The sequence below is a fragment of the Salvia hispanica genome, chromosome 2 (assembly GCF_029641045.1).
Source record: "Salvia hispanica isolate PSC_SH4W2 chromosome 2, Shi_PSC_v1, whole genome shotgun sequence".
Taxonomy (NCBI): Eukaryota; Viridiplantae; Streptophyta; class Magnoliopsida; order Lamiales; family Lamiaceae; genus Salvia; species Salvia hispanica.
In genome coordinates this window covers 37361807-37501151 of record NC_142693.1, presented here as the reverse complement: position 1 = coordinate 37501151, position 139345 = coordinate 37361807, and the positions used below count along the sequence as shown (strand labels likewise).

At 40.7% G+C, this 139345-nt stretch overlaps 7 protein-coding genes and 1 pseudogene across 7 annotated transcripts; 7 read left to right on the top strand and 1 right to left on the bottom strand.

The window, feature by feature from the left end:
• The first annotated feature begins 16914 nt into the window (after window positions 1-16914).
• Window positions 16915-18503, top strand: LOC125202527 (UDP-glycosyltransferase 73C6 pseudogene; annotated as a pseudogene).
• A 50372-nt stretch (window positions 18504-68875) lies between these two features.
• Window positions 68876-73499, top strand: LOC148932335 (uncharacterized). The gene is made up of 2 exons (XM_089065067.1): window positions 68876-69832; window positions 73494-73499. The coding sequence occupies exons 1-2, from the start codon at window positions 68876-68878 to the stop codon at window positions 73497-73499; spliced, it is 963 nt and encodes a 320-aa protein (XP_088921193.1).
• A 12655-nt stretch (window positions 73500-86154) lies between these two features.
• Window positions 86155-87404, bottom strand: LOC125202291 (protein RGF1 INDUCIBLE TRANSCRIPTION FACTOR 1-like). Its single transcript, XM_048100668.2, has 3 exons — window positions 87174-87404; window positions 86884-87099; window positions 86155-86575 (listed from the first exon to the last, which is right to left on the bottom strand). The coding sequence occupies exons 1-3, from the start codon at window positions 87354-87356 to the stop codon at window positions 86357-86359; spliced, it is 618 nt and encodes a 205-aa protein (XP_047956625.1). The 5' UTR covers window positions 87357-87404; the 3' UTR covers window positions 86155-86356.
• Window positions 87405-90604: 3200 nt separating this feature from the next.
• LOC125201911 (polyadenylate-binding protein 7-like) lies at window positions 90605-95045 on the top strand. The gene is made up of 10 exons (XM_048100207.2): window positions 90605-91133; window positions 91953-92071; window positions 92186-92379; window positions 92511-92770; window positions 92868-92974; window positions 93069-93258; window positions 93735-94021; window positions 94123-94263; window positions 94372-94503; window positions 94591-95045. Exons 1-10 carry the CDS (start codon window positions 90932-90934, stop codon window positions 94789-94791), a joined length of 1833 nt encoding a protein of 610 aa, XP_047956164.1. The 5' UTR covers window positions 90605-90931; the 3' UTR covers window positions 94792-95045.
• Window positions 95046-95847: 802 nt separating this feature from the next.
• LOC125201389 (threonine dehydratase 1 biosynthetic, chloroplastic) lies at window positions 95848-101347 on the top strand. The gene is made up of 8 exons (XM_048099473.2): window positions 95848-96328; window positions 96585-96764; window positions 96857-97333; window positions 98336-98584; window positions 98672-98745; window positions 98874-98991; window positions 100558-100692; window positions 100777-101347. Exons 1-8 carry the CDS (start codon window positions 95897-95899, stop codon window positions 100915-100917), a joined length of 1806 nt encoding a protein of 601 aa, XP_047955430.1. The 5' UTR covers window positions 95848-95896; the 3' UTR covers window positions 100918-101347.
• A 3725-nt stretch (window positions 101348-105072) lies between these two features.
• Window positions 105073-110329, top strand: LOC125194308 (geranylgeranyl transferase type-2 subunit alpha 1). Its single transcript, XM_089066055.1, is given in 9 exon segments — window positions 105073-105335; window positions 105429-105600; window positions 105857-106017; window positions 106103-106207; window positions 106863-107184; window positions 107364-107854; window positions 107951-108140; window positions 109051-109237; window positions 109444-110329. Coding segments are annotated over 9 exon segments (2133 nt in total). The 5' UTR covers window positions 105073-105219; the 3' UTR covers window positions 109833-110329.
• Window positions 110330-112031: 1702 nt separating this feature from the next.
• On the top strand, window positions 112032-114676 carry LOC125194299 (putative glycosyltransferase At5g03795). Its single transcript, XM_048092444.2, has 4 exons — window positions 112032-112233; window positions 112986-113173; window positions 113256-113601; window positions 113864-114676. Exons 1-4 carry the CDS (start codon window positions 112054-112056, stop codon window positions 114536-114538), a joined length of 1389 nt encoding a protein of 462 aa, XP_047948401.2. The 5' UTR covers window positions 112032-112053; the 3' UTR covers window positions 114539-114676.
• A 4727-nt stretch (window positions 114677-119403) lies between these two features.
• LOC125201373 (late embryogenesis abundant protein, putative / LEA protein) lies at window positions 119404-121312 on the top strand. Its single transcript, XM_048099455.2, has 2 exons — window positions 119404-120689; window positions 120773-121312. The coding sequence occupies exons 1-2, from the start codon at window positions 119496-119498 to the stop codon at window positions 121154-121156; spliced, it is 1578 nt and encodes a 525-aa protein (XP_047955412.1). The 5' UTR covers window positions 119404-119495; the 3' UTR covers window positions 121157-121312.
• The last annotated feature ends 18033 nt before the right edge of the window (window positions 121313-139345 follow it).

Below are 139345 nucleotides of genomic sequence, written 5' to 3'. Positions count from 1 at the left end.
CTAATCTGATCCCTATAGTGGTATCAGAGCCACGGGGGGATTAGTCTAGCACGCCGAGTCGCTTAAGGAGGTGGGCAAGTGGAATCCTCCTTCGAGAGGGGATTCACTCTGGTAAATTGGCTTATCCTCTTGGTTTATGTTTCTGTTTAGTGCCAACTATAGGCTTGGGCTTTTGTTTCTGGTAGACAGTCTCTGGCAAGGACTTAGGACTTCTGTGTTTTCTTTTCTCTGTGTTGCTTCCGCTGGTTCTTGTGCTCTGTGATCTGTGATCTCAAGTCACTTGACCACCAAGCATCTTGTACTGCCCAAGTGACCCCCTGCGCCCTCCAGTAGTGAGTGATTGCGAGCTGGGATAGCCTTGGCCAGTCTTGCTCGTGACAGTCAAGGATTTGAGTCCTTTTCTGTTGTGTGAAAGCTCTTTGTCTGTTCTTGTGTTGCTGGTGTATGTCTCTTTGTTTCCAGGTGTGTAAGGCTGTGTGTTTCTGTCTTGCTTCCTGTTTTCTTGCAAAATTCCTTGCTAAAATGGCTCAACCTGTTGGTCTGGTTCCTTATAATGGTAAAAATGATTTTGCTATTTGGAAACAGAAAATGAAATGTGTTTTGATTCAACAAAAAGTGTTTAAAGTTGTTGATGGTACTTTACCTGAGGATACCACTCAGGATAAAATTGATGAGATGAATGATCTGGCAAGGGCTACCATTGTGTTAAATCTATCTGATTCTGTGATTAGGAAAGTTGATCATGAGGAATCTGCTGCTGAAATGTGGAAATTACTTGATACTCTGTATACTGAAACCTCCATGTCTTCCAGAATGTATTTGCTTGAAAAATTATTCAAATTTAAGCTTGATCTTGCTAAAGATATTGATGACAATGTGGATAGGTTTCAGAAGTTGATTCAGGATATTAAGAGGTCAGGTGATAAAACTATAGATGAATACACAAGTATAGCCCTGATGAATGCCATACCTGATTCCTATAGTGATGTTAAAGCTGCCATTAAGTATGGTAGAGATTCTGCTCCTCTAGACCTCATTATTAGCTCCTTGAAATCCAAAGAACTTGAACTTAAGGAAAGGGCTGCTGATAAGAATGCTTACAATAAGGTGTTGAATGTTAGGGGTAGATCTAAAACTAGAGGGGGCAATGAGCCCAGTAGTGGTTCTGGTAATTCCTCAAACTCTAAGAAAAAGTTTAGGTCTAGGTCTAGAAGCAAGGATCCTAAAACCTATAGGAAGTGTTTCAACTGTGGTGATATTGGGCACTATAAGAAAGAATGTACAAAACCTAAGAAGAATAAGTTCCCTAATAATAATTCCCAGGTTGAAACCCTAGTCAATGTTGCTGCTTATGATAATGTCAATGATTCTGTTTTTATGGTGCATGATCTGCAATTTGTTAATGCCTCTCCTGCATGTCCCTTCACTTCAAATGATTGGCTGTGTGACTCTGGATGTACTTATCATGTGAGTCCTTTTAAGGAAGTGTTTTCTGAGTTAAAACCTGTTACTAAGACTTTTGTGTCAATGGCTGATGACAAGAAGTGTGAAATTCTTGGTATTGGGACTGTGTGTTTGAAGTTTGAAAATGGTTATGTGCTCAGCCTAAAGGATGTCAGATATGTTCCTGATCTATGCTATAATTTGATGTCTTGTACTGCTCTTGAAAATGAGGGTATGGGGGGGAAGTGGGGGGAAGGCTGTATGAAAATTTGCAGAGGTTCTATGTGTCTTTTCAAAGCTCAGAAGAAATGTGGCTTGTATGTGTGTAATGCTATGCCTCTTGCATGTGACAAAGCTTATGCTAATATAGTTAAAATGGACAGAACCATGTTGTGGCATAATAGGCTAGGTCATATGAGTGCAAAAGGTTTAAGTATCTTGAAAAAGCATGCCATTCTTTCTGATAATGATGTTCATAGTGAGTTGGCTTTCTGTGATTCTTGTGTGATGGGTAAACAGCACAGAGTTTCTTTTCCTAACACCCCTGCTCCTGCTAATGTGAGTAAATGTATCTTGGAATATCTGCATATGGATGTTTAGGGTCCAGCTTCTGTATCCTCTCACTCTGGATGTGTTTACTTCTTATCTGTGATTGATGATTTCTCAAGAAAAGTGTGGTGTTTTTTGATGAGACACAAATCTGATGTTTTTGAAAAACTTAAAACTTGGAAAATCTTGATTGAAACTCAAACTGGTAAGAAGATTAAGGCTATTAGGACAGATAATGGCCTGGAGTTCTGTAATAATCAGATAGATGATTTATGTGATAGCTTTGGAATTAAAAGACATAGAACTGTGCCTTATACCCCACAACAAAATGGGGTTGCTGAGAGAATGAACAGGACTTTACTTGAAAAAGTGAGATGCATGCTTTCTAAGTCTGGATTGTCAAAAAAGTTTTGGGGTGAGGCTTTGTTAACTGCTACTTATTTGGTAAATAGGTCTCCTTCTATGCCTCTGGTTGGTCAGTGTCCTGAGTATGTGTTCTATGGCAAGCCTCTTGTTTTTTCACACCTAAGGGTTTTTGGTTGTACTGCTTTTGTGCATAATAAGTCTGATAAACTTGAGCCTAGATCTAGGAAAGGTGTTTTTCTAGGTTATCCTGAAGGTGTCAAAGGGTATAGAGTCTGGCTAAGGGATGAACCTGGGTTCAAGGTCATAATAAGTAGGGATGTAGTCTTCAATGAAGATGAATTCCCCTGCTTAAGGCTGACATTGAGCCCAGATCCTATAGATGTTGACAATGAACCTCTTACTGAGGTGGAGTCCACAGATACACTCACTGGAGTGGAGCATCCTAGTGGTGCTCCAAGTGAGGTGGAGCAGCCATTTTGGAACACTTATCCAGTCTATACTCCTAATGAGACACTTGATGAAGGAACACCAAATGTGCTGCATAATAACCCTGCCCAAAATGTTGTTGACAATATGCACAACTTGCATGATAGTCCTGTTAGAAGATCTCCTCCTGTTCCTGTTCAGAATGTGATTAATAGCCCTAGTGGCATTCAAAATGCTATTGATAATACTAACTTGCAGGATTATGTGTTATCTAGAGACAGAACTAGAAGGGTAAATGTTGGTAAACCTTCTAGATATGATGGCTTTGTTGGTTTAGTTGCTCTGATTAATTTGGCTTTCAATGTTTATGAATCTGATGGTGATGAGCCTCAAACCTATAAGCAGGCTACTAAGTCTAAATTCTGGAGTCAGTGGCATAATGCCATGATGGAGGAGATGCATTCTCTGAAAATTAATTTTACTTGGATCCTTGTACCTTTGCCTCCTGGTGCATCTGTGGTTGATTGCAGATGGCTTTATAAACTGAAAAATGAGGTGGAGGGCCTTAGGTACAAGGCCAGATTGGTGGCAAAAGGCTTTACTCAACAAGAGGGGGTGGATTACACAGAAATCTTTGCTCCTGTTGTTAAATTCACAACTGTTAGAATGATGTTGGCTTTGTGTGCTCATTTTAATTGGGAATTGAAACAGATGGATGTTAAAACTGCTTTCTTACATGGTGATCTTGATAAGCCCATTTACATGAAACAGCCTGAGGGCTTTGTTGATCCCAAGTTTCCCAATCATGTGTGCTTGTTGAAAAAGGCTCTTTATGGTTTAAAACAGTCACCTAGGCAGTGGAACATCAAGTTTAATACATGTATGCAAGAGTTAGGTTTTGTTAGAAGTACCTTTGATGCTTGCTTGTATGTGAAGAACCTTGACTCTGTGCCTGTGTTTCTGCTCTTATATGTTGATGATATGCTTATAATGGGTCCTTGTTTGAAAACCATTAAGGGTGTGCAAGCTGCTTTGAGTGAGAATTTTGATATGAAGGATCTAGGTGATGCTCAGAAAATCTTAGGGATTAATATCAATAGGGATAGAGATACATCCACCCTTGTGTTGCATCAAGAACCTTATGTGTACAAAATTCTGAAAAAGTTCAACATGTTTGATGCTAAGCCTGTTTCTGTGCCTTTAGCTGCTCATTTTATGTTGAGTAAAGATCTATGCCCTAAGTCTCAGTCTGAAATTGATGCTATGAAGAGAATTCCCTATGCTAATGCTATTGGATCTGTTATGTTCTTGATGGTTAGCACTAGGCCTGATATTGCCTATGCTGTGTCATGCCTTAGTAGATACATGTCTAATCCAGGTCCTGTTCATTGGGAAGCTCTGAAATGGCTTCTTAGATACTTGAAGCAAACTGCTAAGTATGGTTTATGCTATTCTAAATGTGATGATGGTGTCTTACTAACTGGTTTTGTGGATTCCAATTATGCTAATGACAGAGATAAGAGGAAGTCAACAACCTCCTATGTATTTTCAGTGTGTAGGTCTTGCATCAGTTGGAAATCACAGTTGCAGCACATTGTGGCCTTGTCCACCACTGAGTCAGAGTATATTGCTATCACTGAGGCAATGAAAGAGGCTGTATGGTTAAAGGGAGTACTTTCTGAACTTAAGTTTGTGAAATCCTCTCCTGTGTTGTTCTCTGATTCTCAATCTGCCATTCAGTTATGTAAAAACCCTGTTTTTCATGATAGAACAAAGCAGATGTAAGGTTTCATTACATTAGGGATATTGTAGAAAAAGGTGAAGTGTTTCTTCATAAAGTGCATACTGATAAAAACCCAGCTGACATGGGGACTAAGCCCTTACCTTTAGAAAAACTGCTTTTCTGCATTAAATATTTGCACTTTGATCTAGGATAGGTTGCATGTCCCGGGGGAAAGACCTCAGCCACTTTATCTGCTGTGGTAAGGGTGATAGGTGGCTGGAGGCATGAAGTCCTTTTAGACTAATGGGTGTCAGCCCCTCTGGTATCTAAAGGCAACCTGGTAGCTCCCAAGATGCTTGTGGACTTAGTCCTTTGGTGCTGAGGGATCTGCCTTGTAGGCTATGATGAAAAAAACCTTAGCCCACAACACTTGATTGGTTTCCCAGAATAAAAGTCCAAGGTGGAGTATGTTGGATATTTGATGGACTCTTATTGGGCTGTGATTATTTGTTTAGCCCGGATGTTATTAACTGGGCTGAGCCCAATGACTTAGCCCCTCTCACCAGATGCTGCCACGTGTCCTCTCCTTGGGTGATTGCTTCCTGACCGTTGGATGTAGGGTTGAGAGTGTTATGTGTGTTTTGGCTTGTTGAGCCGTTTCATTATCAACATCTCTCTCTCTCTCTCTCTTCTGTGTGACTGAGAACTTCTCTCTCTTTTCTCCATTCTTCTCCGGTGTTCTTCCGGCCATCTCTTGGTGATCTTCCATGGTTCTTTGAGTGTAAGATCCTTTGTGAGTGCTGGTGTGAAGCAATCTCTTCGATTGCTTAGTTCTGGAGAAGTGCTAGGGTTTGTGAGAATTTATAGTTCGTGAAGTGGAGGATTTGTTCGGTGGATCTTGATCTGGTGTGAGGGGCTTTCGCGGTGGAGGTATTGGTGGTCTGAGGGTTAACTCTATCCAATCCATTTGGTGCTCCCTTGGATCTAAGTTCTGGAAGAATAGATCTGTGTTGGTTGTGGCGGGTTCTGAGCCAAGTTTCTGAGATCCCTTGTTCTTACTCTTTGGTGTTCAGTTGATATCTTGTGTTTAGATCCGAGAGGATCTTTCGTAGTAGTACTAACTCGTTCCTTGAGTGTGCAGGTACAATTGAGTACGATTGAAGCTGGAGTGATAGCTTCAAGATCTTGTATTAGTTAGAACTAGATTCTTGTAATCTTAGTTTGTATTACTTGTTAATATCAGCCGCGTGGGTGAGAGTTTGGCTGAGCTCTCTTGTACAAGAACAAAGAGGTCTCGGTAATTAGTGAATCTAGACTAATCTGATCCCTACAATAAGTTATAGCCTATACTTTGATCTCATAATTTTTAATTTTAAATGTTTTAAATTATAAATATAAATTGTATTTATTTCAATTGCTCATTAATAGTCCCCATCAACTTTTCTATCCGATTAAAGCTGACGAGCACCGCAAAGACATCGACAAAGCAACATTAATTACATAATCATGTATCTCTATTCTTTTAACAGCATGCTTAATGTTTTTTAACACGTACATATTTGATCATAAATTTACCAATCAAATCCAATAATACGAAGAAAATTAATAGATTAATTAAATTAAATCAACAACTTCCAAGAAGAAAACAAATCAGACATCAAACCACATGAGAGATATATGTAATCCAATTACAAACTCTAATCTGGAGAAACAATCCTTATTTGAGTAAAGCAAAGGTGAAACAGTACATTTATTATACTTCAAACCAAAAACAAACACCTACCAACAATGGGTTAGAGCATCTCCAATGGTCGGTTAGCGACCGGCTAGTCGATTCGCGGCGCTAGCCGAACCATTGGACGGCTAGCCGGAAATCGGCGAGACGATCGGCGTGGGCTGGCCGATCCTTCGGCGCTGGCCGCCAATGTGGCGGCCCGATCGGCTAGCGACCGGCCAGCGCCAGAATTTTGTTGTTGTTTTTATTTTATTTTTAAAAACCTATATAAACGCGATTTTCGTTTCATTTTCATTTGCACCACTTGTTTTAACGAGTTTTCTCTCTCTCTAACTTTCTGTACAAGAGCATCATCGAGCGATAGATCACAACAACGAGTCCAGTCCAGTGACGAGTGGATCTCAGACTCCCACGGTACCTGTGGGATCTGGATGGGGCCAGATGGGCGGGCAGATAGGCCCAGGGTTTAACGTCCCTTGGGGACAGTTGATGGGGATGATGGACGGTGTGCCGGGGGGATTGCAGGGGGGGAACCAGGGGGGGTATGCCGTGGGGGATGCCGGGCGGGGGGCAGGGGAGCCAGGGGAGCGGCGGGTGGGGAGGTATGCCCCAGATGCAGCAGCAGATGATGGGGATGATGTGGCAGGGGGGGATGCAGCACGGGGGGATGCAGGGGTCACCGGGGGGGGGACACGGTCTATCGTCCCTCTATGGATTTTTTGACGGCTTCGTCCCACACGTCGACCCAAGTGGAGACGCAGTTCACTGGCGATGACCTTTTGTCATTGCACGACATGGGGATCGATCTCGGCGTTCCGGACAGTCCCGTTCCAGCGGGGCGGGCCGCGGCGAAGAAGAAGAAGACGAGGGGGAAGGCCAAGGCGGTCGGTGAGTCATCGCAGCCCGTTGTTGACGACACCCCCGGCCGGAGGAAGTGGACGGAGGAGGAGTACGCTGGGGTGGCCAGGGGGTGGTTGGAGGTGTGCGACGATCCGCTGGTTGCGAACAACCAGCGGGTCGTCAACACGTGGGCGAAGATCAGAGCTGCCTATAGGAGGCACTGCCCGCACGGGAAGGACTTCAGCGGGGAGGAGGTCCGGAAGGGGTGGGAGCGCATCAGGGCCGCGGTCGGCCGTTTTTTGTCGTTGTACGCCAACGCCCTCCGTCAGCTCACTAGTGGGCAGAATGAGGAGGACGCCCGGAGGATAGCCGAGAGTCAGTTCCCCTTGGCGGGGACGTACAAGGAGTTCCACTTCTGGGAATGCTTTTGGTTGCTGAAGGACTCCGAGAAGTTCCGTACGGGGTGCGACGCTGGGTGGCCGAAGAAGCATAGACTGAACTATACCGGCGACTACAGCGGCGGATCCCACGACCTCCCCCCGGATGCTGAGGAGTTTCCATCCCCTCCTTCATTTGCTGGTCGCCCCCGCCCGGTTGGACAGAAGCGGGCGCAACGGGCTGCGAGGGGCGTATCCCCCCTATCGCCCCGCAAGGTCCAGTCTTCCGCCCTCCCACCCGCCGCCCCACTCGAGTACACTCTCCATTCGCGTAACCAAACGCGGGCTCAGATGTACAAGGTCTTCCAAGATTGGAGGACCGCCACTGACCCCATGGAGAAGATGTTTCTTCACTCGATGCTCGAGAGCATGCGGGTTGATTTGGATGTCGCGAGGGCACGGCTAGGGGGTTCTGACGTGGGCTCAGATACCACGGGTGGCGGCAGCGGTGGCGGCGATGGCGACGGTGAGGACGGCGACGACGGCGATGAGGAGTAGAGAGTGGCGGGGCTCGTGTGTGTAAAAAAATATCATGTACTTTTTTTTAAATCTTTGTACTTTTTTTGAATGGAATGGATTAATTTTCCCGTATATATGTCGTAAATTTAATTCCGTAATTTAATCGTAATTTAATTCCGTAAATGTAGTATATTTTGAATTATTTTTATTGCGGCTGGCCTATGGCTGGCCTAAATCTGATGTGATAGGTAGATTTTTTAGTGTTGCTGACGTGGCAGAGGAGAGAATGGCTAGCCTATTGCTGGCCTATGTAGCATTAGAGATGCTCTAGAGCATCTCCAATGCAAATAGGCTAGCCATAGGCCAGCCACTCTCTCTCCCTGCCACGTCAGCAGCACTAAAAATCCACCTGCCACATTAGATTTAGGCCAGCCATAGGCCAGCCGCAATAAAAATAATTCAAAATATACTACATTTACGGAATTAAAATTACGATTAAATTACCGAATTAAATTTACGAGACATATACGGAAAAATTCATTAATTTTATTTAAATAAAAAAAGTACATTAACTAAAAATCAAAAAAATTACATAATAAAAAAAAGTCCGGGCTTCCACACACGAGCCACCGCCCCACTCTACTCCTCACTAATTTATTAAAAAAATACATTTAAAATGTTAGTATGCCTTGAATCTGTAGTTTGTCGCTAGCCGAACGGGGGTCCCGACGGTATGACATGTTTCTGTTTTAGGTCTTAATTTTGTATTGGGCTAGTTGTTGTCCATCGCTAGATGTTGCTGTTGTACAGAAATTTAGAGATAGAGAAAATCGCATTTATATAGTTTTTCAAAAATAAAAAAAAAAAAAAATTTTAAATTTTTTAAAAATAGTGCTAGCCGATCGCTGGCCGATCGGCATGCCACAATGCCGGCCAGCGCATCGGCCAGCCCACGCTGAAATTTTGGCCGATTTCCCGCTGGCCGCCTCCAATGGTTCGGCTAGCCGATCGGCCAGCGCCGCGAATCGGCTAGCCGGTCGCTCGCCGACCATTGGAGATGCTCTAAGGCAAGAAAACAGGTAGAATGCCAAAGGATAGAAGTTGCCCTATCAAGCAAGAATCAAACCATATTTTTTATCAAGCCCAATGACCACCATCCATTCATGCAGGTGGTGGTGCAACCGCTTCTGCAGTCTGTGCCTTTATCTCGGTCGGCCCTGCCATGTAGCATCTTCAAGGGATATGCCTATAGAGTATCTCTAATCACATATGCTAGATCTCAAAATTACCCATTTCTCCACACAGTGATGGAGTAGACATTTCACCTTGGGAGGCTCAACGAAAAATTTTACTTCTTTTTTGCTCACTTTTTGTTTGCCTTTATTTATGTAGTAGTACTTTATTTAAAGCTTAATTTGATAGTAATAAATTGGTTAAAGATGCATTAGCTTTTTAAGTATGTATGAGAATAGACGATTAATTGCGCATGCATTGTTTAATAAAGTTATTTGTATCAATTTCATTTCCCGTATTTTCTTATTTTCTGTTTCAGTGCCAAATACATTTTCTACATGGGCCTAAAATGGATCCATTAGGTACTTCATAAAAATGTCATGCGCCCGTTTGGATGCATTGAGTCCATATGCTATTTTCTTTTTCTGCATAATATAAAATGATTCAGAATAGCCGACAGGTAGATTTTATTTACACCCTCCATCCTAACAAACGACATTTGAAATAATATAGATAGTAATGCATAATTGGTAAAGTTTTTTAAAAAAAGGATAGAAAGTACGAATGATTGGAGTATTGTTAGTGAAAAACGAGACTCACCGTCTCATTAGAGAAAAAAAGTTTTATTAGAAAAAATTGGTCTGTTTTTAATGGACATCCCAAACCTAAACGGACAAATATAATCTATATTTTTAAGGGACGGAGAAATTAACATTTAATTTTAAAAGTTAATTGATATTAAATTATTAATATAAGTTATACTATCATCAATATCATTTGATCAAGTTAAATCATACTCCCTCCGTCCCAAGATAAGTGACCTACTTCTTTTGGGCACGAGATTTAAGGAATGGTATTTAAATAAGTTAAAGTGGAGAGAGTAAAGTATGAGAGAGAGAAAAGTAGAGGAGGGAAGAGAGAATAAAGTAGGTGGAGAATAAAGTAAGAGAGATGACTTTTTGCTAAAAATGGAAATAGGTCACTTATAGTGGGACACCCCAAAAAGGAATACAAGTCACTTATCTTGGGACGGAGGGAGTACTATAATAGTATAAACTACATCTATGACCATAAAACTAATATATCTAGTACGGAGTACGTGATTATTAATCACGATATAAAGTAATTTCGCGTCGAAATATAGTCGAGTTTCAATACATTTTTTTGTAAAAAATTAGTTCATAATTTACCTTCAAAAAATTAAAATATCTAGTGATTATACTGAGATTAGTACAATTTGCTTACTTCGACAGTTCGACTAATATTTACTTTTAGTTTTTACAATAGAAAGTACAAAGACCCGGCACTTATAGCTAAACCTATACGACTTATCTGACCGACAAAGTATGAGTAAAGACCAAAACTGGTCCTGAACATATGCTCATTTTATGATTTTGCTCATAGACATTTTTTTTGAATTTTTAGATCCCAACATTTCAACTCGGATCACAATCGGTCCAAGGTTAACTATTCCGTCAAATTTTAACGGTAACATTTCTAGTCCCGATTTTGACCAAATTAAGATTAAGTAACACAACAAAATTTAGCGACAGCACAAATCCGTCACTAATTGGGAGATTCCCGTTGCGGCGCATTTCATCAAACACCTTGCCTTCATCCACATGAAGACTGGCGCCAAGTTCATCGTTCTCCACCACGGAGTGCCGCGGGACCTTCCCACCGCGCGTGGCTCTTCGTCTTCGTCCTCTTTTTCATCTTCACCTTCACCTTCGCCTTCACCCTCTTCACCACCAGGGACGCCACGTCCAGGACCTCCGCCGCAGTCGAGAATTCCAAATCCAGCCTCCCCACGCGCCTTTGATGGTTTTAACATTTCCATTCGGATTAAAACCATTTAAAAATTGACGGAATTGTTAGTGCATGACCAATTGTGATCCGAGTTGAAATGTTCAGGATGCAAAAATTCAAAAGATAAAGTATATGACCAAAGTCATAAAATATGCATATGTTCAGTACCAGTTTTGGCCTTTACTCTTTAAATTATTATATCTTTGAGTTAAAAGATTTCAAGTACTGCTAATTTTCTAATATGCATCTAAATAAAAAATAAAAAATAAAAAAGCAGAAAATTTATAAAAATCGTGTACGTGCGCCATCTCTATGGGTGTCCAAAATAGGTAATGAGTATACAATAATTTGCTCTCTTATACCTATCGAATATTGATTGCCCGTTACTAAAAAATGGGAATATATTCGGGATTTGTAATAATATCAACACTACTGACCTTACTTGAAGGTGTCGATCTGGTGCCCGTTCAATTTATATGTGTTGGAAAATAGTTTAATTTTATATAATTAGTAATTACTCCCTCCGTCCCAGATTTGTAGTAATATTTTGCCATAAAAGTCCGTCCCACATTTGGAGTAACATTTAGAATTTACCATATTTGCACATAAAACTTTACCCCATTATTCACTAAAATTACACCCAAATGCCATTATTTATATTAAAATAAATCAAAATAAAAATAAAAAACCAAAAAGTCAAAGAGGGACCCACCTTCAACCAACTCACTTCATTTATTACACACTCCATCATCTCACTCCACCATCTCATTTCATTTATTACACACTCCACCTCTCACTTCATTCATTACACTCTACCAATTCATTAAAACCCGTGTCATAACTAAATGTTACTACAAATGTGGGACGGAGGGAGTAGTTTCCATTGGGCAAATTGAGATAGATAATTATTTTTTGAGTGAACCACAAAAATGGTCCCTGGACTATGGGTTTATCTCGCTCATAGTCCCTGGACTTTAGAAATATCGCCAGTAGTCCCTAGACTAAGGGTTTATCTCGAAATTGGTCATTTTGGCTTTTTTTGGTACGAAAATACCCTTTGATATTATTTTGGGGGTTTGGGCAATTTGGTCTTTTTACACTTTTAACATTTTAAATCTGATATTATTTCAAGTATGTGCTAACTTTGATATTATTTCAAATTTATCATCCTTTTTCCCTTTTGTCATCCTTCACTTTGTTTCTTTATTTCAATATTAGATTTAATTTTATAAAATTAAATTTAATATTTAGATTTTTAAATATCAATAAATTTTTTTAATGAAAACTATTAATTCATGGACACTATAAATATTGATTAAAACTATTAATTTTTGTTATTTAATATAATATTCAATTGAATTGAAGAAGTACAGGAAAATAATATTAATCATGATGGTAAAATAAGAGTTATTCTATTTAGCCTCCGTTCGGTTGTTATAATTGCTTGTTATTAAATATTATGAAGTTGACTAAATATTTTATCCTACTAAAAATTTTGTATATGAGTATTTTTGTTGAAATTTTCTAGTAAATTTTGATTGTTTTCAAATTAATAAACGAAAATTATATTAGTCTTATATTAGATGCATATTTATTTCAGAAAAAATTGTGTTATATAATCTCTTTATGATTAAAGCTATTGTATTAAATATTGATTAAAACTAAGGCGTCATACCTTATTGATTACATAGTACTATACACTATCAAATATTGATTATAACTATTAATTTTTGTTATTTAATAATTTTTATAATTAAAAAAAAATTATTGAAATTTAAAAATTAAAATTTAAAATTTTGTAAAATTAAATCTAATATTGAAATAAAGAAACAAAGTGAAGGATGACAAAAGGGAAAAAGGATGATAAATTTGAAATAATATCAAAGTTAGTACATAACTAAAATAATATCAGATTTAAAATGTTAAAAGTGTAAAAAGACCAAATTGCCCAAACCCCCAAAATAATATCAAAGGGTATTTTCGTACCAAAAAAAGCCAAAAGGACCAATTTCGTGATAAACCCTTAGTCCAGGGACTACTGGCGATATTTTTAAAGTCCAGGGACTATGAGCGAGATAAACCCATAGTCCAGTGACCATTTTTGTAGTTCACTCTTATTTTTTACATTTACTCATTTGTAGTTAAAACGAGCATTTAGATATATGAACTCATAATTGGGATATCGATGCACTTATTTTATCAAAGTGAAAAGCATCTCCAAGAAAAGAAAGATAATTTGAGTAGGTATATTTCTTATTTATTTTTTTAAAAAGATAATTAGTTATATCTTCTTAAAAGTAATGGACTCTAAGAAAAAAAGGTAAACTAAAAGGACCAACAAAAATACTAACTTTTCACTTTTGTATCAAGAAAAGGAAAGATATATTCTCAAAATGAAAAAAAAGATATAAAACCCCCTCAAATACTCTTTCAATCAGAATATGAAATTTTATGAAAAAACAAATAAATATGGTACTCCATCTCTCTTTATTTCTCATTTACCCATTCCCTTGGAAATACTATACTGTAACGGTACACGAAACTGTACAATACATCACTCTACTCATAATCCTCTCTTCTAGAAGATTTTGGTATCTAGGTGTCCAATCAATATCCGCTAATTGAGTTAAATGCACCATTATGCATTTCTGTGCAAGTCACGTCCACCTCCTTTTCCTTTCTATTCCCTCCGTGCACAATAGTTACTCTCTTGTCCATCATTAGAAATTTCATTTTTTGTTGGCACAGATTTTAAAAATTATTAAAAAAAAATAGCTGAAAAAAAATTAGTTTAATATGGATCTCACTTGAATGTATTTGTTTTAAGTGAAAGTGAGTGGAATGAATTAGTGAAATGTGAGACCCTATTATCATTTATGGTAAAAATGAACACGGACCCCAATTGGCAGACGAACTAAAATAGAAAAACGAGACTCCTATTTGCGTACGAAGAGAGTACAATTTTTTGGATGTCAGATTTAAAAATTGATATTTAATAAAGTCAAAAATGATAAATATGAGAGAGAATAAAATATAAAAGAGAAAAATACGGAGTAGTACTCTTTGTATCTTACAAGAGTATGCACTCTTTCATTTTTCCAATTCGTCCCACAAAAATATATACTTTCTAATTTGTAAACCTTTTTCTTCCTTTATTTTATTTTTTATCTCTCATACTTTACCAATTGTACATTATAACTCGTGCACAACTAAAAGTGCATATCCTTACGGCAATAGCAATAGGCACAACCCAGCCTAAAATGCCTACTGCTGATGCACTGTTTATTAGCACTAAAAATACCTGCAAGTATACAGGGTAGATCTAGTATAGCTAAGGGTTAGTACCGGGTTGTCGAACACGGGGAATAAGATCACAGAATGGCTATCTTCTACTAAGCTTCTTTTTCTATTTGGAAAATCAAAGAACTTTGAAAACTTTTAGAAAACAAGATCACTGAAAGTTGTAAACAACTAATTGCAACAAATAATAGAGATAAAGATATGGGAGATAAGAGAATTTCAGGGATGTGCGTTCACAGTTATGGTTATACAAGTTCCAACTACAATATCCTAGCACAGTTTATACTTCGATAGAACGAGTCACACTAGTTATGCCCATGTGGTACAAACGTAGATTACTAACACTAGGGTTGTCAATCCTAAATTCGTAACTCCTAAAAGCTCCTAAGACTCTTGAAAAGTCATCACTCTCAATTAACAATGTCATTTTAAGGGAAGCTAATTGTAGTGTCTATTAAGTAGATCCAACTCGCCAACCTCCTCTCACGATTATGTAGCAACTTATATTAAATCTTTATCGAATGTGTCACTCAAACATGAAGTATTACGGAACAACTTAAGGAAGAAAAAAAGTAAAAACAAAACGGATATTAAATAGAAAAATGAATTGTATAACCAAAGTCGTTACTAACACATCCCTAGAATCCTATGAGTTTAGTTATACATGATAGAATAAGCTGAAAACATAGAATGAAGGGAAAACAAAGTGAACATAAGAACTAAAAGCAATAAAACCCAAAGGTAGAATCCTTGTAGGCTTGATCTTCTCTTGATTCCGTCTCCAACCTCTTGCATAGTGAAGAACTCTCTCAATTTTATGCTCTAGAATTATGAGGCAAAAAGGTGGTGATAATGAAGAGGTTTGAGGGGGTATTTATAGGGGAAAAATTGAATCCTATTGGTATAAGGTAAAAGGTGGCTAATTTTGGTAAAATCTGGAGAGAAAATAGGTCAAATCGTGCGCCGCGTTTTCGAAGCGGGCCGTTGCACCTTGGCCATCGGTCGCTGTGCGTTGTCCGTAGCTTCTGCCATTTTGGGTAGCGGTCGCTGCATGTGTTGTAGCGGTAGCTGCAAATTAGTCTAGTAGCTTCGGGAACTTTTCAAGCGGTCGCTATGCATTTCCCAGCGGTCGATGGGCATCTTCAGATTTTCAGCACAACTTTCTCCGAAGCGGACCGCTATAAGTGTAATGGTCACTAGGCTCCAACGGTCGCTGCGCATGTTGCAACTAGTCTACCAGACTTTCAATTTCGACTTTTTCCTATCTTTTTGGCTATGCACAATTCTCACTAAAACATGTCAAAATACCAAAATAGATACAAATATGCAAAATATGGACATGAATTGCGATTTAGACATTAACAGACCAAATAAAGGCCTCAAAACAGTGCAAAATCCGAGCACGCGTATCAACTGCCACACCATCACAGCCCAGCCACAACCTAGCCAATGTCATAGCCTTCCCACATCTGAGCCTAAAATGCCTCCTGCCACATTATCACAACCCAGCCACAACCTAGCCAATGTCATAGCCTTCCCATAGCCCAATCTAGCCCTCTCATTTATCAAATTAACAAATACTACCTTCGTTCCATGTTAATAGAGTCATTTTACAATTTTGAGAAGTTCTAACTTAACTGTGTCATTTATATTTTTGGGAAAAAGCAACCATTACTCTTACTTTATTCTATCTTCATCTTTCTTACTTTATTCACTATCCATTGAACACAGTATTCTTAAACTCCATGCCAAAAAGAAACGCCTCTATTAACAAGGAACGGAGGGAGTATGATATTAAAAACTGGGAAAAACACGGAGAAAGTTCGAACATTCTTCAATAAAATAAAATAAAATTCTACTACAAAAAAAATTCTACTACAAAACACGAGGAAATCGCTATTGTAATTCATTTTATCTAGAGAGAATGATTGGAAAATAAAATTTTACTCAGTAGTAGAACGTGTAGTGATGTGAATAAAATGAAGTGCAACGAGCTGTATATATAGAGGAAATAATAAATTAATAAAATATAAAATATTGGCTCGGCGGTGCTCGGCGCGTAATAGGCACCCAACCACCGCTTAGCCATCGCCCAGCACCGGTCGCCCAAGCCCGAGCTATTGGGCTTTTTCTCTTTCCTCTTCTCGGCTAGGCGCACCCAATAGGCGCCCAACCAACCGCCAAACCGCATGGCAGTGGTTGGGCCGCCTATTGCTATTGCTCTTATAGAATGGAGGAAGTATAATGTAAGACTAAGAATAAAGTTCTTTTGCGAAAAAAAAAAGATATGCTCCATTTGTTCCATAATAAGAGTCCTATTTTGCCATTTTCGTCTTTCCATAATAAAAGTCTTATTTCACTTTGACCATAAATGGTAAGTAGGCCACATATTTCACCAATTTATTCTACTCACATTTTATTATAAAATTAATACAATGTATAAATGGGTCTCACACATTTCACTATCTTATCCAACTTATTTTTCTTTGCATTTCTCAAAATTCATACCTAAACCGAATAGAACTTATATTATGGGACTGAAGGAACAACTCAATTCTTTTTTGAGTCAATATATAACTACTGCGCACGACCATCATTGCAACACAATCCACACCTTTCTATATCTCTCTCTCTCTCATCATCCATGGCGCAGCTCCATTTCCTTATGATCCCACTCATGTCACAGAGCCACATAATCCCCCTCACCGACTTCGCCAAATCCCTAGCCCGCCGCGGCGCCCTCGTCTCTATCGTCACCACCCCCCTCAACGCCAAGCGCTACAACTCCACCCTCAACTCCTCCCCCCGAATCCAGCTCATCCCTCTCCACTTCCCCTGCCGGGAAGCCGGCCTCCCTGACGGCTGCGAGAATCTCGACGCCCTCAACTCCCTCGACCTCGCCCGCCAATTCTTCCACGCCTGCAGATTGCTTAAAGCCCCCCTCCACGACCTCATCCGCCGCCTCCACCCTGCCCCTAACTGCATCATCTCCACCAGCGCCATTTCCTGGACGCAGGACCTCGCCGACTCCTTCCGCATCCCCCGCTACGTCTTCGAGACCGTCTCCTGCTTCACTCTTCACTGCTCCAAAAAAATCTCTCAGCTCGTAGACTCTGTTTCCTCCGATTCCGAGCTTTTCCCAGTGCCAAAAATTCCACACAGGGTTCATTTTTCCAGAAATCAGCTGCCACGTATCCCGACCAAGGATTCGGACTCATTTACCGACCCGGATCCGGCTCCACCCCGGGGCACGCTGGTGAACACGTTCCAGGAGCTCGAGCCGTGGTATCTTAAAGCATGCATGGAGGAGAGAGGAAGCGTGTGGAGCGTCGGCCCGGTTTCTCTCTCAAACCGGGAGGCTTCCGAGCGATTCTCGCGAGGAAACGAGGCCTCAATCGACGAGCATTACTGCCTGACATGGCTGGATTCCATGGAAATGAATTCAGTGGTGTATGCCTGTTTCGGGAGCTTGTGCACTTTATCAATTGAGCAGATAATCGAGATAGGTTTAGGGCTGGAAGAGTCTGGCTCTCCTTTCATTTGGATTATCAGGAAGCAGGAGAAGAGTAGTGGAAAAGTGGAGGAGTGGCTGGCGGCGGAGGGGTTCGAGGAGAGGGTGAGGGGGAGGGGGGTGGTGGTGCGGGGATGGGCGCCGCAGGTGATGATCCTGTCGCACCCGTCCGTGGGAGGGTTTCTGACGCATTGTGGATGGAATTCGACTCTGGAGGGAGTTGCGGCGGGCGTGCCTATGATCGCGTGGCCAATGTTTGCGGAGCAGTTTTACAATGAGAAAATGGTGGTGGATGTGTTGGGGATCGGGGTGAGGATTGGAGTTGAGAGCTTCGCGGACAAGCAGGGTTTAGTGAGGCGGGAGCGGGTGAGATCTGCTGTGGTGGAATTGATGGGGGATAGAGGGATGAGAGAGAGAGCTGAGGCGCTTGCGAGAGCGGCGACGGATGCGTATGAAGATGAGGGTTCGTCTTTCTTGTATGTCACGTTGTTTATTGAGGATGTGGTTAGTGCTAATGCAGAAATGGCAGTCAATGTATTAGAGAGTGACTAATCAAATGTACTACTACCTCCGTCCCCAAAAATTTGTCTCACTTTGACCCGGTATGGATTTTAAGAAATGTAATGGAAAGTGAGTTGAAATAGTAAGTGGATTGTGAGTCCTACTTTTATATATTAGTTGTATAATAAAATGTGTAAGAATGAGTTATTAGAATATAAGATCCACTACCATAAATAGAAAAAAGTGAAATGGGATAAATTTTGGAGAACGGACGAAAATGGAAAAATGAGACAAATTTTTCGAGACGTTGGTAGCATGAATTAGCATTGAAACTTGAACGGAAGCATGGTGTATATAGTCTTAACTCGAATACATGTTGGTTGGTTATATGATGAAATAATGTCAAGAAATTAGTGGAACTTGAGTTATACATTCATAAATATTACTAGTGTTGAATCAAATTCATTATTTTTGTTATGACTATTTCTATCTTTTAACATAAAAAAAATCTTTTTAATCTCTCTAACTATTTTATTTGCCTTTATTTCATTCTTTCTTCACTTATCTTTTTTAAATTTTTTTCTATACTTGTCTTATTAAATATTTTCTATACTTGTCTCATTAAATATATTTTTCTCAATTCTCACCTAAAAGAAAAACATCAACTAAAAGTGGGACAGTTAAAGTACTTTTTTTATGATAATAAGTGATAATATATTAGTGAGAGTTAAAGTACTTTTTTTTATTATAATATATTAGTAAAATGAAATTCAAAAATGATTGTTCATTTATCAAAAAAATATATGTAATGGATATTTAATACTACTAGTTAACATTCCTAAATGAGAATATAAATAACTTAAGGCAAATTTAATGCCACATCAAGACAGAGGTATTAAGTTTTGCGGCTGTAAGCTTAAACAACATGATTTTTTTATGGAAGTAAGTGCGTAGGTATATAATTATATGAAACTGATTAATTAAGTTTTGTGGCTGTAGCATGTAGGATCTTATAAAATGTTTTTTTTGTGGAAGTAAGTGCATCGTTGGATGGATCAAGTGATAGTTAAGTGCATCGTTGTATAGTAGATCAAGTGATTGTCTTACAGAAATTAAAGATAAATGATAGTAATGAGATAAAGAAATTTGAAGAATTAGTATTTGCAAGTGCTTAAAAACAGATTCCACAATATTATGTAAGTCGATTGTGTCCACAAAATGACGCTATGGAAGCAATGTGCCTGTCACTTTAATAACCATGGTATGTTACCAACTATTCTCTATTTACGTTATCAATTATTTCCCACAACAAACATATTTTAATTCAGACATTTTTACAAGTTACCCTATAGTAAGATCGTAATTGATGTGAGAGGTTCTAGATTCATAATGAATTCTGAAGTCTGTTCAACTAGAATTGGGCTACCAATAAAAAAAATATAGCCATTAAAAACCAAGACAAGTAGCTCCACACGATATCATTTTCATAGAACATTAAAAGGGCCAATCGTGTGGTGTGTTCTAGAAGGTATGTGCATAGTAGTACCAAACAATCCATATGGCTTTTTCTCTGCACTTTCAGCTGGAGGTTTTAAATAGGAAATTTATAATTTATCATCAGAGTTATTTACTAGGCCAACTACACAGGTTACTATGACTTATTATTAATAAATGTTCATCTAGAATTAATTAAGTTACGAAATTATTTTAATTGGAGAAGAATGAATGATTATGATTTATTATTAATGGACGATTATTCATTTAAGATTAAGTTGTGTGATTTTATCTCATAAATCAAATATATATAATACACGTGAGACATTTCTTTTGGTCACATGTTTTAAAGAGTGAAAACAAATAAAGAAAAAAATAAGAGAGATAAAGAGATAAAATATTTTTTTTTCATAAAAGAAAATAACTCTTTATAATGGAACGACTTAAAAAAAAATATGTCTCACTCGTAATGAGACAAAGAAGTATTTAATCATGGGATATAGTCTTCCAAAGAATGGCTCCGGAATATGTTGTATATGCATGTATAATAAATGTGGTAGTATAATATATTCTAGAATGAGATATTCTGGAGAAGAAATGCTCAAATTCATATATAGTCTTAGTTTTATACCACATATTAGTATATTTAAATATTATATCAGAAGTCTCAATTAATTTTAGGTGGTACACTTTATGATTCGGCGGCCTGCCGTATTTTAAAAATGATATGGCCTTAAAAGTATTTAAAAAAACTCTACAACATTTGAGCAAATTTAAAAATGTGGCATGCGACAAAAGCTCCTTAAAAAATTTTCAAGTGTCTAGAACATCGTCAACATTGTTTGGTCATATTTATGAATTATCAAATTCACTGGATGGATTCATCCTCCTCATCCAATGCATTGTATTTTCTAATATCGATTTTTTATCACACATAGTTGTGATATTTTAGGATGCAAATATCTAACACATATTTAAATACCTTAAGCACGTTATAAACTCCAAAAAACTATATCAAAAATACTAAATAGGATGGAATGGAATGAGGAGGGAATGGAATGGAGATGAGAATGGAATGAAGGTGGGAATCGAATGACAATTTCATTCCATTCTTGTGCTTGGTAAGCACAAGGAATGCAAAAGGAATAGAATTGTTAGTTCTTGATTGATTCCATGCCTATGTTTGATATCCACAAATTAATATAGAAATGGAATGGAACGAAATATGAATAATTAATATGTTGATTCTACCAAAAAAACCACTACACACATTTCACACACTTCACACACTTCACACACTTTACACATTACACACACTTCACACACTTCACACACTACACACACTACACACATTTCACACAAGACACACATTTCAAACACTGCACACACTTCACATATTTCACACACTACACACATTTCACACATTTAACACACTGCACACATTTCACACAATACACACATTTAACACACTGCACACATTTCACACAATACACACATTTAACACACTGCACACAATACACACATTTCACACACTTCACACACTACACACATTTAACACACTACAAACACTACTCACATTTAACACATTTCAAGCATCCTACTTTTGAATTTTTGTACTGTGTAGTGTGTGAAATGTGTGTAGTGTCTGCAGTGTGTGAAATGTGTGAAGTGTGTAGTATGTGAACTGTGTGTAGTGTGTGTAGTGTGTGAAATGTGTGTAGTATATGTAGTGTGTAAAGTATGTGTAGTGTGTGAAATTTGTGTAGTGTGTGAGGTGTGTGTAGTGTGTGAAATGTGTGTAGTGTTAGGATTGGTATACTGAAAAGCATATTTCGAGCATGTTGCACGGATAGAATTGCTTGATATAATAAACTCTCAATCCACTTTTAACCCAAGGTGAGAAGAAGTAATTTTATCGCATTGATATTTGCTTGTACATCTATAAGATGTTTTTCAAACATTTAAATGTATAAGAAGCAAATAACTCTGATTCTTCATAGTAGACTGGTCGTGAACGATGTTCACAGAAGGTGACGCAGTCGGTCCTTTGTAGAAGAGAAATATAATTTCACAACCTAGATAGGCTTTGGCTACCTATCGTGAAAGGTTGCAGTGTCAGTCCACATGTTTCCTTACCTTAGGAAATAAACGACACTGGTGTGGTATAGCACTGAAGGATCTAACAGTGAAATAAGTTTTTCTTGCTATTTATTGAAATATGAGGTCTCGGTGATTGTTATTTCTTAATCATTGTTGATATAACATTGAGCATACGATATTGATTATGCACTACTTTGATTTATCAAAAGGTGCGGATTTTTCGCAATCCAAGAATCCTGATATCTTGGGTAGTGGTGATCAATGTCTAGAGGTGCTAGTATTGTTATTGCATGAATCGTGTGCTGGGTGAGTCCAGCTTGATAATATCCTCAAGAGGTGTTCGAAAAAGGTTTTATTATTCAGAAACCCGGCTGGTTGGAATTTATTCCAGAATAATAAATAAAGATATTGAACTAGACAACTCTTGGAAAATGATATTAATTAATTAAAGTCAAATAGCAGACTTAAATTGATTAATGGATATTTATATCTTTAACACGGGAAATAATAAATTAAAGAGGTAAAGCCTGGATTACTCGTAATTTGGGATTGGACAGACAGTCAATATTATTTTACTGTAGTGGCTGATAATAATATTCTGTCAGACTTGTATTAAATTGGGGCTCAATTTGATTAGTAAAAGTCCAACAGGTTTGGCACAAGTCCAACCTCCATGGATCCCTAATCTGACCCATCATAACTCTATATAAAAGGAGATTAGAAAGGAGATATAGTGAGAATTAACTCTAAAATTTCGTTCCCCTCTCTCTGGAGTGAACGTGATTTTCAGTTCTCTCGAGAACAGAAAATCTGTCTTCTTTCTAATCTAGCCCTTTTTTATTCTGACAAGCTTTGCCCACCCAAAGGTCATAATTTGAGTTAGGGATACTGATTAGAAGGTTTGTGGTTGAGTACTGAAGCTCCGTCTTTTGACTAACGTCGTTTAGACTGTGTGCACAGAAAGGAATGACAAGTCTCCTAGGTCCAGCGAATCCACTAGATTACAGGGTCTAGGAACTCACGGATCGTTGGAAGATCTCGGTCGTCGGACACACAGAATATCGCTTCAAAACCCTCAACCACGTATACTAAAATTAGCACAGGGAAGTAGGGATCTGTCACATCCCGAATTTCCGAACCCTAATTTTAGAGCCCTAGAATTAATTGTTGATGACGTGGAATCGAGAATGCATTTATTTCATGAGATGATATGGTCGATTTGAGTCTAGGGTTTGTGTTGAAAGTTTGAAAAGTCAAACTTATTGATTTAATGATGTGGCATGTGATTTATTAATTTGTGAGATTATGTGGTAAATTAATTATCTAAGGGTGAGTGAGAATATTAGAGAAAATTTCCATAAATACTTGTCACCCTAATTCTTGTAATTTTCGAACCCTAGACCCCCTTTGAAGAGAAATTCTATTTCTTCCGGAATTAATTTAATCCTTGGGATATTTATCCAAATTAAAATCCGAGAGCCAATTATTTCCATATTTTGAAGATGGAAAAATCGAGCCTCTTGTTTAATAGTGATTTTCGAAAATCACTATGTTGGGAAGGAAATATTATTTTGCTTATTTACTTGATCCCTTATTTGATTTCCTTCTATACCTAGAATTTAATTATTCTACCAAATCTTTCCATACTTCAAGAGATCTTGTCTTACTTTATTCTAGTCAATATTTAAAAATCCATGCCTTATTTAAAAGGCATAGGAGGCGCCACTTTTCACTCCAAATTGGGAGAATTCTTATTTTTATTTTGCTCCGTGATATTTTATTCTACTCCGTAAAATATACCAAGACAAAATCTTGGCCATCCTAGAAGCCTAATTTTCGAAAATTTGGAGATTTGCCCTAGGATCTATTTTTGTTAATTCTTCTTCCCTACTTCACAATATTTATTTATTTAATTGTGGAGAATGAGATCTTACCAAATATTCTATTCTAATTACCTAAAGATCTTGTTGAACTCTATAAATAAGAACCAAAACCCCAACCCTAGCCCCCATATTTTCGGCCCCCACCATCCCCTCACTCTCTCAAATTTTCTTCTTCTACTCTCCATTATTTTGCTATCTTTTGGAGAAGAATTGAAGTTTAATCCAAGAACTTTGAAGAATCAAGGCTAATACTTGTTTTCTACCGATCGTTTTTCTCTAAAAGGTATTTTTGTTTAAGAGTTATGCTTGTTCTTCTTCTACTTCTTCTTTTTCTTCTTCTAACCGATTAATCGGTCTTCTTGAACCCTCATGCATCTTGGTTAAGTGAAAGAGGGATAAAAAGGGATGTGGGAACATGTATGTGAGTGTGCGTGCCGTGTGTGTGTGTGTGGCGTGTGTATGTGTGTGCCGTGTGTGTGTGTGTTGTTGTGTTGTGTAGTGTGTGTTTGATGGCTAAATAATCTTGTGTGATAAACATGATCTTGATTAATTAGTAATGATAAGATAAATCGTTGGGAAGAGGGAAAAGTAATGAAACATGCATGAGTAAGAGTAGTATTGAACCTAATTTGTGATATGTGCCTATGTGATTAAAAGGTGAAACTTTGGTTGCGAAGCCGGATAACGGAAAAGCGAAACTACTTGAAAACTAAGCAGTCGAGGTGGGCTTTACTCTAAAAACTCTCTTTTATTTTATCAAAATGTTGTTTGGTGTTATAAGGGTGGTTTAACTGTTATGCCATGCCTATGTTTGTTCTTAATGTGATACTTGATATGCTTATACGAATTCGGGTCTGAGTATGGGCCGCAAGCCCTACCAGGCTGTGTACACGATGGGATCGGGAGCCGTCCTTGCTAGTTGGCCGGTCTCGTGGGCGAAAAGTGTGGCCACACTTTCGTCGCACCATGAAATGATTGTTATTTTGATGAGAAAATGGGGGATTATTTTGACTGACCAGTCTATGAAAATATATTTTGTGATACTCGTGATATTCTCTTATAACTGCTTAAAACTAGAGATCACTTGGTAAGGGTGGCATAACTTATAAAATGTTTTGGCCATGAGCTCACTGAGTATTTCAAAATACTCAGCCCTGCATGTGTTTTCCTTATGTGCAGGTTGAATGATGACGAGCGGTGGTGGGTGTTGAACAGATTAATTAATTAATATGGATATGTTGAACTTCAAGCGTAGTTGTGTCTTCATACATAGCTATTCTTTCTGTTGGTCGTTTTCCGCTGAATCTTGATACTCTTTAGAATTTCTTTTGGGATAATTGCACCTTACCCTTTTCTTGTGGTTTTTATCTTGGATATTTTTGTCGTACTCTTCAGATATTTTGATCATCATTTATGATATCTATCTTCCTTTAAACTTCTAGGTTAAGTTGTTGCATTAAATACTCTGATATTTCTTCCCATTCTTTTGGTTAGTACTCTTTAAATGAAACCCTAGCCTATGTTTACTTCTTTTGAGTCGGTTTTGGGTAGCAGCCGCCGCATTTATTGTACCCTAGGAGGGCGGGCTGTTACAGTTGGTATCAGAGCCTCAGTTCTTTCCGCTCTGGACCCAAGAATCTTTTCAAACTTTAAGTAGTCCGTGTAATCTTTTGTGTAAATGAACTAAATGTGGAAGGCTCAATACTGCAACTCGTCTCGTTCAACCGCAAAGAAAGAGGTACTAGATATTATTGTGACTTGTGCTTGAAACTTGATGCTTTTGGAAATATTGTGAATGGGAAGTGACGCTTTCTGAATGATGATTTGTTGAATATGAGAACTTGTGAAAAGCATGTTTTATGTGCTAGAAATATTATGAATGCGAAGCGATGCTTCTTGAATGATTTGTTGAATGTTACATGAGAACTTGTGAAAATTTGTGAAATGCGAATGTGATCACGTGAGACTATGTCGAAATGTTGCTATGCTTAGACTTGGACTTTTGGACCTAGCATGCTTTAGCTACGATCACAGCGCTTGTACCAACAATAGAAACGTAGAGTGACTAGTATAAGGCCGTTAGAGTATGTGAGAATTCGACGAAACACGAATGGGAAGCGCACGAGTAGTTGTCTTAAGAACGGGAACCTTGGACGCGACGTTACCCTTGTACCGCCATCTTTTGACTTTTACACACTTTCACAGCACCATTTGAGATCGCGCGCTATCTATTCCTTTCCACCTTTGTGACGGTGCTGACTTGTTCCTTTCCCCTTTCGTAGATGGTCCAACCCTATCACGCCCTTATGCGTCGCCGTTACGCTAAGAATAGGAACTTTCCGGTGGAGCGCTATAGAGAGATGGAATGGGACGGAGAGCAGTTCCTTCTGAATTTCGTCACCGACTTCTATGGTCATTGGCTGGATGCCTACGCGTATGGAACTACCCATCACGAGGGAATCATGCGACTTATCCATATACTGCCTTCCCCTTGGAGTGAGTGGACCGCTCAAGCCTCAGTATCCTACACTTGGTTTAGCCCTCCCAAATATACGCCTCGAGGAGACTTCGTCGGCCTAATAGGAGTCTTACTTCTGGCCATGTCTGCCGCCGTTGACGGACCTCCACTCCATCCGCCAATGCAAAGGTACTCGCCAGGTGCAGCACGTCAGATGAAGTATCGCGATGACGAGGAACCGCATGTTGCTCGCGTTCCCCGTAGAAGGACCCTTAGGATGCGCGTTTCGGCCCCTCGAAGGATCATAAGAGAAGCCGAAGAGATGCTTACTTCGATTCCTTCGCCCCTAAGCAACGAGAAGAAGGACGAGGAGACGGGAACGTTCGAGAGAGGAAAGAGTTCGAACGCGGAGAGTGTCGGAGAGTCGGGAGAACCCTAAGAGGACGAGGGCGGAGATGTCTAGTGCCCGAATAGAAATTTTGTTTTTCCCTTTCCTCATGTTTTTGAATTCTAGAACTTCTAATTATGCCGTTATTTTCTTCCGCGATCGTATCGCTCTTTTCCATTCATTGTACCAAGACCTTTTGGGATCACTTTTTGAAATTTAATGGGGAATTCGTACCTTTCAATCTATTACATGGCAATGGAGCCGTCTTCACTCTTTTCTACCCTTATCGCGTGAATATACTTGCTGGTTCTCTTATCTTCCAAGTGTTTTCCACCATATGGTGCAACCTTATTATGTCCTATGTTTTCTTAACAACTGCTATTGTGTGGTCTTCCTTTGGACCCTGCTTGTGAATGAATTAAAAAAAAAAAAAATTCTTTTCTTTCTTTCAAAGTACCCTATCACCATCTTGAGATTTTAAATTAAGTGCGCTAACAATTCGAGTGTGATAAATCAGAATGCCGCCTAGACGCAACGTGAGGAACGAGGAACCTACCTCCCAGGCTTCGGTAGAAGAAAGTGTGACGCAACCAAGACCGCCGTCACCACCACCACCACCTCCACGAGTAGATAGGGAAGTCGTGAAGCTTTTCCTTGACCAAAAGCCTCCTACCTTCGCTGGAATGGGTGAACCTGCGAAAGCTGAAACTTGGATACGTGCCTTAGAACGCATCTTCAAGACCTTAGTGTGCAACGATGCGGAGAAGATGATCTGTGTGACGCATCAGCTGATCGGATCCGCTGACTTTTGGTGGGATACCAAGCTAAAGACCATGCCCCAGGATCGCATAGACGAGATGACTTGGGAAGAATTCAAGACTGAGGTTTACGACAAGTACGTACCCAAGAGCTACCGCAAGGCAAAAGCCGCCGAGTTTCACAACCTCACCCAGGGACGTCTGTCCGTAGCCGAGTATGACCGTGCACTTTGTGACATGACCCGCTACGCGCCGGAACAGACCGATACTGATGAGAAGCTGACTGATAAGTTTCATGAGGGCCTTAGGCACGAGATTAGGATGGCGTTGGCAGTTCGCGGAACCCTTACGTACGCCGAGGCATTGGCCCTCGCACTAGATGTAGAGGCAGCGATGCCGAAAGAGAGGAGCGCGGGGAACACCGCAATGACATTACCCCCGCCACGTCCTAACCATGATAAGAGGAGATGGGAGGAGAGTAGGATTCCCTATGACAACAAGCGATTGAAGCGTGCAGTGTGTTTGTTTGCTTTGTCTCTTCCTAGTGCTTGTAAAATTATCAAGCCTCCTAGATCCAGCGAATCGACTAGATCGCAGGGTCTAGGAACTCGCGGAACTGGAGAATTTCGGTCGTTGGATACTAAAATTTAGCACAGGGAAGTAGGGATCGATCCCACAGAGATGGATGCGTAATGATTATGCATAGAGATCTGGAAACTATTTTTTTTGGTTTGGCTGCTGCCACGCATTTTTTTGGGTTGAGGAAATTAAACTAGGTTTGGAAATGAACTCTGCTATGCTAACAGCTAAATCTAGGCAGAAATGAATATTGCATGAAAACTACGACTAGACAATCACTAGATCTAAAGACTCGTAACTAATTTACCTAGACCAGGGAATTTAAAATGCAAGTGGGACCCAAAGCTGAAAAAGTAATACGGAAGAAAAGAAAAGCTGCAGAATAACTAACTAAAGCATCAACTGAAAAATGACTTCATCTTCTCCGATGGACTCGCAAGAACACTCGGTAAATTTAATTGGATGCGATTCAGAAACAAACAATCAGATTCAAAACAGGCAGGTGACATACGAAAAGATAACAGAAAAATCTACGCCACTAGACGAAGCCAAACAGAAACAGAGCATAACACTTGAAATTCATGCACAAATCTATCTCCCCTGCTCAGATCCAAAACTCGGATGCTAAATCCACTCCGGATCCAAGCATCCGACACAAAACTCCAACCAAAAACAGCTCCATAACAATAGATTTGGATTCTCCACAGATCAACAACAACAATTACAGATCAACAATCAAACTCCCAGATCAAACACTATGTCGACAGAGAAAATAGCTCAACATAAATCAACTCCAAAACAGAGGAAATGAAACCAACAGAAATGCATAGGAAATTAAGCAACATCAACAGCAGATTCGACTCCCGAAAGTGAAGTTCGAAACAAGAAACAACAAACTGAAATTAAAATGATTGTATCTTCGCCCTCACGCGGACGGTGTTACGTCGGAACTACTGAACTCAAAAACGACCCCCTTAACCACCCCGAATTCCCATTTCCAAGTGTGTGTGTGTGTGCTAAGAGTGAGCAAAAAAACAAAAACGTCCTCTATTTCGTGCTGCATACTCCTCCATTTATAGGCGTTGAGGTGGGGCCCAGCGAGGTAGAGATAGACCTTGTTGCCCTCAGCTATTAACTCCCTTCCTCTAGCCTTCTTTTCCTTCAGTTTTGATCAATTTCTGCTCTGTTCCTCGCTAGACTGTTTCCTCCAGTATCTCCTGGATCTAGCGCTTTATCACACACCTGGCTTAATCAAACATGTTAGACCCAGCAGAAATGTGATGCTTTTCACTATATAACCAATGCATGAAATTAGCCTTATCAAACTGCTCACACTTAAACCATACTTGTCCTCAAGTATAAAGACAAGAGAAAAGAATAAGGCGAATTTCAAAGCATGGTTATCCCTTGACCGACTCTACAGACACTAAACAGACTCCTAGACCTAGACACAACTGGCACAATTTTTAGACACTAAAATGAAAACACATAAACACATAAAACGAAAACACATAAACACATATGCATGAACTGGCTTCAACTTTTAGGCAACCGTCCCCACAAGATTAAGGTCAATCCAACAGGCTGCACTCCTCCAAATAGGCCCTTCCCCTTCCTCTACCTAGCCAATCTGTCAGTTCGTCAAGATGGCCTTTTACTTCCCCAATTGTTGGATTCACTCGATCACTCATTCCTCACCAGGGATGTTAGGACCAATTCTCTCTTAAGTCATCGCCATACCACTGAAGCGTCAGGTTATGAGAATTTTCTCCTTCTAACTTCCCCCCCTTTTTTTTTCTTTCCTGGACTTCGTCCAGCTTATACCTCCTTAATTTCCTGGACTTCGTCCAGCTTATACCTCCTTAATTATACTTCTTGATTTACCTCCTCTGGACTTCGTCCAGCTTATCCCTCCAGATTATCATTTATTTTATTATCTCCTCCCTAAATTCTTCTCCTTCAGCATTCAGTGGCAGCCCATTTACATGTGTTAGCTCGAAGTTATTAAAGGCTTATAACTCGCTTTTAAAGTAGGGCTTCACAACTGAGTAAGTAAAGGCGTTCTCTATCGTTCTCGCTTCACTCAGATTGGCTCGGCTTGTTAAAGAAAAAGGCTTCTAAGTTGGAATACCTGCTATTTTCAATTACTCTCACTAAGGGAATCCTGCCATATTATATTCACTGGTTCATGCGACTCAAACAACTAGACCTAACGACTCCTATATCAAAATTACATTGACTCCTCTCCCCCTCCCACTTCACTCAAGCTTGGCCTCAAGCCGTCGTCGTGAAGGGGAAATAGAGAGATCAATGCAAAACAAGCAGACAAAACTTCTCACACTTAGACCGAGCATCGGGCTAAGTGGGAGAAGATAAAACAACACAGAAAAAACAAAACAACTTCTCACACTTAGACCGAGCATCGGGCTAAGTGGGAGAAAAGAAAACAGAACAGAAAACAGACAAACAAAATGTAAAAGGAAAAAAAAAGTAAATGTTACTTGGTCATGGGGTGGTGTTCACTTCTGGGGCTGGCTCCCTCGGGAGCCAGAATGTGGTGGGATTCCGGGGCGGGTCATTTTCACCTTCTTCTTTGCTGGCTGATCCAGCTCTTCCTCTGCTTGTCCTGTCTGGGTGGGTACCGACTTCATCACTTGGGGCTTTGATTTGGGTGGGACTGGAACTTGCTTGGGAACGGTCGGAGTGGTCATCTGCTGGAGTGACTTGACTTGACCCAGGAGTTGCCTTCGTCTGGGTCAAGGGGAGTGTTTGCTGCATCCACTTCAACATCCTCATGGAGAGCTCCACTGCCTCCGCCACTCGTTCACTTTGTTTGGCCCATTTCACGGCCAAATCCTCCACATTGTCCCTCAGGACCTTCGCTTCCTCCCGATTCCCCTTCAATTCCTTCCTGATCCCGCCGAGTTCCTTTACCATCTCCTTCCTCAGCAACTGCATCTCCTTTTTCACTTCCTGGACTTCCTTCCGTAGCTCCTCAATCTCTTCACTGGGCATGGTCTCCTCGGCTTCCTCAGGCTCTGCAGTCCCCTTATCTCCTAATGAGTAGAAAAGGGTCTCGGCACCTCGAGTTTGTAACAACCCCTTGTTGAAAAAATAATCAACACTGAAAACCTCCGGGGGGTCGCACATAACTATCAGAGGAGCGGATTTGGCGATTTTCACATCAATATTCCGTTGGAGGTAGGCGCCGAGAAGGTGGCATGTGTACATATGGCGCGCAGGGTTGCTTGTCATTTGGTGGCAAGCCTGAGCCAACCAATATCCGAGGTGCACCTTTATGCCCTTTGCCATGCACCTTTATGCCCTTTGCTGTTCCCATCAAATTGTAGCTTATGAAGGTCTGAGCAAAACGGAGGATGCAGTTTTCGATGTGGGATGCCTTGGAATAACTGGATTTGAACGCTCCAGCCTTGGGGTGGGTGATCAGGTCCCATGCCGTTTGCACCTTAAAGCCCGGCGTGTTTTTGGGTGCGCCAATCATCCTCTCATTCCATTCTCCTTCATCGTCCTCTGCCTGTGTGAACAATCCCATTCGCAGTGACCACTCTCGGATGCTCATCTCATACTCTTCGTTGAAAAGCCGGAACGTTATGGAGTCAGCGTCCAGATCAGTAGTATTTTTCAAACGAAAAGTGGAGAAAAACTCCCTTGCCAGATCCACCGGCACCCTTTCTTGGCTGTGTCGCAGTAGCCACTCGAATCCTATCGAGGAGATGCAGGCGCGGAACTCCTTGTCACACGCGATCATCTTAAGCTCCCTCGAGCTATACTGCTTCCCGGATTTGGTCATCTTCCCGATACCACACCTTTCCTTGTACACCGCGGCCCTTTTTTGATCGTCAAACTGTCTCATCGCTTCCAGTAGTTTCTTCGTCAGCCAGACTTCCGGACGTCCAGGAATAGGTACTCCTTCAGCGTCTTCTGATTCATAGTCGGATTCAGGGGCAGGCTCGTCTTGTTCCTCGGTTGAGGGAACGTCAGCCTCTGAGGAAAGGGTATCCTCAACCTCCTTGACAGAGGGAGCTTTCCTAGACCGTGTAGACATAGTTGCCGTGCCCTTCCCTTTTCTTGCCTTTTCTTTCGCCAGGCGACGCTCTTCCGCTTCCGTCCCTTGCCCAGGGGACTCATTTTTCCCTGTATCGACTAAGTCGTCTACTTCATCAAGTAGACTTCTCCTGGCCCGTCTCCTTTCTGTCCTCCTGTCCTCTTGGGGTTCGTCTGCATCCTGGTCGTCTACCAGGTCCACAATCAACTTCATTCCTGCATCCACGTCCTCTGGTACTTCAGCCATCTGCAGATCTGCGTCTGCAAAAAGTTTTTCAGGGGTTTCCCCCTCACCATCCACCATCGGGGTTGTCCCCTCAATATAAACGGGGTCCTCCCCCCTGACATCACTCGGGGTTGCCCCCTCTTCCATGGCTTCAGAGGTTGAGACTCTGAATTCAGCCGGACTAGCCACAGCAAGGGTTCCCCCCTCCACACCGTCATCACCCTCAGATTTAGGGTTTCCGTCACCATGCAACTCTGTTTCATCCACCTTCCCGCCGTTCGTTGGTCCACCCTCTTCGTCGCCCGCCTCCTGCGAAGCGGTCTCTGCATTTTGTGGTTCAGAGTTCGGCTCTCTCGCTTCTTCTTGAGGCAATTCTTCTTGAAAACTTGAGGGTTCGGCCGCCGAATCCTCTGGAATCGACGTTGGTGGAGTGGCCGCCGCAGATGTCATCAAATTAGCAGAAAAGAGGGCATATACTTCTTTTGCCTTCTCGACGCTCCCCAATTTTTGCGTCAATTCGGCTAACAAAGTTGGGTCGTACTCCGCTTGCTGCGAACTTCCGGTGGGCTTGGCTGATTCCATCGCTGTAGATCTGAAATTAGACAAGAATTTGGTCGATTTTGGGTTAGGGTTTGTATTTTTTTTAGAGAGAGAGAGAATGACAGTAGAGAGAAGGGAGAACAAATTCAGGTTGAGTATGTGGAGAGAGAAACGACGCTTCGCCCCCTTTAACTGAAAAGGTGATGCGGTTGCAGACGTGACGTCAGTACCCGTACACCTTCCATAAATATCGGTGATTTGAATTTCAAATTATTATTTTCCCTCCTTGATCTTTTCCTTCATGCTTTCCTTCCCTCATTGATTTCCCTGACCGTGACCCTACACTAAGAAAAGAATGAAGACGCCAAACTCCTTGGTCAAGATTAGAGTACAAGATATAAATTCCCCTTGGAGTCTGGTGCTTCGAAAATGTTTTTGGGAGATTAAAATTTTTACTTTGTTTGGATTTTCTTAAGGTTTCCGAAAGCAATTAAACTATTTACAATTTATCTTTGAGTATTCTCGAAATCCCCTGGTTCAGTATGTAAAAACATAAACATTTTCCTTGACCCAGGAGTTTATCGAGAATACTTCCTTGCCTGACTAGGCGACAACCGAGAGTGCACGTAGTGGCATTTCCTCCACCACGCACAACTCAGAATTATCCCTATAGACTTTCAATCTATGACCATTAACAAGAAAAGGAACAGAGTTAGAGGCACTTCCCTGGATTTCCACTGCTCCGTTTGCGCGGAGGCTAACGATGGTATATGGGCCAATCCACTTAGACTTCAACTTTCCTGGCATCAGCTTGAGCCGGGATTGGAAAAGAAGCACCTTCTGTCCAACATGGAGTTCCTTGACCCGGAGATTCCTATCATGCCATAGCTTCGTCCTTTCTTTGTACCACATGGCAGACTCATACGACTCCAGCCTCATTTCCTCCAGTTCTTGTAACTGTAATTTCCTTTCTTCTTCGCAAGCCATAGGCTTCATGTTCAACTCTTTTACTGCCCAGTACGTCTTGTGCTCAATACCCACAGGCAAGTGGCACATCTTGCCAAACACAAGCCTATAAGGCGACATTCCAATAGGTGTCTTAAAGGCAGTCCTGTAAGCCCATAGTGCGTCACCGAGCCTCTTACTCCAGTCCTTCCTTGACGGGTTGACCGTTTTCTCCAATATCGCCTTGATCTCGCGATTAGATATCTCCGCTTGACCGTTAGACTGAGGGTGGTACGGGGTGGATATTCTATGGTGAACACCGTATTTCTTCATCAGAGCCTCGATGGTGCGATTACAGAAATGCGTCCCTTGATCCGAAACGATTGCTCTAGGAACTCCATATCTGTTGAAAATATTGGTCTGCAGAAATTTTGCCACTTCTTTTGATTCACATGTCGTTGTGGCCTTGGCTTCTAACCACTTAGACACATAATCTACTGCAACCAATATGTAAGTATTCCCACAAGATGACGGAAATGGTCCCATGAAGTCCATTCCCCATACATCAAAAACTTCACAAACAACCACCGGGACCTGAGGCATCTCATCCCTCCTAGAAATTCCCCCCGTCTGTTGGCATCTCTCGCAGCACTGGCAAAATTCAAAAGCATCTTTATTCAATGTTGGCCAGTAAAAACCACTATCCAGGACCTTCCTTGATGTCTTCCTTGGTCCGAAATGACCTCCACATGCCAAAGTATGGCAATCAATTAGCACGTCCTTTTGTTCCCATTCGGGAATGCAGCGCCTAATCACTTGGTCTGAACACATTTTCCACAGGTACGGATCATCCCAAAAATAGTATTTGGCTTCGCTTTTAAGCTTCATCCTCTGGGCTCGGGAAGCTTCTTCTGAGCTTGGCATTTCTCCCGTGACCAAATAATTTGCTAGATCGGCGAACCATGGTTCTGCGTTAAGTGTGCGCTTTCCTTTATAAGATTCTCCAAGACCGGTTAATGCCAACACAGCTTCCCAGCTTATCGGTCTAGGGAGTTCATCCAGACAGTTCAAATGCTCTTCGGGGAAAGCATCAGGGATGGCCTCTTCTGTTTCCCCTTGATGAATTCTACTCAAGTGATCGGCCACTTTGTTCTCCGTTCCTCTTTTGTCCCTTACTTCCCAATCAAACTCCTGCAGAAGCAATACCCATCGGATCAACCTTGGTTTCGACTCCTTCTTAGCCAGTAAGTACTTTATTGCTGCATGATCCGTGAAAACAATAACCCTTGACCCAATTAGATAGGGTCAGAATTTTTCAAATGAGTACACGACAGCCAACATTTCCTTCTCCGTGGTATCGTAATTTTTTTGAGCTTGATTCAGCGTTTTGGACGCGTAGAAGATCACATAACTTTTCCCGTCTATCTTCTGCCCTAGGACGGCTCCCACAGCGAAATCGCTCGCGTCACACATTATCTCAAAAGGGTAATTCCAGTCTGGCGCCCTGATAATTGGTGCGGTCACGAGTCTATCCTTGAGCAACTGAAATGCCTTTTTGCATTCTTCATCAAACACGAACTCCACATCGTTGTGCAACAAATGAGTGAGTGGTTGCGCAATTTTTGCGAAGTCCTTGATAAACCTCCTATAGAAACCTGCGTGACCCAGGAATCCTCTAATTTCTTTTTGACTTGTGGGGTAAGGTAGCTTTGAAATCACTTCCACCTTTGCCTTGTCTACTTCAATTCCTCTATCAGAAATTACATGACCTAGGACAATGCCCTCAGTCACCATGAAGTGACACTTTTCGAAATTCAAAACCAGGTGCTTCTCTTGGCATCTTTGCAGCACTAGGTCAAGGCTGGCCAAACAAGTATCAAACGAGTCTCCGCATACGGTGAAGTCATCCATAAATATCTCGATACATACCTCCAGCAGATCCAAAAAAATACTCATCATACAACGCTGGAACGTTTCCGGTGCATTGCATAGACCAAATGGCATCCTTCGGTAAGCATAAGTGCCAAAAGGGCATGTGAATGTGGTCTTTTCCTGATCCTCTGGGTTGACGTAAATCTGGAAATAACCGCTGTATCCGTCAAGGAAACAGAAAAACTGTTTGCCAGCCAACCTCTCTAGCATCTGGTCAATAAATGGTTAAGGAAAATGATCCTTTTTGGTGGCCTCATTCAGTTTCCTGTAGTCAATGCATATCCTCCATCCAGTCACCAGTCGAGTAGGCACCAACTCGTTTTTGTCATTTTCCACCACTTGTATTCCTGATTTCTTAGGTACCATGTGAACCGGACTGACCCACTCGCTATCAGGGATGGAGTATATGATTCCCAGGGACAATAGTTTCAAAACTTCCTTGAGTACCTCCTCCCTCATATTCGGATTCAGCTTCCTTTGTGGATCACGTCGAGCCTTTGCCCCTTCCTCTAATCTGATGTGGTGCATGCAAAGATCGGGGCTGATGCCAACTAGGTCCGAAAGTGTCCATCCTATGGCCTTCTTGTTCCTCCTAATTACGTCCAGCAACGTACTCTCTTGTTCCTCAGTCAAGCGGCTGTTGATTATCACTGGACAATTTTCCCCTTCCTCTAGGTACGCATACTTGAGATTCTCAGGTAAGGTTTTCAACTCTTTCTTTGGTGTGATGGCTTCCTGAGGCAGGGGGTTTTTCTCCATACTTCTTGTCGCTATTCCCTCTAGACTTGTTCCTTCGTCTGGGCTCTTCCCTTGAACTGACCCTGCTGATTGGAATGACAGTGGTTGTTGGCAGAATGCCATGATCGCTTCATTGATTTGGTCGTCCGTCATGTTCCGAGTAAAAAAGGTTTCACACCATCCTGTCACCTCCTTCTCCACAGCTTGGCTTAGCTCAGAATTGTTAATTTGTTCCTGCATTAACTCAGTCTCAAGATATTCCTGGACCAGGGGGTTAATCACATCCACAGCATGCAAATTCTCAACATCGAGTGGTTTTTTCATCTCTTCATCAATGCTGAAGGTGTACTTCTCCCCATGATAGTCTAGGCATATTGTTCCATCAAACACATCAATAATAGTCTTTGCGGTGCGAAGGAAAGGTCTTCTCAACAGCACCCCGCTAGACTCAGCAGATTCATTATCACTCATTTTTATCACATGAAAATCAGCCGGGTACAGGAAATCATGCACTCTAACTATGACATTTTCCAACACTCCCTCAGGAGAGATGCATGTTCTATCGGCTAACTGAATCACCACCTTCGTGTTTACCATGCTCACTCCCACCAATTTTTTATATATTGAAAGAGGTAAAACATTTATCGATGCACCTAGATCACACATGGCATGCTCAATTTTAATATCACCTAGAGAAATAGGGAGAGTGAACATACCTGGGTCTGTGCATTTTGATGGCATCCTTCTTTTCTGTATCACCGCAGACACACTTTCTCCTATGACAATCTTCCCATCAGGTTTGGTTTTCCCAGCTATGAACTCTTTGATGAACTTGCTAAAAGTGGGTATCTTCAGAGCTTGTAAAAAGGGCAGGTTAATCTCCAGCTTGCTAAATATTTCCACAAAATCCTCTGGATCATCCTTCTTTTTCTTGGCTTCCCCTCGGTATGGAAATGGCTTTGGTCGCTTCACTGCATTTGTGGAACTCCCTGCGGGGGTCTCACCAACCTCCCCGCTGCCTTCTTTACTCTTTAATTCAGGTTCTGGATCAAGGAAAAATGGGTCACTTGGTCGAGGTAGAGATCCCCCTAAATCTCCCTCCTGGAGATCATCCTGAACAAGGACTTCTCTGGGTCTAGGGTTATCCCCTTGAGACTCTCGGCTTTCTTTTCCTTTGATCACCTGTGAAGGTATCTTTTCATCACTCTCCAGCGTCGGTCCTTCATAGCCTCGTCCGGATCTCAAAGTGATTTGACTAATGTTTGCTCGGTCTGGTGGCTTGACCGTGGCAGGCAGTCTTCCTTCATTTCCCCGCATTTCATTCAACGATGTGGCTATCTGTGACATCTGCTTTGCCAGCATGTCCACGGCAGACTTCTGCTCCTTTTGAGCATCCTGAATTTTGTACACCACGTCATTGTTAGCCTGCATGTTATTCTGCATGTGTTGCTGAGAGCTGACCAGGTCATGCACCATGTCATCTAGATTCCTCTGAGGCCGGTAATTTGTTTGATTTGAACTGGAACCTTGATTCTGACTTGTTCCAACAATCTGGTTCTGGCGATAGTTTCCCTGACCTCCCTGATTGTTGTTGAACTGATTTGCTGGACCTTGGTGATTTTGTTGGAAATTTTGATTGTTCCCCGAAGTATTCCTTTGATATGGTGGCACATAGGAATTCCCTTGGTTATTCTGGTTCCTGCTCCAGTTATGCTGATCCCCTTGATTACGGTAGCTCCAGTTATTCGGCCCTTCTTGATTCTTCCCTGACCCGTTAGAATTATGCTGCGGTCCTTCATGATTCCGGTTGGGCCAATTCTGCTGGTTCTCCGCTGGACCTGGGTATTGCAATTGCAGTTGTTGGTTTCCTTCAGCCCACCTAAAACAAGGGTTATCCCTCCATGGTGCATCCTTAATCTTCCTCTGGTTCCAGCTTGTATTTTGATTGTTTTGGTTCCAATTCCCCATCGCATTTGCTTGAGCTTGAAACTCTCCATCAGGTGATGGGCTGCTATAGCATTGGATTTGATGTTCCTCCTGACCAGGGGTATTCTTCCTTTCAATGGCATTTAGCAGTGCCTTCTCCAATCGATCAATCCTATCTCTAACCCCTTCTTCTTCTTGTTCCTTAACTGCATTCGCTGAACATCTCCTCATGATGGCACGCGGATTGTCATACGCTTTCTTCGCGTCAATTAATCTTCCCAGAATTTCGCGCGCTTCACTTGCCCTGTTCTTGGTAAAATTCCCCCCGCTCGAGGAATTCATTAAGTCCTTGGATTCAGGATTTGCTCCTTCATAGAACAAACAAAATGTTTCAGCCTCCATCATTCTATGATTAGGACAAGCATCAAGCAGTCCCTTAAACCGAGACCAATATTGGCTTAAAGACTCATCGTAGTCCTGCTTGCATTCTTGAATCTCCTTTTTGAGAGCATTTGTTTTGTTGGACGGGAAAAAATAGTCCAGGAATTCCAGTTTGAAATCCCTCCACGTGGTGATTGAGTCAGGCGGAAGCCTCAGCAACCATGTGTTGGCCTCTCCCTTTAAGGCAAATGGAATCGCACGCAAGCGGTAGTCCTCCTCAGTAGTTTCGTTGGGCCTCTTCTGGATGCTGCATAGCTTGCTGAACTCGTTCAAAAATTCGTAAGGACACTCGTTTCTCCGCCCTGAGAATGTAGGTAAAACGCCAAGCACATTTGTTTTAATCTCAATAGACCGCTGGCGCTGATTCGACACTATGGCATGGGCTGGCTCTCCATCCAGATGTGCAGTGAGTGAACCAATTTCTGGGTCTGTGTCCACTACGTTTGCCATTACAGATTCCTCTTCCGAATGTTCAGTTTCTGATGACGACTGTGGATCCTCCTTCCCCGATGAATTCCACTCTTCTTCGCTTCCTGATTCAAACGGAAACGGATCTACTGTTGACAATCCTGATCTGGTAGTAACGGCTGATGTTGATTCCTTGACTTGCCACCTCAATTGGACGTTCCTTGACCAAGACGGGTTGCTCCAGATTCCTGACCGTGAGCTTTTGCTCATAAACTGTCAACAAAAAGAAACACACAAATTAAAACTACATACACCAAATCTCTAAACATAAAAAAAAACTACGCCATCCATTCCCCGGCAACGGCGCCAATTGAAGCGTGCAGTGTGTTTGTTTGCTTTGTCTCTTCCTAGTGCTTGTAAAATTATCAAGCCTCCTAGATCCAGCGAATCGACTAGATCGCAGGGTCTAGGAACTCGCGGAACTGGAGAATTTCGGTCGTTGGATACACAGAACACTCCTTCAAAACCCTCAACCACGAATACTAAAATTTAGCACAGGGAAGTAGGGATACATCCCACAGAGATGGATGCGTAATGATTATGCATAGAGATCTGGAAACTATTTTTTTTGGTTTGGCTGCTGCCACGCATTTTTTTGGGTTGAGGAAATTAAACTAGGTTTGGAAATGAACTCTGCTATGCTAACAGCTAAATCTAGGCAGAAATGAATATTGCATGAAAACTACGACTAGACAATCACTAGATCTAAAGACTCGTAACTAATTTACCTAGACAAGGGAATTTAAAATGCAAGTGGGACCCAAAGCTGAAAAAGTAATACGGACGAAAAGAAAGCTGCAGAATAACTAACTAAAGCATCAACTGAAAAATGACTTCATCTTCTCCGATGGACTCGCAAGAACACTCGGTAAATTTAATTGGATGCGATTCGGAAACAAACAATCAGATTCAAAACAGGCAGGTGACATACGAAAAGATAACAGAAAAATCTACGCCACTAGACGAAGCCAAACAGAAACAGAGCATAACACTTGAAATTCATGCACAAATCTATCTCCCCTGCTCAGATCCAAAACTCGGATGCTAAATCCACTCCGGATCCAAGCATCCGACACAAAACTCCAACCAAAAACAGCTCCATAACAACATATTTGGATTCTCCACAGATCAACAACAACAATTACAGATCAACAATCAAACTCCCAGATCAAACACTATGTCGACAGAGAAAATAGCTCAACATAAATCAACTCCAAAACAGAGGAAATGAAACCAACAGAAATGCATAGGAAATTAAGCAACATCAACAGCAGATTCGACTCCCGAAAGTGAAGTTCGAAACAAGAAACAACAAACTGAAATTAAAATGATTGTATCTTCGCCCTCACGCGGACGGTGTTACGTCGGAACTACTGAACTCAAAAACGACCCCCTTAACCACCCCGAATTCCCATTTCCAAGTGTGTGTGTGTGTGCTAAGAGTGAGCAAAAAAACAAAAACGTCCTCTATTTCGTGCTGCATACTCCTCCATTTATAGGCGTTGAGGTGGGGCCCAACGAGGTATAGATAGACCTTGTTGCCCTCAGCTATTAACTCCCTTCCTCTAGCCTTCTTTTCCTTCAGTTTTGATCAATTTCTGCTCTGTTCCTCGCTAGACTGTTTCCTCCAGTATCTCCTGGATCTAGCGCTTTATCACACACCTGGCTTAATCAAACATGTTAGACCCAGCAGAAATGTGATGCTTTTCACTATATAACCAATGCATGAAATTAGCCTTATCAGCGATACCGCCCCACTCAGAACAGGCCGCCGTACGGAGGAGGACAGACTTCATTCAATCCTAGGAGCGACCCCCGTGCCAGACCACCCCAGTGTAGCGTTTGCGCCAAGTACCATTTCGGGCAGTGTAGAGGACCGAACTCGAATAGGTGCTTCAACTGTGGAGGGAATGGGCATTTCTCGAGGGAGTGTCCGAGCAAGGGAAACGAGTCAAGACAGAACCATCAGGGTTTCCGTCAGCAGCCGAGGGCGCCACCTATGGGCTCGGGAGCAAACCAGAATCAGCAACTGCGGCTGCAGCAGCCTGTCCGCCCAAGACTTCCCGCCCCGGCTAGAGCGTATGCTGTAAGTCAGAAGCAGCCCAAGATCGAGCAAGGAAAGCCCGAGAGTGGAAATTTAGCAGGTATAGGCGAAATCCTTGATAGCCCTATCGTTGTTTTGTTTGACACGGGCGCATCTCATTCGTTCATCTCTGAGTTATGTGTGCATATCTTAAGTTTGCCTACTAGGAAGTCCGAATATAGGATGATGGTGTCCTCACCAGTAGGAGGCATGATAGAGATCTCTCGGTTTTGCTTGAACGTAGAAATCGTACTAGGAGAACTTATGTTAGTTGCTCACGACCTGCGAGTTATGGCGATGAGAGACGTTGACGTAATCTTAGGAATGGATTGGTTAACCGCGAACTTTGCGACGATTCGCTGTAAGGAGAGGCTAATAACCCTACAAACCCCGGGTATGGAACCCGCCGTGTACCACAGAATCTCGATGAACTGACGAATCGCTATAGTCTCCGCGTTATAAGCCACAACCATGTTAAAGAAAGGACGCCCGGCCTACCTTGTCTATCTCCACGGAGAAGAGAAGGAGGAAGCGAGGCTTGAAGACGTTGCTGTCGTACGAGACTTTCCCGATGTTTTTCCCGAGGAGTTACCTGGACCGCCGCCAGATAGGCAGTTAGAATTTACGATCGATCTTGAACCTGGAGCCGCACCCATATCGAAGGCGCCGTACCGCATGACACCTAAGGAGTTAGAGGAGTTAAAGATTCAGCTGCAAGAGCTCATTGACTTAGGTTTCATTAGGCCCAGTGTTTCACCATGGGGCGCACCGGTGCTCTTCGTTAAGAAGAAAGACGGGTCAATGAGAATGTGTATCGACTATAGAGAGTTGAACAAATTGACCCTCAAGAACAAGTACCCTTTGCCGAGGATAGACGACCTGTTCGATCAACTCCGAGGAGCCGGAGTATTCTCTAATATGGATCTGAAGTCCGGATACCACCAGCTGAAAGTGCGAAAGGAGGACATCCCCAAAACCGCATTTCGTACCAGATATGGTCACTATGAGTTCGTCGTGATGCCGTTCGGTCTGACGAACGCCCCAGCCGTGTTTATGGACCTGATGAACCGAGTTTTCCACCCGTACCTAGATACATTCGTCTTAGTATTCATAGATGATATCTTAGTCTACTCGAAGGACGAGAAGGAGCACGCGGAGCACCTACGGATCGTGCTGGAGACGTTGAGGAAGGAGAAACTGTACGCCAAATTCAGCAAGTGTGAATTCTGGCTGAAGGAAGTCAACTTTTTAGGACACAATCGTGTCAGCAGAAGGAATCGGAGTGGACCCCGCCAAGGTTGAGGCGGTGCAACAGTGGAAGTCGCCATCGACGCCGAACGAGATTCGGAGTTTCCTGGGTTTGGCAGGATACTACCGAAGGTTCATAGAAGGGTTCTCCAAGATAGAGAGACCAATGATCCAGCAGCTCAAGAAAGGAATCAAGGTGAACTGGACAGCGGAATGTGAAGCGAGCTTCCAACTTTTGAAGGAGAAATTGACCACCGCACCAGTGCTAGCTGTGCCAGAGCTTGGAGTGAACTACGTAGTTTACACTGACGCTTCGAAAGTCGGATTAGGATGCGTGTTGATGCAGAACAACAAGGTGATCGCTTACGCGTCGCGACAGTTGAAACCGCACGAGTTGAACTACCCTACCCACGATTTAGAGTTAGCCGCGGTAGTGCATGCCCTAAAGATTTGGAGGCACCATCTCTACGGAGTTAGGTGTGAAATCTTTACGGACCATAAGAGTTTGAAGTACTTTTTCGAGCAGAAGGACCTGAACATGCGACAACGGAGATGGCTCGAGCTGGTGAAGGACTACGATTGTGGTATCAACTACCACCCTGGCAAGGCAAACGTAGTAGCAGACGCTTTAAGCCGTAGAGACCATTCGCAACTCGCTGTTTTTCTAACAGAAGAGGAAAGTTTAGTGCGAGAGTTGAGTAAGTTGCAGATAGAAGTAGTTAGAACACCCGATACCGTGAAAGGTCGAATCGCCGCATTAGTAGTAGAACCTGATCTAAGGACGAGGATCGTTGCAGCACAACGTCTAGATGTGAGATTAGAGGAGATTCGAGTCGAAGTGAGAACCGGTGAATCCAGAAATTTTAGTGAGGCTTCCGATAACGCTCTTACCTTTGGAGGGAGACTGTGCGTGCCGAACGACGAGGGACTTAGGAACGAGATCATGAGCGAAGCTCATGAAACCCCATACACTGCTCACCCCGGGAGCACAAAGATGTACCAGGATCTAAAGAAGTCCTTTTGGTGGAACGGCATGAAGAGAGATGTCGCAGCTTTTGTGGAGCACTGCTTAGCCTGCCAACAGGTGAAAGCCTTACACCAACGACCGTACGGGAAGCTACAACCGCTTGAGATATCCGAGTGGAAGTGGGAGCACATCGCTATGGACTTTGTGACTGCGTTGCCGAAAACCCTTAAAGGGTACACCGCGATCTGGGTGATCATCGATCGACTTACCAAGAGTGCACATTTCATACCAATCCCCGTAACCCATGGATCAGATAGGTTAGCTCGAATCTACATTCAAGAGATCGTGCGACTACATGGAGTCCCAGTGACGATTACAACTGATCGTGACCCGAAGTTTACCTCGAAATTTTGGATTAGTTTACAGCGCGAGCTTGGAACACGTTTAAACTTTAGCACCGCTTTTCACCCCCAGTCCGATGGACAATCTGAAAGAACGATACAAACTCTCGAGGATATGCTAAGAGCCGCGGTGCTCGACCGAGGTGGAAGTTGGGAGACCGCACTCCCTTTGATCGAGTTCGCCTACAACAACAGCTTTCAAGCAACGATCGGCATGGCGCCATATGAAGCACTTTATGGGAGAAAGTGTAGATCTCCGCTTTATGGGGATGAAGTTGGCGAATGAAGAGCGCTTGGACTCGATGCAGTTGAAGAGATGGTCGGAATCGTTCGACAAATCCGCGCGCGAATGAAGGAAGCTCAGGACAGACAGAAGTCGTACGCCGACGTTCGACGGACGGACTTACAGTTCCACACTGGTCATAAAGTTTTCCTCAAAGTATCCCCGTCGAAAGGGATAACGCGTTTTGGAGTCAAAGGCAAACTAAAACCGCGATTTATCGGGCCGTGCGAAATTCTAGAAGGAGTAGGACCCGTAGCTTATAGATTAGCGTTGCCGCCCAGCCTTGGGAATGTGCACAACGTTTTTCATGTTTCGCAACTGCGAAAATACGTGTTCGATCCGAAGCATGTGATTCGATACGAGGATATTGCTGTAAGCCCAGATCTGAGCTACGAGGAGCAACCCCAGATAATCTTAGATCGAAAGGTCCAAACCTTGAGAAATAAAACCACTGCCTTCGTAAAGATTCAATGGAGAAACCACGGGCCCGAGGAAGCCACATGGGAGCGTGAGGATGAGATGATAGATCTATACCCAGAACTCTTTCCATAAAGGTACCAAATTTTGGGACGAAATTTCTTTTAAGTGTGGTAGGATGTAACATCCCGAATTTCCGAACCCTAATTTTAGAGCCCTAGAATTAATTGTTGATGACGTGGAATCGAGAATGCATTTATTTCATGAGATGATATGGTCGATTTGAGTCTAGGGTTTGTGTTGAATGTTTGAAAAGTAAAACTTATTGATTTAATGATGTGGCATGTGATTTATTAATTTGTGAGATTATGTGGTAAATTAATTATCTAAGGGTGAGTGAGAATATTAGAGAAAATTTCCATAAATACTTGTCACCCTAATTCTTGTAATTTTCGAACCCTAGACCCCCTTTGAAGAGAAATTCTATTTCTTCCGAAATTAATTTAATCCTTGCGATATTTATCCAAATTAAAATCCGAGAGCCAATTATTTCCTTATTTTGAAGATGGAAAAATCGAGCCTCTTGTTTAATAGTGATTTTCGAAAATCACTATGTTGGGAAGGAAATATTATTTTGCTTATTTACTTGATTTCTTATTTGATTTCCTTCCATACCTAGAATTTAATTATTCTACCAAATCTTTCCATACTTCAAGAGATCTTGCCTTACTTTATTCTAGTCAATATTTAAAAATTCATGCCTTATTTAAAAGGCATAGGAGGCGCCACTTTTCACTCCAAATTGGGAGAATTCTTATTTTTATTTTGCTCCGTGATATTTTATTCTACTCCGTAAAATATACCAAGACAAAATCTTGGCCATCCTAGAAGCCTAATTTTCGAAAATTTGGAGATTTGCCCTGGGATCTATTTTTGTTAATTCTTCTTCCCTACTTCACAATATTTATTTATTTAATTATGGAGAATGAGATCTTACCAAATATTCTATTCTAATTACCTAAAGATCTTGTTGAACTCTATAAATAAGAACCAAAACCCCAACCCTAGCCCCCATATTTTCGGCCCCCACCATCCCCTCACTCTCTCAAATTTTCTTCTTCTACTCTCCATTATTTTGCTATCTTTTGGAGAAGAATTGAAGTTTAATCCAAGAACTTTGAAGAATCAAGGCTAATACTTGTTTTCTACCGATCGTTTTTCTCTAAAAGGTATTTTTGTTTAAGAGTTATGCTTGTTCTTCTTCTACTTCTTCTTTTTCTTCTTCTAACCGATTAATCGGTCTTCTTGAACCCTCATGCATCTTGGTTGAGTGAAAGAGGGATAAAAAGGGATGTGGGAACATGTATGTGAGTGTGTGTGTCGTGTGTGTGTGTGTGGCGTGTGTATGTGTGTGCCGTGTGTGTGTGTGTTGTTGTGTTGTGTAGTGTGTGTTTGATGGCTAAATAATATTGTGTGATAAACATGATCTTGATTAATTAGTAATGATTAGATAAATCGTTGGGAAGAGGGAAAAGTAATGAAACATGCATGAGTAAGAGTAGTATTGAACCTAATTTGTGATATGTGCCTATGTGATTAAAAGGTGAAACTTTGGTTGCGAAGCCGGATAACGGAAAAGCGAAACTACTTGAAAACTAAGCAGTCGAGGTGGGCTTTACTCTAAAAACTCTCTTTTATTTTATCAAAATGTTGTTTGGTGTTATAAGGGTGGTTTAACTGTTATGCCATGCCTATGTTTGTTCTTAATGTGATACTTGATATGCTTATACGAATTCGGGTCTGAGTATGGGCCGCAAGCCCTACCAGACTATGTACACGATGGGATCGGGAGCCGTCCTTGCTAGTCGGCCGGTCTCGTGGGCGAAAAGTGTGGCCACACTTTCGTCGCACCATGAAATGATTGTTATTTTGATGAGAAAATGGGGGATTATTTTGACTGGCCAGTCTATGAAAATATATTTTGTGATACTCGTGATATTCTCTTATAACTGCTTAAAACTCGAGATCACTTGGTAAGGGTGGCATAACTTATAAAATGTTTTGGCAATGAGCTCACTGAGTATTTCAAAATACTCAGCCCTGCATGTGTTTTCCTTATGTGCAGGTTGAATGATGACGAGCGGTGGCGGGTATTGAGCAGATTAATTAATTAATATGGATATGTTGAACTTCAAGCGTAGTTGTGTCTTCATACATAGCTATTCTTTCTCTTGGTCGTTTTCCGCTGAATCTTGATACTCTTTAGAATTTCTTTTGGGATAATTGCACCTTACCCTTTTCTTGTGGTTTTTATCTTGGATATTTTTGTCGTACTCTTCAGATATTTTGATCATCATTTATGATATCTATCTTCCTTTAAACTTCTAGGTTAAGTTGTTGCATTAAATACTCTAATATTTCTTCCCATTCTTTTGGTCAGTACTCTTTAAATGAAACCCTAGCCTATGTTTACTTCTTTTGAGTCGGTTTTGGGTAGCAGCCGCCGCATTTATTGTACCCTAGGAGGGCGGGCTGTTACAGGATCGATCCCACAGAGATAAATGCGCAATTAAACATGCTCAAGGATTCGGGACTATTTTTGGGTTGGCTGCTGCCACACAATTTTGGGTTGAGGAAATTAAACTAGACTTGGTGTTGAAATCCGCTATGTTAACAGCTAGATCTAGGCCGAACAGAAATCATGCATGTAACTGGAAAACGAGACAATCACTAGATCTAAGAAACTATTTCCTAAATTACCTAGACTTGGGAAATGAACTGACGGTGGGGTCCATTTGCTGAAAAGGTAAAGTACGGATGAAAAGCTAAAAAACAACTAACTAAAGTACCAACTAACAACGACATCATCTTCTCCAATCAATTTGCATAAAATTTCAGTAGAAACAGAGATGGAACGTAAATCGAACGAAGCAGACTGAATTTAAAGCAACTAAACGAAGAACAATTTAAAATTAAGCAGATATGAAACCACTAGACGAAGTAAGATTTAAAAGAGAGCAGAAAGTTTGAAATCCATGCACAACTTGATTCCCCAGTTCAGATCCAACTTCGGATGCTAAATCCACTCCGGATCCAAGCATCCGACACAAACTCCGTCCAAAAGTATACCCCTAGCTACAGATTCGCCAAACAACCACCGATCAACAACAACAACTCATATCCACAACCTATTTCCCAGATCAAGCACATAATTATCCAAAATAGAGAATAACATTCAACTTCCGAAATTAAACCTCAAACGCAGAATCAACGTAAATCAACACAAGAAAAACACCATCATAACATAAACTAAATGCATAGATAATCGATAAGTAGCAAGCAACCAAATCAACTTCCAAAACGATGAAGTTCGACGGAATAAAAGCGCAAAAAAATGAATGTAAACTGATTGTTTCTTCGCCCTCCGTGAGGACGGTGTTACCACTAGCTTTTTCCGAAGATGAAACCCCTAGAAACCCTTAACTACCCCAGAATTCCCATTTTTCCCAAGTGTGTGTGTGTGAGCTGAGAGCAAATCATGTATATGGCGTGTGCTGCATGCTCCTCTATATATAGGCGTAGAAGTGGGTCCAGCGAGGTATGAATAGTCTTTGTTGCCCTCAGCTATTGACTCCCTTCGTCCAGCCATTTCTTTTCTCTTCAACTCTGCTCACTTCCCTTTGTTTTCCTTCGCTAGTCCATTGCCTCCAGCTCTTCCTGGATCTAGCGATTCCTTCACACACCTGGCTTAAAAACTGCGTTAGACCTAGTAAAATAAAGTGTTTTTCACTACATAACCGATGCATGAAATTAGCCTTATCAAACTGCTCACACTTAAACCATACTTGTCCTCAAGTATAAAGACAAGAAAAAGAATAAGGCGAATTTCAAGCACGGTTATCCCCTGACCGACTCTTTAAACTCTAAACAGACTCCTAGACCTAGACACAACTAATGCACAAATAACAAACACTTAAAATAAAAGAAAACACATAAACACATATGCATGAACTAGCTTCAACTTTTAGGCCACCGTTCCCACAAGATTAAGGTCAATCCAACAGGCTGCACTTCTCCAAATTGGCCCCTTCCCTTCTTCTGCCTAATCAATCTGTCAGTTCCTCAAGATAGCCCTTTGTTTTCCCAATTGTTGGATTCACTCGATCACTCATTCCTCATCAGGGATGTTAGGACCGATTCTCTCATAAGTTACTGCCATACCACTGAAGCTTCGGGTTATGAGAGTTTTCTCCTTTCTACACTTTGTTTTCCCCCTTTTTTTATTGGGTCAGGTTACTATTGCTTCCTGCCCTTAGACATATTTCCCCTGGACTTCGTCCAGCTTATACCTTCTTTTTTTTTTATTCATTTTTTTCCTCTGGACTTCGTCCAGCTTATTCCTCCATTTTCTTCTTTTTCTCACCTTTTTCCCTCTAGACTTCGTCCAGCTTATACCTTCATAACCCAATTCCCCTATTTTTTCTCCGTCATGACTCTTCTCCTTAAGCATTCAGTGGCGGCCCCTTTAGATGTGTTAGCTCAAAGTTATTTAAGGCTTATAACTCGCTCTTATAGTGGGGCTTCACAACTAAGTAAGCTAAGGCATCCTCTATCGTTCTTACTTCGTCCAGATTGACTTGGCTTATTAAAGGAAAAGGCTTCTAAGTTGAAATACATCCTATCTTCAATTACTTTCACTAAGGAGATCATGCCGTATTATATTCACCAGCTCATGCGACACAAACAAAACCTAGACTTAACGACTCATAACATGCTGACAACTACACGCATTGACTCCCCTCCCCCTCCCACTTCACTCAAGCTTGTCCCCAAGCCATCGTCGTGAAGGGGGGAAACAGGGTAGTCAATTCAACATACAATAAACAAATAATAATCCTATAAAACTTCTCACACTTAGACCGAGCATTGGGCTAAGTGGGAAAAGACGCAATAAACAGAAAACATAAACTTCTCACACTTAGACCAAGCATTGGGCTAAGTGGGAGAAGGTAAGCACATATAGCAAATATTCACAGAGACACAAATAATAATAACAAACATAAAAAAAAAACAGATATAACGGAAATCAGATTGGGGTGGGATCCCGGGTCGGGTCATCTTCACTTTCTTTTTCGCCGGCATCTCCGGCTCCTCTCCTTCCTTCTCTTGCTCTGGTTGATCAGACTCTGGTTTCTTTAACATCATGGACTTTGATCTGGATGGGATTAACGCTGGCTTGGACGCGGATGGGGTAACCACTTGCTTGAGCGGGTGCGGTGGTCGTTGGACGGAGGAGCTGCCCGGGCCTGGTTGCTTGACCTCGCTGTTGGACCCAGGAGTTACCTTCGACTGGGTCAAGGGGAGTGTCTTCTCCAACCATTTTAACATATTCATTATAAGCTCCACAGCCTCCGTCATCCGCTCGTTTTGCTTGGCGGACTTCACCGCCAGGTCCGCAACACCTCTTCACGGCTCCCGCTCAGCTCTTTCCTTATCCCACCAAGTTTTCTCACCATTTCTTTACTCATCACTTGCATTTCTTTCTTCACCTCCTGGACATCCTTCCTCAGCTCCTCGACCTCTTCACTCGGCATAGCCTCCGCAGTCTCCTCAGCCTCCGCATTCACCTTGTCTCCTACCGTGTAGAAGAAAGTTTGTTTGCTGTGAGCTTGGAGTAACCCCTTGTTGAAAAAGTACTCAACACTGAAAGTCTCCGGGGGTTCGCACATCACGACCAAGGGAGCGGTTTTTGCTATCTTCATTTCAACATTCCGCTGGAGGTAGGCGCCTAGGAGATAGCAGGTATACATATGTCGAGTAGGGTTGCTTGTCATCTGATGACATGCTTGAGCCAGCCAATAACCCAGATGCACCTTAACGCCTTTTGCCATGCACCAAGTGAAATAAAGGTCGGTTGTTGTCAGAGCTGAATTTGCAGTTCCCATTAGGTTGTAGCTGATAAACGTCTGAGCAAAACGGAGGATTCTGTCCTCAATGTGAGAGGCCTTAGAGTAGCTGGACTTAAACGCCCCTGCCTTGGAGTAGGTAACCAGTTCCTAAGCTGCTTGTACTTTGAATCCTGGCGTGTTCTTCGGTACGCCAACCATCATCTCATTCTATATGCCTTCATCGTCCTCAGCCTTGGTAAATAACCCCATTCTCAAGGACCACTCTAGGATACTCATTTCATGTTCCTCATTAAAAAGCCTGAATGTGATGGGGTCCGCGTCGAGGTCAGAAGTGTTCTTTAATCAGAATGTTGAGAAGAACTCTCGTGCTAAATCCACCGGCACCTTCTCCTGGCTGTGCCTCAATAACCACTCAAAACCGATTGAATAGATACATGCGCGGATGTCTTCATCACATGCAATCGTCATAAGTTCCTCGAAGCTGTACTGCTTGCCAGACTTAGCCATCTTTCAAGCACTTCATCTCTCTTTGTACACTGTGGCCCGTTTCTGATCGTCGAAATGCCTCATCGACTCCAGCAGTTCCTTAGTCAACCACACCTCCGGACGTCCTTGGATAAACTCCTCTTCAGATTCTCCAAGTTCAGAATTGGACCCAGGAGTAGGATTGTCTTGTTCATTGGTCGAGGGAACTTCGGTCACTGGGGAAAGGGTCTCCTCAACCTCCTCGACGGAGGGAGCTTTCCTTGACCGTTTTGACTGGGTCGCAACCGCCTTCCCTTTCCTTGCCCTTTCCTTGGCCAGGCGACGATACTCTGCCACTTCAGCTTCTGTCCCTCGGGTAGGTAGGAAACTCCTCTTTCTCAGAATAGACCAAGTCATCCACTTCGTCAAGCAGACTCCTCCTGGCCCTTCTCCTCTCTGCTCTCTCGTCCACCCGGGGTTCGTCTTTTTCCTGGTCGTCCACCAGGTCCACAATCAGATCTAGCCCTTCCTCTTGGGCTCCAGTACTCCAGTAGTATCTAGGTTTGTTTCTTCCACAAGTTTTTCCGGGATTTCCCCCACATCATCCACCATCGGGGTCGCTCCCTCAATATAAACAGGGGTTTCCCCCCTGACATCACTCGGGGTCGCCCCCTCCTCCATGGGTTCAGGGGTCGCACCCCTAAAATCCTTTGAGGTTTCATCCCCAGTCTCCATAGGGGTTTCCCCCTCAGCCATCAACTTTAAAACAGGGGTTTCCCCCTCAGCAAACTTCTCTCGAACAGGGGGTTTCCCCCTCAGCAACTTCTTTGTGAACAGGGGTTTCCCCCTCAGCAATCCTTTCCACAATAGGGGTTTCCCCCTCCACAATTTCTTCCATAACAGGGGTCAGCAATCTCCTCTCGAACAGGGGTTCCCCCCTTTTTCTCACCCTCAGAGTTAGGGTTTCCATTACCTTGTCGTTCGGCCTCCACCTCCGTCTCACCATAATTCCGCCCACCATCAGCCGGCAGTTCATTCATTGCCTCTTCTTTATCCGCCTCCAGTGAAGCGGTTTCTGCTTGTTGAGAACCAGTGTCCGGTACCCTGGTTGAATCTTGAGGCCTTTCTTCGTGGGGAACTGCGGGTTGTGCCGTCGAATCCGCTAGGATCGTCGGTGGTGGTATGGCCGCCGCGGATGTCATCAGGCTGGTGGAGAACAGAGCGTAGACTTTTTTCGCCTTCTCGATGCTTCCTAATTTTTGCGTCAATTCTGCCAACAGAACCGCGTCGTACACCGCCGGCTGCGAACTTCTGGTGGCCTGAGTTGGATCCATTGCTGTAAATCTGAAATCAAATAGGAAACTTGGTCGAAATTGGTTAGGGTTTGTGTTTCTTGAGAGAGAAACAAAGTAGAAAGAAGGAAGAGAAAATGCAGTTTCGTCGATTGGGATTATTGGAGAGAGAAATGCTGGTTAGCCTTTTCTGGTGAAAAGATGGTGTGGTTGCAGGCGTGATGTAAGCAACCGTACACCTCCCATAAATATCGGCCAATTTGAAATTCAAATTATCTCTATCCCTCCTTGACTTCCTTCTCTATGCTCTCCTTCCCTAGTTGATTTCCCTGACCATGACTTTACACTTAAGAAGAAATTGAAGACGCCAGACTCCTAGGTCAAGGATAAAATATAAGACAATGGTTTTCCCACGGAGTCTGGTGCTTCAAAAATATTTTTGGAAGATTTAAATTTTATATACATTTTTTTTGGATTTTCCTATTTTGAAAAACGCAATTAAACTATTTACACACACCTTTTGAGTATTCCCGAGATCTCCTGGTTCAGTGTATATATATAAAATGTCACCCAATTTACTTGACCCAGGAATTCATCGAGAATATCTCCTTGTCTGACTAGGTGATAATAGGGAGTGCGCGTAGTGGCACTTCCTCCACTACACACAACTCAGAATTATCCCTATAGACTTTCACTCTATGACCATTAACAAGAAAATGGACAGAGTTAGAGGCACTTCCCTGGATCTCTACTGCTCCATTTGCGCGGACGCCGACGATGGTATATGGACCGATCCACTTAGACTTCAACTTCCCTGGCATCAGCTTGAGCCGGGATTGGAAAAGGAGCACCTTCTGTCCCACATGGAGTTCCTTGACCCGGAGATTCTTGTCATGCCATAACTTTTTCCTTTCTTCATACCACATAGCAGACTCATAAGACTCCAGCCTCAGTTCCTCCAGTTCTTGTAACTGCAACTTCCTTTCTTCTTCACAAGCCGAAGGCTTCATACTCATCTCCTTGACTGCCCAGTACGCCTTGTGCTCTATACCCACGGGCAAGTGGCACATCTTGCCAAACACTAGCCTATAAGGCAACATTCTGATAGGCATCTTAAAAGCAGTTCTGTAGGCCCATAATGCATCACCGAGCCTCTTACTCCAGTATTTCCTTGACGGATTAACTGTCTTTTCCAATATTGCCTTGATCTCGCGATTAGAAATTTCTGCTTGGCCGTTAGATTGAGGGTGGTACGGGGTAGATACCCTATGATGAACACCATATTTCTTCATCAGAGCCTCGATGGTGCGATTACAAAAATGTGTTCCTTGGTCTGAGACGATGGCTCGAGGAACTCCGTATCTGTTGAAGATATTGGCCTTCACAAATTTGCCACCTCCTTCGATTCACATGTCGTGGTGGCCTTAGCTTCTATCCATTTAGACACATAGTCTACTGCAACCAATATATATGTGTTCCCACAGGATGATGGAAACGGTCCCATGAAGTCCATTCCCCACACGTCGAAAATTTCGCAGACAATCACCGGGACCTGGGGCATCTCGTCCTTCCTTGAAATTCCTCCTGTCTGTTGGCACCTCTTGCAACACTGACAAAACTCGAAGGCATCTTTGTCAAGCGTTGGCCAGTAGAAACCGTTGTCCAATACTTTCCTTGCTGTCTTCCTTGGTCCAAAGTGACCTCCACACGCCAAGGTGTGGCAATGAATTAACACATCTCTTTGTTCCCATTCGGGAATGCAGCGTCTAATCACTTGATCCGAACACATCTTCCATAAGTAAGGATCGCCCCAAAAGTAATATTTGGCCTCGCTTTTAATTTTCATCTTCTGGGCCCGGGAAACTTCGTCTGAACTTGGCACCTCTCCCGTGACCAAGTAATTCGCTAAGTCAGCAAACCATGGTTCTGCGTTAAGTGTTCGCTTCCCCTTGTCGGATTCTTCTAGACCGGTTAATGCCAAAACTGCCTCCCAACTGATCCGTCTAGGAAAATCCCCTAGATAATACAAATGCTCTTCAGGGAAAGCATCGGGTATGGCCTCTTCCGTTTCCCCTTGATGAATTCTGCTCAAGTGAACGACTACTCTATTCTCCGTTCCTCTTTTGTCCCTCACTTCCCAATCAAACTCCTGCAAAAGCAACACCCAACGGATTAACCTCGGCTTAGACTCTTTCTTAGCCAGTAAGTACTTTATTGCTGCGTGATCTGTGAAGACTATAACCCTCGACCCAAGAAGATAAGGTCAGAATTTTTCGAACGAGTAGATGACAGCCAACATTTCCTTCTCCGTGGTATCATAGTTCTTCTGAGCTTGATTAAGAGCCTTGGATGCATAGAAAATCACATAACTTCTTCCATCTATCTTCTGCCCTAGGACAGCTCCCACAGCGAAATCACTTGCATCGCACATTATCTCAAAGGGGTGATTCCAGTCTGGCGCCCTGATTATTGGTGTTGATACGAGTCTGTCCTTGAGCAACTGAAATGCCTTCTTGCATCCTTCGTCAAAGACGAATTCCACATCGTTGTGCAACAAATGAGTGAGCGGTTGCGCGATTTTCGCGAAATCCTTGATAAACCTCCTATAAAATCCTGCGTGACCCAGGAAACCTCTAACTTCTTTTTGGTTCGCGGGGTAAGGTAACTTTGATATCACATCGACCTTTGCCTTGTCCACCTGTATTCCTCTTTCAGAAATCACGTGACCCAGGACAATACCTTCAGTCACCATGAAGTGGCATTTTTCGAAGTTCAAAACTAGGTGCTTCTCCTTGCATATTTTTAATACTAGGTCAAGGCTAGCCAAACAGGTATCGAATGAATCCCCGTATACGGTAAAATCATCCATGAATATCTCAATGCATACTTCAAGCAAATCCGAAAAAATACTCATCATACACCGCTGGAACGTTCCTGGTGCGTTACATAATCCAAACGGCATTCTCGTACCCAAAGGGCACGTGAAAGTGGTTTTCCCTTGGTCCTCTGGGTTAACGTAGATCTGGAAATAGTCACTGTATCCATCAAGGAAGCAAATATACTTTTTGCCAGCCAATCTTTCTAACATCTGATCAATGAAAGGTAGGGGGAAGTGATCCTTCTTCGTGGCCTCATTCAGCTTCATGTAATCGATGCACATCCTCCACCCCGTCACCAGCCTAGTGGGTACCAACTCGTTCTTGTCATTCTTGACAACCTGTATTCCAGACTTTTTGGGCACCATATGGACAGGACTGACCCACTCACTGTCCGGAATGGAGTAGATGATCCCTAGAGAGAGCAATTTCAACACCTCCTTCAGAACTTCCTCTCGCATGTTCGGATTCAGTTTCCGTTGTGCGTCTCGGTGAGCCTTCACACCTTCTGCAGAGATCAGGACTGATTCCTACTAAATCAGAAAGGGTCCACCCTATTGCTTTCTTGTTCCGCCTGATCACTTCCAACAATTCCTTCTCCTGCTCCTCAGTCAAGTTACTGTTGACTATCACTGGGAATGCCTCATCCTCCTCCAAGTAAGCATACTTGAGGCCTGGTGGGAGTATCTTCAGTTCCTTCCTTGTGTTATTCGTTTCCTGGGGCAAGGGATTTTTTTTTTGCCATATCAGGTAATGTTTCCTTCCCAAACTCAGGAGAATTCTCCAGACTAGCCACATAGGCTGATCCCATTGATCTAGCTGACTCGGGATTTCTGCAAAACTCCATGATGGCCTCTGTTAGTTCCTCATCTGTCAATTCTGTTGTGTTCATTGTTACACACCACCCTACAACTTCTCGATCGATTAAATGGCTCAACTCCGAGTTGTCAATTTGTTCCTGCATCAATTATGTCTCAAGATATTCTTGGACCAAGGGGTTAATAACATCTATAGCATACAAATTCTCAACATCCAATGGCCTTTTCATTCCCTCATCTATGCTAAATGTATATTTTTCCCCATTATAATCCAAGCAAATTGTTCCATCGAAGACATCGATAATGGTCTTAGCAGTGCGCAAGAATGGTCTCCCTAAAAGCACGCCACTAGACTTAGCAGACTCATTATCATTCATTTTGATAACATAGAAATCAGCAGGATATAGAAAATCATGCACCTTGACTATGACATTTTCTAACACACCTTCAGGACAGATGCAAGTTCTATCTGCTAACTGGATTACCACCTTGGTGGCGACCATCCTAACCCCTGTCAATTTCTTGTAGATCGAAAGCGGTAAAACATTTATAGACGCCCCTAGATCACACATAGCATGCTCGACTCTGATAAATCCTAGAGAAATGGGTAATGTGAACATACCTGGGTTTGTGCATTTCGAGGGCATCTGAAAGTAGGTATGTTCCTTAGTGCGTACAGAAGGAAATAACAGGTTCCCTAGGTCCAGCAAATCCACTAGATCACGCGGTCTAGGAACTCGTTGGTCGCAGGAAATCCTGGTCGTCGGACACACAGAGCACTTCTTTCAGAAACCCACAACAACTTTACTAAACCTAGTATAGGGAAGTAGGGATCGATCCCACAGAGAAGGATGCGTAATACTCATGTTCAAGGATTTGGATTTGTTTTTGGTGTTGGCTGCTGCCACGCATTTTATCTTGGGTTGAGGAAAACAAATTAAACTTGACTTGGGAATCTTAAAACTCCTAAGCTAATAGCTAGATCTAGGCGAAATAATAAGAGAACGTTGCGAGAAAATTAACTGCTCGATCACCAGATCTAAGAAAACTACTCCAATTACCTAGACCAAGGAAATAAACTGACTGTGGGGACCATGACTGAAAAAGCAGAGTACGTACGAAAAGCTGGCAGAATAACTAACTCTAGTACTAACTAACAACGACATCATCTTCTACAACCAAATTGCGTAAAAACTCATAAGAAAATTAACATGAACGAAATTAAAGCAGAGCAAACTAAATCTAAGTCAAATTTATGCATAATCAACGAAGAACTAAACAGATCTGCAGACGCTAGACGAAGTAAAACAGAAAACAAGAAGAAAACTCAAATCCATCTAACAACTTCATTTTCTCACTTCGGATCCAACCTCAGACACTAAATCCACTCCGGATCCAAGCGTCCAACACAAACTCCAACCAACAGAAACACTTCATCACTTCAGATTCGAACAACCTCCAATCAGTCAATAAACCACAGATCTATCACCGAATTCCCATATCAAACACCACAACATCAAAATAAAACAGAGATCGACATAATACTTGTTAAAATAAACTTCCAGCAGCAAGATCTACGTAAATCAACTCAAAATATCACAACTAAACACAAATCAACAAAGCGAAAAGATAACAAGTATCATCAACAGCCAAGTCGACTCCCAAAAGTGAAGTTCGACCGCAAAGTGCAGAACAAACGGAATTAAAAGAGATTGTATCTTCGTCCACACGCGGACGGTGTTGCAACTGCGAAACTTCTAAAGAAAATAACCCTTCGTAACCCGACTACCCCAGATCTTCCATTCCCAAGTGTGTGTTATGTGTGTGAGCTAAAAGAGAGTGAAAAAGTGATCCATGTGCGTTGCATGCTCTTCTATATATAGGCGTTGGAGTGGGGCCCAGCGAGGTATAGATAGACTTTGTTGCCCTCAGCTATTGAGTCCCTCTGTCACGCCTTCTTTTCTTTTAAATCCTGCTCACTTTACTTCATTCCTTTGCTAGACCATCTCCTTCAGCATTTCCTCGATCTAGCGATATTTTTCACACACCTGGCTTAGGAAACGTGTTAGACCAGCAAATTATAATGCTTTTCACCATATAACCGATGCATGAAATTAGCCTTATCAGCGTCCTTCTCTTTTGTATCACAGCAGACACGTTCTCCCCGATCACAATCTTCCCGTCCGGCTTGGTCTTCCCAGCTATGAATTCCTTGATGAACTTGCTAAAAGCAGGCATCTTCAGGGCTTGCAAGAAGGGCAAGTTGATTTCCAGCTTGCTAAAAATCTCCATGAGGTCCTCTGTATCATCCTTCTTTTTCTTTGCTTCCCTTCGGTATGGGAACGGCTTTGCTCGCTTCACCGCATTTGTGGAACTCCCAGCCGGGGTTTCGCCAGCTTCCCTGCTTCCTTCCTTACTTACTAACTCAGGCTTTGGATCTAGGAAAAATGGATCAGCTACTTGAGGTAAAGATCCCTCTAAATCTCCTTTCTGGAGGTCATCCTGAACAGGATTTCTCTGGGTCTAGGGCTATCTCCTGGAAGCACCTGACTCTCCTTCCCTTTACTTGCCTGTGTGAACACTTCTTCGTCGATCTCCAGTGTCGGTCCTTCACAGCCCCTCCCGGATCTCAAGGTAATATGACTAATGTTTGCTCGGTCCTTCAGTCCTCCCGGATCTCCAGTTTTACTTGCCTGGAGTTGAATTGATTAGAATTTGATCCTTGACCTTGGTTCTGTCCTTGGGTTTGTCGATAGTTCCCCTGATTTCCTTGGTGGTTATTGTACTGGCTGCTAGACCCTTGATTCCCTTGGTGATTTGGTTGGGAATTCTGATAGTTCCCTTGGTTATTCCTCTGGTGAGGTGGCACAAAGGAGCTCCCTGCTCCCTGGATTGTTCTGATTCCTGTTTCCCCAATTAGTATGGTCCTGATTCCTGTACCCCAGTTGCAGTTGCCCCTCTTGATTTCTCCCTGACCAGTTGGACTGCCTCTCTGGAGGGTGTGCATAATTTGTGAGCTGCAGTGGGGGCGGCTGACTTTGATCATTATCAGTCCATCTAAAATTGGGGTGAGTCCTCCATGGGGCTTCCTTTTGTCTTCCTTGGTTCCAACTTCCATCCGGATTCCAACTTCCCATTGAATTTGTCTAGGCTTGGCATTCCCCTTCACAAGGTTGACCGTAATAAGGCTGAAGTTGTCTTTCCTCTGGACCAGGGGATTTCTCATTTTCCGATGGAGCATAAGTGATATGAACATGAGTGCTTGACGTCAAGGGTCTTCATTTCGGCGTGAGCCATGGGTTGATTGGGGCCCAAGTATGAAAGAGAAGACAAACCAATGGTCCAACAAAGCTAGAGGGATTCCCGATGAGGCAATGAATAGAGACGGCTCGGATTTGAGGACAAATCCTATCCAAGAAGGGGAGGATGATACGATCATGGAAGCCGTGCGTCAAGGATTTCAACTATAGTTGGATTCAACTGGAAATCGTCCTATGAGATGACATCTGAAAGCTATGAAACTACCACCATTGTCTTCGTCTTGGAAACAGCTTCACGTGGGTATCTTGCACATCCCAATCGGAGTCCGAATGAGGGAGTTATGGCGGTTTTACGGAAGTCGCGCAGAGAAGGCCGGGAGCTTCGGGAAAAACGCCCGACCGGGCGTTTCGCTTGTGAAAATCGCCCGGGGACAGGGAAAACGCCCGGGACGGGCATTTTGGCATGTGAAAAATGGCCGACCGGGCGATTATGCCGATTTTTTTAGATTTTGTGGGCCAACTTTCTATTTTTGGACCCATAGTATAAATACCTCTTGATGTCATTTCTTTTCTTTAGGTTTTTGCTGAATTAAAGTTTCTACCCTAGAGAGTTTCCTCTTTGAGGATTGTATCCAATTCCTTCCTTGAAGGTTGCTTGTTTCTATCTTTGATTGATTCAAGTAGAGGTATGCATCAATGGAGTGTATCCATTGAGTAGTGGAGCCAAGGGGTGATAGAGCTAATGAAAGTTGCCTAGGGTTGTCTCCATCTTTTTGGTTAAGGTCCTATGGTTGTAGCTCTCTTATCTCATCTTTATACACATGCTTTCCATTCCTAATCTTCCATTCATTCTTGTTTAGATTCAATTTTTGTTGGTTGGATCTTTATTATCTTTTGTCTTGTGTTGATAAATTGAAAATCAATCTCACAAAAATAGTTAGATCAAGCATCATTAAATGGGTAATCCTTGGGAAATGGATCATAAAACACATGGATCCACATCAATGAGGGTTGTACTTCTCAGTAGCATTCAACAGCGCTTTCTCCAATTTATCTATCCTGTCCTCCACTTTCTTGTCATCTTGCTCTGTTACTGCATTGGCCGATCCCCTCCTCAAAATGCTCTGCGGGTTATCATAGGCCTTCTTCGCCTCGATCAATCTTCCCAAAGTTTCTCTGGCTTCACTTGCTTTATTAATGGTAAAATTTCCCCCGCTCTAGGAATTCATCAAGTCTTTTGATTCAGGGTTTGCACCTTCGTAAAACAGATAGTAAGTCTCTGCTTCAATCATCCTATGGTTCGGACAAGCATCCAACAGTCCCTTGAACCGGGACCAATAAGAGCTCAGAGACTCATCATATTCTTGCTTGCACTCCTGGATCTCCTTCTTCAAGGCGTTTATCTTGTTGGACGGGAAAAAATAATCCAAGAACTCCAGCTTGAAGTCCTTCCATGTGTTGATCGAGTCTGGTGGGAGCCTCAGCAGCCAAGTATTAGCCTCCCCTTTAAGGGCGAACGGGACTGCACGCAAACGGTAGTCCTCCTCAGTCGCCTCGTTGGGCCTCTTTTGAATGTTGCACAGCTTACTAAACTCGTTTAGGAATTCGTAAGAAATTCGTTCCTTCGTCCAGAGAATGTGGGTAAAAGTCCGAGCACATTTGTCTTGATATCGATAGACCTCCGGCGCGGGTTTGAGACTATGGCATGGGCGGGTTCACCGTCTAGATGCGCGGTGAGTGAACCTATCTCCAGATCGGGATCCACTAAATGTGCCATATTCACGTCTTCCTCCTCCTCAGTCTCGGAATGCTCTGTTTCTGTGGACGACTTCGGATCCTCTTCTCCTGACGAGTTCCACTCCTTCTCACTTTCTGATTCGAACGGAAACGGGTCTACTGTCCTTAACCCTAATCTGGTAGTGACAGTGGACGTAGACTCCTTGACTTGCCACTTGTATCGGGCGTTTCCTGACCCAGATGAACTAGCCCAACTTCCAGAATGGAAGCCCGTGTTCATAAACTGTCAAGAAAAACAAAATAACAGAAATTAAACTATTTACACCAAACCCTCAAACGCAATAACAATTAACGCCATTCATCCCCGGCAACGGCGCCATTTGAAGCTCCGTCTTTTGACTAACGTTGTTTACACAGAAAGGAATGATAAGTCTCCTAGGTCCAGCGAATCCACTAGATCACAGGGTCTAGGAACTCACGGATCGTTGGAAGATCTCGATCGTCGGACACAGAGAATATCGCTTCAAAACCCTCAACCACGTATACTAAAATTAGCACAGGGAAGTAGGGATCGATCCCACAGAAATGAATGCGCAATTAAACATGCTCAAGGATTCGGGACTATTTTTGGGTTGGCTGCTGCCACGCAATTTTGGGTTGAGGAAATTAAACTAGACTTGGTGTTGAAATCCGCTATGTTAACAGCTAGATCTAGGCCGAACAGAAATCATGCATGTAACTGGAAAACGAGACTATCACTAGATCTAAGAAACTATTTCCTAAATTACCTAGACCTGGGAAATGAACTGACGGTGGGGACCATTTGCTGAAAAGGTAAAGTACGGATGAAAAGCTGAAAAACAACTAACTAAAGTACCAACTAACAGCGACATCATCTTCTAAAATCAATTTGCATAAAATTTCAGTAGAAACAGAGACGGAACGTAAATCGAACGAAGCAGACTGAATTTAAAGCAATTAAACAAAGAACAATTAAACTAGACGAAGTAAAATTCAAAAGAAAGCAGAAAGTTTGAAATCCATGCACTACTTGATTCCCATGTTCAGATCCAACTTCGGATGCTAAATCCACTCCGGATCCAAGCATCCGACACAAACTCCGACCAAAAGTATACCCATAGCTACAGATTCGCCAAACAACCACCGATCAACAACAACAACTCAGATCCACAACCTATTTCCCAGATCAAGCACAGAATTATCCAAAACAGAGAATAACATTCAACTTCCGAAATTAAACCTCAAACGCAGAATCAACGTAAATCAACACAAGAAAAACACCATCATGACATAAACTAAATGCATAGATAATCGATAAGTAGCCAGCAACCAAATCGACTTCCAAAACGATGAAGTTCGACGGAATAAAAGTGCAAAAAACTGAATGTAAACTGATTGTTTCTTCGCCCTCCGTGAGGACGGTGTTACCACTAGCTTTTTCCGAAGATGAAACCCCTAGAAACCCTTAACTACCCCAGAATTCCCATTTTTCCCAAGTGTGTATGTGAGTGTGTGAGCTCAGAGCAAATCATGTACTCCCTCCGTCCCAAGAAAGATGACCCATTTCTTGGATGGCACAAGATTTTATGGGAATTTATTTTGTGTGTTGAGAGGACAGAGTAAAGTAAGAGTGAATAAATAAAGTAGAGATAAAAGTGTTTCCATTTTAAGTAATGGGTCATCTTAGTTGGGACAAACTAAAAAGGAAAGTGGGTCATCTTCAATGGGACGGAGGGAATATATGGCATGTGCTGCATGCTCCTCTATATATAGGCGTAGAAGTGGGTCAAGCGAGGTATGAATAGTCTTTGTTGCCCTCAGCTATTGACTCCCTTCGTCCAGCCATTACTTTTCTCTTCAACTCTGCTCACTTCCCTTTGTTTTCCTTCGCTAGTCCATTGCCTCCAGCTCTTCCTGGATCTAGCGATTCCTTCACACACCTGGCTTAAAAACTGCGTTAGACCTAGTAAAATAAAGTGTTTTTCACTACATAACCGATGCATGAAATTAGCCTTATCAAGTACGAAGATTATCACGTGGAGAAGGCGTAAGCAATCTCGATTCTTTGGAGAATCAGATCGGTAATTCTAAATCGTATGAAATTCATGAATTAGGGTTTTAATTCCTTTTACATGAATTATTTATGTTCTTGAATGCAATTTGATTGTTTAACATGTAGATAATTAATCACATAATCGGCCAAATAGATCTGCAGATCTGATTTATTCGACGCGGATTTCATCAACTACCTCGATGGTGATTCGACGGCAGCAGCGTGTGAGGAGATGCACCGGCAGTCCGTTGCGGCAGCAGCGGCGACCGGAGAGAAAGCTGCCCAAGCTGGGTTGTCTCGACGGCGCAGCAGTAGCAACGGTGATGACGCTATAGCAGCGTAGACAGCTGCATTGACGACGATGTCGCAATAGCAACGTCGACGCAGCAGCGACGAAGGCGATCGGACAGCAACGCAGCAGCTGCGACTACAGTGGCTGCAGGCGTGGACAGCGTTGCGGACTACAGTGGGAGCCTCTAGTTGGCTGATCTCACGACTTGGGCAGCGTAAAGTGACCCAGGCGGATGAGAAGGTCCGATCAGCTGCCTTCAGCGGCGAATTTCAAGTGGGAGCCCGTTGGTGGCGTTTCCCAGGCTCGTGTAGCGACGCAACATTCCAAATTAGTTAGGGATTCCTAAACCCTAGGAACTAATTTTGGAGAATCATTCAAAATTAGTTAGGATTTCCCAAACCCTAGGAATTAGTTTTGAATATTTTTCAAGATATGATTTAGAATAAGAGAGGAATATATCTTTAATTGGATTATCTAAAATTTAATTTTTAATTAAATTATGGATTAATAAGATATTTCCTTATTTTATAGATTTAGATAGATCAAATTCTATCTAGATAAATTAGGGACTCTCAAAGAAAGGTGAACCCAAACATGCGAGAAGAGATACTGAAGGAAATCTTGAAGTTGCTCTCACTGGGCATTATATACTCGGTGCCAGACAGTGAATGGGTTAGCCCAATCCATATGGTCCCCAAGAAGTCAGGGATCCAGGTGATTAAGAATGAGAGGAAGGAACTAGTGCCCACCAGACTAGTTACTGGTTGGCGAATGTGTATAGATTACCGAAGGCTGAACGCTGCAACCAGGAAGGACCACTTCCCCCTGCCATTCATCGATCAAATGCTGGAGCGACTGGCTGGGAGGAAGTACTTCTGCTTTTTGGATGGGTACAGTGGATACTTTCAAATCTATGTGGACCCGGAGGACCAGGATAAGACCACATTCACGTGCCCGTTTGGAACCTATGCGTATAGGCGTATGTCATTTGGCTTATGCAACGCCCCCGGTACTTTCCAGCGGTGCATGATGAGCATATTCTTGGACTTGATTGAAGATTGTATAGAGATCTTTATGGATGATTTCACCGTCTATGGAGACTCTTTCGACTCGTGCTTGCGACATTTGGATATGGTGCTAGGAAGGTGTCAAGCAAAGAGTCTGGTCTTGAACTTTGAGAAATGCCAGTTTATGGTTACAGAAGGAATTGTCCTAGGACACGTGGTGTCGGAAAAAGGGATCCAGGTGGACCAAGCTAATGTGGATGTCATATCCAAACTACCCTTCCCTACTGATCAGAAAGGAATAAGAGGTTTCCTTGGCCATGCGGGATTTTATCGAAGATTCATCAAGGATTTCGCTAAGATTGCCCAACCACTCACTAGACTTCTCCAGAACGAGGTGGAATTCGTCTTCGATGAGCATTGCAAGGCTGCTTTTAACCTCCTTAAGGAAAAGTTGATTTCTGCACCAATCATTCAGGCTCCTGACTGGGATCACCCCTTCGAGGTGATGTGCGATGCTAGTGACTATGCAGTGGGGGCCGTGCTGGGTCAGAAGATAGACGGAAAAAGGTACGTGATATTCTATGCATCAAAAACCCTAAATCAAGCCCAACGGAATTATGACACCACCGAGAAGGAGATGTTGGCGGTTGTCTATTCATTCGAGAAGTCCAGGCAGTACCTACTGGGATCCAGAGTCATCGTCTATACTGATCATGCGGCGATCAAGTATCTCATTGCGAAGAAGGAGTCAAAACCTCGACTAATCAGATGGGTGCTGCTTTTACAAGAATTCGACTGGGAGGTAGAAGACAAGAAGGGAGTTGAGAACAAGGTAGCGGACCACTTGAGCAGAATAATACAAGAAGGGAACAGTGAAGATGTAAGGGATCGATTCCCGGAAGAGCATTTATGCGAAGTAATTTTCTCCGCAAGGAAGATCAATTGGGAAGAAGTGATGAGACTTACTGGTCAGGACGCAACAACCAAGGGTAAGGAGAAAGTGGGACAGGAACCCTGGTATGCGGACTTGGCAAACTACTTGGTAACAGGAGAGCTGCCAATGGTGCCAAACGTAACAAAGGCTCAGAGGATGAAGATCAAGAGCGAGGCAAGGTATTATTTCTGGGACGACCCATACTTGTGGAAGGCAGGAGCAGACCTGGTCATTAGAAGATGTGTTCCTGACTGGGAGCAACGGGATGTACTGACGCATTGCCACTCCTTGGCATGTGGAGGGCATTTCGGACCTAGGAAGACTGCTAGGAAAGTGCTAGATAGCGGATTCTACTGGCCAACCCTGAATAGAGATGCATACGAGTTCTGCAAGGGTTGTGACCGTTGCCAACTGACCGGAGGAATCTCCGCAAGGGATGAAATGCCGCAAGTTCCAGTGATAGTTTGTGAGGTGTTTGACATCTGGGGTATGGACTTCATGGGTCCTTTTCCCTCATCTTATGGAAACTCCTACATCTTAGTGGCAGTTGACTACGTGTCGAAATGGATAGAGGCCAAGGCCACAAGCACTTGTGAATCCAAAGAAGTCACCAAGTTCCTCAAGAGTCATATATTCAGCCGGTTTGGGATACCAAGAGCAATCATCTCTGATCAAGGGACTCACTTTTGCAACCGAACGGTCGAAGCATTGATGAAGAAGTACGGAGTTCATCACCGCCTATCCAGTCCTTACCACCCCCAAGCCAACGGGCAGGCAGAGATCTCAAACAGGGAAATAAAGAGCATTTTAGAGAAGACAGTCAACCCCTCCAGAAAAGATTGGAGCATGAGGTTGGAAGACGCTCTGTGGGCATATCGGACAGCATACAAAACTCCTATAGGGATGTCCCCCTACCGCATCGTCTTTGGGAAGATGTGTCACTTGCCAGTGGGAATTGAGCACCGAGCATACTGGGCAGTACAACAGGTTAATGTGGATGCTAAGGCCTGTGAAGAGGAAAGGAAGCTACAACTACAGGAGCTGGAAGAGCTCAGATTGGAGTCATTCGACTCAGCCATGTGGTACAAGGAGAAAACAAAGATGTGGCACGACAAAAATCTGAGAACCAAAGATCTCCAAGTTGGCCAGAAAGTACTACTCTTCCAGTCAAGATTGAAGCTGATTCCTGGGAAGCTCAAATCAAAATGGGCAGGACCTTATATTATCACTGCATTACGTGCTAATGGAGCGATCGAAATTTCAGGGAGTATCCCTAACTCCGAACCTTTTGTCGTTAATGGACATAGATTGAAAATATATAAGGAAAATGAAGAGGTGTGTGTAGTAGAAGAAATTCCACTACACTTTAAGAACATCTAAATGACCAGTAGGAAAGGGATTTGAAGTTTCACTTGGTCAGCAGCATAGTATTGTACTTACTGACCGGGTAAAATTTCAAATACCCTTAGTAAGGATGTAAATATTGTAAATAATTGTTATTTTAATTTAAGTCAAAAAAAGAAAAACAACAAAAAGATTTTTTTCGGATCTTAAATATTAATTCGGAGTTCGTACTGACCACGAGAATGCCACTTGGGTGAAACTCTGAATTATATTAAAGAGCCATTTATCTACTTTTTCTATTTCTAGCTAATTGAGAAGAGAGAGTTGAATAAAGTTTGAATTTTGGCTGTGTTGCAGCTTTGCAGGCGAGTGCAGAGGCTGGGAGGCGCGTGAGGCAAGGACGTGACAAGCAACGTCCAATCGGTTGTCAGCAAGCACAACCGCCTCCCACACGAAGCGTCTCAACCGAGCGACCGCCTACAACCGGTCAAAACCCTCAACTGCCCACCCTTCTATAAAACACCCCACCGCCTACTCCCCTTCACTTTACAAACCCTTACCTGCACTCTCTCTCTCACAACCACCACCCCCACTCCGAAAAACCACCACCCACTACAGAAACTACCGCAAACCACACCGGCACAGCCATGGCAAGGAAGAAAGCAACCGTCAACCGAGCATCTACCGCCGGCGGGGCCTCGTCTGAACCCCAGACAGCAGCCGAATCAAGGCCGCCAAGCCCACAACAAGCACAACCACCGCCGACGACACAAACTCCGGCGATGGTTCCTTTAGACGCATTGGCGGCGTTTCTAAGCCAACAGGACCCCAACAGAGACTGGGCAGCAACCCTAGCCGGATTTGGCTTAATCGGAGGAGTACCGGCGGCATCAAACCCTACCCCAACCATAACCACAGAAAATCCACCCACCACCACCCCAAAAACCTTAATTCCGACGTCCGAAAATATTTCCCCAACAATTGCTGCACAAGCAGAACCCTCACACCCTTCTCTCACACAACAAACAGAGCCGCTGGACGTCAGCCCTCTTTCCGCCTATCAAGATCCCAACTGGGGAGAAACGGAAGATAAGGAAGGTGGAGGGAAGGCAAGCGAGAGCAAGAAGGATGAAGCAGAGGAGATTAGGGCCACTGAAGCAGATATCGATGCAGATATAGATCTGAACGAAACGGCCAGGAAGCAAGGGATAATGACAGAGGAAGAATTTCAAGCGGTTTTGGGTAAAGGGGATCGAATCGTGGTGAACCCTGAAGGGGTGGCTGAGGTACTGGACCTCGCATCCCAGGCAGTAGGGAATGAGGAGGCAACAAAGAAAGCGGAAAGGTCGGAAGAGGTAGCCCACCAGTCAGTAGAGGAGAAAACAGACGAACAACCGAAAAGAGCCGAACAACTTGAAGAGGAGAGACGAGAACCAGAAACACCTCAAGAGGAAGCCTCAGTGGTGACTAAACCCAAACCAGTAAAGAGGAGGCTAGTGTTGAAAAACGACCCCAAGGCGGAAAGGCAGAAACCCCAAAGAGTGTCACAGAGATGTTTGGGAAAGTGGACGTCCAACAAGGCAGGAGCAAACACCGCCGCAGATGCAGTGGAGATTTCGAGTGATGCCGAGAAGACTACTCCTACAAAACCTGGGGAGGAGCCCTCGAATGCTAGCCAGGAGGACACCCAATTGGCAACAGGGACAGTATCAACAACGCCGACTGACCAGGAGGAAAATACTGACAAGGTGGCTGAGGGTCTGGACCTCGCATCAGAGTCAGTAGGTCGGGAGGAGGCAGCAAGGAGTGATACTAGTACCCGCATGGTGGCCGAGCCTACCGCCCAGGAGGACATTTCAACACAAGCCGACGAGGAAGCAGAGGCAATGGATGTCGAAGAGACTAAGTACATTCAAGAAAGGAAGAGGAAGGGAAAAGCCCCTGTCAAGAAGAAACAAGTAAAGAAGAAGCAGCGCACTGCCAATGCAAGCATAGTGATCAGAGAGCCAGAAGAGAAAGAGAGATCAAGCGACACAGACTACACTTCCAGCGAGGATTCTGACTCAGAGAGTGATATCTCTCTGGAAGGAGACTATCACGAGCAGCAGCTCCCAGACAACCACTTTGAACTAGTCCACCCTCCGGTAGAGAGGATTGTATACTGGCGGTGGAGGGTAACGCTCACTGATGAGCTTATGGAGGACATGAAGCACTTCGACACCCAAAAGCTTCAGAACGCATTTGACGACAAGGATGACAGTAGCAAGCAAGTCAAATGCGGAAAGGTACTCCATATACCCTCTTTGGATGAGTTGTCTGTTCGTGATTCCTTCCTGGCTAGTATAGAAGCATTGGGTTTTGAATGGCTGCTAGAGAATAGGGACCCAGAGATATCTGTGAGATTAGCGAAGGAGTTCTTCACCACGTTTAGGTTCCAAGTAACCACAGACCTAGACGAAGTGTCAATCTCCTTTAGGATATTCGGTGGTGAACTGTCGATGAGTTTGATAGAGTGGACTGTCAGATTGGGAATGTATAGCCTGGAGGAGGCTATAGGGCCGGACTGGAGAAGCCGTGAGAGGGGGGTACCGAGGCGTCATATAGAATTTGAGCCCCAGGAAGCCTGGGAGGAGTTAACCCACCCCAATGCTGGCCAGTTCGCATCCACAAAATCCAGATCCACCCACTTCAACAATTCCATGCTACGGTTGGTGCAACTCTACTTAGGCTACAACCTGCTGGGGCAGAGTAACTCAGCCGCGAGAACGTCCATGACAGAATTGTACCTAGTGTGGTGTGCTAAGCGTGGAAGAAAACTACACTTGGGATTCTGGACAGCCTACCAATGCCATCTAATAGCCACCTACCCAGCCAGAAACTTGTCCCTCTGCAACATCCTAGGAGCTTTCGTGCGCAACAACATCATCATAACAGAGGCAGAGGACCTGTCTCCAATGTACATGGTCGACGCTCCCGGCCTATTTGATGTACCCTTCTTTGTCCGCACCAACTTGGTATATTATAGAGAAGGAGTACCCCAGTTCTACCCAATGGGAGAAGCCCCTGGGGGAAGGGCACAACAAGGCCAGGAGGTGCAAGCTGCCCCGATCGACCAAGCGCAGAGGCTGAGACAAGAGAATCTGGAGAGGGCAGTGACTGAGCTGGCTGAGGAGAATAGACAATCGCGGGCAGAGATGGCGAAATTGACAGCCCTAATGAAGAGCGTACTAAAGGAGTTGGCAAGAGGAAAAGCAAGCAATGAAGCTGGACCAAGCGGACATGGAGGACAAGAAGCTGGAACCACCGGACCTGAGGAAAAAGAAAGTGATGAGCAAGAGGAGGACGATGACAACCAACCCGGACCTGCTGAGGAAGAACCAACGGACCAACCTGCACAGAACCCTGCCCCAAGAAGGAGCAGGAGGAACATCTGACCGAACCACCCCCAACTGACCAGTTAGTTTTCTTTTTATTTTTTTAAGTCTTTCTTTTGTTTATGTTTTCGTACTTTTATTAAATAGGTAGATTTATGTGTTTTAATTGTATGCAAACCCCATTCATAACACTTAGCCTATTCAATAGTCTAAGTGTGAGAAGTAAAGGGTTTGCTATGGTTTTTATGTTTTTCTTTGTGTTTAGTCGTGAGCATGTTACCTCACACTTAGCCTACTGTGTAGTCTAAGTGTGAGGAGGTTATATGTTTATATTTCATGTTTGTAAATATTTTGTTCTGTTTTGTACATTTATGTTTATATCTGAAACTCTCCCACTTAGCCTATTGCATAGTCTAAGTGTGAGAAGTTTTTAGATATAATATGTGTTTGTTTTAAGTGTGTGTCCGTCATACTAGTCATTCCCACTTTCACTTCACAGCCCGTATCTGGGGCAGACACTTGTGAAGTGAGAGGAGGGAGCTAATGGCCAGTATGACATGTATATATGTGTTATTGAGTCAGTGCATGTTAGTTTCTTTTTAGGGTTTGTTAGGTCTAGGAATTATGTGTTATGTTTTATGAATGGGCTTAAAACTCAACTGCCTCGAACTGACGGTGAGGGGAATTGAGGGAGATAAGACATGCCGGAAAACGGAAACCACCCCCTCCAGTAACCCCTAGTCAGTATAGATGATGCGAGTATGAAGGAAAAACCCAACCCTTAGGTCAGACACGAAAGCCCTCTTAAAAGGTGAGTTAAAGGCCTAAGGTGGAACCACTTTCCACTAAATACTGAAAAAAGAAGAGAGGCTACCACATGATGTCTAGGGCAAGGTGACCGCGTGTAGCAAACCCTGAAGGCAGTAGGAAACCCCCCCCCCCCACCAAAAAAAAAAAAATACCTACCCTTAGAACCCTACTTTCTAGCCTGATTTATACCCCGAAATAAACCATCAGCCACTGGAACTGTGTGCGTGCAAGGCATGAGGCAAGGAGGCAACTGACATACAAAAAGGAACCAGCTGAAGAAGGGAAAAGCAAAGAAAGAAGCAGAAAATCGATCTGAAGTTTCTAGATCCAAAAAAAATAGAAGAAGGAATAAGGGTGGCGAAGCCACGAAGAAGCTACTGACCAGTTGGAAGCCAATGTCAGAAATTGTCCGGCCGAAGAAGAAGTCCTAGCCAGAAGCCCGAATGCACACAGTTCTCCCTCATCAAAGTAAATAGTTAGTTTTTGAACCTAGAGCCTTAGGGACAACTACCCCAAACGCTACAAGCCACTAGCCCCATTACAAGCCTTAAAGACCTTCGGGAGCTGCATGTGAGATCTGATTCCGAAACATCTGTGGTTTAGCATTGAGAGAAAACAGTCCTAACATCCCCTGTGAGGAATGAGTGACTGAGTGAACCCAGTGTTTGGCCTAGGATTGGGTGATCTTAACAAGCAGATATACTGACTGGGGAAGAAAAGGGGGGCGGCGGAAGATCAAGGCTGCCTAAGGCCGGATTGCACCTGATCTCGAGGGGAAGGGTGGTTGAAAATGTAGCCTGTTCTATGTGTTTAAGTTAACTATATGTGTATGTGTTTGTGTCGTTAGTGTTTTCTTTTCTTTTGCGTCAGAGTCTTGAGTCTAGCTAGGTAGAGTCGGTCAGGGGAGTAACCAGGCTCGAATTCGACTTATTTCTTTTTGTTTGTCTTCACGCTTGAGGACAAGCATGTGGTAAGTGTGAGCAGTTTGATAAGTCGTATTCTAAGCCTTGGTTACTGGTCAGTATGTCGTGAATTACATGTATTATCTGCAAAACAGTTGCTTAAGTGTGCAGGATTGAAGGATCCAAGCCAGTAGGTGGCGATTCGTGTGACGCAAGTGAAAAAGGGCACTAGAAGGGTGCGACACTGACCAGAATGCACGCCAGAGAAAAGGCTCGAGATGGAGAAGGAGGATAGCTGGGATGATTATTTTACAAGGGCAAAAAGGTCAAAATGCGGGAGAAGTCTACCCTAAAAGCAAGGACAAGCCTCCCTATAAAAGAAGCCATTTGGAGAGAGAGAAGGAGTTCGGTTCGGAGTTTGACAATCACACTTAGTAGAATTCTCTCTAGAAGATCCATCCTTCAGCATTATCTTACCTCTCCTTCCTCGCCACAGCCATGGTCATTTGACGTCCAGAGTTTGCCGGAGAAGTCATCAGTCCGTCGTTCCAGCCAGTTATCGTAGCAGTGTAGTAGTATTATCGCCCGGAGTGGCACAAACAATCTTAATCGCTTTCTTAGTTAAAGTTTACTTGTTTTCATCAACTAGTTATTCTGCAAACACTCATCGTTGTTGCTCTTTTGAAGTACTTTGTTATTTTCCAACATTTACGTTATGAAGTTTCTATTTCGCATGTCACTTTGGTTTGAGTTTGCTTCATTCTGCCTAGGGAAGTTAGATTTAGTTATTGCTTTCAATTTCTAAGTGTTTTCTATTCGGGAGTTGTTGATTTGAAGTTGTAGCTAAGTTAGTCAAATTTTCGTGCGTGAGTTTCTTTTCTGCGCCGTGATTATCACCTTGCATGTCAGCCAGTAGAAGTAAAGTTGCAGTTACCGTTTAATTTAAGTTTAAGCATTTTAATCGATGGATCTTGAGTTTGAATGCATGAATCTGAAGTTTAGTTATGGTGTCTGTGTTCATATGATTTTCGTCAATACTTGGTGAGGAAGAAAACGTCAAAATCAACTTTATTTGGTCTACTTTTGCTTTTAAGTTACTTTTTACTTTTGTTCCCTACTTTTCAGAGGTACTATCCAGACTTGTCAGAAAGCCCCCAGCCATCAGATACACTTTTGTTCTCTAACTTTCCTCTTTTAGTAACTGTCTACTTTCCACATGTCTCTGATACACCTTGTCCCCTACTTTCACGAACACTCCCACATGTCTGTTATTTTCCCGCCTACTAGTCAGTAGAGTACTACCTTATTTCCTGTCTAGGTAAATCTCAACCCAAGCGTGGTAGCTAACCAAACACCCAGGAAAGTCACCACAGTTATCTAAACGTGTCCATCCTCGTGGGATTCGACCCTTACCTCCGCTATACTAATTAGTAAAAGTGGGTTGAGGAAATTTGTTTGAAGTCAGGTCTCGGTCGTCGTATCAACGACTCAGCTGGGTCGGGAATCTCTTCCCGATCAGTTGGATATACTCCAATTCCAGATGCGAAACCATCGAGGACAGAGAATCTAAGCACGAGACAGATCCGACCTTTCATTTATCTTTTTCTTGTGGATATTTATAGAATTAATTCTATTTAGAAAATATCCTAGTAGATATAGATAATTAAATGTATCTCTATCTTATAGATATTGATAGGTTTATATCTATCTACAATATATATTTGTAGATTTAGATAATTATTAATCCAGTATTGTTATTATCTTTTGGATTTAAGATAGATTTAGTTCTATCTAGTTAAATCCTAGTTGAATTAATTAATATTAATTCTAGTTCATCCTAATTTTATGGATATAAATAGATTTATTTCTATTTAGAAAATATCCTAGATAAATTTGGATAAAGATAATACAAGATAATCCTTATCTGATTGGATATTGATAAAATTAATTTTATCTAGAATAAATCCTACTAATAGATACGATATATTTTAGTTTCTTATTCTAAATAATCTAAGATTTTTGTTAATCTTGGAATGATAGGATTTTATCTTTATCTTATGGATTTGGAGAAATTTAATTTTATCCGAAAATATCCTGGCAGATTTAAATAATGATAATCCAAGGTCAGTCTTATCTTGAGTATTAGGATTTGATTTTATCCATGTAAAATCTAGAATAATCCTAAGAGGATTTAGATAGATTAAATTCTACCTAGGTTAATCCTAAATTAATTTGGATAACCATTATCCAAGATAAATTTATCTAATCCGAAATTTCTAATTTGGAATAAGATAAGGAATTAATTATTTAATTAAATCTCCCCAGATTTATTAAATAATTTTAATAATTATCCAGTGTGATTAATTACCATGAAGTAAATGGATTTATCTATTTATTTGGTGATTATCTATTATAAGTGTATTAATCTGCCTTATCTGCTTATGTGATAATTATGCAAAAACCATGTTCAAAATAACTAAGCGATAATTACAACAGTGCGTTGTATATGGTCTCCATAAATTGGTCTATATATGAAGCAGTTTCTAATATTATCGCGACCCACCTTAGTGGGAGCAATAATCCTACGAAATAGCAAGTTCATTAGATTAGACTTCTTAATAGTAAATTGTTTAAACTAGAAGCATGTTTCTAATATTATCGCGACCTACCCTAGTGGGAGCGATAATCCTACAAAATTGCAAGTTCATTTGTTTAAACATATTTATAAGATAGCTATGCAATTTTGTTAGTGGCGTACGACCTTCCCTAGAAGGAGTATCAAAACATAAACGAAATTTCTAGATGCTAATATTTATGGTAAAAGCTTAGGCAATATTTAGTGGCCATGCCACCTAAGTGGTCTCTGGACTATTCGTCGATATTGTGACCAGGAAATTGTTGGAATCGAATTTGTATGACCTCCCTAGAGGCGTACTTATTTTGGTTTTGGCAGTTGCGAGATACATAAATTGTTTTGTGGTTGTTTGCGATTATGTATCAAGCATAGTATGTGATAAATAGTTTTATTTCTTCTCAGCCAAATTCTTAATAATGTCTGCGAACCTTAAAGAAATCAAACTCGATGGCCAAAATTATGTAGACTGGAAATGTAAATGGATAAGATTCTCATTGCTGAAAACTTAAAGTCTGTATTCACCAATTCATGTCCTCTATTTCCTTGACAAAATTCTATAGAGAAAGTTCAAGAATGCATTTTATGCATGTACTTGACAAGTTCTTTGAGATAGAAGGTCAAACTACTTTCTTTTAAGTAGTAAGACACGTCTTGGTTTATATTGATGAAAGAGGAATATCCAATAAGGACGATGTCCAGATTCTATTGGAATATCCACGAGAGATAGAATATTTTGAGGAATCTTCTGATTCAGTTACTCAAATAGTTTCTACATTCAGTTCTTCGTCAAATGTAATAGGAAGTGATAGTATGAAGGTTGTTACTTAAAAGTTGGAAGCCTTCTACATGATATTCACTTTATTACTAATAGAGGAAGATAACATGACAGATGACAAATTCGTTAAAGCTACATCTTTCCTATGTCTTAGTTCAATCGAACAGAAGACTAGCAATGGAAAGAGGGAAGAGCTGAATTGTCATCAATGTCTACTGAAAGCAAGAAAGACAAGATAAATTAGGTGAAAAGGCAAATTGAAGATGCATTGTAAGTCGGATTGACCTCTTCTAAAGAAGGACAATGACTTAGATAACAATGCAACTTCTAAATGAGAGATCTTAATCCAATTGGGCAGTTGTTGTAGTGGGAGCTATTTATTTATGCTCACTTAATTGTTTTGTTTTGATGTTAGAGTTTTGTTTTATTGGTACAGTTTAGTTTAGAAAGAATTCAGTTTTAGTTTCTAAACTTGTTTATGATTAAGCGATGTTCGATGTAATAATGCGTGCATTATTAAGAAATGTGATTCGAACAACAAATTATACACCATAGTATCTAAAAAATATAAATGCAACAAGATTGAGTTTCGAACAACGGTTCAACTTCTTATACAATGAATGGTAAAGTATTTATGACACTTAGACATAAGGCCAAGAAAGTACTTAGTAATTGTTCAAACTGATTTTGTCTAACTCAAGTGACTATCGAGATTTTAACAACTTGCTTGTTAAATAGGTCGAAAGTCAAGTAAGTCTGGTTGATGCACTATAAGTAAGGATCCTTTGGTGGTTCAAGGGATTCAGAATACTTACAGAGATGCAACATAGAAAGACTAGCAAGTCTCAATGGTCTACACCATGGGAGACGAGCAATGAGTTAAGATCAGTAGTGGGAGTTAATGTAACGCCCCACTTTTCGAACCTTAATTTTTGAGTCATAAAATTTTTGCATTAAATGTTTTTAATGCTATGAAGTATGCGGATTAAATGATGAGTGATTTAATTGCATGATTTCTTTATGACCTAGTTGCGTTGTGGAGTTGAGATTTATTTGAATAGTCAAATATGTTGAGTATATGACGTGACTGTTGAATAGTCAAATATGTGGAATATATGATGTGGCCGTTGAAAGGTCAATGTATTGAGAATATGAGGTGAAAGTGGAAAGGGCTGAAATTGTGATGTGATCGTGTGAATATTTGATGCGGGGTGAAATTATATTGGGGTGAATTATTCCCTAAGGGAGGAGTGAGATTATATAGGATCTTCATAAATATCATACACATTTTATTTGGAATTTTCGACCCCCATGCTTTATTGGAGAGGAAACCTATTTATTCTTGGATTTAATTAATTGCTTGGGATATTTATCCAAATTAAATCCAAAGTCCGATTATTTCTTATTTTCTTTATGAGCAAATCAACCCCTATGCTTATACATGGAGATTTTTGAAAATCTCCTATTTATGGGAGAAGGAATTATTTTATTATATTATTTGATCCCTTATTTATTCTCTTCCATATATAAATTCAAATATCCTAGCATATCCTACACCTACCATATCTAAGGAAATCTTGCCATATCCTATTTTAATTAAGATTTGAAATTGATTCCTTGTGGAGGAAGCATAATTCACGCCACTTCCCTATTTTATTTGGGAGAATTATTATTTTTATTCTGCTCCGTGATATTTTATTCTACTCTGTGAAATACCAAATTAAAGAACAACCTGGCAGAAATTTTCACAAAATGCCTATATGGCAACATGGTTTACACATGAGGTGAAAAGTATGGTAGTTCGATGTATCATGGTCCGAGACCTGCTTAGAGTGTAAGTGGGAGAGTTTTGGCAGTGTGTATACTCGAAAGCATGATTTTGAGTATAAGTGGGAGATTGTTAGGATTGGTATACTGAAAAACATATTTCGAGCATGATGCACGGATAGAATTGCTTGTGTATAATAAACTCTACAATCCACTTTTAACCCAAGGCGAGAAGAAGTAATTTTATCGCATTGATGTTTGCTTGTACATTTATAAGATGTTTCTCAAACATTTAAATGTATAAGAAGCAAATAAGTCTGATTCTTCTGCATAGTAGACTGGTCGTGAATGATGTTCACAGAAGGTGACGCAGTTGGTCCTTTGTAGAAGAGAAATAGAATTTCACAACCTAGATAGGCTTTGGCTACCTATCGTGAAAGGTTGCAGTGTCAGTCCGCATGTTTCCTTACCTTAGGAAATAAACGACACTGGTGTGGTATAGCACTGACGGATCTAACAGTTGAGATAAGTTTTTCTTGCTATTTACTGAAATATGAGGTCTCGGTGATTGTAAAATTCTTAATGATTGTTGATATAACATTGAGCATACGATATTGATTATGCACTACTTTGATTTATCAAAAGGTGCGGATTTTTCGCAATCCAAGAATCCTGATATCTTGGGTAGTGGTGATCAATGTCTAGAGGTGCTAGTATTGTTATTGCAATGAATCGTGTGTTGGGTGAATCCAACTTGATAATATCCTCAAGAGGTGTTCGAAAAAGGTTTTATTATTCAGAAACCCGGCCGGTTGGAATTTATTCCAGAATAATAAATAAAGATATTGAACTAGATAACTCTTGGAAAAAGATATTAATTAATTAAAGTCAAATAGCAGACTTAAATTGATTAATGGATATTTATATCTTTAACACGGGAAATAATAAATTAAAGAGGTAAAGCCCGTATTACTCGTAATTTAGGATTGGACGGACGGTCAATATTATTTTATTGTAGTGGCTGATAATAATATTTTGTCTGACTTCTATTAAATTGGGGCTCAATTTGATTAGTAAAAGTCCAACAGGTATGGCCCAAGTCCAACCTCCATGGATCCCTAATCTGGCCCATCATAACTCTATATAAAAAGAGATTAGAAATGAGATATACTGAGAGTTAACTCTAAAATTTCGTTCCCCTCTCTCTGGAGTGAACGTGATTTTTAGTTCTCTCCAGAACAGAAAATTTGTTTCTTTCTAATCAAGCCCTTTTTTATTCTGACAAGCTTTGCCCACCCAAAGGTCATAATCTGAGTTCGGGATACTGATTAGAAGGTTTGTGGTTGAGTACGAAGATTATCACGTGGAGAAGGCGCAAGCAATCTCGATTCTTTGGAGAATCAGATCGGTAATTCTAAACCGTAGGAAATTCATGAATTAGGGTTTTAATTCCTTTTACATGAATTATTTCTGTTCTTGAATGCAATTTGATTGTTTAACATGTAGATAATTAATCTCATAATCGTTCGAGTAGATCTGCTTTATTTGTTTATGCATGTCTTCCGCTGTGCAAGGGGCACCAATCCCTAGCATGTAGTGTGTGCAGTGTGTGAAATTTGTGTAGTGTGTGAAGTGCGTGTAGTGTGTAAAATGTGTGAAGTGTGTGTAGTGTGCGTAGTGTGTGAAATGTGTGTAGTGTGTGTAGTGTGTGAAATTTGTATAGTGTGTGAAGTGCGTGTAGTGTGTGAAATGTGTGTAGTGCGTGTAGTGTGTGAAGTGTTGATGCACTATTTATTAGCCCTAAAAATACCTATAAGCATACAGGGTAGATCTAGAATAGCTAAAGGTCAGTACCGGGATATCGAACACAAGGAATAAGATTGCAACTGACTACCATATACTAAGCTTCATATACAATCTAGAGACAAGGGATTTCTGGTTTGATTTATTAAACTAGACATAAAATAAATAACTAAATAAAAGAAAGCATAAAAATATATGATACAAAACAGACGATAGAATGTAGAATTTTAGGATTCAAAACACAATTGACTTCCTTGAATTACGGTCTCTAGAGTTATTAAGTCGGTCACTTAACTAGATTAAACCCCCTCCAGAGGTGAGAAATCCGTAGATTAGGTGTAATATTTGAAGTCCCCTTCTAATTCTTAGACCTAACTCCTAAAATATCGTTAAGACCAATGACCTCACGTGAGACCTCAACTATCCCGAGTTCTATTGAATTAAAGTGTGAGTTATCCCTTTTCCAAGTCAACTATTCCGTCTCCCGAGTACTCTAATCAACTCTAATATGTATTCAAAATGTAACTAATCAATTGAATATAGAAGGCACAAGGATAAATCAAATAACTGCAAGAGCTAACGAGGAAAATCAAAATATCTTCACCAAAAAAATTCCACAAAAGATGTTCTACTCATAGACAAGTAAATACACCAATTAAAGTACGAGACATGAAAGAAATAGATAAAACCCAAGGTTGAATCTTCAATCTTCAGTCTTCTCTTGCCTGGATCTGCAGAGCTCCGCTCCAATGGAAGATGGATGATTATGTGTGGAATATGGGATGGATGAAGGTGTAGAGACGGAGAATGATTGGAGGCTCTGAGATGGAGATTATGAATTAGGTTAGAGGTATTTATAGGTTGGAAAAAGGTTTTTTTTTTATAATTTCGTGGCCTTCAAGAATTAGGAGAGATTGGGCTTCACAATATAATAATTTTTTTTCTTCCGTGAATTTCCTCCTAAATTCCCGCCAGCTTTGACTGCACTGCGCAATGTTCGTAGAATAGCCATAACTTTCTCCACAGAATTCCAATTGAGACGTGCGGGATATCCACGCGAAGCTCTTTCGAAGAGGAAGAGAATGTTATGCATATATCACTGATTGGACTCTAAATCTGCTGGCAGAATGGGCTCGAACAGAGGCTGCTGCACCTTGGCCTTTTTACACCTTTTTTCTATCTTTTCTATAATTTATCAACAAACGCATCAAAAATACCAAATGTATAAAATATGCAATTTAAGAACATAATTTGCATGATTGACATTTAAAACAAGTTAAATCTAATTCTTAAAAACATGCAAAATCCGTGTTTGTCAAGTGTGTGTAGTAGTGTGTGTAGTGCGTGAAATGTGTGTAGTGTGTGTGAAATTTGTGAAGTGTGTGTAGTGTGTGAAGTGTGTAAAATGTGTGTAGTGTGTCAAGTGTGTGTAGTGTGTGAAATGTGTGAAATATGTGTAGTGTGTGAAATGTGTGATATATGTGTAGTGTGTGAAATGTGTGTAGTGTGTGAAATTTGTGAAGTGTGTGTAATGTGTCAAGTGTGTGAAAGGTGTGAAAGGTGTGTAGTGTGTCAAGTGTGTGTAGTGTGTGAAATGTGTGTAGTGTGTCAAGTGTGTCAAGTGTGTGAAATATGTGTAGTGTGTGAAATATGTGAAGTGTGTAGTGTGTGAAATGTGTGTAGTGCGTGTAGTGTGTGAAATGTGAGTAGTGTGTAAAGTGTGAAATTTGTGAAGTGTGTGTAGTGTGTGAAATGTGTGAAGTGTGTGTGGATTTTTCAATTATTAAAAAAATTTAAATTTAAATTTTATTGTAAAATTGTGATGATATTAAATTTAAATATAATATAAAATAATATTTATATAATTTTGTTAAATTTTAAAATAAAAAGAAAGGAAAATGGAATGGAATGGAATGGCTATTCCTTAGCTAAATGGATGGAATGGGTATTCCCATATGAAATGGAATGGAATGGTGATTCCTAACAAAAATATTTACCAAACAAAGGAATCCATGGAAAACAGTTTGGATGATAAGCTCCGAATGACTAAAAAGATAGTAAAATAGAAATAGGGATGTATTCAAATCCTTTTCATATCTTTTGTCCTTTTTCCTTCTTAATCCTAGCCCCACGATTTTGTCATCTGACGGTTAGATTAATGCCACGTGTCATTTAATAATGCACATTTTCATTCTAATAATGCACAGCGGCTAATAATGCACATTTTCATTCTAATAATGCACAACGGCTAATAATGCAACATTATAGACTAATAATGCATTGATCACAACCATCCAATTCAAGGATTCAAGGGCTGAAATTAAGAAGGAAATAGGACACTTAGAATGCAAAGGAGCCTAACGCACCCCTCTATGCGGTTCGACTCCTAATATGATTCGGGGAAAAGCAAATAAAGAAAACTCAAGAAAGATAAAAAAAACCTAGTTACTACTAAGGCAGGAAAATCTTGAAAAATCCATATCTATCTTGAAACAAAAACTCCAGACCTTAGAGTTAGAGGTTTTGACCTTCTCCTCTGTAGGCATGTATTCGGCTCTGTTGGGCTCGTGGCTTGCAGTTGCATGCTTCTGTCAACGATGATATGGGCTGAGTCCATATTACAATCTTAAACCATACGAACACATAAAACCAAGAAAAAACAATACAAATCTGATTCATATTTATATTTGCAACTTATCTGAAATTCAGATTTTTTAGAACATTTATTTTATTTGTTATAACTGGTCGTTAATGCGATACTATAAAGTATAGTAAAATACTCTAAATTAGGCCTATTTTGTCAAACACGAACTCAGCCCACTATCAGAACAAAAGTACGTTTGCTCTTAATTACAGGCCCAAAATAGTGAATGAAAATAAAGACTTGATACATCAACATGAATAATTTTGTCGTTTCATTTATTCGATGCTTTGCTCATTATATTAGTAATAAAGTACTATATGTCAACATTTGTGTGTGAATTGGCCTAGTAATAAGTTGATAATATTCGAGGCTAGAGATTTTGTATTTGAATCTATCGTGACACAACTTTACAACTTTTAAATTTATGTTCATTTGCCATCTTTGATAATGGAGCATTGAATTTTTGCTTGTGGCAACTGGATCGGAGAGTTTGGGTAAATATTTACCCTTATTCATAAATTATAGCCCATACTTTGATCTCATAATTTTAGTTTAAATGTTTTAATTTATAAATATAAATTATATTTACTTCCATTACTCACTTAATATTACCCATCAACTTTTCTATCCGATTAAAGCTAACGCGTGAGCACCGCAACGACATCGACAAAGCAACATGAATTAAATATGATGTATTATCTCTACTCTTTTAACAGCATGCTTCATGCTTTTGAACACGTACATAGTTGATCCTGATTCCTAAATTTCCCAATCAAGTCCAGTAATATGAAGAAAATTAATAGATTAATTAAATTAAATCAACAACTTCCAAGAAGAAAACAAATCAAACATCAAACCACATGAGAGATATATGTAATCAAATTACAAACTCTACTCTGGAGAAACAATCCTTATTTGGGTAAAGCAAAGGTGAAACAATACATTTATTAAACTTCAAACCAAAAACATAAAGCCTACCATCAAAGGGTAAGGCTAGAAAATAGGTAGAATGCCAAAGGATAGATGTTGCCCTATCAAGCAAGAATCACACCATATTTTTGATCAAGCCCAATGACCACCATCCATCCATGCAGGTGGTGGTGCAACCGCTATTGCAGGCCGTGCCTTTTTCTCGATCGGCCCTGCCATGTAGCTAGGCGGCGGACCCTTACTCAGCCGTTGGCTCTCTTGAATTATGGTGGCATGATTGAGAGGGAGTGATGAAGAAGGGTGGTTTGGATGTTATGTAAAGAATGCATATGTTGGTAGTCATGAGGGCAATAAAGATTGAGGTGACTTGAGTAGGATTTTGTGGTCACTTTTGGTTAAAGGCAAACAAAAGGGAACAAAAAAGAAGTGAAATTTAGGTTGGCATTTGTAGCATCTTCAAGGGATATGCCTAAAGAATATCTCTAATGCACATATTCTAGATCTCAAAATTATCTATTTCTTTACATAGTGATGGAGTAGACATTTCACGTTGGGAGGCTCAACCAAAATTTTTATTGGCGCACATCCGACATCATACGACAACACTTGTTGGCATGTTTCGACTTTCGATAAAAATTGACGTGATTTGTTGTGAGTTAGGAAGAGTTAGAAATAAGTTTATTTTTCAATTATTCTAGTTTGAATAGTATGGTTTTTTTAATTTATAAATAAATGTGAAATTACGAAAATACTTCATTTTTTCAAAATTATCGGCAATCCATGACTCCATGTTAAGGATTTTATATGAGAGGCGAGAATTTGTGGGCGAACAGAGAGATTGTGTACTTTATTTTAAAGCTTAATTTGATAATAAATTAGATAAAGATGCATTAGCTTTTTAAGGATGTATGACGATTGACGATTAATTGCGCATGCACTGTATATTAAAGTTATTTGTATCAATTTCATTTCCTATATTTTCCTTTTTCTTTTTCAGTGCCATATAGGCAAATACATTTTCTACGTGGGCCTAAAATGGATCCATGAGCTACTTCACAAAAATGTCATGGGCCCGTTTGGATACAACGTGATGCATCGAGTCCATATGCTATATAAAATGATTCACAACAGCCAACAGGTTGATTTTATTTACTCCCTCCATCATCTTCATCATCATCGTATATTACAATATTTGAAACAACACATATTTTAATGTATAATTAATAAAAAAAGAAAAATAGAAAAAAAATAATTAAAATATTAATAATAAAGAATGAGACTAACCTCGTTAGAGAGGAAAAAAATCATTAAGTAGTTTTTAATAGAAATTCCAAAATAACAAATGTGGTTTAAGGGACAAAGGGAGTAGCATTTAGTTTTAAAAGTGATTGATATTAACTTATTAATATAAGTTATACTATCATCAATAAATATCATTTGATTAAGTTAAATCATACTACTATAATATAAACTACTTCTATGACCATAAAAATAATATATACGTGATTATTAATCACGATATAAAGTAATTTCGCGTTGAAATACAGTCAAGTTTCGATACATTTTTTTAAGAAATTTAGTTCATAATTTACCTTCAAAAAATCAAAATGTTAAAATATCTAGTGATTTATATTGTGATTAGTATTTACAGTTTGACTAATATTTACTTTCAGTTTTTACGACAAAAAGTTTAGAGAACCAGCGCAAACATTAATGAAATAACTAAACCTATACGTACAAACTTATATGACCGACGACGGTACCTAATGTCTTATTTCGAATAAAATACTACTTCCTCCGTTCCTAAAAATTAAAATTCTTTTTTTTTTTGGTCTGTTTCTTAAAATAGAAAAAAAAAACAATTAATTTATTTTTTCTTATTTAATTATGTCTTAGTCATCTATTTTAATACTTCGTTCATTTCACTCTAAGTGAAATGGCATAAGATTTAATGCAGTGTTGTTAACTAAATGGATATATAGAATAAAGTTTTCTTTCTTCTTAACTCAATAATCATTTTTTTAAATTTTATGTCCAGAAAAAATTCATCACTTGTAATAACACGGAGTATAAATTTTCCATCCGAACTACGTTCAACTGTATTTAGAAATATGCATATAAATAAAGAACACCCATTTCAAATTTTGGTTGATGATATTATAAACTTACGCGTTGTAGTGATTTTTTCATGAGTTTGATTTTTCCTAAATTTAATCTGATGTGTTACGTCCGATTATATAGATAGACAAACTGATCAAGAAACGATGTCGCTTGTAATATAATGTGCGTAAACAAAAACGTTTGTACTATACTTGAGTTTAACCATTTCTCTCAAATTTTGTCGAAATTCTAAATCGTGGGAAGTTGACTTCTTACAATGCATAAGTTCATTATTACTGCGATCAAGTTTAAATTCGTGAAAATATATTTCGTTCAAAGTTTATTAGCCTATTGTGGAGAGTACAATCGCCACAAAAGTGATGACGCCGTGTCATAGATAGAACCTAATTTCTTTTGGCAACATTATTAGGTTGGACTTGTGCAATCTCTATCTGTCCAACCTTAAAGACATGCTATCTAATTGTATTTTATTCAAAAATATGTATTGTTTATTTCAAGATTTGTTTAAAATAACAATATGCATGTTAAAAAAATTGTGAGTAGGAAAATTGGAGCTGCAGATAGCAACGAGTTCATTGGCATCGAAATAAAAATCATAACTATGAATATAAACATAATTTTTTTATTAGTATAAAATGCTTAAATGGTGAAACCCCATAAACATAATACTACATCCATAAATGGATTTCGTGTAAGATTCTAGATATTCCTCCTCCTTTTCCTTTTTTGTAAAGGAAGGTTATAATGAAATTTCCATTGATAATGTCATGGAAACTTTGCGATATTATTGTTTAAAATAAAAAGGATAAAGATTTAAGGAATTTTGGTTACTTCCAAATATAACTTTTGTGGGCGTATAAGTTTTACGTTAGCAATCAGAACAACTTCCAAATCATATTGCTTTCAAAGATTTTCCCTAGTAAGAAAATCTCGAAATCTTGTGGAAATCCTCACTTGTATAGAAACTTACCTACTTGTTCAACTCCAACCGATAATGTCGGTTGATTTTAGACTTACATTTTCTATTTAATTTTACCTATTGCTCGCTCATACATTTTTCATTACATCTCATGAGTCATCACTACAAAAAAAAAATTTACCATGGAAAAGAGTTCAATATTGAATTCATCATGTTTTCCATTTCCTATATAGTTACTTAATTTTAATTTAATATTTGAAAAGTTATGTTATAATACTTCATCAAATGAGAGTACTCTTATATATTTATAAAAATGGAAGATAATAAAATACTCCATCATGGTATATATATAAAGATCCTTTCCAACCCTTTCGAAAAAAAAAAGATTCATTCCAACAAATATTCGTGGTGATATTATTATTAAACTACCTAAAGAAACGCAAAGTAGCAAACAAATGAAACAATTATTTGTTATCTTTAAAGTATATTCTTCTTTATGTAAACGGCCCATGTGGGTTGGTGGACCATGAAAATATAACAACGCTCCACAATGACTTTGCTTTATATTCTTAATCATATTTATACCTCAATAATTAAGCACTAATTATTGCTCTTTCCAGCAAGAAAACTTCTTTTTTTTTTACTTTTTTTTTATGCGTGTAATGAATTAGGAAAATTCTATTATCCTCCCAACTCTCAACACCCATGAACCAAATCAATATTCTACCTCGTATACATTAGCAATTTAATAATATTCATCATATTTCTCAAAAATATGTATATACGCTCGTAGATTATCCATTGATCCACATAGATATATTGAAATACAAGATGAATACTGCTTACATTAAAAAAAATCAAATGAAAATGCTATAATTAATTTGTTTTTCGTGGGGACAAATAATGTCGGAGTTATGGGCTTTAGAAAGTAGCTAGTCTAGGAGTAGAAATTGAAACGAAGATGAAGGTGAAATAAAAAAGGAAATAATTAATTTATCAAGAGCCAAACGGTGCTCTATGTGGGATGCCTTTTCTTCTTCTTGAATGATGATGATGACGAAGATGAGGTGGGGGCGTGGTTAAGTAGATTTCTTGTTGTGATCCTTCACACAATTCTTTCTCTTCCATTGAAATCTCCCCATCCTTCTCCAAAACTACCTCATTATTTGCACCTAACCAAAGGCTTGCATCCCCATTCCTCTTTATTCCTACAAGCTATTTTTCAAACTCATTAATCTTTTGATATATTACATTAGACAAAAAAAAGAAGATACAACCAATTAAAATGATGAAATTACATATTTAGTCGGTTATGATATGCACATTTTGAGGGTTTTCATCAATGCATTAAGAATGCCACTATTTAATCTAACAAATTCAGTTTAAAATTGTTAATGTAAATGACTCATGAATCATGATCACACCCATGTGTGTGTTTTGATGAAAACGTCAAGAATGTGATCAAATTGTGTGTGTGTGTGTGTGTATGAGAGAAAGAGAGAGAGAGAGAGAAGGGGACAGACCTTGCAAGCGAGAGAACAGAAACGAAAGCTATCCAAAAGACTCCTCCTACAAATTTGACAGAGATGAGAGACAGCTTTGACGCCTCTTGGCAAAGGCCTCTGGTTGAGAAACAAAACCCTTGCGCTGTTTATTACATATGTCTGCACCCCACTTATGTCTACAACCTTCTCAATCTCCGACACTCGTACCACATCGTGATACGACGATCTCCTTATCTACGATATTAATCGAATTCATTACATATGTGTGTTGTATCGAAATTTGAAGAATTTAATTGAGAAATTAATACCTGAATTACATGATGATCTCTGTGCTTAGATGATCGGCAGTAGAAGCAGAAGGCGCCGGCATTGCAATCTAAGCAATACATATTGCATTCGCTCCGGCTGCCCTCGCCGTGGGTGCGGCAAAGGTTGAAGAATTCTGTTCTTAGCAGTCTCTCCAGCCATGGAGGCACCTGCATTTGTCTCATGGGAAAGAGAGGAGAGATAGATATTAGAGAGAGAGGGGTTTCTTTGAATTCCACAAGTATTTCACCTCACTCCAAATCATGTATCTATAACACATGTGTATAACATTTTATTTTGTTTAATTAATTACATTATTGTTATAATATTAATTAGAATTTTAATTATAATTAGAATCCCAAGTGATAGGAGTATATATTATTAATGTTATGCTAAATATTTTTAGTCCACGCTTGACATAAAATGGTGACATAAATACTAACAATCAAATACTATTAAAATGTTCACATAAAATATTTTTGGAATTTTAATAATACGATTGCATGCACCACTAGCTAGCCTTCATGACTTGTAGTATGAATTTTTAGGTGATTCTCATCCACTATTTGGTTTGAACGGCTATTTATTTAAGACGCTAAGACAGGTGAGAGTTTATCCCAATTTAGTTGTGGGTGATATGAACTATTACTAGTAAAACTAGGAAAAATAAATTAATCTCGAGCATATATAGTGAAAGTCGTCTAAATATGTACAAGTACAACTTCAATTAAGAGATTGATGTTGGGGACCAGCAATCAACGGCGACGATAAGAACGGGTGGGTCAAGATATTTATTAGCCGTTGGATTGAGTGAGAGATGGCGCGTAGGGTTAAAAAATTGGTTTCTTGGCGTCTGTATAGGGTGGCAGGAGTTGGCTTAAAACGTCATCGTTTGCTGTAACTGCTTTTCTAATGGGATTGGGGCCCATAAAATGGAAAACTTTGCATGCAACAAGGAAATGGGAGCTTTGATTTTCAAACTTGTGCTCCCTCCGTCCCAAGGAAGATGACCTCTTTCTTGGGCGGCACGAGATTTTATGCAAATTTATTTTGTACGTAGAGAGGAGAGAGTAAAGTAAGAGAGAGGGAATAAAGTAAAGATAAATGTGTTTTCATTTTAAGTAATGTGTCATTTTAGTTGGGATAAACTAAAAAGGAAAGTGTGTCATCTTCAATGGGACGGAGGGCAGGGACGGATCTGATTGGCAAGCACGAGGGGCAAATGTCCTCCCTCAAAATTTCATATCTATGTATAGAATCTATTGTAGAAAAAATATAATATTAGTTTCTTCTTTAAATGCCCCTCCTCAAATACTTCAAATACCCCCACATGTATTTTTGCCCCTTCAGTGAACATTTTCTAGATCTATCCCTGACGGAGGGAGTATATTTTAACATAGGTAGCCCATATCAAGTGTTGTTCTATATTTGTACATGTGGAGTGTTGAGTTGAGTCAGCTCGTGAACTATTATTCACTATCGACTTAGGGCCCCATTTTGGTAGAACCTATAAAATCTACTCCTTCCATTTAACATTAGGAGTCTCATTTAAGTTCGGCACGAATTTTAAGAAATATAAAAAAAAGTAGGTGTGAAAAGATAATGGAATGTGAGACCAATTTTTATGTAAAAGTATTAGTTTTATTAATAGAATGTGGGTGAAATCAGTTAGTGGAAAGTAAGGTTTACCTACCATTTATGTGCCTTTGCTAATTTGATAAGCATGGATGATGGATTATCAAATAAAATAAAATTTTTAATTTATATATATTTTTTACTAATATAATGCAATCATAGATAAATAAATTTAAGTTTTTTAAAGTTAAATATAGAAAATATTTGAATTTTAAAATCTACTTTGAAATTTGACAAAACATTTCATGTACAATAAATTATGTTTTGTAATGTGTCAAAATTTATGAAATGTCATTCTTATTCCATATCGTATCTTCTATACTAGTATAGCATATTAATTAAATATATATTATATATTTATTACATATGAATAATTTTTCTCATTGTGCATTGAAGATGTCATGCATCCCACTTTGAATAAATTGCTGGGATGACGTGTAATGTGCTTAATATTTCTAATATGGATACACCATAATCTTAATCTGGTTGAACAAATATAAATTTCGACGTATTTCCATAAAAATGTTCAATCTCTTATGTACACACATAATTGGTTGCACAAATATTACGAGGATTAATGATTCCGTCTATCGTACTTTCTCCATCCAAGATTAAATAATCCATTTTTATTTAATCTAAGTCTTAAGAAATGTAAATTTAAATGGGCGGAAAAAGTTAGTATAGTGTAAATATTACTCTCTCCGTTCCACAAAATTTGACTTGGTGCAAGTTTTAAGAAATTGTTGGACTTTGTATTAAAATTGAGGTGTGTATATTGAGGAGATTCAGGGATGTATTTATTGTCCACTTTTAGAAAGATTTTAATTGGAAAAAACTTTGTGGAACGAACTAAAATGGTAAAATGAGACAAACTTTCTGTCCCTGAACAATAGTTTCCTTTTAACATTTTAGTTTATCCCACAAAATTAGTTCATTTTTTATTTGTTGGAAACTTTTTTACCACTTATTATACTAGTAATAAGGCGGATCTCATTATCCACTGACACTTATTCACACTTTACTAATTTCACAATTTCTCTAAACTTTCTATTTTTAGGGGACCACGAAGTATCAATTTTACAAATATCAGCAAAATACGTTTGTGGGGATGTTGAATCAATTTGCCAAGAATAATAAAAGTAAAATAATATCTTGAATTATGTACATTCTTAGACTATATAACAGTACAAGACATTTAATGACATACGAGTGAATATCATTTAATAATTTTACAAATTTATTGAATTTGTCATCAATATTTAGTCATTGAATCAATTCGATCCCAAGATTTTCAACTTTACCCCAATTTTTGAAACTTTTAATAACTCAGTTTCAAATAATTAACATGAAGATTTATGAATATAACTTATTTTATACTTGGGTATCTTTTAAAGTGTCATGTCACAATGAAATCGATACGAACTGAAATTAATAAAATAAAATTACAAGTTGAAAAAATTAAAATAAAATCGATACAAGTATTAAAAGTTGTGTTGTGTATGTGATGTGAATCCCGACTCCCCTATTATTAAGACAATCGGATAATAATTTTTTTTCTTAAGCTACAGGTGTACTGAACTTGTCTTTTGGCGGAATCCGATTAATCCTACTCTACCGGGCTTGCAGATTAAGGCCAGAAGTCTTCGTGACCTCATGGTCACCACATCTCCGCGCTGCCAACCGTGGTGCGACCCGTTGGTAGGATAACAATTTAATTGAATCTAAATTGAATCTCATTCCTTCCAATATTACAAATATAATCAACCCATTTTCTTCGTAAAAATATGAAATATTGGAATCAATAGAAACAACGGGGAAAGTGAAACAACGCGCCGGTGCGGAGAGTAGCGACGCTGTTTACGGCACCCCTTGAGCGAAACGGCACAAAACTCCCGCGTCCATGCAATTTACCCTCAACACACCTCCTACTCTGTATTTTCATCCTCAATTACCATCCTTTTTCCATTTTCATTTTTGGAAAATAAAATCTCCTGCGTTATGTGATTTCCAAATCTGCAATCCATCGTAACTCCCAACCTAATACCACACAATTCTCTCATATTCCGCCTCCAATTTTTGATCCACAAACGGAGCAGATCGTTCCTCCTTGCTCTTGGTCATCGAAATGTCAATGGCGTTGGAATCGGCAGTTCCGGCCACGCCGGCGTCTCTCTACGTCGGAGACTTGCATCCCGACGTCAACGATGCTGTTTTGCTCGAGGCTTTCAAAGAGTTCAATTCCCTGACCTCCGTCCGTGTCTGCCTCAATTCCTCCACCGGCCGCTCCCTCTGTTATGGATACGTCAACCTTGTTTCGCCTCAAGACGGTAATTCTTTTTTTATTCACATTTATTTTCCTTCTGTATGTGTGTGTGGCTGTATTGTGTAAATTGAAGGGGTGCGTGGTGTGGAGGATTGGATTGGGATGTGTTGTGACTGCGTTGGTTCGTGATTGGAGCTGTTTGTGTTGAATAATTGTTGTTTGTGTATCCGTTTGACTCTAGTATTATTGGTACATTTTCATGATTAGAGAGGTTAGATATAATTGATGCATGTACGAACATAGATTAAATGATATATTTGATAATTTTGTTGCCTAATGGATCCTGATCCAATGTGGTTATGATAATCGTATCGGCTTCACAGGGAGGCACAATGCTGCACCACTTCTTTTGCTGAATTGTATGCATATCATCAAATTATTTGGGGATAGCTAATTGTGTTCATTTAAATCAGCCAAAGTCACCTGGCTGCAAGGATTCCTGTCACAACATAGTTATTTAAGTTTTACTCAATATTTTGAAGTCCATGTGGGTTTGAACCCTTCCTCAGCCTGGATCATTTGGGAATGGAATGTGCGTCATTCTCTTATTACACAACTCATTGAGATTTTAGTCTCTATCTGCATGTATAATAAATTCAAACTCCTCTTGTGTGGAGAGTATTTAAGGCTCACTTTATGTGGGAGTCTGATTCTCGGTCTGATTATTCCTGAATACTTGTATATTTTGGAACTTATAAGTTGGTGGTTCTTGACCAAAAAAATTGTGGTGCCATCGACTTAACTCACATGATTCTACAATTAGTAATTTGCCATAATTACTTGCTCCTAATGATATACTCTTTAACCCCTTGCTTTTCTGTAGCCATTCGTGCCATTGAGTTGAAAAACCATTCCACATTGAATGGAAAAGTGATAAGAGTTATGTGGTCACGTCGCGACCCGGATGGACGAAGAAGTGGAGTTGGAAATGTTTTTGTCAAGGTAACTCTGAAATTCTATTTTATTTAATATGGAGTACTATTTCTTGGAATATCCTAATTGGTTCATGATCCACTTATCTGAACAGAACAGTTTACCTCTTTGTTTTCATTGTAGAATTTGAGCGACTCAATAGATAGCGTTAAGCTTCAAGAAATGTTTCAGACTTTTGGTGATGTATTATCTTGTAAAGTAGTGACTTCTGATGATGGGAAGAGCAGAGGATATGGCTTTGTCCAGTTTGAGTCTGAAGCCTCTGCAAAAGCAGCCATCGAGAAGCTCAATGGCTTAGCTGATGGAGGAAAACAGATGTATGGCATATTCTCCTTGTTTTGCCTCGCTTCTTGTTTCTCATTGTGCATTTTTTCTTTGATTTGATGCGAGAGATAATTTATCTTCTCCATATTTTACATCTTTTCACTGACAAAGGTTTTTTCCATAGGTTTGTATCTAAATTTGTCAAAAAAAGTGAGCGAACTCTTCCTTGTCAAGAGGTGAAGTACACAAACCTGTATGTGAAGAATCTAGATACAGAAATATCTGAGGAAGTTCTTGAGGAAAAATTCTCTCAATTTGGAAAAATTGCGAGCTTAATCATCTCAAGAGATGAGAATGGTGCATCAAGAGGCTTTGGGTTTGTTAATTTTGACAAAGCAGAAAATGCCAAATCTGCAGTAGAAGCTTTGAATGGATCACAACTTGGTACGATGGTTATAAAGTACTATAATAAAATTTTGTAGTAAGATTATGCCACATAACTGTGTTAAAAAATTTGTGGTATAATCCATTCATTCAACAGGGTCAAAGGTTTTATATGTTGCCCGGGCACAAAAAAAATCTGAACGCGAGGAAATGTTACGCCGCCAGTTTGAGGAGAAAAGGAAGGAACAGATCCTGAAATACCAGGTCCCACAGGAGTTAATTTATATGTACAGTCATTTTGTAATACAGTAGTATTTTTTTACATGAATATGATATTCCTTAAATCTACTGATTGCAGGCTTCGAATGTGTATGTAAAGAATATTGATGATGAAATTTCTGATGATGAGCTACGATTGCATTTTAGTCAGTGTGGCACGATTACCTCTGCAAAGATAATGAGAGATGATAAAGGATTAAGCAGAGGGTATGGATTTGTTTGCTTCTCAACACCCGAGGAGGCAAATAAAGCTGTGTATACTTTCCATGGTGGGTTTTTTACTTCTACTAATATTTATAAAACAACATTTGAATTTTTTTAGACGTATTGGGTTCATGAGGCACAATCATATTTGCACTTGTTATCTCTTGTTCTTTGCTCAAATTTCTGATGGGGATACTGACAAAATTTTGTTAGAAGCATTCTAAAATAGTGAATGAAAAGTATTGGGTTCATGAGGCTCATTATGGAATGACAAGGCTGCTTGTTCTTGTTATATGTAGTATGGTTTAAATGGCATGCATAAGCAACCCCACCAAGCATATCTTATCACATTCCATTCTATACACTGAAATGGATGTGCATGAATGCATATTATTAACTTTATTTTCGATGCATCAAAGTGTGTGGGGAGGTAATTTTCCTATATGAAGCAAAATATGTTTCAGAGCACTTGCTGCATTATAATTCCACTTAGCATACTAATATCGTGATGCTGAAGTTCTTAGTTGTGCATGTATTACAGGGTTGATTTTGCGAAGGAAGCCATTATATGTAGCAATTGCTCAAAGAAAAGAGGAAAGACAAGTGCAGTTGCAAGTTATATATGCTCAACATATGGCGGGGTTATCAGGACCACCGTCACCTGTTATTCAGGGAGGATACTCTCATCTATATTATCCAGCCCCTGGAGTTGTTCCACAGATGCCTGCACAGCCTAGTGTGATGTATCAGCAGCAAGGAATCAGGCCAGGATGGAGGGCTAATGGCATTCCAAATCCTTCCAGACCAGTTCTTCATCCTATGACCTTTGTCAGTAGCACTGATTTCTTAGTAGTTTTTTCTATACGAGCTTCGTCCATATACTGGTTAGCATAATTTCTTACATAAGCTCTTCTCTCTATTTCTTAAAGGCTCCCAACAATTTTAGACAAAGACAAAGAGCAATGGTGAACGGGAATATTCTACCACAGGCTGCCGGTCGTACATATCCATCACATTTGCAACGGCCAATTCACTCTCTGGCTTCATCTAAAGATTCAAACAATCAGCAGGTGCGTTTCAGTATTATGCCCATTTTGGTACTTTCCATGTAACATATCCAAGTCATCTGCTGTTCAACACATGCGTGCAACTCACCCTAATCTTGAATATTTGTTCAGCCTATTTTGTTATCAGCTGGAGCTGATGGTAAGGGGTCTGAAATGTTAAGTAGCGTGCTCGCTGCAGCTCCTCCAGAGCAACAGAAACATATTCTTGGGGAGCGTCTTTATCCTCTGGTTGCTCATCATCAGGTCAATGAGTTAAAATCTTCCTAGTTTTCCTCATTAAAATTTAACATTTACCATAGTGACAATTTTTACATGATGTTGCAAATGCAGCCTGATCTAGCAGCAAAGATAACAGGCATGCTTCTGGAAATGGACAACAGTGAACTACTAGTTCTGTTGGATACACCGGAGTCACTAGCCGCTAAGGTTGAAGAGGCTGTTCAGGTGCTCAAATTATCTAATAAGGCCAAAGATCCCAATTCAGACGCCCTGGGTTCAAATTACATTTCTGCCGGAGTTGCTGTCAACTGAAGGATGAATACTCCGTTTCATATATTTTCCAAGTTCTTGACGTTGAGTTTAATTAGTAGTGACCGTACCCTATTATATGCCTTGACATATCACATTCAGTCTACATGAAAACTCATGCTGCATCTGCAGGATATGCATTGCATTGACTTATATTCAAACATGAAATATGTTCATTAGAGTTGACAGAAATTTGATTTCTGCATCTGCAGGATATGCTTTACTTCCATTTATAATCAAACATGAAATATACTCCATTTATTAGTGTTAACAAAAAATCGATTTTTTTTAGGTAATTTTGAGTTTAGTTAACTGGTTTTTTGAGTTGTATTATTCATGGTTGACAAGTGCCTGCGACAATGTAAACTTTAAGAAATTAAGATACAATTTCTCGTAGGGTAAACATAATCAATTTGATTTGTCACCACATTGATCGAATAATCTCAATTCCTAAAAATGTACTCCTCAAGCTAAAGCAGAGGCATACTTCTATAACTATTAAAATTTGCTTTAATTTAAGTTGTACCATGGCTTCATAAATAGACAATAACACATAACGTGTTTATTGGGTATTGGTGGAAACATAGATGTCTAGTGAGTAGATGCAAGCTTGTGATAGATATACTAGCGATGCAATGCATTGCGCCGCCACGCTTAATGGGTAACCTCAGTAGCATTAGCATTAACATTGAGTGTGATAAGGTAAGAGTAGAAAAATGATTAAATAATTTAAATGGGACAAACTAAAAGAAAAAATAATGATCTAAAATATGGAGGGAGTAGTAGTATCTAGCAAATAATGATCTAAAATATGGAGGGAGTAGTAGTATCTAGCGTTGTATTTTGGCCCTCTACGCCTATTGAGTAACAATATTAACATTGACAATGAGATTATAAAATTAATATTAATTATAACCATGATCAGTTGATCACATAAGCAGAAGTCGAAAGCATGTATGAAATTTGCAGCAACAAATACAATCGAGATTGAGTGATGAGTAATTGTGACCTCCCATTGGGCACCCACAATTCAATCTGGTCAAACATAAAGCCTTAATTATAAATAAAAATTAAAGAAGACGGCAATTCGCATTTCTCATCTCTTAAAATGGAAGCTCTGCGCTCCGCCACCGCGAACTCTCCCATCAACTATTCCAAATTCTCCCCAAACTACCACGTCAGAACATCCTCCGGCCGCCTCCCCTGCTCCCGCCGAAATCCCTCAATATGCGCCACTCTGTCAAAACAGGGATCGGAGATTCTTCCATCTTCCCCAAGGGCTCCTCCCTCTCCCGTTTCTGAGCCGCTGTTGAGAGTTTCCCCGGCTTCTCTCCAGTACGAGAGCGGTTTTTTGCTGCAGAATGAGAATATGGGTAATGGTGCTGATACGGAAGGTACGCTCACTGCTATGGAGTATCTCACCAACATTCTGGCGTCCAAGGTGTATGACGTGGCGTATGAGTCTCCATTGCAGCTGGCGGCCAAGCTGTCTGAGAGGTGGGGAGCGAATATCTGGCTTAAGAGAGAGGATCTACAGCCCGTATGTATTTTGTATGATCGTGTTTGATTATATCTCCAATTCATCCAATTTTGGTACTATTTCAGTATTCCTGAGGTTTGAGCTGAAACTGAAAGGCTTATCAAGTCTTTTCAAGATATTAATATCATAATTTTAAAGTTTCGTGGTTTTCGTTTGATGCAATTTTTTTGCAATTGATTTCAGTGAAATGCTAGAACCTTTCTAAATGCAATGCACTGATGAAGACTAAGTTCTCTGCATATGATCTACGATGCAGGTTTTCTCATTCAAGCTTCGAGGTGCTTATAATATGATGGCTAAACTTCCAAAAGAGCAGCTTGAAAGAGGGGTGATTTGTTCCTCAGCCGGAAATCATGCTCAAGGGGTAGCATTATCTGCACAGAGATTGGGATGCAATGCTGTAATTGTGATGCCTGTAACTACTCCAGAGATTAAGGTTATTCATTGTTTATGTATGTCGTGTTTTTGTTTACTATCCAAAATAGGCAATATCACCATTTTTGAAGCCTTTTTTATTGATACTGGTAGTGGAAATCAGTTGAAAGACTTGGGGCCACTGTGGTGCTCTTAGGTGACTCTTATGATGAAGCTCAGTCTCATGCTAAAAAGAGAGCAGTAGAGGAGGGCCTCTCATTTATACCTCCTTTTGATCACTCTGATGTAATCATAGGGCAGGGAACGGTTGGAATGGAGATTGTGAAGCAGATGACGGGCCCAATAGAAGCTATTTTTGTGCCTGTTGGTGGTGGAGGGCTCATAGCTGGCATTGCTGCCTATGTGAAAAGGGTCCGTCCAGAAGTGAAAATTATCGGAGTGGAACCGTTTGATGCAAATGCCATGGCATTATCACTTCACCATGACCGACGTGTAATGCTGGACCAAGTGGGAGGCTTTGCTGATGGAGTAGCAGTAAAAGTAGTTGGTGAAGAGACGTTCCGATTATGCAGGGAGCTGATAGATGGTGTAGTTCTTGTTGGTCGTGACGCAATTTGTGCCTCAATTAAGGTTAGCCGTGTAGTTGATTTCTTCAATATTATTCCCATCATCCATAGCTTCTCAAAGCATGCTATTGTTGACTGCATTTATTTTTCCAGAAAATTCGGCATAATGCTTTTAAGTATCTTGGTCTAGAAATATAGCTTGACATCTTGCTTTTGTGATCCCTTAAGCCAAAGTTTATCAAGAAACTACAAAAACTATTTTTATGAGATTTGGAATGTCAAGCCCCTGGATATGTTATATGTTAGTATATGTTTTTGTGTCAGTCATGGTCTGGTCCTTTTCAATGGTTTTATACTTATTTTACTTTCCTTTTCTCATTGTCGCCTGCTTGGAGTACCTTTTTATTTCTCAGTCAGAGAACAACATGCGTACTACTTATGTTCACGAGTGTTAACATGGTCCATTTTTCTTTACTTTCGTTACACTTGTTGGTGGAGCATAAATTTATCTTTAGATGGACCATAAGTTGGGAGAGATAGATGTCTGCTCTTTCATCCCAACTCTTAACCGTGTTGAATGTGCTTCTCAAATTAGGTCATGGATGAATCTCAACTTTGTATTCAATTTATATATCAGGTTATTAGTTATGACTATACTGTCATATATTTATATTTGGATGTCTATCTGCTCCCATTTAAGCCACTACTTGATGCATCTCTAAGATGAGCTTCTAGAAGTGTATTTGCATGAAAGCAGCATTAAAGCAGGGCTTCATCATACTAATATTTTTCATATTATTACCCTGCAAGATTTCTTAGATAAATAACTTCACATCTCCTATACCAACTGAACTGGCTTAAATTTATTATCTTTTAAATGGGATTCATGACTTTTTAAACTCAAAATATTTGTATTTAATTATTGGTCATACATACTATGCTTCCAACTCAACTAGGTTGGTTATTTTGTTTGTTTATACTTGTTTGTTTCTACTTCAAAATGCTATGGCTCAATTCTGTGAAGGGTGAACATGCTGCTTATTTTTACAAGTGGACTTTCCTACAGGACATGTTTGAGGAGAAAAGGAGCATTTTAGAACCAGCAGGTGCCCTTGCCTTAGCTGGAGCTGAAGCTTACTGCAAGTACTATGGACTGAAGGATGCAAATGTAGTAGCAATCACCAGTGGAGCTAATATGAACTTTGATAGATTAAGATTGGTAACTGAACTTGCAGATGTAGGTAGACGACGGGAAGCTGTACTTGCAACTTACATGACAGAGGAGCCTGGAAGCTTTAAAGAATTCTGTGAGCTAGTGAGTTTTTAGTTTACCCAACTTTTCTCATTCTCATTATGTCAAGGATGCAGTTCAAATCCAAATACTATGTACTGATCTTTGCAGGTCGGACCAATGAATATTACTGAATTCAAATACAGATATAATTCAGATAAAGGACATGCTTTAGTACTATACAGGCAAGATTCATATTTTATATGTATTCATTTTGACAAGCAATAAGTTGTGTTTGTTTGTGGCAATATTTTGCATTTTTACAATCATGAATTCATAAGATGCTTAATTTCCTATTATGTTCTTTTAACAGAGTTGGCCTTCATACTGAATCGGAACTTCAAGCAATGATCCAGAGAATGGAATATGCTAAACTACAAACCATAAATCTCACAGAGAATGACTTGGTCAAGGATCATTTGAGACACTTGGTATGTGCTTCTTGTTATTTAACTTTTAATTATTAATGCTGGACCTTGATAGGTTGATAAGTTTTTTACAATGAGCTAGACTCAAGCTTCAGTTACATTCATGAATTATGAGCTGCAGCAAGATGGCATATTTGAAAACAACAGTGACGGATGTTATTCGATTGAATTTCTATATAAAAAAATTTATAAAGCTACAATAGTGCTTCGAGATTTGCCTGATTGCACATGTTATCTTCTGACCTTGATAATTCCTTTCTATATTCAACTGTAATTAAGTCTGGCCCTGTCTGCACAACTTTGCACTGTATTTAACTCAAATGGATATGCTTATTTTATTTAACTTAATGAGAAGTCGACATATTCACGAGCATTAGCATAGATGCAGTCTGCTAACTTAACAAAAAAACATCAGCTAGGAGGACACATGATATTTGACTATTAGAGTTGGGAACTTTTATTATACAACAAAAAAGATACAGTCCTCATTATAGTGCCGTATTTGGTTACTGATATGTGCTTAAAGAAATAATTGCTTTCTGTTTGGAGAAAGTTGATGATTTCTTCTAATATTGTCTCGAACTCTATCATATCTGTAGCTAACATCCTAAGTGTCTAGGATGTGCAGAACTTTCGGTAAAATGTCATGGGCATCCTAGTGTGGCTACTTTCTGGAAATTAGTGATGTACTTATATCAGATAGGGCATATAATCTATTAATGTATAATTCAGGTGGTCTCTAAACATGTGATTGTATCACCTTTACTACCTTTCATAGTTCATCTGTAAGATACGAATAACATGGGAGAATGCCTCTGTAATGAAATTTTATTTATTTTCTTTCCATATTGGAAAATTGCTAACACCCATGCTGAAGAGGAATTGAACTGTGACCCACACTCTTGATCCAAATTTGTACAATGTACAAGTAAACTAGATATGAAGATGATGCGAATGACTCTTTTTTGTGTCATAACCATGCAATTCGTAGTTGAGATTGGGCACTTGGTAGAGAAGTGATTGTTGATATATTCATGCAACTGTAATCCATTTAAAACATTCTGAACCTCCAGTAAGCTGAGACACTTGATGTCCCAACTAATACTACTATGTTATTATGGCATCTCATATTGCTGCTCAGTAATAGATTCTCTGCATACAAGAATTTCAAAGGCTAATCTGATATTTATTGAGAATTCCTTGTATTTGATAAGTCTATAAATCCATGTAGAAGGAATGTGAAAAATCAGTATGTGTTTATAAGACTTTCAATGCCTAATAGTAGGATAGCTACAGAGTATTTTTCTTTAGGAAGACATTTGTTTTTATTTATTTTATTTTCCTCTTTCTAGTTTAAATTCTTATAAATGATGAAAATAAATGGCTTATAAAATCTTTTCTGGTCCTACTCTTACATAAAAATAGTAATTAGATCCTGAAGCTAGAGCAGTCTTGACTGTCCGAGGCAGTGTTAAGTATCTCTTGGTTGAAAACTTGTCACGTCAATGTTTGACATGAATATGAGTTTCTGTTTGTGCTTGATAATGATTTCTTATATATAATTTTCAGATGGGTGGAAGATCAACTGTTAAAGATGAGGTGCTATGCCGTTTCATTTTCCCTGAGAGGCCTGGTGCTTTGATGAAATTTTTGGATGCTTTAAGTCCACGTTGGAATATAAGTTTGTTCCATTACCGTGGGCAGGTTGTATACCCTAGATCATCTATTCATATATGCTAGCATCATTTATATTTATTCTGTCAATTTACCATTTTGCTGCACCTCCAGGGAGAAACTGGTGCAAATGTGTTAGTTGGCATCCAAGTTGCTCGAACAGAAATGGAGGAGTTCCGCCATCGTGCAAACAGTCTTGGGTACGAGTATGCAGTGGAAACTGCTAATGAAGCATTCCAGATTTTAATGCAATAAATATAGATTACACTGCACCGTGATATATCCGTTGGAGCTCATGCAGCTTTATCTGGGAGCCCATCGTCAGTTTTGGATCAAATTCGGAAAGGTATGAACTCTTGGTTTGCCTATGCAGCAGCGTCGTGCTTGAAGCCATGTTCCGTGTAAGAGAAGTTATATGTAAAATGAGAACCATTTTGGTTTAAGTTCCTTGGAAGAGGTTTACTCTGCTGTGGGTACAATGCCTCACAGTGGATTGGTGATTGCAACTTTGATACTGAAATAATTTAGTTTGATTTTTTTGGGTTGAGACGATGATAGCCTTATTACTACTCCATATGGCAGCTCCTGACCCCTCTTCATGGTTATACCGTTGTACTCCATATTTTGGTACCTTGGAATATTATCGACTTTATATAATGTTGCATGAGAGTGTTTGCAGATGTAAGACCGTTTTTTTCCTCTTTCCTTGATAGAATTGTGTCTACGTTAGCTAGGTACTCGAGGAAATTTGGATTTGGATTACTTTACAACTGGGCTTTTGTTTGATAAAATTGAGTCAATTTTATGTACTCACAAGTCTAACAAAATACTCCAAATTAACTGGTACTCGAGGAAATTTGGATTTGGAGTATTAATTTGAGTTACTGTCGAAATTGATATTGATTTATACGTCCAAATTCAAATTACGAAAATTCTGGATTTTCTTTGAATGTATTATTTCTCGTATTAAAGATTTTAGTAATCACAAATTAATTTAAGTTTGTAGCTAACTTTAATTAGTATAATGAAATAAATTCTAGTAGGCTAAAAAACCTTGTTTATATATTTAATTTAGCACATATCATAGATCTTAGTATTAAAGATTAAAAATTTCATAGCTCTTACTCGTATTTACTACTCCTTGTAATGAGCTATAAATTTTTTTTACTAGAAATTCATTTAGGCTTTACTCGTACTAAAGTTATTAGACCATCTCCAGTAGTATACCAAAACTTAAAATGAAATAAGCATTTAGGTACTTTAAAACCAATCTTTTTAAAGCAATTTCAATGAGTTTGAAATAGTTGTTGCTTTGATAACACAGGGATTTGCCCTGTTTATTGATGCAAGCTTTTGCATGTTCAGGAGACTACTAAGAGCATCTCCAATGCCGGCTAGCCAATTCACGTGGCTAGCCGGTCGGCTAGCCGAACCATTGGAGCAGGCTAGCGCCAAATCGTCGAAAAAACTGGCGTGGGCTAGCCGATCGCGTGTGGCTGGCCGATGCGCTGATCGGCCAGCGCTATTTTTTTAATTTTTTTTTAATTCTTTTTTTTAAATTTTTTTTAATTCTTTTTTTTAATTCTTTTTTAATTCTTTTTTTAATTTTTTGAAAAACTATATAAACGCGATTTTCTCTATCTCTAAATTTCTGTACAAGAGCAACAACAACAACTAGCCCAATACAAAATTAAGACCTAAAACAGAAACATGTCATACGCGAGACCCCCGTTCGGCTAGCGGCAAACTATAACGGATTCAAGGCATACTAACATTTTTAATGTATTTTTTTAATAAATTAGTGAGGAGTAGAGTGGGGCGGTGGCTCGTGTGTGGAAGCTCGGATTTTTTTTTATTATGTAATTTTTTTGATTTTTAGTTAATGTAATTTTTTTAATTTAAATAAAATTAATGAATTTTCCAGTATATGTCTCGTAGATTTAATTCGGTAATTTAATCGTAATTTTAATTCCGTAAATATAGTATATTTTGAATTATTTTTATTGCGGCTGGCCTATGGCTAGCCTAAATCTGATGTGACAAGTGGATTTTTAGTGCTGCTGACGTGGCAGGGAAAGAGAGTGGCTGGCCTATGGCTGGCCTATTTGCATTGGAGATGCTCTAAATATTTTCTAAAGGTTAAGTTACCTGATTCACTTAATTAATGTACCAAACATTCATCAATGTTAATTTAACTATTCAAAAGTAGTAAATAATTTAACATGATTTCAAACTGATAGACAAGCCCATTCTACTAAATCAGCCCTTAGAGCATCTCCAATAGCGGCTAGTCCATCGGCTAGCCGATTCGCGTTGCTAGCCGGTCGGCTAGCCGAACCATTGGAATCGGCCAGTGTGTTTTCGGCGAGAGAATAGGTGAGCGTACGTCGATTTGTGGGCGCTGGCCGATGCGCTCGCCGCCATTGTGGCGTGCCGATCGGCGAGTGATCGGCCAGCGCCGTTTTTTATTTTTTATTTTTGAATTTTTTTGAAATACTATATATACGCGATTTTAGTTTCATTTTCATTTGCACCACTTGTTTTAACGAGTTTTCTCTCTCTCTAAATTTCTGTACAAGAGCAACATCGAGCGATGGACAACAACAACGAGTCCAGTCCGGCGACGAGCGGATCTCAGACTCCCACGGTACCCGTGGGATCTGGATGGGGCCAGATGGGCAGGCAGATGAGCGGGCAGATGGGCCAAGGGTTTAATGTCCCTTGGCAACAGTTGTTGGGGATGATGGCGAGAGCACAGGATGGGATGCAGTGGGGGATGCCGGGCGGGGGGCAGGCCAGCGGCGGGCAGGCAACGCCGGGGTGGGGAGGTATGCCCTAAATGCAGCAGCAGATGCTGCAATAGATGATGAGGATGATGCCGGTATGGCAGGGAGGGATGCAACCCGGTATGCATCACGGGATGCAGGGGTCACCGGGGGGGGGGGAGGACACGGTCTATCGTCCCTCTCTTGATTTTTTGACGGCTTCGTCTCACACGTCGACCCCAGTGGAGACGGAGTTCACTGGGGATGACTGTTTCTCATTGCATGAGCTGGGGATCGATATTGGGGAGGCGGACACTCCCGTTCTAGCGGGTCGGGCCTCGCCGAAGAAGAAGAAGACTAAGGGGAAGAGCAAGGTGGTTGGCGAGTCGTCGCGGCCGGCTCTTGACGACACCCCCACGCGGAGGAAGTAGACGAAGGATGAGTACGTCGCCCTGGCCAAGGCGTGGTTGTCGGTTTGCGACGATCCGCTGGTTGCGAACAACCAACGGATCGTTAACATGTGGGCTAAGATTAGAACAGCCTACAACGGGGAGAAGTGCCGGAAGGGGTGGGAACGCATCAGGGCCGCGGTCAGCCGATTTTTGGGGTTGTACACCAACGCCCTCCGCATGATGACTAGAGGGCAGACCGAGGAGGACGCCCGGAGGGTAGCGGAGAGTCAGTTCCCCGTGAAGGGGACTTATAAGGAGTTCACCTTCTGGGAATGCTATCTGGTGCTGAAGGAATCCGAGAAGTTCCGGGCGAGGGTCGAAGCTGGGTGGGCGAAGAAGCAGAAGCTGAACTATTCCGGCAATTACAGCGGCAGCAGCGGCGAATCCCATGACCTCCCCCCGGATGCTAAGGAGTTTTCGACCCCTCCATCCTTTGCTAGTCGCCCTCGCCCGGTTGGCCAAAAGCGTGCGCAACGGGCAGCGAGGGGATCCTCCCCCCTATCGCCCCAGGAGGTCATCTCGGCACCCCCCCCACACGCGTACACCTTATTCTCGCGTCAAAAAACGCGGGAACAAATGTACAAGGTCTTCCAAGAGTGGAGGGCCGCAACTGACCCCACGGAGAAGAGGTTTCTTCGCTCGATGCTCGACAACATGGATGTGGATTTGGATGCCACGAGGGCACTGAGGGGGAGCTCAAGCGCGGGCTGAGATGGCACCGATGTGGAGGTCCCGAGTGGCAACGGCAACGGCGGTGAGGACGACGACGAGGAGTAGAGAGATGCGGGGCTCGTGTGTGGAAGTCTGTTTTTTTTTATTATATACTTTTTTTTTGTCTATGTATCTTTTTTTATTTAAATGAAATGAATGCATTTTTCCGTATATGTTTCGTAAATTTAATTCTGTAATTTATCGTAAATTTAATTGCGTAAAATGTAGTTGTTTTTGAATTATTTTTATTGCGGCTAGCCTGTGGCTGGCCTTAGGCTAGCCTATTTGAGTAAAATGATGATGTGAGGTGAATGGTTCGGCTAGCCGATCGGCCAGCGCGACGAATCGGCTAGCCGGTCGCTAGCCGACCATTGCGGATGCTCTAATAACGTGATAGAAAGAGAGAGTGACTAGCCTGTGACTGACCTATTGCCATATAATTTGGAATCAGAACAGAAAACTGATACTCTTCTCTCTGCAATATCTTCATTTTTTGAATGCCAAATAGTAGTATATCTGGAACGTGGAAACATTGACAATTTTGAAATTCAACTATTGTAGGGCTGAACTGAAGATTTAAACCCTTTCAAATTTCAATCAACAAATTCAATAAATTCTTGAGAGAGAGAATGCATGGCAAACCGCGCAAAGCCCCAACTCAGGAAGAACGAGATGACTCGTCTATCAAAGCCGCCAAACTTCGCCATCTCCAATCTCAACTCCTCCACTTTCACCACAACAAAATGTTTGTAATTTTCCCTTTTTCCCTACTCATTTCCATCCAGATGTAGTATTTATTGGATCTTGGTCGATTTGTGCTCGTGGTTAATCTGTGCGGATATACAAAAGAAGCGATAGAAATTAGTGCCAAGCTGTTGGAATCCAATCCCGAGCATTACACCGGTTGGAATTACCGGAAGCTCGCGGTTCAGCACCTTCTCGATCCACACCACGAGAATGAAGTTGATTCCGAATCGCCCCAATCACTTCTTGATGAGGAATTGATACTTGTAAGTTTGTGCTTACTTATTATCCATTGATTGCTCTTGATTGAGTGAGTTAGAAGTTATATAGGATGTTTAAGAGGTGTTCAAGACTGATATTTTTGCAACTTTTTTGGAGTATGGATTTGTTAAATAACTGATGGAGCTCTGACTCAGTTGAGATATAGATCCCAAGTGTTCAAATTTGAAATTTTGCATCTCTTTGTAGTAGGAATTGGTTAAATGATTGATGAATTTGTTAAGAGTATGAATTGTCATTTAGGTAGAGAATGCATTGAAGAGAAACTTTAACGCTTATGGGGCGTGGCATCATCGCAAATGGGTCCTAAGTAAGGGCCATTCATCCTCGGACAGGGAATTGCGGCTTCTGGGAAAGTTCCAGAAACTGGACTCCCGGAATTTCCATGCATGGAATTACAGGAGGTGAGGTCCTGGAAATTTGGTTTTCATTTGGGTAATGTAGTGATTCGGACCTGCTAATGTGGTTCTTTGGTGCTGCCTTTTCCAGGTTTATAACAGAGCTAAAGAAGATTCCAGATGAAGATGAACTTCAATACACCACTGATATGATATATGATAATTTTAGTAATCATTCTGCCTGGCACAATAGAAGGTATGCTAGTTTGTTTCTTGAAATTTCTATTCACTTAAAATGATCGTTCATCATGCATGCTTTAGCTTCTATTCCCTGGGAACTTCAAATGACCATCTATCATCATTATAAAATTGAATACTACCTTTTTCTGATGGAAATAGTTGGTTTTCTGAAGTCGAAAATATGTAGGGTAGTATAATATTTTGCTCATATCCCATTGATATCATGCCATGATATCACGCCATGTTATCTTTTGGACTTGATAAGTTGTGTCCACAACAGATGCATGAGAGATAGTACCAACAGTTTGATAAGTTATAGCACAGTTTACCTACTGAATGTTTTCTATTCTGCATTACATTGGTGTAATCAACTTATTTGAACTGTGGAGTTTGGTCGCAGTGTTTTATAAAATTTACATTGTGAGAAACTCATGAAATCATAAAGAGTAGTACTAATGTTCGAATGTTATAGAGCTACGAAGATTAGTTTCTGTATCACAAAGGTCATGTAACAGATGTTAAGTGCATAGTATGATATTGTTAATGTTAATTTTAATAACCTCTTCATAGATTGTACATGAGACATAACAATCAATGGCTTTTAATTTCCTCTTTGTAGTAGTCAATTGTGTTTTGATATTAATAATTCACTTTCCCCCCAACACTTACAGCATGCTTTTGTCTAAGCTACTTGAGAAAAGAGCAAAAGGATATGACAAAACTGAGAATGTCTTGAGTGAGGAGTTTGAGTTTGTGCGCAATGCTCTCTTCACAGACCCTAATGATCAAAGTGGCTGGTTTTACCATTTGTGGCTTTTGGGTCAAACATTGAAGCGGGAGCCTCTATTTATTTCTTCATCGCCTCCTCACAGTTCTAATCCATCTTTATCAATTGATAACCCAGACTGCCAGCCTTCTTTCTCCAAGATATATCATCAGTCTAAAGAAAGAGCATTTCCCCTAATTATATACTCCCTCCGTCCCACAAAAGATGTCACACTTTCCTTTTTAGTTTGTCCCACAAAAGATGTCACATTTCCTTTTTTGGAAAAAGTTCTCTCTCACATGAATATAAAAATTATATTTTCTCTCTCCATTTAACACACAAAACAAAACCTCCTAAAATCTCGTGCCGTCCCACAAGTGTGACATCTTTTGTGGGACGGAGGGAGTATTTCAGTGAAGCAGTTGAAGGTGTTAGCTCATCTACAGTCACTGTAGAATTTGATTATGATGGTGGTGATGGTCTTATTTGGCATCCGCTTTCGGCAAATAAACTTGGGTTTTCCCAGGCTTTGTTAACTTACATTAAGTATCCTCATGATTCCTTAGAATCTTGCCATGTAAAGGTTTCCATTGCACAATTTCCTGGCATTATTTCTTCAAGTGGTATGCCATGTAGTTGGCCTTGTTTTATATCATTCATTACAAGTGTATGTTCAAACAATCAAGAGCATTCTGAGGTGCAAACTACACAGAATATATCATGGAATGAGGAGAATTTCAAAGCTCATTCTACCCATCCTGAAGATGCAAACTTGCTTGCCTCACTATGTAAATTAGACATTACAAAGGAGAATAAGCCAACCACCCCTATGTTGTGTATGGAGACTTTATCTAATGAAATTGCTTGCAGCCGGGAACTGTTGTCATCATCAAACTGGTAAGCTGGATTAGTGCTGGATTGCTTTCACAATTTTAAAGAAACTTCTTGATTTGGCAAGTAGTTTTATTTTGTTGTTATGTCTTTTTGTTGTAGTAAAATTGGAAAACTTACTCTTGCAAGACTCTTGGTGGCACACAACACATTGGTCACATATGGTTGCATGGACTCTGGAACTGAGGCTCATTATGAAGAAATTCTTGCACTTTATCATGATTTAATGAAAATGGATTCTGCACATATTGGTTATTATGAGGATGAGTACAGCTTAGTGCTAATGAAGCAGGTGAATCTTCTTTCATTGGCCTTTCTTTCTGGACGATATAGAATGCTTTGGTCATGTCAATTTCTGAGAGAATGTGCATTTCATCATGGTAGATAGTCATTACTTGGTCAATACGTATTCTCGGGATAATAGTGTGAACGTAAAGTAATATATAGTGGGTCTGCTTTGGAACTTGAGTACTTTGATCAAAGATTTGTTCCGACCCAATAAACTCCATATATTCATGGAGCCCTTTTGCTTTAGGTCTTGTGAAAATTGTCTAATCGTTATTAACTCTTAGTTCACCTGAAACCTCTTAGTTCAACTACAAGCTAGATAAGAAAGCCATATGATCCCTGCTTAAGACTTCTGTTTAGAAGTAGAGTCTCATTATCACAAGCTTTGAGGGAATATCTTTTTAGTAACAGAATTCTACACTTAAACTCTGAGAAGCAGATCATGTGTAATTATAATCAAGGAATGTTCTAATTATGGATGCTGGATCTGGAAAACTATCATCTGAGCAAAAAATTGTGCATATTTATTACTTTACAATCTTAATACAGAGGATTTTCATTGTACTTGGGGGGAATAAAGGTTCATTTTTGTCAAAGTAAATGGTCCCTAATTAGTAAGCACACTGCTTGCATCACATAGACCTTGTAGAGTGGCAATTGATCATACTGTTTTCAGTTCTGTGCTTGTAATCTTTTTTATGTTCTCTGCTTGCAGTTTCCTTCCTTGTGAACCTTCCTTGAGAACCTTCCTTGATATGACATCTTGATCACAAATTTCTTTTTTATATTTCATGTGTGGTAGTGGGAAGGGCAGTGCACAGTGCTTTTAAGCTGACAAATTTTTTCGTCGATACTTTCCTTAGTTTTTCTGCATTAATCCTAATTCTGTCACTTATCTTTACTATTTTGTGCAGCTGACTTCAAATACTGAGTCTTTATTGAAGCTCTGTGGTAATTATCAAGAATTGTCGTCGCCAAGTATTAGTTCTTATACATATGTACGGCTAAAGGGCCTCTCTTTGTCACGAGTTTCATGTATGGAGCACTTGCTGTGGGTTCGAATGTTGGATCTCAGCCACAACAAACTCAGATCAATTGAAGGTAGTTGATACACAAATACCGTATGATAACCTTGACATCATTAATGTGAATAACTACAAATTTCCTTTTTTTTTGGAGAATGTAATTCTGTAGTCAAATGTAAATGCTGTGTTCTCATGCACCTTAAATGCTGGCTGGAATTTTAGTTATGGATTAGAGGAGCTGACTTGACCTCCTACTTTAATTTTGCCTGAATTCTGCGACAGGGTTGGAAGCTCTGCAACTGCTATCCTGCTTGAAGCTTAGCAACAACAAGCTCAGCAGTTTTACAGCCCTGGAACCCTTGAAAATGCTCAAGTCATTACAAGTTTTGGATGTATCATATAACGAGATTGGCGACCACTCCATTGACACAAGAAGATACATGTGCTCGTCTCCTCTCAATAGTACAATGGGGTCCGGATGGCGTTTGTAGAGATTCACCGATGAAGATGCCGATATGAAGCATTTCTGGGATGCTTATCTACTCTTCAAGGACTTGAATTTGGTGCAATTAGATATTGTGGGAAATGCCGTTGTCGACGAGAGGTTGAAAGCTTTTCTGGTCAAGTTGATGTCAGCATTGAAGTGGTTTGATGGTGAGAGCTGCCATTAGATATGTTTCAACTGTTGGTCTCCTAAGAAGTTGTTTCATCTGTTTATTGCTCTGCAATTTTTGTCTGAAAAACAACCCAACTGAAGTCGGAAAACTAAACCGAACCAACATGAATTGGATTACGAGGAAAGGGACTGCTTCGGCAACACGACAACAGAGACAGTCACAGAGACGGTCATCGTGCAAACAGTCTTGGGTATGAGTATGCACTGCACCATGATATATCTGTTGAAGCTCATGCGGCTCTAGCTGGGAGCCCGTCGTCAGTAAACTCATAAAGGTATCGATTCTTGGTTTGCCTATGCAGCAGCGTCGTGCTTGAAGCCATATTTCGTAGTACTATAAAAGAAGTTATATGTAAAATGAGAACCATTGTGGTTTAAATTCCCTGGAAGAGGTTTATTCTGCTGTGGTTGCAACTTTGATGTTCAAATAATTTAGTTTGATTTTTTGGGTTGAGACGATGATAGTATATGGCCACTAACACTATTTTATCACATTTTCTCCCTATCTCTCTACTAATTGCGTATTAAAATTCGTGTAATTTTTTTTTGCACGGAAGGAGTATTAATTTTATCAATATCAAAATTGATATCTGAGTTATATATCCAAATTCAATATATTTATGAATATTCTAGACTTTCTTTTGATACTGCATCTATCCCAAAAAAATTTATCTTAATATAATAGTGGATGATACAAATTATAATGTAAAAATAGGAAAGTTAGAGCATATAGAGAGGAAAAGTTGTGAATTATAATCAGTAAAAATTAACTCACAGCGATTAATAAACTTTAGACACTGCAATGTTTCACAATGGATCTTGTACTATGAAAATTGTTTTGGTTTTACAGGGATCATGTGTTCAAAACCGTGACACGATTTTTAAATAATTATATTTATTTGTCAATAAAAAGATGTACAGACATATGATACAATCATTAGAACTTTTGGCCATCACACAATTACGAACAAGATATAAGTCATTAAAATAGCTTTGATTTTGTAAGTTGCAATACAAATCACGGGGCCTCTAAATTACTAATGTGTTTTTGGAAACCACGTTGGTGTGAGTAGGTAACTATGGAAACGATGCAAATATAGAACATCTAATACTAGGCGACATTCAAATTAAATACAAATAGAAACTGTTTGCTCATTCGTCTTTCCGTTGGAGCCTCTAAAAGTAGAATTCAAAACAAAAAATTCAGATAACGTACAGTTAATATAGCTGTCAATAATTAATTAGGCACTTCTATTTTCTCCATTAAAACAAAGAACCACGACCTAAGCTTCACTATCAAAATCTCCCTCACATATTCAGTAGGAGTAGTAATATTTTCACGATCCAAACTAAAAAACAAACTCTAAGTTCTCTGCGAGTGAAGATGAGCTGGTCATAGCTCAAATATCAAACATACAAGGCTTAGCTTAGCATTGGCGATAAATTTCATCAACGATTTTACTTAATACTTACTCCCCATAAAAATAGATACTCTTTTCATTTTGATGCGTCCCATGAAACTAGTCCACTTTATTTTTTGAAATTTTTTTTCTTTAATGGGGTGATCCTATTTTCCACCAATAATATTTCAATAATTTTTTTTTCTTTCTTTCTCTTTCATAATTTATCAAATGTGCATTAAAATTCGTGTAGCCCCAAAGGTGTCTATTTGTACTATGTATCCTTGCTTATTAATGTCTTTTTTTAGTTGTCAAATGGAGGAACTTAAAAAGATAAATCACTTTCATGAAAAGGAGGAATCTTAGGGGGAAAACTATACTTAAATCTTCTCAATTAAATGAATAGATTCGTTTGTCAATGTTATGAGTTTTTATTATTAATAAACAAAAAAAAAGTTAAATATATGTTTTAACTGACATAATTCAAGATTTATACACACGCCAATCCTCGTTAATAAACTAGAATATCTAAATTACAGAAATATTTAGCAAATAAAAATAAATTTGTAGCCGACTTATAATAAATAAGGTGAAAATTGGGAAGGCAAGGAATCGAAGCAAACAAGGAAAAAAAGCGTTAGACGTCATCACAAAGTTTCCATATTCTGCATGAAAACATTTCATATGAGCAGCCAATATAATTAATTAAACGCAGTAATTCTTTTCTCTTCCCACACTCCATAATATATCTCAGTATCAGTGTAATCACCCACTCTTTCTTCTTCTCCAAAAATCAAGAGAGAGAGAGAGAGGGAGATGGTGGGTTTGAAGAACATGTGGTTTGTGGCAGCAGCTTTCATGGCTGCAGTGATGGTCCTTTTCATTAGGCCAAAAGAGTCCATTTTTCATTCTTTCAACTCTAATTTCTTACAGGAACACTTGCATTCCTACTCCAACAATTCTTCGATGTCCGAGCATTTGTTTCATAACGATGAAGTAAGTCTTCCATCTTCATTTATCTTTATGTTTTACCATAAATTCATTGTGAGTCTCTCACTCATTTTGAATCACTATTAAAGATTATCATCACTCTGCAATCTTAATTTTATTTAAAGTATACAATATTTATGGAAACACTGAGAATTCTGGATGTAGCTATCTTTATTCATTTTTTAGATAATATAGAGAAATGTATCTGAATCTCTAATAAATTTATAACGCAGAGTATATATTACGTAATTATCTCTAATCTGAAATAATATGAAGGATGCAATTTATAAAGACAACTTATTATGTCTTTAAATTTAAGATATCATAGAGTCATATAAATAAGATAGAAGATTTATACGATCTTTTTCGTGTCAATTAGAATTTGAGAGGCAGATTCTGTGTCCATTCCCTATTTAATTAGTTGCTTAACATATTCTTCTTATTAAAAAGTGGCAATTGATACGCCAATATTTTCTATTGAATATTTTCTTACTCAGTTCTTTTAAGTTTTTTTTTTTTTTTGTAAGAATATAGAACGTATATAAATAAACCGATGTGTGTTTAACTTTCAACTCATATAAATTTTGTCTAGACTTAGTATAATTATGTGTAATTAAATGAGTAATTGATAAGAAAGCGAAACTCTAGCTAATAATTACTGCCAATAATTATACTAATTGACTGTAAAAAACTAATTATAGTAGGAGTAGTAAATTTGAACTTTATCGATCAGTTGAAAATATTTGCTCCTTATTTAGATTAAAAACAATACCACAAGAACCAAAGGATCAGAGCGAAAATATAGCAATTTGGCAAAAGTAGAAGCTGATCTGGCGCAAGCCCGGGCCGCAATCCGGGCCGAATTAGCCGTTAACCAAACCGATATAGTTGACCCGGATTACATACCAACCGGGCCAACGTATTGGGATCCCAAGATCTTCCATAGGTACGTTCTCAATAATATTCCATAAACATAGTGATTATTAATGAAGGATTAATTACTTGTAATTTATCATGTAAAATTGCAGAAGCTATAGGGAGATGGAGAAGAGATTGAAGGTGTACGTATACGAAGAAGGGGAGCCTCCCGTATTCCATTTCGGGCCGTGCAAGAACACATACGCCATAGAAGGAATCTTCATGGCTAGCATGGAAGTGAGCTTGTTCCGGACATTCGATCCGGAGGAAGCTCACTTGTTCTTCCTCCCCATCAGTGTCACAATGATCACTCAAGTTATCTATGTTCCGGATTCTCATGACTGGTCCCTCATGAAGAGCACAGCTTCGGATTATATCGATGTCATTGCTAACAAGTATCCCTATTGGAATCGAAGCCTCGGAGCTGATCATTTCATGCTCACCTGTCATGATTGGGTAACCGTACATTTCTCATCACATCTTAATTACTACTCCCTCCCGTTCCATTAATTGTCTCAAATTCTACTTAGTGCACAAATTCTAAGAAATTGTTAGTGTTCAATTAACAAATATAGTAAAAATGAAATGATACAGTCGAAAATAAACAAAATGGAAGAATTAACGGGGACGGGAGGGAGTACTTAAATAAAGGTTTTAGTTCTCTCTCAACAGGAGATACTATTATAGTTATTTTTATTTCATTTACCAACAATTGCAGGGGCCGGAGATCTCATTTGCGATCCCAAATCTGCACAAGAACGCGATCCGGGCGTTGTGCAACGCCAACACCTCGGAGAAATTCAACCCCTCCCGCGACGTCTCGATCCCAGAGATCCACCTCCCCACGGGCACCACGAGAGGCCTCCTGGGCGGGCCGCCCCCGTCCCGGAGGCCCATCCTGGTATTCTACGCGGGTGGGGTCCACGGGCCGATCCGGCCGATCCTCCTGGAGCACTGGGAGAACGCCTCCGACCCGGACGTGCAGGTGCACCGGTACCTCCCGCGCAACGTGTCGTACTACGGGATGATGCGGAGGAGCCGGTACTGCATATGCCCGAGCGGGTACGAGGTGGCGAGCCCGCGGATGGTGGAGGGGCTGTATCTGGGGTGCGTGCCGGTGCTGATCAAGGACAAGTACGTGGTGCCGTTCGGAGACGTGCTGGACTGGGAGAAGTTCGCGGTGATCGTGGCGGTGAGGGACATCCCAAACTTGAAGAGGATCCTGGGTGGGATCTCGCTACGGGAGTACGTGAAGCTGCAGAGGCAGGGGATCAAGATGCGGCGCCACTTCGAGGTCAACACGCCGCCGCGGAGGTACGATGTGTTTGGTATGATCCTGCATTCCATATGGCTCAGGAGGCTCAACGTCCGCCTTCGAGGAAATATTCTATGATTAGTACTGGGTCACATTTTTCAATAACATTTTTCTACTCACATTTTATTGTAAAAATAATTATGAAAATAGGACTCACATTTTACTATATTTATTTTACAAACTTTTCTTTACATTTCTTTATATCTTTGCCGAACAAATGAGACTCCTAAGATGGGACTTGTGCCGAACAAATGAGACTTCTAAGATGGACCGAGGGAGTAGTAATTATAAAGTGAAGGAATATAGAGGCTTGTGATTTTATACACCATCTCATTCTTAAACAGATGGAATACTTGAACGTGACGAAACTAGTTATACTTATATAACATACTATTTTCTCCGTTCTCTCAAAATTGAGTTATTTTTATATATAGTAGAGTAATTTTATAGTTGAGTCATTTTTATATATAGTAGAGTAATAATTAATATTGTTTATCACTCTTATTTTACTCTCTCTACTTTATTCACTTACTACTCTATTCTCTCTCTCTCTCTTTTTTTATCTCTTTTATTACATTTTTATTTATCTATTTAACACTTAACATTTTTTCTTAAACTTCGTGCGAAAACTATAAGAGAACGGAGGAAATAATACTTATTTATAATTAATTTTAACTATGTATAAATTAAAATATAATATGAGAACCAAATAAATTAAAAAAATATTGATATCTTAATACTCCATGTGCAAATAATTACTATCTGATACTCCTTTATCCCCAATTTAAAGAGTCATTTTGCTATTTTAGGTTATTCAAATTTAAAGAATTATTTACTTTTTTTCACAAAGTCAAACAATTTCCTAAAATATGTGACAAGTCAAAATGACTCTTTAAATGGTGACGTAGGAAGTACGAACCACCGAAACTAATCTCATTTGTAGACGACATGGATTTTAATGTTATGTTGTAAAGTAAGAGAGAGAACGGAAAAAAATAGATAAAGTATGAGAGATATGAGAAAATGTGGATAAATTAGAGCATCCCCATCCGTGCTCTTAAATAAGAGCACGGAGGTGGGTCCAGACCCACTTTTACTCCATGTCCTTAGGCAAGAGCAAAACACTCACATCCATGCTCTTCCGTAAGGACAAGTTCAAGGGTCCCACCATTCTATTATTCAATTTAAATACTTCAATTACTAATAACATTTCTACAATATAAAAATACATTAAAATATAAAAAATAGATGAGAATTGTGTAGTGTGGTAGGAATTTTTTTGTGTAGAAGTGGGGGTATTTATAGATGAAAATGTGAATTTTGGAGAAAAAAATTGAAAAAAATAAATAAAAGCATGTAGAAAATGGATACAATTTATTGGGAAGTGGGAAAATATATATTTTTTATTTAAAAATGATTTTTTTAATTAATTTAGAATTTTTTTTTAGAAAAAAAGAAAAAATCAAATTTGCCAACGGCTATGCCGTTGGCCAATCGCAACCCGCCATGTAAGTCTGCTCAGCGGCACGGACGTGCTCTTATTTAAGAGCACCGCCGTGCCCCTGGCACGGAAGGACGAGTTGCAGCGGCGGACAGCGGTAAGCCGTGCCGCTGGCACGGACGGACAGCTTACCGCTGCGGATGCTCTTAAGAGAAAATAGTCTTCCATTGTGTCCCAGTTTTCCCTTCATTTTTACCACTTTTGCTAATTGACCTTACATTCCACTAACGCATTTCATCCTCACATTATATTATAAAACTAATAAATAAATGTTGGACTCGCATACCACTACCATTTTCAACTCAATAAATATTCCATATTTGACCGGTACGAATATTAAGAAATTGTTTCACTTTGTGGAGGAAAGTGGGTGGAAAAATTTGGTGGAATATGGACACAACTTTAATATATTAATTTTATAATAATTGTGAGTCGAATGTGTTAGTTGAAAGTGAGACATATTTACTAAAAATAGTAAAAATTAACTTCATTCGTTCCATAAAAATATGTGCACTTTTCATTTTTGTCAGTCCCACAAAAATATGTGCATTCCATTTTTGAAAAGTTATATCAATTTAATAATGTAGGTTACCTTTACCTTCCATTCTTTTCATCTCCTCTACTTTATTATACTACTAGTGTTAACTCACGTGGGATACACGACGGAATATTTTTTTCGTATGATTTTAAATTGTTAATTGATTTATTGAAATGAGAAACAATATAACTATATAAGATTTAAAATAGAAAAATATACTATATAAAAAAATTCAATAAATATATACTCCTCAATTCATTTTATACCTAAAGACATTAAACCAAACATATTCAAAATAGAATTAAGACAAACACAATTATTTGGACAATGATGAAAAGACTATATCAAGTGTTGACATTTTTAAAAAATATTTTTAAAACAATCCTTCATATTTCTCTACTAAAAATAATGTAAATAACACTTTTAACAAAATAATGGATCGTAACTCGTAATATTCAAAACGTCAAAATTATGAGCATAAAAAAAATTCAAATGATAAACTACACAAAGCAAAATTACATTAATTGGTTGAATTAACGTTATGACATTAATGAATAATGATAGCCCTTTTGAATGTTGGAGCGTTATTTATTGCACTTTAAAACGTGGCTAGTTGGAACATGAAACATCTATATTATTTTTTACACTATTTTATAATTCTCAATATTACAAATTTTCTTTTTGTAAAAATATAGTACTTAATATGGAGTATATATTTCATTCATCATGATCACCTACAGATAAGATAATTAGATTCTCCATATAAAATTAGTTGTATCCCATAACAATTCAGTGCTAAATCCTAATTTCAACCATAATATTATTAATAAACTTAAATTTGGTAGCAAGACTATTTTATTTTGTTTGAACAACTAAATATACAAAAAATAATAATTTATGTAAATATGAAGATAAATATTATGCATGTTTCAAAGTTAAGCATGTTACAATTCTTCCCTCTCTAAGAATTATAAGAAATATTGGGATAAATTCTCGAACCATATACACGCGGTACTCTAACTATTGGAATCTAAGAAAAAAAATAACAATATATGAAATGGAAATTCTGAAAATTAGTCGAGAAACCCCCTTTGCGCAAGAAAAATTACATCACAATGTATTATCCCCAAAGATGTAACGACTTACTCCTAACGTATATAACATCTCAAATCCGCTAGGCACTTATGAACGTGATGGGGCTCCAAAAAACAAGCAAAACAATATTCCTAAAATGTGCAATAAAATGTTGAGAGCTTGAGAGAGAATGAAGAACGCTTTTGTTAGTGTGAAACTCATCCACAACTCTATGCTTTTTATAGGCACAAAATTAAAACATGAGAGATCATAGAATTAAAATATCATAAATTATAATATCAAGACAATAGAGGTTACAAAATTTGTTAAATGTTGTCATCCTATTTAAAGATTGTAGCCATCGGTTACTCATTATTAGGGGTGTCGAAACGGGTAGCGGGTAACGGATATTCCCGAACCCGACCCGATACCCGTCGGGTAACGGGTACCCGATACCCGATGGAGTCGGGTAACGGGGCGGGATCGGGTATGACTATTTTGGATTTTGCGGGTATCGGGTAATACCCGATACCCGCTCGGGTAACCCGTTACTCCCGACATACCCGATATGTATATTAATATTTTATAATTTTTATTTTTAATTTTAATATTTGGTGACTTTTGGTTATAATTATTTACTACTTTTGGTGAAAGTGAGACATTGTTGGTTACTTTGTTAATTTTTCATATTTAGTTGTTTGAATGGTGATTTGAATTTAGGAGTTTGGATTTTTTGGCATTCTAATTGAATTTGAATTTACATATTTACAGGTGGTAATTTGTAACATGAAAATTTGAAGCAGATATTTCAATTTTTTTTAAAAAAATATAAGTTTTTAATTCCTTATTTACAGTATGTAAACAATATAGAAGGGGAAATTAAGCATTTTAACTTAAAATTTTGGAAACACACGAAGGCAGAGAATCAAATATTACAATTACATTGCATGTTTCATCTCAATTCTCAGTAAAATTAATTAATAAAGTTAAAGGGTTAAAGTGAGAATCTACTACATTCAACAAGTAGTATTTTGTAAAATATTATAAACTATACAAATAAATAAATAAAAGAAGATTTGGAAAAAAAAAAAAAAAATTGGCTTCGGGTCGGGTACCCGCGGGGTCGGGTGCGGGATACCCGACTCGGGTATCGGGTAATACCCGACTCAATGTGGGACGGGTATCGGAACAAAGTTTTCGGCCAAAGTCGGGTGCGGGTACCCGACTCGTCGGGTGCGGGTACCCGTTTCGACACCCCTACTCATTATAGTCCTTCAAGAATTAGTCAAATGCTCATTAAAATATCTAAATAATTATCCATGAGTTACTTATAAATATTCAAATCGGTCTATAACTTACAAATATTTTAGAATAAAGACAAAATATACAAATATTTTAAAAGAAACTCAAAACTCGTATATATGTATAGATAGATTTTTTTCTTCTTTTTTACTTTAGTAATTGTATCTTAATTCTTGTGTAATTGACCTTGCCTATATTTTTATTAGACTAAAAGGAGTACGATACATTTAAGGAGTAGGGAGAAATAAAAATTAAAAAAATAAAAAGAAGAAGAAGAGAATGAAGTTATTCTTCCATCCCTATTATTCTTATCCGTGTGACCGTGTCGTGTGTATTCCAGCATGATAAGTACCGCCGACATATGACCGAACTTGAAACTTCCAATATCGCTTATCTTCTTAAATACGAAACAACCTAACAGATGGCAAACCAGTGCACAAATCTCCAAGGCTACGTGTCACACTGCTAGCACACGTGTCATCGCACGAAGCAACCCAATCACACCATATATTATCTCCGGCCCTCTCACAAAATTTCCACATCAAACAACGAATCACAAGCAAACCTCACTCATTCCTCAAATTTTACAGTCGAAATTGTTCAAAAACTTTTCCGAGACAATGGAGTCGAAGCAAGCAGCGCGCGAAGAGAGAGCTGAGGTGGCAGCCAGAACCGCTGCCGACGAACTCAGCCAAGTCAACAAGGAGAGGAGGGAGCTGGAGAGTGAAACCGTGGTGGTGGATCGCCCGGATTATTTTCAAAAAACGGAAGTCCGGCAAGAAGAAAAGTCTCCTGGCGTAATCGGCAGCATTATCAGGACGGTGCAGGGGACCGTCGGCCACGCTAAAGATGCCGTCATGGGGAAGTCCTCCGAAGCGCGGGACACTGCGGAGGAGACGGCCGACACTGCTGCCCGCAACGCCGCAGATGCTAAGGATGCGGCGGCGGGGAAGCTGGGAGAGTATAAAGGCTACGCGTCGGAGAAGGCCAAGGGCGCCAAAGATACGGCGGTGGAGTACAAGGACTCTGCGGCGGAGAAGGCTAAAAACGCCAAGGATGCGACGGTTGACAAGGCGAACCAGGCCAAGAATGTGACGGCGGACAAGGCTAAGGAAGTCAAGGACGCGACGGTCGACAAGGCCACTCAGGCCAAGAATGCTACGGCAGAAACGGCTAAGAACGCCAAGGATGTGACGGTGGGCAAGGCGGCGGAGTACAGGGATTACGCCGCTGAGAAAGCGAACCAGGCCAAGAATGCAACGGCGGAAACGGCGAAGAACGCTATGGACGCGACGGTGAACAAGGCGGCGGAGTACAGGGATTATGCGGCTGACAAGGCCAGTCAGGCGAAGAATGCGACTGTGGAGACGGCTAAGAACGCCAAGGATGTGACGGTAGACAAGGGGAATCAGGCGAAGAATGCGACGGTGGAAACGGCTAAGAATGCGAAGGATGCGACGGTGGAGAAGGCGGCTGAGTACAGAGACTACGCTGCCGAGAAGGCAGGCCAAGCGAAGGATGCGACGATGGAGACGGCGAAGAATGCAAAGGATACGACGGTAGAGACGGCTAAGAACGCAAAGGATACAACGGTGGAGAAGGCGGTGGAGTACAAGGATTACGGCGCTGAGAAGGCTAAAGAAGGGAAGGATACTACGGTGGGGAAGATCACCGAATTGAAGGACTCGGCTGCTGGCGCCGCGAGAAGGGCGGTTGATTACCTGACGGGGAAGAAAGACGAGACTACGCAGGCAGCGGTGGAAACCGGCGAAGCTGCGAAGCACAAGGCTGGAGAGGCCAAGGAGGCAGCCAAGGTGAGAATAAAAACATCTTGATTAGAGTATTAGTTATAGTGAATATTGTGGTTGTAGTATTAATTCCTGTGTGATATATACAGGGGAAATATGAGGAGACTAAGGAAGAAGCAACGAGGAAAATGGAGGATATGAAAATTGAAAGCGAGCGTGACGTGAACAGGAGCGGTGGAGGTGGAGGAGTTCTTGGAGCTTTAGGAAGCATGAAGGACGCCATCAAGGATAAGCTGACACCGCATCCAGCTGATAAGGAGACGGTGGGAGGCGATGGGACGCGGCTTGGTTTAGATGAGAAGGGGACGCCGGTGGCAGTACGAGTGGATGTGGAGACCACAACAGCCGGCTCCACGGCCTCCCGCCTCAGGGAGGCTGACCAGATAGCCGGCCAGACGTTCAACGACGTCGGGCCATTGGATGACGAGGGCACCACGGCGCGTATACGCGTTGATCGCCCTGGGAAAATGTAATTCCATGAAGCCTGGGCTCTGCCGTTTTTTGTTTTTTTTTTGGCTGAATCTCAGTTATCTACGTTTTTAAAATTTGTCTTGCTATATGCGTAACGTATGTATTTTGAATGTATTACAATGATGACATTATAAAGTACTGATCCTGATCTTCTGTGCCACGAGTTCTTTTTGTCTATAAGAAAATACGAGTAAATAGTTTAACTAAATTTGCTAAGTCAAGTTAATAAACATAATTGTAATTTCTAAATTCAGGGAGAGATCAAATACCGCTTTGAGAAAGACCTCACACTTGGGAGGTATAAGGAGATTTTAAATTGTTTATATCTTAAGTGGCAAAAGAAAATAAGAACTTGGTCCAAAAATAATGTAATGTGTCATAAATTTTAAGAGATTGTTTATATCTAAGTGGCAAAAGAAAATATATTTATATAATGATGTCAGAAAGAACTTGGTCCAAAAATAATGTAATCTTTCATCTTACGAAGTAAAAATAAATTGTGGTTTTAACCCTAGGGCTGCGGGATAAAGGATATGCGGTAGATTTAATATAGTTTGGAGAAAATAGTTTAGATGGCAATGAGGTGCACCACAAAAAAGCCTATTTCCAAGCACTTTTTACAGAGCACTGACGGTGCCCGCTAACTTCAGCTCCATTCCGAGCTCTTTCCGAGCAAAATGTAAAACCTCCTAGCAGCTTTGAAAAAAGCTGATCGGTTTTCAAGCACCAACAAAGTTCTCAGAAAATCTGAGGATATTTCATTTTCCGACTACCAAGTCAATTAAATGTCCTCGGTGTATTGCTCGGTAGTTTACGAGCACATTACATGGTGCTCGCAACACTTCCTAGCACAAATTCAGGTGCTCGGAATCTTCATACTTATAAAGGTAAAGTAATAGTACTCTGATATGGGCAGACGTGGTTGTAAATTCAAACTTGTAGAATTTTGTAGCTATCATTTTCTTTTTAGTAATTGTAATACGTATCATTTTTTTAATAAGCTGTTCAGTTATTTTGTATCTCTAGAAATAAATGATTCATTGGTAATGAGTTAATAACAATATTCATCTAAATTTAAATATTTTAACAATAGATAATATATAAGGTCATTCGCATCCCTGTCTCTAATCCGTCTCTTAACCGTCTCATCTCTTCATTATTCATGGGCCCCACTGTACTTTTCAGCCAATCTCTTAACTAAGAGACAACACTTGTATCCCTCCATCTCTTAATCATCTCAACCCTTAACTATTCATTCAATTTCATTTTTTATTTTTAATACCAACAAATTCAATTAATAAAAACACACTTCATTAAATAAAATAAAAATTATAATTTAAAGGCTTAAAAAATTAAAAAATACATAATTCAAATCCTAAAAAAAATTAAAAATACATAATTAAAATACTCTAAATTAAATTATAAAAACTACTCCGTCGGCGAATCATCCCCCGAAGTCGACGGTGCACCCAAGTTAGGTCGATCCCGAATATCAAGTTGAGCTTTCATATGCTCAATTCCGTCCATATGGGCTTCAAATTGGCGAGGACTCATTTTTGAAGTGTCAGCAATCGTGGCGAGCAGGTACATGGACATTAGGGTGTTCGAGCCCGTGCCGGAGCCCGAGCCCGCCTGGCTTGATTCTCCGCGGCCCCTCCCCCTCCCTCTCCCCCTCGCTCTAGCCGCCTTCGCCGCCTTGGTCCCTTGGGGCTGACGTCGTGAACCGGAAGACCCCTCTGCATTATCGGTTGGCGTGCCCTCTTGTAAGGTGTTGCCTTCGCCGCCATCACTAGACGAGTAGTGGCCACGCGCCGTGTGCTTCGTGCGTTTCGAGCCCGAGCCCAACTCGACACCGCCAGCCCACCTTTCAAGGTGTTGGACGTGCGACCAAACTTCGACATGCTTGAAATCTTTACCGACGTCGTCTTTGAAGACCCACAACGCCGCTCTCAAAATGTCGGCTCTACTGGCTCCGCTTTGGTAATTCGTCTCTTCTATCCTGTATATCGCGCAAAATTTTTTGACATCTTTGTTGCATCGGTCCCAATGAATGCGGAGCATCTTCACGTTGCGGGCAAAGGTCTTCTTCGGCCTTCGTGCGTTGTAAACTTCGGTGACTTTTTTCCAGAAACACAAGTGGGTTTGTTGATTCCCGATGACAGGAACGTACGAGACGCTGATCCAAGCTTCGTACAGAGCCAACGCCTCCTTTTGGCTGTATGGATGACGGCCGCCGTCCCCCACAACCTCGTGGTCGCCCTCTTCCTCCTCTTCTTCCTCGGCATTGACGCCGATCCTGACGGAACCTCCACCTATTGGCCGGTATTCCAAAGTGCGTTCAGCCGGAACATTCTCCAGAATTTGGGATAATCTCGGCGATTGCTCGTACCTCTGGGGGGAGGGACGATAGTATGCATCCACATCAAAATGTGGTGTTTGGTACGCCGGCGGAGTTGTCGAGGCTTGGGTGCCCTGCGACGAACCGGGAGTACCCAAAAAGTTGTACATGCTCGCCCAATCGTCAAACGAGTTCAAGTCGAACCCGTCGGAGCACCGCGAGCCGCCGCTGCTGGCAGTGGCGGATCCAGGTGGGGGCGGTCGCCCCCACCATGCGACTAATTTTCCCTTATCCCGGATGTATATTTTCCATATCCTTCCCCTCCGTTGCTTCCGATGTCGCCCCGTTGACCGAAAAAAATAACCATTATCGTCCCAAGCTCAATTGAAATAACATCCACAGACTTGCTAAGTTGTATGGCATGCCTCGATCCAAAAAAGATTTCGCTGCTTTTAATATTGATAACTTGTTCATCTTGCTACTCTTTACCCATAGGACTTCACATGGACTCAACATACTGAATTGTTTAAACAACTTGAAACTTTTGTTGATATTGTGAGAAGAGATGCACGATTGAATGCTATTGAAGATTTGGCTAGCCTATTGATAAGGCTCGTTTCATGCATCGGTTTAGGGTTAAAATTCTGTGCATTTGGGGCGCTAATGTGTGTTATTGAGTTCAGGTGCGTAGTAAATCTGTCGGACCCAGGAGTTGTTGTTACCTGACCTGGCAGATGCAAAAGAGATGAAATTGAAGCAAAAGTCAGAAGTCATCGTTCAGACCTGGGAGAATCAAAAGTTGGCGACAGGAGCAGAATGGAGCGAGAGCAAATTATCTTAAAGAGTCTTACTCAAGGGCAAGGGCGTAAAATCACCGGAGGGATACCCTAGGGATCAGAGCCTCACATATATAAAGAGCTCAACCTTGAAGAACGAAAAGAATGGGTCAACAGCCACTTCTGCACTTTCTTAGCTCTAGCTTTCGTTCCATGCTTTAGTTCCACACTTCAAGTTTCTCATTTCAACTGCTGCGCACTTGGACATGGAGGATTCTGGCCACCGTGGTTCTCATCGTCATCGTTGCTATTTTGCTGTGTAACACCGCCTCGTGGAGGCGAAGAAACAATTTTATTTGCTTTCGTTTAGTACCTTGTTGGTTTTAAGTTTCGCAACTCTAGTTTCTTGCTTTGATCTACTGGATTCAGACCTATTTCAAGTTATTATGGAATTTTATGTTTTCTTTTGGTTGAATATCTCTGAGTTTATGTTCATCTCTAGTTTTTAGCTCTCGTTTTTGTTTGTTGTCGGATGTTTGGAGCTGAGATCTGTGTTTGTTGTTGGAGGTTGGGAATTTGCATATGAAGGTGTTTGGATTTGTTGAATCTTGGTGTTTCGGAGTTGGAGTTTCGCATATTTGATGCTTGATGTTTACGTTATGCATGATTATGGCTATTTACTTTCTGTTTCTGCATCCTTTAGGTCCAGTAACGTAGATCTGTTAGTTTAGGCTTTAATTTCTCGTTTTAAGTCTCGTTTTAAGTTTAGATTTAAGGTTGCTCTGTTTTCATGTTGTTTAATACCCTGTTTTCTCTGCTATTCTCGTTTGGTTCCCAAAGAAGATGAAGTTGGTGGTAGTTAGAACCAGATCTGCTTTATGTCAGTACTTTTCTGCATGTACTTTACTTTTTCTGCATATCTGCTAGACCTGTCAGTACGATCTACTTTGTCTCTTTTACTTTTCTGCATGTTTTTCCAGACCCTGTTAGTTTAAGGAACTTGTCTTGCTTTTTCACTTTATGCTTGTCTGTCCAAATTAGGAAAGTCTGTCTAGTTAAGTTTACCCCAGCTGTCTTAGAACTTTAAAATATCTCACTTTCTCTGAGTCATGTATGTTCCGTACGCTTTCGTTTCTTAGGTCCAGTAGGTAGAGTAAAGTTCTCCTGATCTCTTAGACCCAATAGGTAGAGTAAAGTTTCGCTTATCTCTCAGACCCAGTAGTTTAAGTTCTCGACCCACAAAAATTGCGTGGCAGCAGCCAACCCTTTCCCAAAACATCCTCAATTACAGTTCCGTGACACCTGCTTCCTCGTGGGATCGATCCTTTACTTCCTTGTGCTAGTTGTAGTATAGTGGGTTGAGGTTTTTGAAGGGACAGAGTGCACCCAACTACCCCTTTCTGATAAGTCTCATGGTTTTCTAGCTTCTGAAGTCTAGTCGAATCCTCTGGACCTGTTAGATCGAGTGACACATATCACAGTACAAACCTGCACTGCACTCTTTGGACCTGTCAAAATGGCGCCGTTGCCGGGGAACTGCATGGTGTTATTAGTGTGCTTGCGAATGTTTTGGTGTAAATAATTTATTTAACATGTTTTCTTTTGTTTCTTTTTTCAGTTTATGAACAGGAGCTACCGGTTCGGACAGTGGAACAACTCACCTGGTTGGAGAAGCGCCCAGACTAGTTGGCGGGTCAAGGAAACTATATTCCCAGTCAGCACCAGATCGGGGCTTACAACAGGGGATCCAGTTCACCTGAGTTCAGAGAGCGACGAGGAGTCAACTTCGTCAGTTAAGAAGGAACCAAAGTCAACCTCAGAAACAGAGGAGGGAAGCGTAGAGAGCATGGCCAACGCAGGCGACGACGACCCAGAGATCGGCTGGCTCACTGCCCATTTAGATGGCGAGCCTGCCCAGGCCATCGTCTCTACCCAGCGCCAGAGGGCGATCGACATCAAAACTAATGTACTGGGCATTCTCCCCACTTTCTCGGGTCGGAGGAATGAGTGCCCCTATGAGTTCCTCAATGAATTCAGTAAGCTTTGCAGCATTCAGAAGAGGCCCAACGATGCAACAGAGGAGGATTATCGATTACGCGCGATCCCGTTCGCGCTAAAGGGGGAGGCCAACACGTGGTTGTTAAGGCTGCCACCCGACTCAATCAATACGTGGAAAGACTTCAAGTTGGAGTTCTTGGATTACTTCTTCCCTTCTAACAAAACAAATGCTCTTAAGAAGGAGATCCAAGAATGTAAGCAAGAATATGATGAATCGTTGAGTCAGTATTGGTCCAGGTTCAAGGGGTTGCTCGACGCTTGCCCAAACCACCGGATGATGGAAGCCGAAACCTACTATCTATTCTATGAAGGGGCGAAACCTGAGTCCAAAGATCTGATGAACACCGCTAGTGGAGGAAATTTCACCAAGAGGAAGGTGAGCGAGGCCCGAGAGATACTGGGAAGATTAATTGATGCAAAAAAGGCATACGATTCACCTCGTACCATTCTAAGGAGAGGGAATGCGGATGCAGTCACAGTGCAAAATGAAGAAAGGATGGATGCCCGAGTGGATGCAAGGATGGATGTCAGAATGGAGCAGCTCGAGAAAACTATCCTAGCTGCCCTAGGGAAGAACGAGTCACCGGGTCCAACAGAAAGAGAAAAACAAGCACTGGGTCCAGAGGATGGTTACAATTATTGCGGATCTCAAGGAGGGATGGATTGTCCAGCCCATATAAATGCAGTAGGAAATTGGAACCAAAATAATCAAGGCAACAATTGGAACCAGTGGAAAATCAAAGACGCTCCATGGAGGTACAATCCATGCTTTAGGTGGTCCGAGGGGAGTCAAAATCCTCAACTCCAGATTACTAATTCGGAAGGAAACCAAGGAAACCAAGGGAACCAACCTAACTGGTCCGGAAGGAGTCAAGAGGGGCAAGGCAACTGGAATCAAGGAACACAAGGTAATTGGAGTCAAGGAGGTCAAGGAAATCAATCCAGTTGGAACAATAGGAACCAAAATAACCAAGGAAGCTCATATGTACCCCCACACCAGAGGAACAACAACTATCAGGGGCCAGGGAATCAGTACAACAATAACCAAGGAGGTCAAGGGAATTTTCGCCCGCATCAAGGGGGTGGACCGAATCATGGTCAAGGGCCAAGTGGTAGTCAACCCAACACTCGGGTCCAGAGGAATCTGGATGATATGGTCCATGACCTAGTGAATTCTCAACAGCACATGCAAAACAACTTGGTGGCAAACAATGACGTGGTTCACAAACTCCAGGATGCTTAGCAGGAACACAAGGCCGCGATGGATCTGATGTCAAAGCAACTATCACAGATCGCAACATCCCTGAGCGACATGCGAGGGAATGAGGGAAGGATTCCAGCCTCAGTAAAGCCACCAGAAAGGGCAAACATCAGCCAGGTTAGCCTGAGATCTGGGAAAGCATATGAAGGACCCAAGCTGAAGGAAAATGATGAAATGTCAGTGCCAAGGAGCGAGGATATTATCCACCCGGTCCAGCAAAAAGAAGAAGTTGAAGCAGAGGATGATCTTCAAGCCGGTGATTTGGGAGGATCGTTGCCTCGGATGGAAGACCCATTTTTCTTAGACCCAGAGTCTGAGGTAGAAATTGAAAAAAAAGAAGAAGGAGAGGCGGAAGAACCCTCTAAGGAAGATCCTACCAACACGATAAAGAGGGTGAAACCTTTTCCCTACAGAGGAGAAGCCAAGAAGAAAAAGGACAACCCCGTGGATTTAATGGAGATCTTTGGAAAGCTGGAGATCAACCTTCCGTTCCTGGAGGCTTTGAAGCTCCCCCCGTTCAGCAAATTCATCAAGGAATTCGTTGCAGGCAAGGCAAAATCTGACGGGAAGATCGTGATCGGGGAGAATGTGTCTGCAGTAATTCAGAAAAGGATAATGCCTTCAAAGCAAACTGACCCAGGTATGTTTACCTTACCTATCACTATAGGAGGTGTCAGAATCGAGCATGCAATGTGTGATTTAGGTGCATCTATTAATGTGTTACCGCTTTCCATATACAAAAAACTGGTAGGAGCGAGAATGACTGATAGGAAAGTGGTAATCCAACTAGCTGATAGATCATGCATTAGCCCTGAAGGAGTGTTATAAAATGTGATAGTAAAAGTTCATAATTTTTTATACCCTGCTGATTTTCATGTGATAAAGATGAGTGACAATGAAACAGCTGAGTCTAGTGGCGTTCTTTTAGGGAGACCATTTATGAGGACCGCTAAGACTATAATCGATGTTTTTGATGGCACCATCTGTTTAGATTACAATGGGGAGAAATTCACTTTCAGCATTGATGAAGCTATGAGGAAACCATTAGACGTGGAAAACCTCCATTTTGTCGATGTCATTAACCCCCTGGTCCAGGAGTTTCTTGAGACCGAACTATTGCAGGAACAGGTGGACACCTCGGAAATTACTGAATCCATGAGGAGAGAAGTTGCAGGATGGTGTGAGGCAATTATGGGACAAGGGCTATCTGACGGAGAAATCACAAAGGCAATAATGGATTTCGTTGGCGAGGCAAGATCTCCTGGGTCAAAGGAATCAGTTCAACTGGCCAGTATGGAAAAGTTGCCAGAGTTGGACAAGCTGGTCAAGAAAGGTATGGAGAAAAATCCATTACCCCCTGAAGTACCCCCTCCAAAGAAGGAATTGAAGAATCTTCCTCCGGGTCTGAAGTATGCTTACCTGGGAGAAGGCGAATCTCTGCCTGTCATAATCAACAGCCTTCTGACCCAGGAGCAGGAAGTTAGACTATTAGAAGTGCTGGGGAGGAACCAGAAAGCAATAGGATGGACTCTGTCTGACCTAGTGGGGATCAGCCCCGACCTATGTATGCATCACATCCGTTTGGAAGAAGGAGCCAAAGCATACCGAGATCCACAAAGAAAACTCAACCCCAATATGAGGGAAGAAGTCTTAAAGGAAATATTGAAGCTGCTAGCCCTGGGGATCATTTACTCTATTCCCGATAGTGAATGGTTGAGTCCTGTCCACATGGTGCCGAAGAAATCAGGAATACAAGTAGTCAAGAATGACCGCAACGAGCTTGTGCCCACAAGGTTAGTCACGGGATGGAGAATGTGCATAGACTACAGGAAACTCAATGCAGCCACACGCAAGGATCATTTCCCACTACCCTTCATCGACCAAATGCTGGAGAGGTTGGCGGGAAAACAATACTTCTGCTTTCTAGATGGTTACAGTGGGTATTTTCAAATCTATGTCAACCCAGAGGATCAGGAGAAGACCACATTTACCTGCCCCTTTGGAACGTATGCCTACCGGAGAATGCCTTTTGGTCTATGCAACGCACCTGGGACATTTCAGAGATGCATGATGAGCATCTTCTCAGACTTGCTGTAAGATTGCATAGAAATTTTTATGGATGACTTCACCGTCTATGGAGATTCTTTCGAAGCTTGCCTGGGGCACCTAGATGTTGTTTTGGAGAGATGCAGGAAGAAGAACCTGGTGCTAAACTACGAGAAGTGCCACTTCATGGTCAAGGAGGGGATAGTGCTGGGACATGTTGTATCAGAGAGGGGAATCGAAGTAGATCAAGCAAAGGTGGAAGTAATCTCTAAGCTTCCACACCCAACGAATCAAAAGGAAATTCGTGGATTCTTGGGACATGCAGGGTTCTACCGAAGGTTCATAAAAGACTTCGCGAAAATTGCTCAACCCCTAACACGACTTCTGCAGAATGATGTTGAGTTTAAATTTGATGATAAATGTGAAGAAGCCTTCCAGCTACTCAAGGATCGTTTGGTCACAGCCCCGATAATCCGCTCGCCCAACTGGGATTACCCCTTCGAGGTAATGTGCGATGCGAGTGATTTTGCCATAGGAGCAGTTTTAGGCCAGAGAATCGAAGGAAAAAGTTATGTCATATTTTACGCCTCGAAGACTCTCAACCAGGCCCAGAAGAACTATGACACCACCGAGAAGGAGATGCTGGCTGTGGTGTACTCATTTGAAAAATTCCGACCATATCTACTGGGGTCAAGGGCCATAGTGTTCACTGACCATGCAGCCATTAAGTATCTTCTAGCCAAGAAAGAATCAAAGCCAAGGCTAATCCGATGGGTGCTGCTATTGCAAGAGTTCGACTGGGAAGTCAGAGATAAGAGAGGGACCGAGAATAGAGTGGCTGATCATTTAAGCAGAATTACCCAGGGAGAAGATGAGGAAGCCGTCCCTGATGCTTTTCCAGAGGAGCACTTGTACTACTTAGGGGAATCCACTAGACCAATCATATGGGTAGCAGTATTAGCATTAACTGGGCCCGAGGAGTCAGAGAAACGGAAAGGGAAGCTGAATGACGAGCCTTGGTTCGCTGACCTGGCGAATTATTTGGTCACTGGAAAACTACCTACTACACAAGAAGTCACTAGGGCCCAGAGGATGAAGATTAAAAGCGATTCCAAGTACTACTTTTTGGATGACCCATACCTCTGGAAAATGGGTCCAGATCAAGTAATAAGGAGGTGTATTCCAGAGTGGGAACAAAGAGACGTGCTAAACCATTGCCATGCATTAGCGTGTGGTGGACATTTCGGCCCAAGAAAAACGGCAAGAAAAGTTCTGGATAGCGGTTTCTACTGGCCTTCGCTGAATAGAGATGCTTATCAGTTCTGTCAGAACTGCAGTAGGTGCCAACTGACCGGAGGGATTTCTATGAGAGATGAGATGCCACATACTCCAATAATAGTTTGCGAGATCTTTGATGTTTGGGGCATGGACTTCATGGGCCCATTCCCATCCTCGTATGGAAATACGTACATATTGGTTACTGTAGATTATGTATCCAAGTGGATCGAGGCCAAAGCTACAAGTTCAAGCGACGCGAAGGAAGTCTCAAGATTCCTAAAGGCCAATATATTCAACCGGTATGGCGTGCCTCGAGCGATCATCTCGGACCAAGGGACTCACTTCTGTAATAGGACGATTGAAGCCCTGATGAGAAAGTATGGAGTCCACCATCGGTTATCTACTCCGTATCATCCCCAGTCCAATGGGCAGGCTGAAATCTCGAACCGAGAAATAAAGGGCATCCTAGAGAAGACAGTGAATACCACGAGAAAGGACTGGAGCAAACGTCTAGACGATGCTCTCTGGGCCTACAGAACCGCTTACAAGACACCAATAGGAATGTCACCCTACAGATTGGTATTTGGAAAAATGTGCCACTTGCCCGTGGAGATAGAGCACAAAGCATACTGGGCAGTCAAGGAAATGAACATGAAGGCTCATGCCTGTGAGGAAGAGAGGAAGATGCAACTGCAGGAACTGGAGGAATTGAGGATGGAGTCATATGACTCAGCCATGTGGTATAAGGAGAGGACCAAACTCTGGCACGATAAAAACCTCCGGGTCAAGGAGCTGCAGGTTGGGCAGAAAGTACTCCTTTTTCAATCAAAGCTCAAGCTCATGCCTGGGAAGCTAAAGTCAAAATGGATAGGGCCTTACACAATCGTTGGCATTCGACCGCATGGAGCAGTGGAAATTCAGGGAGTCAATGCTAACTCTGTTCCGTTCCTTGTTAATGGTCATAGAGTGAAAGTGTTTAGGGATAGTTCGGAGTTGTGTGAAGTGGAAGAAATTCCACTCCACACACCTTCCACTATTGCCTAGTAAGCCATGTTTAAATATTCGTCGGGAATTACTGGGTCAGGTAGATAGGGTAAAATTTTCGATCAGCTGACTGGACCAGTTAATTCCCAAGAATATCTAAACACTTAGGTGTAAATAACATGAATAATTTTTTTTTTTATGAAAATACAAAAAAAATTATATACTTCTAAAACCCAAAAAGATTTTTGAAAATTCTGATCGTCTATGGAAATGCACAAGCGTGAAAGGCTCATCTCTTTGACCCAGATGTTCAGCAAATTTCATTATTTTTACTAAGTGTTTCAAGTTACCAGGTCAGAAGGAAGTGAGGAAAATCAGGGGGAAGTTTGAATTTTGAATTTTAAAAAGCTGGCGAGGCGTACGGTTGCTCGCGTCAGAGACGCGACCGTTCGCCTGCAGCCAATCATGATATTCCTTCTTTTATTTTATTTTTATTTTTATTTTATTTCCGTTTTCTTTTCCTTTTAATCATTTTATTTTCCTTTCATTTTCTTTTTCCTAAAATAACTTCCCTAAACAAACTATATAACTTCCCTCACCTAAAATTATTTTCACATAACTCCTAATTCCCAAACCTTTATTTCTCTCTGCAGATCCGAGAACCATTAATCACCGCCGTTAGCCACCACCACAAAATCACCGCCGTAAAACACCACAGTAGATAAAGATGCAGAGAAATCCATCGGTGCGCACAGCCCGCGGGAAAAACCCACCAAAGAAAAAGACCACAAAGAAGGTGACGGAGGCGACGAGTTCGGCTCCCATGGCAGAGAAAACACCCACGCCGCCACCAGAAGAAAACCCCACCGCACCGGAACTTCCACCGCAGCCCATACCGACTGTAGTGCAACCACAGCAAAACACGGGACAAGAAAACCCCGCCGAGGCGAAATCCGAAGAAGTAGAACCGGATCCCGAGGAAGTCATAGAAGAATTCATGAGGAAGTTCGGGAAGGGGCCGAAGGCGAGCAAATTCTTCGCAAAAATGTCGGAGGCATGCCGGAAACAAGAAGAGGTAATTCCTGCCCTAACCCCACTTACAATTCCACCAAGACCCCATACATTAATCGAAACACCCACTGCACAAACCTTACCCACAGACACAGAAAACCCCCAAATTTTACCCGAAACCCTAACTCAAGAGACGAACCCCCCACACACTATTCCTCAAACAGAAACTGAGCCCCACGCCGAACCCTCTGAAAATATAGAAGAAACTGATGCTGAGGAGGGTGATAGGATGGGTATGGAGGAATTAGAAAGAGAGGAGGGAGGGGGTAGTCTAGGTGAGCAAGAAGAAACACCGGATGTAGAGGCCGCTGGGTCAGGGGACGAAGGGAAAAAGAGGAGGGTGAGGATGGTAGCGAGGGTGACAAAGTAGAGGACGTGGAGCAAGAAGAAACAGGGGATGTGGAAGAGATGGAGGAACAGGGTGTAGAGGTGACTGTTGATGATGGGAAGTGTAGTGAGGGCAGCGTAGGTGAAGAAGGTGAGGCAATTGTTGACAAGGAGGCTGAGAAGGAAGGTGAGAGTTTTGATGAGGAAGTTGCTGAAAAGGAGACTGAGGAGGAAGAAAAGGATAAAGGAGAGGATGTTGAGAAGGAGGAAGAAAGAGACGGCGGTGAACAAGATGCCGTGAAAGTGTGTGAAGGGATAGAAACTGACATCGTCGTGATAGACGATATAAATACTGATGAACAAGGGACACCAACTGATGAGAGGCTGACGAGGAGGCACTCCCGTCGTAATAGGAAGCCAGTGGATGAGGCAGAGGTAGGCAGGCCCGAGCGCCTAAGGCTGGAGGACACAGAGGAGGCAGGGGATGATATCCCCCCGGTCCAGGAGACTGTGGCAGCTGAGAAGGAGATCTCTCCAGAGGCTATGGAGATGAGATACGAGGCTGAGAGGAAAAAGAAGGGGAAGCATATTGCTAAGCCCCAGCAGGAGAAATCTCGCCCCGCAAACACCACTGTGGTGATTAGCGAGCCGGAGGCGATCCGCGTGTCGTTTGCCCATCCAACAGACAAAGAGGAGGCTGAGATACCAGCCGTGGAAGAGAGCCCATTTGAGACGATGGAAGTCCTTGTGACCAAGAGGCTGTTGGAAGCCATGGTCCAGTTTGAGGACCCAAAGCTGTAGAAGGCATGTGATGGCCGAGCCACGAATGGAAAATCGGCAAAGTCCGGAAAGAAGTTGTGCCTCTCAGACCTGGAGGAACTGGGAGTGGAGAAGAAGTTCATTTCCTACTTCAAAAGCATCGGGTTTGAGTGGCTTCTCAACCACAGCAATGCGGAGGTGCCGGTGGCTCTGGCCAAGGAGTTCTTCACGTCATTCAAGTTCAAACAATCTACGGATCTCGATGCGGACACAATCTCCTTCAGAATATTCAACGAGGAGATGGAAATGAGTATAAGAGAATGGTCGTTGAGACTGGGGCTACTGACACCCGAGGAGGAGGAAGAAGGAGCGTGGAATGAGAGAGAGATCGGCGCGCCCAAGAATACAGCTGGCTTCGATGCTGAGCAGGCCTGGAGGATGGTTGCCCACAAGAAGGTGGCCAAGTTCAAGACAAGCGCATCAAAGGGGATGAACATCACTGACCCTGTACTCCGATTAGCACAAGTATATATCGGGTACAATCTCTTGGGTCAAGTGGGTGCAACCCTCACTACTCCAGAGTTGTATTGCATGCTGAACAATGTGAAGGTCCACCTCGGGTACTGGACTGCCTATGCGTGCCAGAGAGTCAGAACTCACTCCGACCGCCATCTCTACGCGTGCAACTTGCTGGGAGCATACCTCCAGAGAAATGTGTCAATGAAGATAGCCAACTCAGTCATCAACCTGCCAATGTGTAGCGATCCAGGATACTTCGATCTCCCGTTCTTCTTCAACAAGGGATTGACGATAATGAAGGACGGTGTGTTGAGATTTTACGAAGTAGGGAAAGCTGACGGAGTGAAGATAAAGACAGAGAAGGTGGATGAAAAAGGTGATGAGAAAACGACAAATGAAGGGTGGCAAACAAGGATAGAAGAAACGATGTTGAAACTGGGAGCAAATACGGTGCAGCAACAGGAGATCTTGCTGAAGCTGCACCAAGAGGCGGTGGCTCAGAGGGAGATGATGGCCGCGCAAGCTGACAAGATGGCCCAGGCCATGGAGACAATGATGAAGATGGTCACTGTGGTTGACCAAAAGATCCTCCGGGCCCAGCAGCAGCGCATGCCTCCCAAGTTGCCCACAGAATCTAGGCAACTGACCCCAGGAGCTACCCCAGAGAAGACAGCCCCCAGCACCCAAGGAATGCCACCAGAGAAGAAGAGAAAGGACAGTGAGACCACAACAAGCGTACCAGTGAAGAAGGATACCCCCTGGCCAGGGGAACAGAAGGCCAAAAAGGATGATGAACCCAAGCCCAGCCAGAAGAAAGCAAAGACGATGCCCAAGAAGTCTAGTCCCACGGGGGACCAGAGCCAGAATTGACCCCCCCCCCCAACCAAGTAATTTTAAATTTTAGTTTTTCTTTTTACGTCTTTTTATGTTTTAGTTCATTTTTTTACAAAGCATGCCGTTTTTTATGTGTCTGTGAATACTTGTGTTATCTTTATGTATATACGTGTTAGCTATCTTCTCACACTTAGCCCGATGCTCGGTCTAAGTGTGAGAAGTTTGTTTTTATATAGCATGCTTTAGTGTTTGTTAATTTGTGTACCTTCTCCCACTTAGCCCGATGCTCGGTCTAAGTGTGAGAAGTTTGTTTTTTTTAATATGTGTTTTGTGAGTCTGTTAGGTGTCGCACTAACTTAGCCCTGTTTTCCACTTCACAAAAAAATGCTTGGGGACAAGCATGGTGAAGTGGGAGGGGGGAGGGAGTTAGTGCAAGTTAGTGTCAATTATATGTGTTTGTTTACTAGGTCTAGGAGTTAGTAGTAGTCAGTTAGTAGGAAATTATGTGTTTATGCATAACTGGTGAATAGAAAGCAAAACCCCTTAGTGAGAGTGATTGAAGAGAGAATGCATGTCAACTTTGATGTCCTTTTCCTTAATAAATCAAAATCGGTTTGGATGAAGTAAGGACGATAGAATATGCCTCGACTAATCTAGCTGTGAAGCCCTTCATAAAAGTGAGTTATAAACCTTAAACACTTCATACTAACAAAAAAATGAGAGGGCTGCCACTTGATGCTTAGGGAAAGAACTTAGAAGGAGAAGATTTTTGGTTATAGAAGTAACCTCTCGGGCCTAGGGGAAGGGTACTGGAGGTATAAGCTGGACGAAGTCCAGGGTCTAAAAAGGGAGGAATAAACTGGAACAAGGTCCAGATAAAAAATAATAATAATAATAATAATAATAATAATAATAATAATAATAATAATAATAATAATAATAATATTTTTTGGAGTTATAAGCTGGACGAAGTCCAGGGAGGTATAAGCTGGACGAAGTCCAAGAGGGAAGGAGAAAATTATAATAAGAGCTAAGACAGGGGAACTATCTGACCCGAGGCATCAGTGGTATGGCATATAAAGAGCGAACGATCCTAACATCCCTGGTGAGGAATGAGTGATCGAGCGAATCCAACAGTTAGTGAAGTTATGGGCTATCTTGACAAACTGACAAACCGATTAGATAGAAGAAGGGAAGGGGAAGATTCGGAGACTGTAGGTTCTTGAATTGACCTTAATCTTGTGGGGATGGCTGCTAGAAAATGAACCAGTTTGTGCAATTATATGTTTATGTGTTTTTATCTGTTTTCTTTGTCTAAGTCCTTAGCGTCTAGGTCTAGTAGTTTGAGTCTTTTTCTTTTCTCTAGTAGAGTCGGTTAAGGGGAAACCATGCATTGAAACGTGCCTTATTCCTTTTTCTTGTCTTCATACTTGAGGGCAAGTATGGTTTAAGTGCGACCAGTTTGATAAGGCTCGTTTCATGCATCGGTTTAGGGTTAAAATTCTGTGCATTTGGGGCGCTAATGTGTGTTATTGAGTTCAGGTGCTTAGTAAATCTGTCGGACCCAGGAGTTGTTGTTACCTGACCTGGCAGATGCAAAAGAGATGAAATTGAAGCAAAAGTCAGAAGTCATCGTTCAGACCTGGGAGAATCAAAAGTTGGCGACAGGAGCAGAATGGAGCGAGAGCAAATTATCTTAAAGAGTCTTACTCAAGGGCAAGGGCGTAAAATCACCGGAGGGATACCCTAGGGATCAGAGCCTCACATATATAAAGAGCTCAACCTTGAAGAACGAAAAGAATGGGTCAACAGCCACTTCTGCACTTTCTTAGCTCTAGCTTTCGTTCCATGCTTTAGTTCCACACTTCAAGTTTCTCATTTCAACTGCTGTGCACTTGGACATGGAGGATTCTGGCCACCGTGGTTCTCATCGTCATCGTTGCTATTTTGCTGTGTAACACCGCCTCGTGGAGGCGAAGAAACAATTTTATTTGCTTTCGTTTAGTACCTTGTTGGTTTTAAGTTTCGCAACTCTAGTTTCTTACTTTGATCTACTGGATTCAGACCTATTTCAAGTTATTATGGAAGTTTATGTTTGCTTTTGGTTGAATATCTCTGAGTTTATGTTCATCTCTAGTTTTTAGCTCTCGTTTTTGTTTGTTGTTGGATGTTTGGAGCTGAGATCTGTGTTTGTTGTTGGAGGTTGGGAATTTGCATATGAAGGTGTTTGGATTTGTTGAATCTTGGTGTTTCGGAGTTGGAGTTTCGCATATTTGATGCTTAATGTTTACGTTATGCATGATTATGGCTATTTACTTTCTGTTTCTGCATCCTTTAGGTCCAGTAACGTAGATCTGTTAGTTTAGGCTTTAATTTCTCGTTTTAAGTCTCATTTTAAGTTTAGATTTAAGGTTGCTCTGTTTTCATGTTGTTTAATACCCTGTTTTCTCTGCTATTCTCGTTTGGTTCCCGAAGAAGATGAAGTTGGTGGTAGTTAGAACCAGATCTGCTTTATGTCAGTACTTTTCTGCATGTACTTTACTTTTTCTGCATATCTGCTAGACCTGTTAGTACGATCTACTTTGTCTCTTTTACTTTTCTGCATGCTTTTCCAGACCCTGGTAGTTTAAGGAACTTGTCTTGCTTTTTCACTTTATGCTTGTCTGTCCAAATTAGGAAAGTCTGTCTAGTTAAGTTTACCCCAGCTGTCTTAGAACTTTAAAATATCTCACTTTCTCTGAGTCATGTATGTTCCGTACGCTTTCGTTTCTTAGGTCCAGTAGGTAGAGTAAAGTTCTCCTGATCTCTTAGATCCAATAGGTGAAGTAAAGTTTCGCTTATCTCTCAGACCCAGTAGTTTAAGTTCTCGACCCACAAAAATTGCGTGGCAGCAGCCAACCCTTTCCCAAAACATCCTCAATTACAGTTCCGTGACACTTGCTTCCTCGTGGGATCGATCCTTTACTTCCCTGTGCTAGTTGTAGTATAGTGGGTTGAGATTTTTGAAGGGACAGAGTGCACCCAACGACCCCTTTCTGATAAGTCTCATGGTTTTCTAGCTTCTGAAGTCTAGTCGAATCCTCTGAACCTGTTAGATCGAGTGACACATATCACAGTACAAACCTGCACTGCACTCTTTGGACCTGTCACCTATCTCAGAAGATTGTTGAAACCAAGAAAGATAAAGTTTTTTCGTTGGTTTATCGTCTGATTGAGTTGGTATTAATCTTACCCGTAGCGACTGCATCTGTTGAAAGAGTATTTTCAGCAATGAAATTTGTCAAGACTGACTTGCGGAATAGGATGGGAGATGAGTGGTTGAATGACAGTTTGGTAGTATACAATGAAAGATCCATCTTTGCTAGTGTTTCTAATGAAAGAATCTTCAAACGTTTTCAAGATATGGATACCCGTAGAAATCAGTTGTCTCGGTTAACAAATGCTAGAGCTACTTGAATTGTAATAGACTTTCATTTTGCTAAAAAAACATATTGAAGTACTCCGTATTATATTTAATATTTTATTATTTTATTCCGCCCCCTCCGTTTTTTAATTCTGGATCCGCCACTGGCTGCTGGAGTTTCCATCGCCAGACATTTTTTCACAATTGGAGAGAAGAATATGTGAGTGTGTTTATGTGTAAAATGGAGAATGGAAGAGGACGGAGTACTTATAGAATAATAAAAGAAAAATAAAATAAAATTTTTTTTTGAAAAATTCAACCATTTGCAACGGTCATTTGACCATTTAATTTTTTTTTCGAATTTAAAAATAAAAAAAATTTATGACGTCATAATTCGACGTCCACTCGCGGGCCGGCGAGTGGGCGTCACGCCATCCGCCAGCGCACGCCACGTGGCCCGCGCGCGTGGCGAGAAAGCTCGAGGCCGGCCCCTTCCGCGCGCGACGAGCTGTCTCGTCCCGACGAGACGAGTTCTCT

Coding starts and splice junctions, on each gene's coding strand:
- LOC148932335 (XM_089065067.1), top strand. CDS start 68,876: ATGGAGGACATGAAGCACTTCGACACCCAAAAGCTTCAGAACGCATTT.
- LOC125202291 (XM_048100668.2), bottom strand. CDS start 87,356: ATGAGACAAATGCAGGTGCCTCCATGGCTGGAGAGACTGCTAAGAACA. Junction 87,100..87,173: donor GAGATCATCATGTAATTCAG/GTATTAATTTCT, acceptor TTAATATCGTAG/ATAAGGAGATCGTCGTATCA. Junction 86,576..86,883: donor TCTGTTCTCTCGCTTGCAAG/GTCTGTCCCCTT, acceptor TTTGAAAAATAG/CTTGTAGGAATAAAGAGGAA.
- LOC125201911 (XM_048100207.2), top strand. CDS start 90,932: ATGTCAATGGCGTTGGAATCGGCAGTTCCGGCCACGCCGGCGTCTCTC. Junction 92,975..93,068: donor AACAGATCCTGAAATACCAG/GTCCCACAGGAG, acceptor TACTGATTGCAG/GCTTCGAATGTGTATGTAAA. Junction 94,264..94,371: donor AAGATTCAAACAATCAGCAG/GTGCGTTTCAGT, acceptor ATATTTGTTCAG/CCTATTTTGTTATCAGCTGG.
- LOC125201389 (XM_048099473.2), top strand. CDS start 95,897: ATGGAAGCTCTGCGCTCCGCCACCGCGAACTCTCCCATCAACTATTCC. Junction 96,329..96,584: donor AGAGAGAGGATCTACAGCCC/GTATGTATTTTG, acceptor TCTACGATGCAG/GTTTTCTCATTCAAGCTTCG. Junction 97,334..98,335: donor CAATTTGTGCCTCAATTAAG/GTTAGCCGTGTA, acceptor ACTTTCCTACAG/GACATGTTTGAGGAGAAAAG.
- LOC125194299 (XM_048092444.2), top strand. CDS start 112,054: ATGGTGGGTTTGAAGAACATGTGGTTTGTGGCAGCAGCTTTCATGGCT. Junction 113,174..113,255: donor GATCCCAAGATCTTCCATAG/GTACGTTCTCAA, acceptor GTAAAATTGCAG/AAGCTATAGGGAGATGGAGA. Junction 113,602..113,863: donor TGCTCACCTGTCATGATTGG/GTAACCGTACAT, acceptor CAACAATTGCAG/GGGCCGGAGATCTCATTTGC.
- LOC125201373 (XM_048099455.2), top strand. CDS start 119,496: ATGGAGTCGAAGCAAGCAGCGCGCGAAGAGAGAGCTGAGGTGGCAGCC. Junction 120,690..120,772: donor AGGCCAAGGAGGCAGCCAAG/GTGAGAATAAAA, acceptor TGATATATACAG/GGGAAATATGAGGAGACTAA.